The following is a 121,387-nucleotide window of genomic DNA, read 5'->3' as shown; positions in this document are numbered from 1 at the left end:
CAACCATACCTGCAGGTCACAAACTCTAGCTTTTCCTCTGTTAGACAGTTAGTGCAGCAGATTAGAGCAGCAGTTTAGGTGTCGTGAGACTAACAGCACTTTTATTTACTGGTTCACTTTAGCTGGCTACGTGCACAGTAGCTACGGTATGATTAATCGCTGTCGGAAATGTGAATGCACAAGATTGAAGCCCTCTCATTTTTCGGATGTGTGGTCCTCAGACCTTGATCGTGGCATGAAGACCATGTTTCTGTCTCTAGGTACTGCAAAGTGAACAGACCTGGATTTTGACCTTGACGTGCAAACTTTTTTTTAACAATAGACATATTATGCATCAGTGCCGTTCTTGCACTGTTCCCCATCTCTCTCTGTTGTACAGTAATGTAAAAAAAAAAAAAAAGACAAACTCAACTGATGTGTATGTTTGTTTTCTGTTTTTATCAGGGTGGGTTGCTGTAGTGGGGTTTATTTTTAGTTGTTTTTACTTTTTCTTATTGTAACGTAGCTAATGTTATGTGTACAGAGTGTTTCTGTGTAGTGGACATTCAACTGCTGAGTCAAACCTAGTTCATGTTAGTGTCACTATTGATGTCATGTAATTTTAATCAGTATGTAATTATCAGTTTTTGCCATTTAACAAGCAGAATCTACCTTTGTTAGAGATTTTTTCCTTTTTATTTTTATAGTACTAAAACTGTATTTTACCATCAGTTGTAATCCTTTTTAGCTATGTTCAGTGACACTACATGTTTTTCCCCTAAACCTCCTCAAGTCAGCTGATCTCAAACTCATTGCCAAACTAAGGCTTTTTACTGAAACTTGAAAAATACAGGAATGCATTTTTCATCAGCGTCTGGTCAAACAGAAATTGTTTATTGATGGAGGACACAGTCTAAAGCCAACAATGTTATATCTTCATCTCAGTATTGTACACAAGTGTATTAGTAGTGCTGCAAACATTTCTGTCTACCTGTGATCCAGTTTCATGTATTATGCACAATGTAAAGGAAACGGAGAAATCACATTTGATTACCTGGAAAGAATGTTTTAACACATATTGCGATCTTTGAATATTTTTGAAATGCATTTAAAATGATCAAAATTGAATAACGGAATTGTATTTGGGTATATAATGTTTCTGAGAAGAACTGAACACTTTTAAATGGACTTTGCTCCTAATTTGTAAATTTAATTGTGACGGCATACACCTTAAAAGAAACATGTCAGGGTTGTGTTTGGAACAAGCAAAAACAGAAATACTAGAATTTGGTGAACAAACATACCTCTAGGTCCAAGATGGAAATATCCATTGAGCACAGTTTTATTGCTGTATTTAAAATATAAAAAGATTCAGCATATCTCAGCTGAAATTGTGAATTCTTTTGGTTAATGTCAACAGTATCATGTATTTTCATGTTGTTATGACACTTTAAAAATATGTTTGAAAGAAACTGAAAATAATGCATAAAATAAAACCTTTCTCTCCCATGTCCTGCATCCTAAAAGAAGCAATGTCTTTACAGTTGTGTGAGTGTACTTCTGTGCTCATGGCAATACAAAACAAGTAGAATGACAAGCACAATGACATGAGCTCAGTACTTTAGCAAACGTACAGTATCTAACCGTGTGTCTTTTCAATTTTAGGGCCAAACAGCATTGAAATTGTCTTAGTCATGTCAGCTGTAAACTGTTCGATTTGAAATGGTAAATAAAGTTTATTTTAAAGACCAGATTGTGGTTTGTGTTTTATCGTTGTGTTTTTTTTCCTATGTACATTGAACAGATAAAATGTCTGACCGTGTGAAGAGCAGCATACACAGTGATTCTCACAGAGAACTGAGCAGACGGTCAGGCTGAGGAAGACTCAGCTGTCTGCTCCCCCTCTGTCCCCTGCTGGCTGTTGTCTGCACTGCAGGAGAAGTGGGCTGGAGACAGACTAGGTCACTACTTTTCGTCACCTCCATCTTCAGGAAGAAGTCTCTGACGGATCCGGATGCTTTGACTGAGGCAGCTGGAATCAGTCTGAAGGCTGAAGCTCTTGGTGAATTTCCTCTGTACTTGCACTCTTTGTCTCCTTGATCCAAATCAGAAATAGGGATTGTGGATTGAGCACTTGAGGAGCTCATTAGTGGCGGATCATTCCTGATGTGGTTTAGGTCTCTGGGTGGACATGGTTTCAAATAGGACACTGTTGAGTTTAATGGTTTTAGTCCTTCCAAATAATTTGCAGCGAGAGCAGGTTTGCGTGTCTCCCTATAAAAGAAGAAAAAAAACAATATATATAGCCTAAACATACATTTTTAAATGTACACACACACTCCAAAAGGAGATCCATTGGATTAGCTACATGACTTGGCATTTTTTTCAAGACCAATACAATGCCTTATTCTAGAAAGCTGATCTGACCTTGTGTGGATTTGTGGGTTTCTGGTACTCTGATTATTTGTGTTGTGGGAGCCGCTTATTAATCTCTGTTTGTTCAGATCCCTCTGAATGAGTCTCCGTTCCTCTTTGAGCTCTGAAAGCCAAAAGAGAAAGCAAGAAATCAGTGATAGTCTGCTCAACCACAAACCTTTTTACAATCACCTTGGGAAAAATTAAATTCTATTAAAAAAGAGAGAGAATTCTGCTTTATTACTTTCAATGAAAAGCATTCTGGTCTGAGCAGATTGAAGATTGTAATCTTGCTTACTGACAAATTGTGCTTATGAGTAGTTGTAAAACCATTTTTCTTTGAAACGGCAGAATTACTGATTTATCTTGTTTACCTCAGTTTTTTTAATGAAAGAGTTCTTGTCTATACATTCAACAGTAACTGCACATCACATGGGCTGACCGTTTTTCATCAGACTAAGGAGTTAAAAAAACGAAAAAGTGCTTCAGTGGTGAACCACTAGATGGTGGTGATACACAATTCAAAAGGCCACTTCACATCTGGAGACATTCAAATATTTATAACGAGATGATTTAATGGTCATTATGATGTATTGTTTATTAGGAAAAATTATGCATTAGGATGGCTCAACAAAAGAGACTGCAGGGTATTGTTGAGTATGCAGTCTTGTTTTAGCTCAGTCTGTCAGTACGCTTTTGTCTGAGACAGAATTGCATGAAAACTCAAGATTAATAACCACATACCTGCTACACTGGGTTCTGGAGATACAGGTTGTGTCTGAGCACTGGCTCTCTCAGTCTCAAGGTTTTCCTGTGATAAAACACATCAAAACAAGTCAAAGGATTTCTACTCCCACCATGATACTTTCATTTTCTCCACTAAGTTTTAAGGCAGAGTTTGGTTGCTGGTTTAAAGTCTCCCAGCCTGGCCATGCTGGTGTTTAGCTGAGTACTCAATTAGTCTCCCAATCTGACCTGGTGAAAACAAAAACCCTTCTAAATCCAGTCAACAGACCACCCTGTGAGAGCAAAGCAGCAAACCATCTTAGGCTGGCTGGTTTATTTGAAGGTGTCCTTGTTACAGTGTAATTATACATTTAAGTACTGAGTAATATTAATTAACTACATATACTTACTATATGGTTACGTTTAGTGTTTGGCTAAGGGTTACTTACATGTAATTATGCATCATTTATTGTTAATATAATAAGTACATGTGTAACAAAGACACCTTAAAATACAGTTACCTTTTTTTCTTCCTTTTTCTTTTTGTGTATACAAAACAAAAAATGTTAAGTTTTTGTTGTTTTTAAGAAATTAACTTTTTTATGCAGCAAGGACACATTAAATTGATCAGAATTGACAGAAAAGACTTTCTATTTATCAGAGAATCCTGAGCAGCACAACTATTTTCATTATTATTAATAATAATAATTCAATTCTTGAGCACCAAATAAGAATATTAGAATGATTTTTGAAGGATCATGTGACACTGAAGACTGGAGTATTTCACAATATTGCTGTTTTTATTGTATTTTCGATCAAATAAATGCAGCTCAAATTCAGAATGGAAAAAGTGACAGATTTAGTCAGGCTTTGTCTTTCAAGCTTCATTATAATTGTGTGGTTGAAGCAGATCCAGAGCTCACACTGCACTAAATGATTCCACAGAACTGCTCCACTGAGACTGAGCTCTTAAAACTGAACTTCAAACCACATGCTTTCACTGCAAAGCCATGGATCTCCATTAGCCCACAAGTTATATGGCATAGGAGTACTATTATTACACCAATCTGCCTGCTGCCTCGGTTTGTTTGCTCTGAGTCACTGCTATATCATGTAGAGTCATGCTTACTGTCCAGCACATGCTTTATACTCTCATCCTTTTAAATGAAACAAAAACAAACAGAACTCCGCTCTCTGAGGAGAGTGTCCACACTGCCAGTGTACAGGAGACTATTCATTTTAGCCCTGTGGTCTGTGGGCAGCAGGAGAAACCCCAGAATCCAGCTGGAAAAGAAATACCACAGCCACAGTTACAGTATGAGGCCAGTCACTGAAATCTAAGAGCAGAGAGAGGCAGGATGCCCACTGACACACTCCCTCCACACTGAGTATAGCCAAGAGTCAGATGAGTGGATGTCTGTGGGTCAGGGTTATTATCGCTAAGTAAACAATTACTTGAAATAAACATTAACGGTAACACTTTAGTATTGGGACCAATTCTCACTAGTTGCTTATTAGCATTAAGATAATATTAAGATATTGGCTGTTTATTAGTACTTATAAAGCACATATTCTGCATCCCTAATACTACACAATACCTAAACTTAACAACTACCTTACGAACTATTAATAAGCAGCAAATTAGGAGGTTATTGAGGCAAAAGTCGTCGTTAATGGTTTGTTAATAGCAATAATTGGACCTTAAAATAAAGTGTGACCACATTAACTGAAATAAACATTATTTCAGCTAGTTGCCAAGGCATTTGATATTGAAGTACTAAAATGACTGAAACTAAATAAACCAACTTTAATTAAATAAAAACCACATATAAAAATGACCAAAAAAGAAAAACACTTTTCTTAAAACAACATCTATTTCAATATATTAACAAAACCTAATAGTATCTCAACACTGCTGTGGTAAATATGTAAATATTTCAAATTAAAACAAATTAAATTCATAATTTCATAAAGTTTTTCAGAGTTTACAAGTAATGCATTCATAAATTTATGATTTTTCCAGTCATGCATGATTATGCGTTTACTAATAATTTTTCTCAAAACAGAAATTGAATAAAATATTTAAAACATAAAATATATATATATATATTTTAAATACGAGGTCTAAAGGGGGTCTACAGATTAAAAAATAGCCTTTTTTGGTTAATTCTGGCACATTTACAGCCATGTTTTAAACAAATAAACTTATTTCCATGACTTTTCCAGGTCTATCACACTTTCAAAAGTTTTCTAAGACTATGGAAACCCTGGTCTAGTGGTTCTTATTGCAGGAAGAAAATTGTGAATTAGAAATATGATGTCAGTTTACGTCTTGATTTTTGGCTTATTTTAAAGCTGTTTTATTATTTTAAACAATTTAAAGCCATCTCGTGGCCCTCTTTGTGCCGAGACCCCCAGTGGGCCCCAGGCCCCTGGTTGAGAACAACTGGTCTAAATTCAAATTAAATTCTTGGCTGACACTAATATTCTGATTAACAGTGTTCAGATTAAATTGACTTCTCCCCAAAGACTATGTACGCCAGAGGAACTGTTTCATTTCTTCAGCATCAAATGTAAAGGTATGGGACAGTACACATTCCAGTCCAGAGGGAACACTATGCCCTGGTTTGGCACTGTCAATAATGTGCCTGTCGATTTAGGTGACCTTCAAGAGCAGTGCAGTTTGATGAGACAAGTGTCCATCAAGAAGTAATTTGTCTGTCCACCCCGAACGTGAAACTTACGTGCTGTGTGACATGACGTAATCACAGCCAATCAGAACATATGTGATGCTTAACGTGTAGCAGAATGAGATTTCACAGTGGGTGGTGGACGGGATTTTTACAGCATGTCAACCGTATGTGTCCAGTCGTCTGGATAGAATGCTTCAAATAGTGTGCATGTGTGTGTTAAACAAAAACAAATGGTGCTCTCATTTTCTTGGCATCTGTGGCTGAGCTCTGTACTTTTACAAAAGAGAAGTTTGGATGACATGAGGTTCAGTGGAAACCTGAAGGTCCTCTGGCTGATTGAGAGAAGATCAGTGTTTAGATGCATGGATGGAAAGCTTCCTGCACCAATCAGCTCTAGATCTTTAGGAGCTAGTTTAACATATGAGTTTTCAGACATAGTAGAAATGCTTCGTGATCCGTTATGAAAAACATATGCTGGTAGCTGATGCATGATTATGCATTTGCCAGCTGCATGTGTAACACATCAAAAGGAACAACTGTTATTTATTTCACACTTTACATTAGTGTTCACACTGTGCAATTATAGAAGTATGTACTAAGTGGTTCTGTACATAATTACATGTTGTTATTAGTAGATATTTTCATAGTTATTGCTAAGGTTAGAATTTATTATTATTTTTCACACTTAGGCTGAGGGAACTGAATAAATTCTCTTAAGATTATAATAAAACAAAACAAAACAAAACAGACATACACTGAAGGATAGACCTAAGTCATATCTGGAAGCCAGTCATTGAGACTTGGAGGAGTGCTTTAAAAACTAAAACTATTAAAAATCATTTCAAATATTTTGAAATCAAACAAAATATTAGATGAAAAAGCTTAAACGTACAAAAATGAAAAATGCTGCCTTGGCAATTAACTGAAATAAAGTATTTAAAATGAAGTACTAAAATTACTGAAACTAAAACTGAAATTAAAATAAAAATAAAAAAACTAAAACAAAAGCAAATAATAAGAATACTATATCTTAAACTATATTTGATCAAATAAATTTAAAATATTATTAATAGTATATAAATAATACTACAATAACAATGATCCTAGTAACCAATCCTCAGCAAATAAAAGTACTATTGAGATTACTATAGTAGGTCAATTACACTAACTTGGACACTGTAATGTAAAGTGCTACATTTGTTTCTTAATTAAAATATAAGCAAATATAAGGGCAGCTCTCTCATTCCCAAAGGCAGAAACTTAAGGAGAGTCAATGTACAAATTTGCTCTGCATTTTTCATTTGCACCAAACTAAGATAATTGAAAACAATTAATAAGCAGTTTGTTTATTCAGCAAAAGCAGTTCCACAGTGTTACAGCAATCGGAGCTGGGTTTGGAAAATTACCATATTAATTAACTATGATCTGCACTAATCTTATGAGGATGAAACTTGCTTTTATGTCTTGCAATACTTCTTTCACAATAAAAAAACAAATGGTGCAGCTAAGAAGGGAGATCTGATCATTGACCAATCAGAAAGCCATGTTTTTTTCTATGCAGAAACCACAAAGTGCTCAGAATATATATATATATATATATATATATATATATATATATATATATATATATATATATATATTTTTATTTTTTTTATTTTTTTTAATTCTTCCACCCTCCCAGTGCAGATTCAAAACATGTTATTAAATGCAATCAAAACCAGTATTTATTGGCAAAATGATTGCTTACCTGCAGGACCTGCGTGTCTCTTTTCAGTGCTTCAGATTCTTCAGTTATGACTGACCTGTCAATCAAACAAGACCTTCTATTATAAAGGATCAAGTCTAAATATGTAGTCTAAATCAACAGACTTCAAGTGGATTGGGAAAAATATAAACAAACAAAAAAGCCATCATTTTAAATGGTACTAAAAATAAAATTCAAATAATTATGTTCATAATGGCAACCATAAATAACTATTTAAATTCTACGCCATTATGGACTGCCAAGAAATAGGGGACTGCTTCTCATTTAAGTACTTCATAAAAAAACATGACATTTTCAATTACCCTTAAACAAGTTAAATAAGTAAAAAGAGTTTTTATCTGAACTGGACACTGCACCGGGAACTCTTTTCCAGATAAGTGAGGACCGAAAACTGGCGTACTTGTCTGTTACATAACCTTTGTAGTCACTTAAACTCCATTCCCTTTTCTTTTAAGGCCAAGGAATCTTACATATGTCGGGGTCTGGTATTCATTTGCTCACAATGAGGTCTTTTGTTCTGATGGAGGGATAGATCGGGCTGCTCGCTTCAGTTCCCCTCCCTCTATCTCAATACCCACTGCCCCGCTGAGCAGGACTTACTGTTTGCATTCCTCTTGGCTGGGTGGAGAAGGAGAGGATGGGAGGCAGGGAAGAGAGAGTGGTAAAGAATTGAGAAAGGGGTCTGAAGAGTAAAAGGGAAGTTGGACTGAAAGAGACAGGCTTAAGGACAGAGTGAGAGAGGAACTTCAAGAGAGTCTCCTCCCTTGTAAGATGTACTGTATGAAAGTCATATTAGCAATTAAAAGCACATGGTATTTAAAAAACAATTATAATAATAAAAAATATTAGTAAATAGTAAAAAATAATGAATATGATTTAATATGGTTAAATACCTATTTAATAAAACATTATTCATTTATTAAATAAAATTAAATAAATTCAAACCTTTAGTTTATATAAATAATTATATATATATATTTGTGCTGTCAAACGATTAATCACGATTAAATAAAAGTTTTTGTTTACATAAAATATGAGTGTGTACTGTGAATATTTATTATGTATATATAAAAACAAACACATGCATGTATATATTTGTATGTTTATATATTAAATATATTTATATATAATATAAAATATAATAATATAAATATATAAATGTATATACACATGTAAATATTTTCAAAATATATACTGAACGTGTGTGTGTATTTATATATAACTTAAAAATAAATGAATTCAAACCTTTAGTTTATATAAATAAAATGTATATATAATCAGAATGAGCTTTATTGGCCAGGTATGTTTAGGAATTTGTTGTAGTGACAGAAGCTCCACAGTGCAACAGACAGGACACAGATAATAAAAGAATAATATCCAAATAGGCAATGTACAAAATAGCAAAAACACAATATATAATATAGACAATTATGTGTTTACAGGTCTGATATGTGCAAATTTGAAATGAAAAAATAAGTATGTGTGGTGAATAAATAATGTATAATAGAGTTGTGTGTTCCACGGTTATTCATGAGATGGATTGCTTGAGGAAAGAAACTGTTCCTGTGTCTGGCTGTTCTGGTGCTCAGAGCTCTGTAGCGTCGACCAGACGGTAGCAGTTCAAAGAGGGAGTGTGCTGGATGTGAGGGGTCCAGAGTGATTTTACCAGCCCTTTTGCTCACTCTGGATGAGTACAGTTCTTGGAGAGTGGGGAGGGTTGTACCAATGATTCGCTCAGCAGTCCGGACTACCCTCTGTAGTCTTCTGACTAAATACTAAATAATACTAAATAATAATACTAAATCAATAATAATAAATGCATTATAACTTCATAAAATAATGTGAACAAATTACTATTTTATTCATTTCAAATTAACAAATTTTGTAGCCAATTTAAATTCGAGCATTTAAGCTTAGAACTTCAGAAAGTTTTTTAAGATCAAGAGAAACTAGTTCAGTCAAGCGTGTCCAAACATTTGACTGGTAGCATATGTATGTGCTTACAAATGTAGACGCCGATTTCAAACCAGCAGTAGGTAATATAATCCTAGATGAAGGTGTGTGTGAGCATGAGCAGACTTGGAAAGAGGCAAAAAGCAAGGACGGTGAGGCAGTCCAAAACTGTATTCTCACAACAGCATGTTTGCACAAAAAGGAGCCTGTCTGGTCTGCATCCACTGTCAGCATGAGCACATATTGAGCAAAGAAGGGAGAATTCTGCCCTGAGGAATGTGTGTTCCACAATATTAACTTCACTGCACAACAGGATCAAACTGCAAACGGACAATCTTGCTGGCTAAAAAGTCATTACATTATGTACATGGCCTCAGGTGTAAACAAATGATTCCAATATTATCTGCTTGATAAAAAAGTAATTGCATTTGTTGCATGCATGGAATTAGGTCTGACATTTTACTGTGTTGTTCATAGTTTTTATAATAAGCTCAAAGCAATCCTCAGTTATAATAGCTTTTACTCGCACTCTGGGTGACTTCCATTTGAAATTGAGATTTTCTGTGCTCTACTCACTCCAAAGGGCAGAGCACTTGAAGTGAGCTCTCTGAAAGATGCAGTACATACCTGTATATCTATCCAGACAGATTGACTCGATCAAAAAAATTAAGGTCAGTATAATTTAAAAAAGAAATGGTAGTTGACATGTAGCTGCAAAGTTGCTTATTTTAATAACTATAAGTAACTTTGCAACTACGTCAACTACGTCATTCACGTCTTAGATAAATTATTCTTTGCTCAATATTTGCAAACACTTTATTTTGATGGGCCCCCAACAGACATTCTAGTGACTATAAGTAACTTTGCAAGTAGGCTACATCAACTTATTTACGTTGGAACTTCAATTGAACTTTAAGTTACGCGCTATAGCGCGAGAGAGAGAGAGAGAGAGCCCCCGCCGTGATATCCTATTAAGTATAAAGTTCTCATTATAATGCTTATGCCATTAATGTTTACGGCAGATTTGTGCTATATTTTCATCTACATTATCAAGTGATTCCTAAAATCGCCTGCATGTTTTCGAAGCCATACGAAGTAGAAAAAACTATTTGAATTGATGTATGCCTATATTAGATTAAGCAGATATGTATGTAGCTAACCCAGACATCACTATGTGACTTCAAAGCCATGCAGCTCTCTCTTCTCACGTCTATATTTTGGATTGCATGCTGTTGCAAGCTAAACAATCAGAGCTTAGGGTGCCGCCCAAAGTGCTGCTATAACCAATCAGAATTTTTTTTTTCCCCACGATCATCGTTTTCATGATCGATCATCGCTGTCACGGCCGAATGCTCGAATACACGATCGCTGTTGCACATCACCACATTTTAGACCAAAGAAATGCAGACTTGGCAAGCAGACTTCTTTCAAAAACCTTTTAAAAACTTGCTTTTGAACGGCAGTCTTAAAAATGAATTTCAAAAGTATGCTTTTTTATATTTATTTTAGAGGTTTTTGTGTGACACTTGGTGAACATAAAGATATAAATGCAAATATGTAAGGAATATTTCCCACTGATAAAGTGAGCAACTGATCATTTTAAAATTCCAGGTAAGATAAAGTATGTTTTTAAAATAAACCGTGAGAATGCACCACCAAAGACATGAAGACAGCAAAATTATTTCCTTAAAGTGACTTCCTTGTAAAGTGATTCACTCCCTCTCTCTCTCTGGTTTTATTGGCAGGTCGCAACCATCTTGTTCAGGTGCATACCGCCATATTCACTCCCTCACTTTCATGTAAAGAGACCCTTCGAATAGTGTCCCTTCCCACAGTTCCCTCAAGGGTGCAACAATGTTCAGTTACTGACTAAAGAGACCACATGCCCTCACCTGAGATGGGTCACAACCTCATCTATATGGGTGATGTTTAACTTGTGTCTCAAGGCCTTGATTTCTTCTTCACAGCTGGAGTGAGACGAGAGGCTGGAGACTGACCTGAAAAAAAGAGTATTAATCAATTTATCAACATTATTCATGAAGAACTACACTCACAGATACATATTTCTGAAACACCAACCTGCTTCTAGTCTCGCTCAGACTTGACAGGGACCTGGAAGTTGATTTCGTTTCACACCAGATGCCTGGCCTCCCTTGTCTCTGTGTGCTACTGCTGCCCAGTGCGTAACTCACCACACTAGGACTGTACTGGGCCATGACCTCCTCTTCATCCCTGAGACACATTACTTACAGTGAGAATGGCAGAATGGTGAAATTGGACAGTGCCAGCACAGTTTCACTGTGATCATCTACCACAGTGACTGCCAAACAGTGACTTGCCTTGTTAAAATGATAGAACAGAAATAATTGGATTTAATTTATATATAAATGCACTGTTAGGTCTTTTTCAAGAAACTCATGAAAGGCAAAATAGCTCAGGTGTCTAATTAAGTAGAGAAGATATTTGGAGAGTCCCTTTCTTCATAGTATTGATTTTTTTTTCTTGTTTAAGAATGCACTAAAAATGAACAAAGATGCTGAATTATATCCAAAATAATATCAATTAGCAGGAACACATTTCTGATTTGGTGTCAAGCCTTACTGATGGAGCTATAGGGGTGCCATATTTGCCTTTAACACATACATTTGGAAAACACTGACCTAGCAAGCTGGTTTTACTAACTTAAAAGACTTCAGAATTTCTTGGAACATACATACAACATTTTATTCAACACCCCATATGTCCATTCAAAACACAGCACTAATAATACAGCAGACTGTTGAATTGTTGAGAAAGTCAAGCAATTCATACTTGAATAATAAACTTCGGTCTCTGGCCCTTAAAAATACTACACTACAATAAATAGAACAAGTGAAAGCACTCTATTGTAAGAAAACAGTTTTGGGTAAAATATATATATGATAGATATAAAAAAAAAATATATATATATTTCTATAGTATGTATCTATCTATCTATCTATAGAAATAGTAAGAACAGCCAAGTTTTCTAACCATAAATCAAGCTTGGACTTAATGTTACAGTCCACTTTGAAATGTTATTGTAAACTAAACACAAAGGTTTGCATTTGGAAATGCATTAAATAAATACATCTTAATTGAAGCTTAAATGTATTAACAATTGTATATATAATTGACAGCTTCAGTTTAGCCATCATTAAGCATTTCCATTCATTTCTTTATAAACAACAAGAACTTTTTAACTACTTCCTTTTAAACTATTTATACAAACATATGAGGCAGAAGAGCTATATTACAGGAAAACGTCTGAATAGCCAGAAATACAACAAAGATGAGGCAAGCAGATGGTCCTTTCTCACTCGCAGCCATTATTCAGACCGTAAAGCTGTGCATCACTTTCAGCCCACCCCTGCTCACATCTTCCCCGCTTTCTTCTTTAGCACTGACAGGATACAGTTTACATCTTTGTGGGACTTTTGTAGTCTGATGAAAAGATCCAGAAGACGTTAACTAGCATCTCTGACTGAATGTGTGCAATACAAGCAGAGGTCTGACGCCCATCTCTGCTCGGCGCATATAGATGATGTACTGACAGGAACAGAGGCTACATTGTGGGCCCAGATCAGTAAGCAGCTTAGCGGTGTTCACAGAGAAGGGAGGAGACCCACTCCTGCCAACAAAGATGGCACAGAGGAGCCGCCACATCAAAAAGAGGAGAAAGGAAAAATCCCTCAGTGTATCAAAGTAAAAAAAAGAGGCCCTTTCAAATCCGCCCCTCCATCTGCACTGATAAATTACCTACATGTGAAATACGCAGTGCACACAACTTTCACACAACAATCTCTTTCCAGCCTTCCTGCGCTGATTGTTGTGGTATCACTCTCCAGAGATTTAAGAACCTTCCTTTGGTCGGCTTTTAAAGTCTCAGCCGCTCGCAGTTCACACATGAACTAAGGTTCTCTTTCAATGCCCATTGAACGGAGGAGACCTAGCATAAAGAAACAGGTGCAGCTTGACTCCATACAGCCACAACAAATCATGCAGACAAGGGCTTAGACCACACAGGAGGGAGGGGAGGCCATCGGCCGAGAGGGGAAAAAAGTGGCGCTAACTAGATCCATTAAATCAATTCCTTTCAAAAAGCTTTCTTGCCCATTAAAACAGCATTGAGTCAACGGTTTCCTGCTTTGGCCAGCATCAGGTGGCGGGAAAGCTCCAAACCTGGAGCAATATGAAAGAGAAGTAATCCAGATTTGTCCTCAAAGCAGATCAACAGCTAAATGACGTCAACCAAGAAATTTGGTAACACACAAACAAAAGCTGAAATTGAAACCAAACAAGTTTACACACCCCAACGCTCATATGCAACATTTGTTTCTGGGTGATGAAGCCAATTTGTTTCAGCAATTTGAGAATGAATTAAAGTGTTTTTTTTGTTGTTCTGTACTTGCCAAACACCTGCTCCTGATAAGACATGGCTGAAAAGAGAGCTTTTTTTATCTACTAAGAGTGAAGTACAGTATAAATTGGCCCAAAAAGTGATCTACAGCCTCTGAAAAGAATAATGTAAATTGTTAACCCATGAAATGTTTTCTTTGTGATACAGTGATACATTAAAAACCTTTCAAAAGAAGACCTTGTGTAGACATTCTTTTCACTGTCTAGCTGGTTGCTGAGAGAGGCTCTCCTGCCAGACTGGTACCTGTAAATATCTTTTTCCCAGTGCATTGTTATATTAGACAAGGAGCCACAAAAAGCCTGTGTTGTAACAAAGAACCCTTAAGACAAGTCACTAGGCAACAAATTGAACTGTAATCATAAATTGCTACAAATTCAGAAGCAAACAGAAAATGTCCTGTCAAACAAACCAAGCATATTCTTTACTGCTGACGTAACTGATTCACTTAATTGGACTAAAACAGTAACAGCTCTTTAGCTTTAAAAGTCAATGATTTATCAGCAAGCATTCTTTAAAGCAATACTACTTTACAAAAGCAAAGCCATGACCTATGATCTCACTCCCAGTCTGCTGAAAAGAATACTTGGGGTCTTCATTAAGGTCAGAACATTCATTTGTCAAGAGAGGGAAAGCAATTATAACATGGGATCCGTAAAGGAGACTTAACAGTTGCAGATTTTCAAATGGAAGATCTCATTTGGAATCTATTGAATAATTACTACAAATTACAGTTAATGTTATAAGTAATAAAGTTACATCAAACCATTACTGCATTGTAGGGAGGCATGATATTTTTGTCCAATATAGGTTTTTATTGATCGATTTTTTTAAATTGAACAGTGTCTGTTGATATAGGATATTATTATCCTCAGTTGTTTGTTTTTTTTGATTACCCAATACAATGCACAAAAAAACTAATAATTAACACTGTTGAATAATCTTTAATGAATTTAAAGATTATATATAAAAATATCCACCCAAAGTCTCACAGAGTTATGATAGTTAATGTTAATTGTGTTAGCTTTAATAGATTTTAATTAATGTTTGAGGCTTGATGTCTGTCGGTGTTACAGTAGAGTACCAACAGTAATGTTTTAATGCTGTATCTTCCTCACCTGCCCTGTCTGGCTGCTTTCTCTCTCAGTGTGAGCAGCAACAACTGAATCTCTGCTTTTAGCAGCTCTTTAACAGCCGGGGGGTCAGCCAGAGGGAATATGGGGGCTTCTGGCCTGCTGCCCTTCTCTGAGCAATGGAGCTCCTGCCAAATCTTCTCCCACATCTCCACCTAGAAGAGGTCAGCAGAGTAAAGTGTTACAGGAGAGCATTGTTTGGCTCAGCTTTGTATAAAATGCACTTTCCAAATCCCTGTTACAAGCTTCTCTACAAGTAGAGAAATGCAGCCAGTTGGTTAACATCCGATCACACGCGTCTCTAATCTCTGCTGAGTTGAAGAGAAATGTGCGTAAGGAACTGGAAATTTGAGGGAAAATCCATGTGTTATTCTCACAAATGCCCCACGCGAGGTGAAAAGCCAGAGAGGGAAATGAAAACCTTTCACTGCACTGGCAGACAATGTCTGCACTCTATTACCAATTTCCACACCTGTCTCGGGACTTTCAAGTTTCCCTCGAACTCTGAAAATACACTTCAAAGCTTGTCGAAGGCAAAGAGTAAAACTAGCTCCCTGAGAATTTTGATCCTGCTGTGCCTGCATGAAACCAACTCCAGCCTAAGTAACTCTGCTGAACACAGGCCGGCTTCTTCTTATTTCCATTGCAGCTTCTGCAGAACCAGGTTTGATGTGCAGAGCCACCAGAGAAACATTTCTGCGAGGACGCAGGCTTAAAAATGTGGGTGAGCTAATGCAAACTTTGATACTAAAGAAAAAATTTTTTTTTCTTGTTTATTGACTTTCATCTTTTTACTGAATAAATGTTCTCAGGGATAAGCTCTGAGGCAAAAGAGAGACAGGGAGGGAGGGAAACTGACAGATAAACAAGATTCTTAGTTTTGTTCTTTGTCTGCGTTATATTAGTTACAAACATTACTGGAATTCAAAAGAAGAAAAATTTAAAAACTGTTTACCGCCAGACTTACTGACAAGGTACGAAGCCCTTGGTTGCATTTGATCAGACGATTCATTATCATGATCGCTATTATTATTTGCGTTGATTTTTTAGCTTCAACACACATTCAGATGTCCTTATCTGGTGTGTCCGAAGGGGGTTTTAAACAGAAGATCATAAATCCTATTTAGTGTTTAGAGGAAGGAGGAATCACATATGTCTTCCATAGACAAGTTTCCACCCACTATTTCCATATGCACGTTGCTGTCTGCTGCATATAGTGAGAGCCTTTGCAGTTTGTAAGAGACAATTTATCTTAAAAAGAATCGGATCTGAAACAAGTGAGGTTTGCATTCCATGCACTTAGGATCTGCCAGATAATGCACTCTTGGGAGCTGTAATTCAAAGCCAGTTTAGAGTTACGTATCAGTGCATACTAGGTTACTTGCTCATGGAGAATTTTTGTAATTATGTGCATAAAATTATAAAACACAAATGCATATGAATGCAGAGCACAAAATTGTATGAGCCTAACATTATCTAAACTTTAAGCAAAGCTCTCTCAGGTCTTTCAAAAGAGTATTGCTTATTTGCACAATTTTTAAATAGATTAAAAAAGCATTTTTAATGTTACCAATCCCTAATCTAACTTAAATAAATAAAAATATGCAGTCACCACCTCGAGGGATGTTCCCACTTGCCGTTCAAAAGGAAAATATAGGGACTGTATTAAACATCAAAAGGAGATGGCATGAATTATGTAGTCTGGACCTTGCAGTTATTTTTTAAATTATATGCCTACCATATACAGTACGTACTTTCAGCAAGCACTTGTTTTGTCTTGCCAGACAATCTGATGCATAAATATGATTTATTTACCTCTGAATATAACTCTGCGTACGTATCAATCAGTGTGTCTCCCAGTACAGCTCGGATCTCAGGAAGCTCAGAGCAGGGAACATTTTCCTTCACTAAATTCCACACAGATTGTTGGCGTTGGAAATTGTCCATATTACCAGATCTGAGCACAAAAGCTCATCACTGGTGTGCATTCGGTGTGTCCATACTGGAGGGAACCTAGCTGGAAATAAATACATGGTAACACTTTATTTTAAGGTGTTGTTGTTACGCATGTTACATGTAGTTGCTAAGTTATTCTAAAAACAATAAATTGTGCATAATTACATGCACGTAACCAAGCCAAGCCCTAATCCTAACCGTAACCATATAGCGAGTTAATTAATATTACCCAGTACTTAAAAGTATAATTGCACTGTAACAAGGACACCTTAAAATAAAGTGTAACCAAGTACATAAATAAATAAATATAGTCCTTCATACGTAAAAAAAAAAACCTCATACAGTATTCAAATGCTCTGATACACTGAACGAAGGGAAAGAACATGGTAAATGAACATACGTTAATTCGTACACAATCATGACCTGATTAATGAATTTTTGCAATAAAACGTTTATCTAATATTTGGTTGCTTTAACCCATTAGGACAATGAAACAATTTGATCTGAGTAAGATTTAAGATGGCATACATTTGTGCAAGCATATACAGTAGTTTTATAACTTCAGCATTCACCACAGGCGGATACTCACCAGAACAATCGTAGCTTCCTGTATCACTGTAAACATTCCTGTTCCTATGGAGACGAGCTCGCGCACTCAAATGATTGGCTGCAGGACCCGTGCAGTGATAGTGATCTTTATTAACCCATTCAGACCCACTCTACTATTACAAATGCACATCACATTTATTTTTTTTCCCCAGTGATTGAATATGTCATATTTGTTAGAGCTGTATGCCTGATGTACAAGGATTTTGCATTAACTTAAAAAAATAAAAATCTTGAAATGCTCAAGACTGCGACTGGCGAGATTATTATTTTTATTTATTTATTACCATTAAAGAAATAAAGCATATATTTGGTGTTTCTGGAACACGATGGTCTGAATGTTATTTTCCTGTCTAATAGCAAAAAGATGGAACAATGAACAGTGTTAAATGGCATATTATAGTTTTACTCTTTTTTTCTTTCTCAGTAGACACACAAAGCTGCAATGAAGCGAATGCCTCATAAAACTACACCCTATCAATATTCTGGAATTCGGCTGTCACGTGTAAATTGAAACATAACCCAGGAGGCGTAAAACTATCCCTGTGCGCAACAGCCTCCAAAGTGCACACAGTCCATTCTGACCATGAAAGGATTTTTAAACTTTATGTAGTTTAGTTAAATAGACGCGTGCAATAGCAAGTTTTTGAACATAACATAGTCATTCTTATTTATGCTTCATTTGCAAGTCTTGGTTAGGGACTGAGGAGTTTTTTTGGTGATGGGCATGGCTGTACTCTGGGGTTCCCCGGTGAGTTTTCTTCATGTCTGGCTTACCCTGGTGATCTGCGGCCAGTGTGCTTTGGCTTTTTCGGTTGCTGGACAACATGAGACGACCTGTGAGGCGAACGGCAGTCTTTACTATGTGGGCGAATGGTACTTTTTAGACTCGGATCACTGTACCCAGTGCGAATGTACAGAAGAAGGGTCTGCTTGCGCGCGGACTGAGTGCACGTCCCTGCCTGCCGCCTGCATCCATGTCAGCCATTACCCGACAGACTGCTGCCCGAGATGCGAGAAGATCGGCTGCGAGTATGGGGGAGAAGTCTACGAACTGGGCCAACAATTTCAGGTAAAGTCCAAAGAATCTACATATGTCCACAGAAAGAAGGCTTTAGGTCTGAATGTTCTCTGGTTTTATATTTGTCGTTTTAATTGCTCTCCTAAATAATTGAAGCCACAACTTTTTGTCACATTGCTTGCACTTTAAACAGCTGTAATGCATTAACGTTGATGTGAAATTTGAAAGAATAGCATAATGCTTTTTATGATTTATAGATACATCGTAATTCTATTCGCAATAATTGATTAAAAGATGAGTAAACAGGCCTTTTACTTTTCGAGGTTTCTTACTAACTCCTGTTTCAGTTGTGTCACGTTATCCCTAGGTGGTGACATTGTTTCAAAGTTTTGGTATTGTTCCCAAAAGGACAATTCACAATATTTAGCGCCATCACGTGGTCGATGATAAAATGAATTATGTCTCCATTAGTGGAGATTTTCTGACTTGAGATTCATCTCTGTGACTTTTTGAGCAGGATGCATCTTAACGCCAGTAGGTGGTAACACGTGATTGTGTAATGAGTAAGAGTGCCATTAAATAGTTCACTCAACCAATTCGTTAAAACACTCAATCAACCAAAACAGGCCTTATCCTTTATTGTTGAATCTTCATAAACAAGGATCTGCTGAGCAAATCTGTAGGCATGCAAATTTGGAGTCTCAACTGACTCTGGTTCATATTCAAAACAGCACTGTTTAGTGAAGAGGTGTTTTGGTGCAATAGGTCCAACTAATGAATTGCTTCTTAACAGCTCACACACCAATGCTGTTAGCTAATGCATTAACCAAACACTGAATACAGAAAAGCATGTCATGCATTTCAAAAGAGAGTATGATTTGTTCATGAAAAAGATTGAAAATAGCACTACAGTAATCTTTGTTCATAGGAACATTTATTGAGTAATACAGCAGAACTAGTCTTAACTTGTCAAATTGTTGACTGTTTATTACTTGCAATCCATATAGATAACAAAGTAAGAATTGGGGGACAATCAATTCAAATGGTTCAAACATACCATAACAAAAACTTTATCATGGTAAGCAAACAAATTGATAGGCTATACATCAATGATACAAAAGACTTAGATTACAATTATAGGTTGAATGTATCTTTTTGTTGAGCCGGAACAAAAGCAGCTCTTTGCTTCTGTAGCATAATTGTTTAATATGATCAAATACCTTCCATAGCCTTTCATGAACATAGTTATGCATTGTGTAAGTTAAAAGCTAATAGAGTCAGATACTTTTGTTCTCAGGCAAGGTGAAGCACAAATCTGATGTACACTGGGCTGAAATCATAAAGTGCAATTTAATACGCTGTTTGAGGAACTGAAGAATGAAATATCTCTGGTGGCACAGGCTTGGAAGAAGCAGGGCTTATATGTGCTTCATTATCTCCCTGATTTGGTTATTATGGCTAATGGGGAATCCCGGAGGGGAAAATTGAAGCCTTCTGACAGACTCCAAGGTATACACTTTGCCTGAGCTGGCATCATTTTCTTCCAGTCCATTTAACCCACCCTCCAGTACTGAGCCACAGGTGGTAATGCGGCTCCTACTTAAACAGCAGTGTGGGAGTGGAATTTGATCACATTCTTCACATTTTAGGGCACTAAAACGGAGTGTTGGATTGGCACAACAACAAATGTCAGTATATACAAGCAGGCAATTTGATAGTTCCGCTGGTTCTGTTAAAAAGATGTTCAAAGGAATGTGCTTCGGTGGAATTGCATCATATGATAACCTATTTCAACTGATGATTTGTATTTGATTTACAGCCATCAGCGTGTGAGCAGTGCACCTGTCACAGCGACGGCATCGCCCGCTGTCAGGTCGCAGACTGTGCCCCTCCACCATGTGTTAACCCAGTCTATCAGAAACGGAAATGCTGCCCTCAGTGCAAGGATGGTAAGTTTTTCAGAAGTAAAAAAGAAAACAGTGCCATGTTTTTAAGGCTTATTACAATTCTATTTACTATAATTGCCCAAGTCTCGACTAACTCAGTATGACATTCTCATAGCCTCAACACACACATGCAGGATACAATTGTGTTTGGTCTTCGGTAATGATTCGTTATGTAATATATTAATGTAATTCATTCAATAACAGATGGGACAGTTCAGATGCCGGGCCATGTGCTAGGCCAGTTTCTGCACCTGAAATAAGATAACGCTCCTTATGAGTTGAGCTTCTGCTGTATTGTTTTCTCTGTATACTGTGAAGAATGAAGGTAATTATAGTGTTTACTGAGAGCAAAGATAAGGCAGGCATGTAGGCAGCCAAAACAACACATAAATCAAAGCATATACTTCACCAATGCGATAAATGGTCAGTTCCTCAAACGATGTAGCATTTTTGTCGATAAAAATGGCCTCTGTGGGGGAAAATGTTAAATTAAATTTTCTGTTAATCTGAAGTAACTTCCAAATGAAACCTTATCTTAAACGTTAAACACTATAAAAAAGCAAAGTGCCATTATCTACATTCCAAGGCTTCCTAATTAGTGGCGCTTGCTGAGGTTTTTCAAAAACTCCTGACCTTAAGTATTTAAATTCTGCACATAACTTGTCCAGCGCTGTTTGTGCTAAGGACATGAATGACACCTGAAGTTGTGCAGACTTTTGAGGAAAGTGTTCTGCTACTTTTCTAAGCATCCGAATTTAGAGTTACAAGAGAGAAAATATCCAAAATTATAGAGACTTGAGAGGCTTTTCTGACTTGGACTAGTAAGTAACCACTTAGCAACACCCAGAAAACCATTGCAATAGAGTAAGAAAAAGCTCCAAACCACCTTCGCAATCACATAGCAACACTTTAGTTCAGTGGTTCTCAACTGGGGGCCTCTGCAAACATCTAAAGGGCCACAGGATGACTTAAAATGAATTATTGTTGTAAAATAATCCAAATTATAGTTTATGTGGGGGCCTTCAAGTCAAAAAAGGTACCATGGCAATGTTTTATCCATAAATATACTGTAGTAGTTTATTTGAAAATATTATCTCTTAAAGGTGTTTTCCATTTCTGCATCTGTTGCATCCCCAAGTGGAAGTTTTCTGTACACTGCCCCATCTGCCTTTGGTTGGACACATAGTCCCATAGCCCCGCCCCAAAACTCACATTATTGGTTGAGATAGTGTTGTCAGTATCAAAACAAAGTTTTAAAGGGATAGTTCACCCAAAAATGAAATTTTGTCATCATTTACTCACTCTCATGTCGTTCCAAACTTGTATGAGTTTCTTTCTTATGCTGAACATAAAATAAGATATTTTGAAGAATGCTGGTAATCAAACAGTTGACCGTCCCCATTGATTTCCATAGTATTTCTTTTCCTAAGTCAATGGGGACTAACAACTGTTTGGTATTTCAAAATTCTTCAAAATATCTTCTTTGGTGTTCAACATAAGAAAGAAACTTACACAGGTTTGTAACGACATCAGGGTGAGTAAATGACAAAATTTTCATTTTTGGGTGAACTCTTCCTCTAATAGTGGCACTGTGTCTCTGTATATTAGGATGGGACAGCAAAAAAAAAATTTAATTTTGAAAAAAATGTCACAGTTCACTTTTAACCACTGACAATGGGCCTCATTAATCATCTCTCTCTTTGTGGCTCCAGGGCCCAACTGTTACGTGAATGCCTCTAGGACCCAAGTGATCCCTGGAGGTGAGCCAGTGTGGGTCGACTCCTGTACCAAATGTCGATGTCATGACGGTCAGGATGCAGGTTACTGGGAAGGCAACCGCTTGGCAACGTGTTCCCATGTGCACAACTGCCAGCCTGACAAGGGGCAAAAATAGGGTCATCTTTCATGATGACAAAACTCGGCAGATATTTAAACCACACTTGCAGAAGAAAGTGTGGAGGCTATTTTGCCTACAAGCTTTATATGATTAAAAACAGTCTATTATTCTTCTTCTTATGTTAACTAACAATTTAACATCCATTTGTTAAAGTACAATGACTTACTAAGGGATATTCCCTAATACAACAGATAATAGAGCTTAGTATTGAGACACATTTTTGGACATGTGAGCATATTAACATCTACAGTACATTGGGCACTGTGCACCCTTGCATCTGCAAATGCAATGATGATCTGCTAAACTACATTTTGTATTGGTGTTTTTACACGATTTGAAGTAGCATGTACGTTTATATTATTTTCTGCTTCAAAAGCCTGAAAACCAAAGTATTGAGAATGTAAGACTTACATTACTTCCATGCAGGCATGGAAACAGCTAATGTAGCATGAAATACAAACAAACCTATCATAAATGAATCATGTATAAATAAAGCAGGCTCATTTTTGCTTGATTTCTGTTCTGACACCTCATTTTAAAAGCTGTGGTAATATTGCTTCTTTTTTTACGAGAACTGTATTTGCAGCAATGACAGAATGTACACAAATATAAATAAACCACAAGTGATCAATGTGTCTTGTCTTATTATCCCATATATGAAGTTAGAGGATGTTTGTGTTGTTATTTCTACTAGTTTATTGCAACATCTGTCACATAAAAAAAAACATACTTTTTGAGAGGCAGATTATTGAGTTTCCTGCACAAGGCTGACAGTTTAGAGATATAATGTTCCCTTTCCAATAAACTGCCATGTCCCTGAGCAGTGATTTGGACTGGTGCTGGTAAAAGGTGGGTGTTGAAATAATCAGGTGCAAATATGAGATTTATTACTTTGTTCTGATCCGTTTTGCCTCATAACTGACTTCTTCTAGATTCCAAATACACAACAACAACATTATAATATGGCATTCTACATTCGTTTCAAACTCAGAAACTCAACATATAAACAGTAACCCATCATCAGATTCTTGTAGCATCAGATTTATTGATTGTATACAAAAAGTATGTTTGATATGACATGATGCATTCTATATAAGATATAGTATTTTGACATTCAATGTACAAAAAACCTTGATAGACACATTAAGTCTTTAAAAATGCGCCCCAGGCATGAAGACCTGAGGCCGTCAGTAGTTTCTTAAGCAAGTCTTTGTGTAGGTGTGGAATACTTGCCCACATCTGTCCCTCTCTCACATTAATAAGCATCAAGCGCAGATGGAGTTCTTTTCCAGAAAACGACTGAGGGAAAAAAGGGTGATGGAGGGTGAGCATTACGTACACAAGTCTGTGTGTGCAAGCTTTCAGGATGGGAAGGTTTGCTGACCCAAGAGTGATATAAAAGAACGGCATCAAAATAAAAAGTATATTCATTTGTGGCACCTGTGTGATTTTGCAAACTATAAAGCGATATTTGCTGAAGAATAGCATCCAGACCTCAAGGATTGCATTTGTGCTTTGCAAGGATGGTAATGAGAGTTGTGCGAGCTTTACTTTGTTAACACAAGAAATATGAGTAACTTTGGAATGGAACAATCAGATGATCTAAATGTATACACTTTTATAAACTGCAGTGAAACATTTCTAATATTATCGAATTCCATTCAAAACACTAAAGAATAATGCAACTCTGTATCTACACTGTAGAATATTAGCAGCTTTTTTGCCATTGGGGCAATATTAAGATCAAACGAATGATTGTATCACCAGACTAACTAAAAAAAAATTCATAATTTCCCCCACTAATAAGAACCATATCTACATATCACACCATCCAAATACATGGCCTTACTAGAACCCCTTTAACGTGTACTCAGTAATTTCATACGTAATTATAATTAATGTGTAAATATGTAATATTTCAAACTTTTTGTTCACAAAGACGCCATTTATTTGATCAAAAATACTGTAAAAACTGAATTATTGTGAAATATTATTACAATTTAAAATAACTGTTTTCTATTTTTAACAATGTTGATTGTCAAAATCAAATTTATTCCTGTGATGGCAAAGCTAAATTTCCAGCAGCCATTACTCCAATCTTCAGAGTCACGTGATCCTTCAGAAATCATTCTAATATGCTGGATATTTTTGAGGAAACATTGATACAGGATTCATTGATAGACAGAAAGTTCAAAAGTTCAGTGTTTATTTCAAAGTTAAATCTATTTACTGTCACTTTTGATCACTTAAATGCATCCTTGCTAAATAAAAGTATAATTTCCTTAAAAAAAAAAAAAACCTTTGAATGTTATATAGATACTGAATAATTTCACTTGTGAAATGAATGAGTCTTGGCAGCAGTCAATAAGTGCAACCAACAAAAATGACTGAGTACACATTTAAATCAATATTAAACAAATATTTTCCAGAAGAATGGCTACACATTATACACTATCATGCTGTATCAAGCCTGACAGATTGCATGCAACAATGTGTGTGAAGCCTTCAATATGTTGGACTTAGTTCTACTCACACCGTATACACCATATGGACTGCATTTTTTCATTTTGAAAAAATTAAGATAATGTAAATGACATGCGCTCTGCAACATTGTTTCTTCTTCTATTTAATACGCGCCTTGATACATGAACTCGAAAATGAAGTAATCTCATCTTACTCCAACAGAAACAGATTTCTATTTCATTCGCCAAGACATTGCAGGACGAGCATAATGTCTTTTTAATAAAGATATTGGTTTGAAATCTCATTCGTGTTGAAGGTTTAGGATTGACTGCATTCTACAGCACTGTTTCTCAGCATTTGAAATGCAGGTCACAGCTAGAGTAAATATTATTGAATATGATCAATGAATAGTTCTGAATAGTGTGCACAGATGGATGTCAACTTTTAAGGCTATTAATCCGTGAAAAATCAAAGGGCTTGAGGCAAAATTGTGTCAGGTAAGTATTAACAGTTATTTCGCTTGACGGCCAATGTACAAATACTGCGTGGCAGAAGTGATAAACTTATAACTGACAGGTTGTAGTACCCATGAGATAGAGGTGATGAAATACTTAAGAAGGAAACAATGTTAGTGACACAGTGACTGCTTGGGTCAGCAGTTAAGACAACATAAATGCACACACAGAAATGAAATGGGTTTGTGAGGCTAAAATAAAAGGCATGAGGAGAAAGACGAGGAAATGTGTATTTTAAAAAGGACAGCGAGAGTGGCTGGGCTCTCATTAATGACTTCCTCTGTGCTGGGCTGAAAGAATCGTTGATAGCACAAAAGAAGTGTCCGCACACGGCGCAGAAAAGCCTATAAAAGAGCTTGAACTCTCCTCACATTTACCCCTAATAATACATCTGAAGGCATCAGTTTGGTGTTTTCAGGCAGTCAAATTAAAAGTGAAGAAGGAATAAGGAACGGTAAAACAACTTTAAAAGGCTTGCAAGTATTGCAATGAAAAGCAGTTCAATACAGTTATTCAGATCTCTTTGGAAGAGGTGAATACAGGGTCCAAAATTAACATTAGCCAAATGCAAGTGAAAATCAACATAACACTGACGAATTATGAAAATTATGGAAACCAGATAAATCTTAGTATTCATCTGTTTTTGTTTTTATCTGAAGTTTTCTGTCCTCTGTTTTGAACTCCGTTCAAAAGTGTGGGGTCGGTAAGGTCTTTAATGCTGCATTTATTTGATCAAAAATACAGTAAAAACAGTAATATTGTGAAATATTACCATTTAAAAAAAATGTTTTCTATTTAATTCATTTGTTATTCCTTTGATAAGCTATTCAGCAGCCATTACTCTTCAGTGTCATGTGATGCTTTATATGCTGATTTGGCACTCAAGAAACATGTCTCATTGTTACCAATGTTGAAAAGAGTTCATATTTTTAGCAGAAACTGTCAAACATTTGATTCATCTTTGACGAACAGATATTCGAAAAGCATTTATTTGAAATTTAAATGATAACAATGTAAAATTCTTTACTGTAAGTATTCGTTGACAAAGTATTAATTTCTTCAAAAATATATCTTACTGACCCCAAAATTTTGAATGGACTGTATGAATATTATTCACATTAAGCTATCAAAACAAAAATATGAAGGAGCATAATTCTTCATATTTTGACAGTTTTATAGCACAGTTGAGGCTGAAGTAGCTTCTTAGTCAACTGTGCTCTTATAAATATGCTAAAAACGACAACTAATAATAATTCCTTTGCCACAGAAACAAAAATATGTTGATTCATGGTCTGTACGAAATAATTACAGAACGGCCTGTAAATTTCCTCAAATAAATCGAATTGGAAGTTGTGGCAAAACATTGAGTTTGGACCCTGGGTGTATATTTTTTGATATTGGACATATCAGAGAATCATTTAAATAACACCTCCAAAGATGATCATCAAAAGAGGTGTGAGACTCTGAAACTGAATGACATGGGCATTATTTGATCAAAGCACCCATTGCTAACTTCATCCTTCAAGTTTTTAAAAAAGCCTTGATATATGACAGATCTAAATATGAATCTTTGAGGCAAATGAAAGTAAACAAAGAAAGAGTGGCTCGTAGCACAGTCAGTTTTGAGCAGGTGGTGATAGATACAGAGGTTTGATCATCAGTAACTTCTACAGAAGCTCCTCTATCTCTCAGCAAAAGTTCTTGCCGTTTCTCCAGGCATCTACACGATATGCTGCGGCAATCCATTTGTACCATATTGACTGACAGTCATGTGCTTGTAGGATTAGTCCAGATCCAGTCTAATCACATCACATAGTTGTCCTCCAAGTACCAATGAAGACATCCCAACAAGGGTTTCATCCCAGAAATGCTGAGAAGTGTTTTCATAGTTGACTAAATTCAGCTTAGTCCCAAGAGACGATACAAAAGCGCAAGATAGAGACACAATCCAAAGGAGCCAACTTCAAGCACTGATTTATCAACCTCACATGATCAACCAACATCTGAGATACGAAAGAAGAGATTTGAACACTGCAAGCATCGCAGGCACAAAGACACATTCGCTTTTGAAATGTACAGTATGTTCTGACTGATTTACATCAAGTGGCCAGGCTGTTCTTCGCAGATCAACGTCACTTACCAAAACCAGAACGGAACAATCCTCCCGTTAAGAGCCTAAAAGCTTGAATTGATCCTCAAGGTCTGAACAAAACAGCCATTGGAATATGATGATGATATTTCCGTCCCTCCAGACAATGTGCACATCTCGATCTGTATCAGGATATAAATCTACAGTACACTGTTGGATCCACATCAAGCTTCCATGTATTCCTGAGAACTAACCTGTTCAGCATATCACTGCTGTATCATAGGAAGCTGACCCTGGGCAGAGTTTGTGTGTGTGTTTGTGTGCAGAACTTTAAGAAGATCATGGTATCCTTGGTCCAGAACCGGTAGCTCTCTATCCTTTGAAGGGTCTGGGTGGAGGCTTGCCGATCTCTACGGAAATGTTGGTGTAGAGCGGATATTTCTTCACAGACACCACTCTGTACATCAGCGAGCTGATCCCATCTTTCCTCATGGTGTTCTTGGTGTTCTGGATCTTACTGAACCTGGAGAAAGAAGAAGAAATACAAGCAGTATTAGCTGTGCCATGGTTTTCAGAAACACAAAAGGACTCAAAGTGGACTTGAATCTTCTCATACACCTATTTTTTTATATATAATGACAGTATAGACTGGTTCAGTTTCAAAAAGCACAAAAGCAGTGCAAATAAACCCTAAATGTGGTCTATACATCTCACGCTCAATATTCCAACACTTTCAGACCAGAAAAAAAGTATTTTTTATTTTTAAGGGTTCAACAGTTTGTCAGTGGTGCACTACCCTCAAAGAGACATTTTTATACCTTATTAACCCCTCAAAGGTTCATGGTAGTACCTTAAGGGTACATATGACCACTCTAAGGAACTAATATGCAACTTTAGGAGGAAGATGAGGGAAAATGTTGAACCTTTAAGGGCACTGGCCCAGTTACAAGCTGTTGTACCCCTGAAGGTACCATTTTTATACTTTTTTTCAGACTGCAAAAATCCTGATGGACTAATAATCTTCAACTTCTAATTCTGCACTGTTTCAGAACTAAATGCTATGACCTGCACCATATGTGTTCGATGTTTGATTTGAAATCTGCAGATGAAGGTTATCAGTTAAAACCATTTCCTTTGGGTCAATTCATAACACAGAAGTAGAATCTGGCTTCAAGAGACTTGGGATATAGCGGATTGAGTCACAGAATCATAGTTTTTGGTGCTTTTCTACTGCTTTAGTGTCTTTTTGGAGTTTGACAGACCATGTTCACAGAAAAAAATTTAAAGGCTCTCTAAAAAAATATATATTTTGTGTGTCAAGGAAAAAATAACATATTTGAAACAACAAGTTTTGGGTGGAGTATTACCTTGGCAAGGTTCAAGTCTCAAGCCAAATGTTTGTTGTAAATGTTCTACCGCTCAACTGTTAGAACGCATGCTTGTAAGTCACTAGCAAATGACAATGTCAAATAAATTGAAGTATCATAATATGGATCACTTACATACATTAGCATACCAATGTCAACCAGCAGGGGGTGAAATAACATTTGTAAAGGTGCACAGAGCATCATTCTCACAAAGGAAAAAAAACAAATGGTCCTCACAAAAAATGGCCTCTGTATCAAAACAGACATTTTTAAACACTTTTGTTATATAATAAGAGTTGTTACACTATAATACATGTCAACAGAAATAAATGAGCGTATCAGAATCCCAATGGTTTATGAATAAAATGAGAAGTTCCTTAAATTTAATGAGCTCAGCTAGAAAAGCAAAATGCCGCAGTATTCAGGAGCTCTGCTTCCCCAGCAGTGTTTTATATTACATCTTAACCTCCCATCCCTTAAGACACTTAAAATGATATACATTGATAGAACTGCACTAATAAATAGCACATTTACTCTGAAAAATGCCACAAAAGTAGGAAAAGGAGTTCAGGTTGAGTTAATGGGCATCTTCAAAATTTATGCCACGCTATCAACTTCCATATCAATGCAGGTACCACGAAGGCTTTTACAGAGTCTGCAGATAATGATTTATGTACACTGCTTGAATGAAATTAAAGTATTTGATAGGGCTCACACTGAACTAGAATTAATATTCATGTGGACCGGTGTGTAGCAGCACAAAGGAAGGTTGATGAATAGAAGCCTGGTTCCTCCGGCAAGCATAACATCTCATTATGGAGGCTGATGCTCTTCTGCGGAGTGACCAAACAAAGACGGCTGTGGCAGAAACAGAGCTGAGGAGAGGGCAACCATTCATCAAGTCTAACAACTCTGCTTTTTAAATAAGGGTGCGCTTGGAGAACACAGCCACTTACTCTTCTAAGTCATACTGCATCTCCATGCAGTATGTCTTAAAAACAAATGACCTAAACCTGTGTGACAGGAAAATAAAACAAAAAAACACTTCAAGCACCAGGAACTTGAAGTTACCACAGCTTAAATGGCACAGGAAGTTTTAGCTGTCCAATACAAAAATATAAAAAATTCAAATGTTTTAGGTCAGTCATTTTTTGATGAAATTAATCCATTTATTCAGTAACAATGCATTGAATTGATCAAACGTGACAATAATACTAATACATTATTAAAATTTATTAAACTTGCATTAGCAAATGTTTAAAAATGAGACCTTATTGTAAAAATTGTTATCCAATAAAGAGATGATACAAAACAATTATTTAAACTAAATCCTTTTTTATCTGAAGGATCATGTGACACTGAAGACTGAAATAATGGCGGCTGAAAATTCAGATTTTCCATCACATGAATATATTTCTTTTACATTTTAAAAGGTATTAAAATAGTTAATATATTTTTTATAATATTCCACAATTTTTTTTTTTTTTTTTTTTATAAAATATAACACAGATTTAAGCATAAAATATTTTAAACATTAAAATAAATCTTCACATTTTTCTGAAAGAAGAGTCTTGCAACTCTTGACATAAATACAATTCTGGTCAGTACAGTAATTATTGTGTTATGGACGATGACCAGTTTATGGCTTATAGAAAAATTCTATACTATTTTTCTAAATAAATTAAAATAAGTAAAAGCAATATGTTTCTAAAAACAAGTGAACGTAGGCATCACAACATAGTGTACAATATGTACAAAATACACAACATTTTTTATTAATTTGGATATTTGCTAAAGATTGCATTTAACTGCTAAATTAACTAGAAAGTTGAAAAAGTGAGACTTTGAGGGGAGAACAAATTTATAACTATTAAATGCAAACATTACTACACTGTCCTACCACACTGTTCTTAACTAATTCCTATAAGGAAATTAGGCAAAAATCTATATATTACCACAGAAAGTATAAGAGAAAAATATGTTTGAAAGTTCTATAAATAAATGCCAGTAATCCACAGCATTCCCCAAATCAGTTTTCTTCATCAAATTTCCAGCTTGGTTTTTAGAGGCAGTCATGTTTGAGACTAAACCTCTTATCACGTACAAACGAGCCATTTTAGAATAATCCCCACAAGCCTCTAATGGAGGCAATAAAATCTAGAGAGGAAGGGATCATACTCTAAATGACTTCCCATTATTCCCGTTATGGTGCTAATCAATTATTAATCAGATGCCCAGATGAGTTGGGTCATCAGCCACCTACACTGATGCTGGTCTGGGTGGGTTATATCAGCCCTGGCAGAGTCAGGGAGTGTTTCAGAGGATGCCGTGGAGATCCATCAATCTCTGACCGCACTTCCTGATATATTGATTGTCATCGAGCTGCAGTGCTCACATTTGCATCAGTCTGTGGATGTTCATCTTCATACGGCTGGCTCACTCGGTTAGCACACTTACAGTAAATGGGGCACTAAATTAAAGCTTTTTCTGACTTAACATATATTTATTTTAGTGCTGTCAAATCGATTAATAGCGATTAATCACATCCAAAATAAAAGTTTGTGTTTACATAATATATGTGTGTGTACTGTGTATATTTATACACCACGAGTCAAAGGTTTTTGGACAGCAAGATTTTTTAAGAATTTTCTTCTGCTCACCAAGCCTGCATTTATTTGATCCAAAATACAGCAAAAGCAGCAATATTGTGAAATATTTTTAATACAATGTAATAAAATAATGTAATTTATTCCTGTGATTTCAAAGCTGAATTTTAGCATCATTACGCCAGTCATGTGAACCTTCAGAAATCAGAAATCTAATATTCTGATTTACTGGTCAAAATGTTTTTTTTTTTGATGAATAGAAAGTTCAGAAGAACTGCATTTATCTGAAATAGAAATATTTTGTAACATTATAAATGTCTTTATCATCACTTTTGATCAATTTAATGCATCTTTGCTAAATAAAAGTATTAATTTCTATAATTTAATAATTTAATACTAAATATATAATGATTTAAATATACTGACTCCAAGCTTTTGAATGGTATGGTGTATAATGTTACAAAAGCTTTTTATTTCAGATAAATGCTGATCTTTGGATCTTTCTATTCATCAAAGAATGTTTTAAATATTGATGATAATTATAATAATAAATGTTTCTTGAACAGAAAATCAGCAATATTAGAATGATTTCTGAAGGATCGTGTGACACTGAAGACTGGAGTAATGATGCTGAAAATGTAGCGTTGTCATCACAGGAATAAATGATATTTTAAAATATATTCAAATAGAAAAGTTATTTTAAACAGTAAAAATAGTTTACAATATTACTGCTTTTGCTGTATTTTGGATCAAAAAATGCAGGCTTGGTGAGCAGAAGATAATTATTTAAAAAACATTAAAAATCTTACTGTCCAAAAACTGTTGACTGGTAGTGTATTTATATAAATACACATACATTCATGTATATATTTAAGAGATATCACATATATTATGCAAACACAAGCTTTTATTTTGGATGCAATTAATCACAATTAATCTATTTGACATCTCTAATTTATTTATTTTTATTTATTTATTGAGTATATAAAATTAGGAGCCCTGGGTAATTGAAAATTCATTTTAAAAAATTGTATAATTATAATAATAAATATTTAATAACACATTTTGCTTATTAAATATTATTTTGTATTCATTTTGTAAGTACATAACCTTCACTGTACCTGTAGCCTGCTTATTCATCCAAGGTTTTCTTAGAGGAGCCCTGGATTAATTGAAAAGCATTAAAAAGGTTTCAGCAAACGATAAAGTGCACATTTTCCGGTCTGATGCTTGTACCAAAGGTGGATCTCAGCGAACGACCCTGCATCATTTTTCCTGTTTGAGACAGAACACAAATAAACGACCTGTCTGTGACAAGAGACCCGCTTTAGCGTGACATGTTTCAATTCATTAACTTCAGCACAGTCACCTCATTCATTTCTACCCAGCGCTCTTCTGTCCTCTCCAGCAAAAATGAGTTTAGCATGCGCTCGTGGCTCTCGGGGTGGGCCGCGCTCATTACTTCAATTGTCTGAGCCACTTGTAGGAAAAACACAAAAAGAACGAGGAAGAGCAGGGCATAAATAGAGAGACAGTAAGTGAGTGAATGAGAAAGAGATCAAGGGAAAAAAAAGAATGAGAATGAAACTGAGCAAAAGCGAATAAATCACAGACTCTTATCTTTGCACAGTGAGAGCTGAGTGAAACCTCCTACCAGAGAAAAGATCAATCCTAACTTTTAATGGCATATCTTTTGCATCTGTCTTGCCATTTCACTCAGAGCTCTCCCAAGATTGACAAGCACCAAGAAAGAGTGGACCAACTGCAACTGCGGGAATCGTTTTGTAATTAGTTGCTCTGCTGTGAAGCTTTTCTACCTGGGAACGTTCTGGCTCGCAGCCCAGCGTCCATGGATGGGCTTATCGACTCATTGATTGGGCTATTTTACACCCGGTGACGTCTGAGCTATTCATGCATTAAGAACCTCCGCCAGCAGGCATAAACACACACAATCATATTTACGAGACTGAGTGCATCTTAAAAAAGATGAAACTTTCTTACAGCCACAGATAATTGAGTGACAAAAGCTGGACAAAGTTTGCAATGCAACAAACTAGCAATGATTCTGGGTGGATTATTACACAGTTAACTTTTCTCTTGACAAAAATATTTAGAAAATTGTCAGTATTTCATGTCATATTTTACTAACAAAATTATATAATTTTTAGTTTTTCTTTTTAAATAAAAATATCCTTTTAACTGACAATGTGTAAAACTATATAATATACTGAAAGTTAAAATTAAAAAAAATACATAGACATTTAAACATATCAATAAGAATTAGAATATATAGAGAAAACATGTAAAATAAAATAAAAATAGAAAAATAAAATAATATACATATAAACATACTAAACATGTTACATATCAAATTAAACAAAATATAAACCCAAGAAACTGTCATCTGCTTTTGATATAAAAAATAAAGTGATGCAATTCACTGTCTTTAAATTCAAGCATATCATATTTTTGTCAATGGCATGTCTTAATTAAAACATTTAATTGTCAACAATGTGCATGTGTGTTTTTTCTTTTTTTTAATTATTAATGAAAACTAATTTAAATGTTAAATAAAATATATTATCTCCCTTTAACTGTGAAGTATGAACATGAACCTGAACGTTAACCAGTGTCAACAGTGTTGAGGAAGCAAAATAGCACAGAAATAGTTGAAATGGCAATTCAGTGCTGAAACTAGTTTAGGTCCTGGCTGGCTAGTGCTGGTTTTGTGCTGGTAGACCAGACAGACAATGCTGTTCATCACCAAAACTTGCTGATCGTAAAGGAAGGTCTTTATAGCGAAGTAGGTTGACCAAAACAGCCAAGAGGACCAGTTAGCAAATAACACACATGCTAGTAAAGACCATGCTGGTGTTTGAAGCAGTGAATTTAAATGCAAGTATCTGTAAAGTCAGTAAAATCAAGCTATGCCTTATATATCTGCAATGCAAAGGGCTCTGCTGTGCTTTAGATGAATAAGTCACGAGTATAGGATAAGTGATTTGATTTAACACATCCTAACAGAGCTTGTGAATCACAAGCGGAGCGGGTGTTTTCACACTGGTGGCAGGAGAACAGGGTCTTACCTCTGGGGGTTTGGCTCATTGTGCTTGTCTCTCTCATGCTTGATCATCCTGTAGCGGCCGATTCTCACATCGGGCCGAGACACTTTCATCCCATTTAGTGTGATTCTGAGAACAATAGAGAAAACTTATGGTTAGGGTGTATGAGGTTTCATATCGACTGACTGATTGGCTTCACACAGTCACAATGTCATCTAATGATTTTCATAGTTATGGTTTGGAGAAGAGAGGGCATCACCCAGCTCAAATTACAAACACTTTGTACTTGTTTATTTGTTTGTCCACATTCGCATACTTTTAAAAGTATGTATCGAATCTGATGAAGATCTTGCATACAGCACTACATCCGCCAAGCACAACAACCTATCCAACCCCATATTAAATAACAGTGCACAAAATTAATAATTAAGAATGTCAATATGAAATATTTTACAAATGTATAAAATAATAATGACAACAACAACAATTATTAGTTCATTATAATTATTATTAAAATGTCTTCTAAGACATCTGTATTGTTTTGCATACTCCTTTGACATACATACTACGTTTTGCTATTTTTTTCTTCACTATTTATTATTATAGTAAGTATATATATACCGTATATATGCATATTCAGACACATCTTTTGTGTGCACTCAAAAGATCATTTAGCTCCTATTTGGAATCGAAGTAGACAGTAGTTTGACATTACTATCAGTGACTTGAGGCTTTCACTAATGAACAAACAATGAACTTCAAGCAGCTACAGCTAATCAAAGACTCGTTAACCCACACGGATTAAATTGACGGTCAAATTAGCAGGAAACAAGGCAGAATGAAAAAAAACTGACTAAAAAGTCAGTAGCTGAGAACTGTGTCGGCAACGTTTGCTTAAGAGAGCAGCCAGACCAGGCAGCTCCTCACACACCCAGCCTGGAGTACAATCCCATTTGTTTGAATAACTACAGCTTAGAGCGACTCATGATTGCTTGAACAATCTAACCATTCTAATCTCCCTGCTTGGCTCCAGGTCTTGGCATTAGTGCAAATCTTATGTTTGTCATGTGAGCATCGTGTTGTTCGAGCTTTGAGCCTCACGCTGCATTTCCGAAGAGCGACGCCTTTCTTAAAGTATTTGATTAGATGGAAATCCTTCCGAGGAGAATAAGGGCATGCCTATTTGTGTGTTTTTGTGGGCTCTTATGATTTATTAAATTTTTTATATACCTCATCCTAATAATACAAGAGCAAGGTCTTTGTCATAAATAATGCAGCTTCGAGGATTGAAGGTAATCTCGGGGAATTCTTGACCCAGAAAGCAAAAGCAGATTTCAGAGGGCCTGAGATTATAATAAGAGAAAGACAATGTAAACAATGAAGGAGAACACACAAGAGAGTGGATTTATATATGTCACTGAGGATGAAACTGTATGCGTGACAGTGACCACATTTACATACACATTTATTTAGTCAATTTTAACCAGTTCACTCTAAATATTAAATCAGCAAGATGGCACATTAATGACAATAGTGCCTCATCTTACAAAATGGACTATGTAGAGTGAAGGTATTTTGATCTAAATGATTATCATATTCATATATTCCATGGTATTTATATGATATCAGTACTGAAGTATTAACATGGTAACTGTCCAAATAAACATATTTTATCCATTCAAATTTTAATTTAAGTGTGTTTGAAGGTAATTTCTGTGCTACTATTGGCACCAAATTCATAGTACCGCCCCCAAAGTCATGCCATTGGTTGAGCAAATGCTGCTCATTCAGTTTTCGTGATCATTTTTTGCCTTGCTGTCCATTAAAAAAAATATATAAGCAGTTTGTTGGCAAACAATTCGTTTTTCATGCTTTAAAGTGGTCCCTCACACAAGGACTGGCATGTTTGAGCTTCTTTGACATGAAAAAGCTTGAAAACCTCTACTGAATCATTTTATAATTAATAGTTCAACTGAATTCTTTTGAACATGATGTCAAGATATTTCTCTGTGTTTTATTAAAATCTCATTTGTTATTTTGTATGTTGCTATGGACTCATTTGATAAAGTACGTTAAAATGCATTCAAAACATTTTCACTTCAGTTGTTCGGGTGGTTACTAAAATACTGCACCACGGTTTCAGGGAAATGGGCAGCAAAGGAGAGGCTGTTAAAAGGGAAAAAGGCTTCAAAGGTTTGATTTAAATTATGTATTAGTCTAAGCTCTTTGCTTAAATTAAAAATAAAGAATTAAAAGTAGGTTATAATATAAATGTTACTTTGACTAGTGGTTCTTTCATGTGGTACATTCTAGAACAAACCATTTTAAAGATGACTGATCTGCTGACAAATGGATGTTAAACATAAATTGCACATATTTTGAGGTATTTACGATTGCCTTAATTGCTGTTATGACAAAAATGTGTCACTGTGATCCTCGATAACAGATTACACATTTTTAATCTATTTGTCAAATGTCATTTATGACACATTAACAGCTTTGGTGAAAGATCTGAATATTCAAATACATTCAAGAGAATAAATGTAAACATTTATTTCTCTTGATTTAAGTGAATCACATCTGTAGATGCACTGCTTGTAAACCTTTGCTAACTTTGACTGAGTCTCTGGGATGTCATTTTCTTTTCTTTTTTTTGACTTCTGGTAAACAGGCTTTTAAAAAAGTCATGAGTAAGCATGCGTCATCAGAAACAGACGCTTTGTCGCTGAACAGTGTCCTTGCTCTGTTTCTAGGTTTTTTTCTTTCTCTGGGATATGCGGCTCTGCAGGGAGCAGCTGTATATACGCTCGCCACTCACAAATCTACACCATGTCCAGACAGAAACGTGTGAATAGATGAGGCTCTGCTGTCTGATGCCTGTCTCTTCAGATAATGAATAACTGCGTGTTCACCAGCTATCATTTTTCCCCGCTCAGGTGATGAGAGAGCAAAACCTGCAGTATATCAGAGCTCGCACGCTCTTGCAACAGCGATAACACTCGTGGAGATATGTCCCATATGTCACTCTTTTCAGTTGTTTGGGGTTCTATTGACAGTAGATGGTGTGATAAAGCACACCTCTCAAATGATCTTTTCCTGCCTTTGCCCATTGTTTTTTTTGTTTAGTTTTTTTGATATGATGGATAGATTATAAAAGTAAAAATAGGCTTTATAGCCTGATATCCACAAAAAAGCAACAGCCTCCCTTGAGATCTCCTTCTGAACTGAGCTGTTTTTATTGGGAGAATATAAAAAGCTTTATGTTGTTTTGAAGGAGTTCTAATTATGTATTTTGAATGCATATTTATTGCACAATTATATGCACGTTAACTGTTGATCTTTTTTGGATTTTCGTACTGCTCATTTTATGATTTAGTTGTGTTGAAATGAACATCTTTGCTAAGACAACAAATTTTAAATGTATGTACAGTTAAATTTCAGTTTATATTTGATATTGATACAACATTTGCATATGTATACTACTATTCAAAAATTTGGCTTTGGTTGGATTTTAAAATGCTTTTGAAAGAAGTCTCTTTATGCTCACCAAGGCTGCCTTTTTTTGGTCAAAAACACTGTAAAAACAGTAAAGTTATAAACTGTACACACACATATATGTAAATATCATATAAACTATACATATACACAATTATGTATTTAAAAATGTACTTTATTCTTGTGGTGGCAAAGCTGAATTTTCAGCTGTCATTACTGCAGTCTTCAGTGTTACATAATCCTTCAGAATTTTTGGAAACAATTATTCATTTTTTTCACAATTATTTGAATAGAAAGTTCAAAAGAACAGCATTATTTTAAAATAGAAATCTTTACATTATAAATGTCTTTACTGTTACTTTGGATCAGTTTAATGCTTCATTGCTGACAAAAACTATTAATTTCTTTAAAAATAATCCAACAGTTCGAACATAAAACATTTAACTTGTACACACTTACAAAGTCTATGATGTTATTGCATTATACTTTTGAAGCCTTAAGTGGCCATGCATTCATTTATCTTTCTTGTCTCATGTTCTAAATATAACTAAATTTGTTTTCTTGTGATCTCAGAGTCGCCTTCTCAAAAGAGAATTTCTCATAAAATTGTAATTTATATTACCATTCTAAAGTTTGGGGTCAGAATCTTATTGAAAATCTTATTTAAAAAATCTTATCGAAACCAAACTTTTGAATAGTAGTGTGTTTATTTGTATATTTAGTTCACAATTTTAATACAGTTTTCAATTTATGAACGCTTTATTTATTAACTTTAGTGTGTTGTTGCAAAAAGAGCTTATTTACAAAGGATTTAGGAAGTAACTTAACTGAGCTTTCACATGAAGTTTTTTTGACATACAGTTCTATAGTTTACTGTTAGTTTACTGTTGTAACTTCACATCAAAGACAAAGTACGGACCATCTATGCAGACACTGCCAAGAAAGCAACAAGAACAAAACAAGAGAAAACTACTTTTAAGTCAGGGTCTTAAGAAAACAGATTTTGTTATGTTGAGATTATTAGAAAATGTTGCTTAATCGTTATGTCCTAATCATGAGAAATTTTTAATTACAAACAAATTTAATGGCAAACCAAGACCAAAAATATTAATGTGTTGCGTCTTTCCATTTTATGCAATGAAGTGGCATTTAAATGAAATAAATACAGCACATTTAAAGCACACATTTCATAAAAATAATGTTAATACCATGTAAAAGATAAAAAGTAGATGTTTAATTAAAAAGAAGACAATCAGGACACTTTCTGGTTGTCAAAATGAATGTGATGAACTATACAGGAACGCATTGCATGTGTGAACTGGAAAGTGACTACATTATAGTCAAAATGACTTGGGACCAGTGCTGCAAAAATGCTTCTTACAAAATTGTTCTACCAAATAATTTTCAAGGCCACTGTAGTTGACTAGATTGAAATATTACTAAACAGACATAACATAACAGACAGGGTGGCGATATAGTAGCCTAAAATGCAGTCAGCTTTGAGCAGTCGTTCAAAGTCAAGATGTAAGAGTAAATGGCATGTGGACCCAGCTGTGTGTTCTGCTTCAAATTTCCCATCTGACTGGTGGACAGACACGCAGACTCTGACGCTCGCCCATTTAGGTCCTCTGGGTGGAAGTTTACTTGAACATACTGTCACTTCTCTGAAACCAGTTTTCTGGGGCTCCAGGGACTCCCAGTGCCTGTCAGAACAACTTCCTCTCTTCCCGTATCTTTGAAGGTCACTGGTCTGACAGCGTGAGCCCAAGTGCCAATGGACATTCTTCTCTGCAAGCTCGAAATTCTGCAGCCTGGCTTCTTAAAATGTGTCAGTCTGTGCAGATGTGCCCCTCTGCCAGTGCTACTTTAGAAGATACATGTTTTTTGTATTTCTGTTGACTGGGATTTTAGTTTATGTTTGTGAAGGCAGCTGGCATTAGTGTGCAGAATCTTTGTTTCTTGCTGTAGTTGATCCTGCAGTATTACACTTGTTCCTGTAGTGTCCCTTCTAGCCATAAGGAAGAACTAGTGGCAGTCCTGTTCAAAGATACTACTGTACACTGATGCGGAGTCAGCCGCTATTGACAAGAAGCTCCTGCAACCGTTTCTGTCCTTGGTTGGAAAAGTCGGAAAAGTCATTTTCCAGAAACACTGAAATTGTGAGTTATTGTAATGGTGATAGTTTTTTGTCTCTTGATGAAAAAATATTTCACCGTGTGTCATATTCATTCATTTGAGCCAGTTTCATTCTGATTAAAATGTTCTTTTAATTTTTTATTGTTAATGAAAATATATATATCGATTTAAAAATGTATCAACAATTTATATTACCATTCTAAAGTTTGGGGTCAAAATCTTATTGAAAATCGTATTTAAAAAATCTTATTGAAACTTAAATTTTAATACAGTTTTCAATTTATGAATGCTTTATTTATTAATTTTAGGGCATTGTTGCAAAAAGAGCTTATTTACAAAGGATTTAGGAAGTAACTTAACTGAGCTTTCACATGAAGTTTTTTTGACATACAGTTCTATAGTTTACTGTTAGTTTACTGTTGTAACTTCACATCAAAGACAAAGTACGGATTTAACTCGTCCTTTGCTCAATTTCAGCATTTCTCTCTTTGTTTATTTTCTAGACAGCAATACAGTATCAAACTCCAGATGTGCACAATCCTTTGTATTTGTTGTCAAGAAGTAGTTTATTGTATGGCAACTTCATAATAGCGATTCTGTTTTAAATAAAAAGTCACCTTAAGATGCATTATCTATAAAACCTTCCTAATGGAAAGAGGAGCCAGTATCGTGCACTGCAAGCTGGCCAGAAGGTCATCACTGCATGCATTGGTAGAGTGAAGTCATTGTGGATAGAAATAGCCCGGAGGGATGTGTGTGAGGGAGGATAGTGGACTCAGATGACTGTGTCCTGGCCTCATGCACAGCAAATGTTCCATCTGACTGGCTTGAAACAAAAAGCGAAGTTAAAAAAGCTTTTGGAGAGTTTTGCTCTCCCCTCTGGCCATGTGGACAGAGAAATAGCCCATCATTCTTTCTTTGAATTTCAACATCTGTGTAGTTGGAGAAGATAGAAGCCCTGGAGGGACATTTCCCTTTACAATTCAGTAAGAACGAGACAGTGGAAGGCAATAGACAGGTGTGCTCTATTGTGGATTTTAAGTTGAAATTGAATAGTTATGAACTACTCTTGGGAAGACTGGACTAAAACAAAAAGCCTGTCTTTGACAGCGTTCAACAATCCCTGTTTGAGTCTGTGCAACTCCATGGGCATGTGGAGATGCATGGCTTCAGCATCAAGAGTGCACCTTTAAAATGGTGGTTTCATAATGGAGGTAAAAATGGTGTTTCATAGCATCATTTTTACAGCAGACAAACTGTTAGTGAAATGCTGAACAGTGGCTGTCTTATTGGTTTTCTTGGCTCATTATGTCAACATGCAAAGCAACTTTACATATATTTCCAAGATAATATATATTTAAATGTGTTTATATTTAAGTATTAAATATATTAAATTTGATTTAGAACAGTTTATTTTACATTGTCCTTGTTACACGTTACATGCACATACTGTTGTAACAATAGTATTATTATGCATGGTTAGGGTTAGTTAAAATATAGTCCTGTCCAATGGTGTTTTTATTCGATTGGCAAAAGAATAAAGGACAGCAATTTTTGTAAATAAAAAAAAATATATACATTTTAAAAGTTGCATTTAAAAATAATTTATTAATCTAATATGTTACTTTTTTTTAACATGGATTAAGTAGTTTTAAATGCCAAAGGAGAGTGTGTTTGGGGAGGGCTGTAATGGAAGAAGAGCGCCAGACAAGGTCAGTCTGTCTGCCATATTGTATGACCACTCCTCTGTCCCTCCCTTTCTCTCTCACTTTTTTCCCTCGATTCCCTCACCTTCGGTCTCTCTGTCTGTCTCTCTCCCTCTATGTCTGACCTGTCTTTTTTTCTGCTCCTCTCCCATTTTTGCACTGCCAGCAAGCCATGAAGCAATAGTAACGATTCCAATTCTCCTCCACTCCGAGAGTATAATGCAATTAAATGCAATTAAACTGCAGGGAGGAAGGAAGGAAGGACATACAGAAAAATTCTCACTTAATCCAATTAGAGACTACGGACCAAAACAGATCTTCAGTCAACATTATTAATTATTACGTCAGCATTCAGACAAACATTCTCTTAATCACAAAACGGTCTTGTTGACTAATAGAAACACTGAGTTATTTCATCATGTTTATGGTACGTGATGCTGTTTGCATTTGTTTTGTATGAGTAATGAGTGCTCCCCCACCTGTTTTCCACTTTTGCTCTCTTCCTGCAGGTGTTTCAATGCATTTTTTGCCTCCAAGGCTGAGGTTAATTTAGTAGCATCTTTTGTTTGTTCCTAACCAAAAAAACAAACTCATTTTTCTATGCGGTGGCAAGGAAGTCAAAATCTTCAGATATTCGGCATAGATTTTCAAGGTCTTCAACAGCACAGCATTTTGCTTTTTCCACTCAATCAGACGACTCTCAAAACGTGGCAGCCCAGAGTAATCACAGCTGTCTGAGCAGAGTGTGAAAGGCCAGAGAGTTCAAGGAACACTGCTGCGACCGAATCGCCCACTAGGATGTGAAAATGCTCTGCGAATAAATGCTGTAATATGTGTGTATAATGAGCATAATAATGAATACAAATCTGGCTCCAAGGCATTTAACCCTTGTCTTACTTGAGGCTCATGGCTGTTTAGACAAATTACTGCAGGTGTCCATGAACATGTGCCAACCAAACAGTAATTATCAACAAGGACACAGTTATCAGAGATTTTTTGTTGTTGTTGTTTTTGTATTTTTATGCCTTTCTCAGATACCTGGAACTGGACTGATTCCAGCCAAAACGCGAATCAGAGCAGAAGAGCTAAAAATAGCTTGATTAAAATCAACCTCAAACCCAGAAATGAGGAATTTCACAATAAGGCAAGGTTCTTACACTGCAAAGTACAGTTTTCATAATCAGCATTTTTGTACTGTAAAATATCTTTTATTGGACTTGTTGTCCAATGAAATCTCAAAATATGTTTAAAATTGTGTAAGACAGTAAAACCTGTTTTCAGAAAATTCTTAAGGCCCGTTCACAGCAAAAATTATAACTATAAAGATAACTATATTAACATCCACACCAGCGGACGATATCGCCCATTTATTTTAAGCGCACACTCATCTGCCGCATTAAATTCTCAAGCTCGTTACAGCAGGATTGATTCTGATTGGCTGATCTAGCGATATCGTTTTTCTGTGCCTTTATCGTTACAGCTGTGGTGTGGACTCTGCTATTCTTTAATATTAACACCGATTTTTAGAACTAAATCTTTATCGGGCAGTCGTGGCCTAATGGATAGAGAGTTGGACTTGTAACCCGAAGGTTGTGGGTTCGAGTCTCAGGTCCGGCAGGGATTGTAGGTGGGGGAGTGAATAACCAACACTCTCTCCACCCTCAATACCACGACTGAGGTGAGACCCTTGAGCAAGGCACCGAACCCCCAACTGCTCCCCGGGCGCCGCAGCGTTGGCTGCCCACTGCTCCGGGTGTATGTTCACTACTGAGTGTACACTTGGATGGGTTAAATGCAGAGCACACATTTCACTGCTGGTTATACTCTGTATAATTGTGTATGTGACAAATAAAAACAATTTTTTTTTTTTTTTTTTTTTTTATAGTTATCGTTCTTGCTGTGAACGGGCCTATAGAATACTTGTTTTCAATTGTTTATTCAACATCTTGAATAAAATTATTTTTTAAATAATTTTTGCATTGACCTCAAGAAGTTGAGCTAGAATTGTGCTTAAATAAATATCTCAAATAACAATAAATTAAATTCATTAAAATAAATACATTTGTAAAATTCCCTCAATCTCTCCAGACACCAGTTTGGAACCCCTATTTTGAAAATAAAAATTCACCTATCAATTTTCTAAATGCATGTTATTGATCTTATTGGAAACAATTCATCAATGCATGTGTTTTTTTTTTAAATTTTCTTTGACCTCATAATCTGATTTTAAACTCACTTGATCTTCAGACGATACGACAGACTTCTCTGGTGTTGTATGCCAGAAGCTCACATTCATCCACCTTTGGTTTTGAGTGCAACTCCCACATCTCAGACCTACATATTTTCTTTTTCGATAATTCTTTACACTCAGATCCATCACAATAGAAAAGATCTGACCCTACTTCCATTTTATCCCAGTTTTAAAGGACCAGACAGACCTCGGACATTTATAAAAGAGAAAGACAACATATTTATGTTCTTACCTGTTGTAAATGTCGTCATCTTCACCTCCCCAGCCCCAGTACTCATTAGGGAAGCCATTGATTTTGAGGAACTGTTTTTTGCTAAGGCCAGACACCCCTCCAAAGTACCCTGCATATGGTAGCCTGCAAGATGGAACAGACCCCAATCATTCTTATTCAGATGACACAGTTTAAATACAAAGCCTCAAATTTGGGTGCATAAGACCCTTTAATCATCAATAACATTTTATCCAGTAATGTTACCTCAAATTGTCTTTTCCTGCCTACGTCCATTTGGAATGTAGGGGGCTTTGGATTCCCATTAGATTTCCTTTTTAAAATCTACAGTGAAATATCCTTTTTGTAAGTCTTCTCTGAACTGAGCCCTTTAGTCAGTCAACTCAAGCATTTGAATTTAACAAAATCTCACATGAGTGATTCTAGAGAGTCACAGAGTCCTCCCACAAGGGTTCCAACATTTGCAAATGCTATCTGATCCTTCTCCAAACTCTCTTTCATCACTTTTCTCCTGGTTGCCACCCCTCAGGCCCCTCAGTTGAGCTACACAACTCAAAGAACGTCCTGTAAAAGCTTAAGTGGACCATAAACCGTAGAATCCGTTTCTCATCATAGACGGTTCAGGAGGCCACTGTCAGATGAGAATTATCTCAGGAATCATCGTCTACAGGATTAAAGGCTGATATAAATATACATACTCCATTGCAGGTCAAAGGATGAATTAAAAGGCCTCGTTGGTTGTCAGAACTAAGTCATATATTTGACCTTTAAACCACAGAGCGATTACATCTCAAGCAAGTGTTCGAAGCCTTCAAACAAATGCTCTTCTGGATGAATACAGTCTGGAAAAGCATTGAGTCCACTTAAAGCGGTTGAAAACATGGTTTCTGTGTCTCCACTTTTAAGAGGCCCGCTGGGCTGAGGGGCTGGCAGGTGCATCATGGGTAGCCACCCGGGGTTCGCCTTGGGCTACCGCGGTGTATGTTGACAATGACAGCAACCACATCCACCCACGCAAACAAATGTGCAACATAAGTGAGAAAGAGAAGCAAAAACCTACATGAACGCGCACACACACACACGCACAAACGCACACAAACGCACATCCACCACAAGCGCTCGAGCGCGCCACAACCACACGTTAAAAGACAACAAGCTAAAATAAATGAGGCCATCTGCTACAGCAGCAGTCTTCACAGAAACAGTATGGCTGAAGTTTCTTCACACGCTCATGGTCTGAAAGTGTGTAATTCTCTAAAGGTGCTCCAATTATTAAATACAGGAACGTTAAGGCCTCCTCAGACTGAAGACACACGCCAATAGATGACTCACAGAGGAAACGGAATTATTAGCCCACTGACAGTTAAAGGCAGTTCACACTCTGGAGAAGGTCAGTGGCATTTGTTTAACAACGTATTGTCTGGCCGTCCACAGAGAAATAAAAACCAAATTCTATAACTGTTCAAATTTTGCCACAGCACTAAGCAGGTGCTGTAGTAACCGTATATATACAGTAGCCTTTATATATATATATATACGGTTACTACAGCACCTGCTTAGTGCTGTGGCAAAATTTGAACAGTACTACTACATACACTCACTGGCCACTTTATTAGGTACACCTTGCTAGTACTGGGTTGGACCCCCTTTTGCCTTCAGAACTGACTTAATTCTTCGTGGCATAGATTCAACAAGGTGTTGGAAACATTCCTCAGACATTTTGGTCCATATTGACATGATAGCATCACGCAGTTGCTGCAGATTTGTCGGCTGCACATCCATGATCCGAATCTCTCGTTCCACCACATCCCAAACGTGATCTATTGGATTGAGATCTGGTGACTGTGGAGGCCATTTAAGTAAAGTGAACTCATTGTCATGTTCAAGAAACCAGTCCGAGATGATTTGAGCTTTGTGACATGGTGCATTATCCTGCTGGAAGTAGCCATCAGAAGATGGGTACACTGTAGTCATAAAGGGATGGACATGGTCAGGAACAATACTCAGGTAGGCTGTGGCGTTTAAACGATGCTCAATTGGTACTAAGGGGCCCAAAGTGTGCCAAGAAAATATCCCCCACACCATTACATCACCACCACCAGCCTGAACCGTTGAGACAAGGCAGGATGGATCCATGCTTTCATGTTCTTTACGCCAAATTCTGACCCTACCACTTTTTTCCAATCTTCTATTGTCCAATTTTGGTGATCCTGTGCGAACTGTAGCCTCCGTTTCCTGTTCTTAGCCCATCTGCTTCAGGGTTCAATGTGTTGTGCGTTCAGAGATGGTATTCTGCATACCTTGGTTGTAACGAGTGGTTATTTGAATTACTGTTGTCTTTCTATCATCTCTAACCAGTCTGCCCATTCTCCTCTGACCTCTGACATCAACAAGGCATTTTCGTCCACACAACTGCCGCTCACTGGATATTTTCTCTTTTTCGGACCATTCTCTGTAAACCCTAGAGATGGTTGTGCGTGAAAATCCCAGTAGATCAGCAGTTTTTGAAATACTCAGACCCGTCTGGCACCAACAACCATTCCATGTTCAAAGTCACTTAAATCCCCTTTCTTCCCCATTCTGATGCTCGGTTTGAACTTCAGCAAGCCGTCTTCACCACATCTAGATGCCTAAATGCATTGAGTTGCTCTCAATGTGATTGGCTGATTAGCAATTTGTGTTACCAAGCAATTGAACAGGTGTACCTAATAAAGTGGCCGGCGAGTGTATAGACATTACTACCACTAGTAATAATAAAATATAATGGGCGAATTCCAAACTGCTTTTTTGCGCCCTTGAAGGGCACTTCGGGAAGGGGATGCCATTTGTAGGGACCTTCTAACCGAAAGTGAACAACCGATTCCCTTCACAAAGGTCCCTTCCAGAAGTCCGTTAGCGAAGGGAACATGCGATGGTCACTTCACGGAAGTGATTTTCGTTTGTGATCATGTGATCTTCAGTCAGGAGATCTTGCGATGCATTTTAAAGCAAAGTTGGGGTTTATTTTGACTTTACATACAAACGTAAGTAGAATAAGCAAATTAAATTTGTCTTTGTTCATGTAAAACAAAATAGTTTCGTCAGTGATAGAAATATGATTAAAGACTGTATTGTAAGCAAGTTTAGCTTGAAAAAGTTTAATAGTAAATAAAACACAATTAGACAGTATTTGAATAAAATAATAACAATAAGAAGAAATATTTATTTGCAACAACTGTAGGAGTGCTGAATGCTGCAGGTAACATTTTGTCCATCATTCCCTTCACCAAGGGAGTTCCAAATGCTTATAAGAGACAGTAATGCCCTACACCCTTCGAAGAACACACTTCAAGGGCTCTGCCCTTCGAAGGGAGTAGGGTAAAGCATAAGGATGCTCACTTCCATTTGGAATTCGCCCAATAGATATATAATAATTATATAATAGAATAAAAACATAAATAATAATCATCATTATATTAATTTATACTAGTTTTTATTATTATTTAATAAGAATTTTATTTATGTTTTTATTAGCTTTTTTCCAAATAATGATAATGTCAATAATTTTAAGAAAAAAAAATTAATCATGTTACAGTAACTATCCTTAAATGTTTTACACATGCCAAATGATTAGTAAACAATTATCTTTTGGACTAATTTCCCAACACTGCTCACATCTTAAGAGAGAGGCTGATTTTAACAAATTCCCTGAGGACGGCAGAGGAAGGCAGAGAGTTAAGATTGTCTTGGTCCTTTTGGCCCCTCACACAAAGACAGGAAATTAAACACCATGGAGCAAAGGCCAACTTGTCTGTTTGCCGACAGAAGGCAGACAAAATTCATTTCAAGTTGGGAAAAAAAAAAGAAAAAAACATAATACGGTGAGCCTTCACCAGTGTTTTAATATCTCCAGCTATTACACTTGAAGAAAATCGGTCTGTCTCCTCTAAATAATTGTCTGCCTTGGAAAATGAATACATATGCTTGTCAAGGCTCCAGGTCTGTCTAGACTGGCACTGCACCTAACAAATGAACTTTTGATACATAATAATTCAGCTGTATTCTAGAGCTCCAGATGACAAAGCGTCATAAAACATATATCTTCCCTAGTGGAAAAAAGCAATTAATCATCAGAAGCACAGGCTTTGACAGACAGCCCTCAAGCTCAGGCTGTTTGATTAACTGACTGTGTTCTCTGCAAAGAAATAAAGACAAATACAGACATGGCATCTATTAATATGTATGTAAATAGCAACAAATGCGGCCCAGCATATTTGTAATAAAATCTGGCTAAGCCACAATTCTACAAGGATATTAAATTCATATAAAACATGCCACTGATTTCATTTTATTGCATTTTCAGCCTTTATATGAGGCTTCTGATTATTTATGTATCAAAAGGGACCAGAATTATAAAAGTGAGATAAAATGTTATATCACATATAATGTGTCAACAGACTCCTGCACTTTGTGGTTCCCTCAATATTTAATATGTTACCTAAAGCCGAATTTGTCCATGGCGATGGCAAAGTGACGTGGTTGGTCGTAACAGTGGTACAGGTTCCGGTCATCCATAGGGATCAGGTCCACGTCACTGAAAATGAAGCAGTCGTATTCTGTGTCTTTAAGAGCCTCCGTGTAGCCCACGTTAAGAAGCTTGGCCCGATTAAAGGTGTCCTCACCAAGCTGAAACACAACAGACAAAAAACAACAGCTTTAGAATGTTACAAAATGCATTTAAGATTACCCAAAGAAAAGTCAATAATAAAATATTTCCAATTTGGTCTATATTTACACTGAATGGGATGCCATGTAACACCAAAACACTATTATCTATCCAGTGTGACAATAATCCCATGTAATCCTGTAATACCTGAGATTTGGCCCAATAATCCAAAGGTGTGAACTACTGTCACAAATCTACTGCCTTTTCAGCACAATGCCTGTGGATGTGCACTAAAAAAGCATTAGCAAAAGTGATTAAAGGATGCATATTACGTGAGGCTTTGAATTGTCGTATTCACCACACAACCACATCTGTAAACAGTGATGAACACCATTGGATGCAAAGAGATGCATCTCTCGAGCAAAATTATTTCATGACACCAATGCTAAAAAGGTAAGGAAAATAACTTAATACTAAGTGACTTTTAGCTTCTATCAATATTTATCCTAACTTCAATTTTCTCAGAGGAGCAGAGGAGAAAGATTCTTCAACATAAGAGAGAAATAGAGAAAGAATGAGAGGGTGCAGATAAGGCAATATCTTTAAAAGACATAAAATAGCTTTTTTCATCAGAAAGTGCGCTCATTAAACATTATTGGGCTCATTTTCAATAAGATTTATTCCTAATGTGGTGGCAGACAGCTCAGGCAAACACAGCAGTAGATGTCTGGTAATAACACACACCTCGCTAAAAACGACAGATTTATAACAGGGACATACTCACGACTTAGCATCTCTGATCCAAGAAACCAGCTCCAAAACAGTAGATATGTGGACATCATGAACAGATGGTTTTGGAAGAAAAAAACTCTAATTATTTTTAGAAAACGGATCATCGGAACTAAGCATTCATCCCGAAGTTTCAGCTGTGAAGTGTTTGGCTTGTTTTGTACGGTTTCAACACACCATGAAGTGGGTTTGATTGTGAAACAGGTGTAGAACCCTCCCCTCATTAGCCGACTCGCACCTGTTCTAAGTCGTTAACCTCAACAGGGACAATGGCTCATCTGGGGAGTGTTATATCATCCTATTTTTGTGTTGTACATTACCAAAACAACCACAAGTGATGGACGTCTTGTATACAGTTGCTTACATATATTAAAGCATGACAGGATGTGTCACAGTGATTTTACCATGGTTAAAGGTGTTGTTGGACATGGCATATAAGTGCATTTGGTGATACTTTATTTTAAGGTGTCCTTGTTACGGTGTAATTATACATTTAAGTACTTAGTAATACTAATTATCTACATGCACTTACTATATGGTAAGGGTTATGATTAGGGTTTGGCTTAGGGTTACCTTCATGTAATTATGCATAATTTATTCTTATTAAAGAAGTAAGTACATGTAACGTGTAACAAGGACACCTTAAAATAAAGTGTTACCATGAATTTTTGTTTATATAAAATGTAAAAAGACACTAGTGATCAATAAATAATTAAATGTATTGATATTAATAATTACAGTAAACATTTGTTTCTGTAACTAGTTAAACTAGTGAAAGACAGATATACAGTATACTAATTTACTTAAATATGCTGATATAGATATAAATATGCTTAGTACATTTCTTTTTATTATCAAGGTTGTGCTGCTTAATATTTTTGTGGAAATAGTGATTTTTCTTTTTGAGGATTCTCTGAAGAATAAAAAGTTCAAAAGAACACAGTTTATTTAAATGTCACTTTAATGTCACTGCATCTTTGCTGATTATTTGCTGAGTATTTATTTTGGTAAAAAAAATCTTCCTCACTCAAAATTGATTTCAAGACTGTAAATAAAAACAATAATATTGTGAAATATTCTTAAAATTTTAAATCATAGCATCAAAAACATTAGTTTTCTATTTTAATACGTTTTTTTATATACTAATATATCTTATAGACTAATTATACTTCAATAGCATTCTAATTTGCTGATTTGGTGCATTTACTTTTTTCAAGATTATTTGATGAATAAAATGTTCAGAAGAAATAGAAATAGTTGAAATAGAAATATTCTGTAACATTATAAATATCTTTATAGTCACGTTTTATCAATTTGGCCAAATAGAGGTACGTATTTCTTAAAAAAAAAAAAATCTTACTGACCCTAAAGTTTTGAATGGTAGTGTATATTAATTTAACAAACAATTGCTTTATTATTATAATTATTTAGAATGTGTACCTTATTTGACATTTAGACAGTAGATACTGGAATTAGCCATTGAGAAACCCATACTGGTTGACATGATAACATGGAAATACTATGGCACTCTAGAATTCCTTGGAGTGCCATGTAAAAACCACTGTACATGGATATGGTTATATGAATCCTCATATAAAGTAAATATGAAGAGGGGCTGTGAGTTTGATATATAACCCATTACAAACAGCCCAAACTGAAATGCATTTACTCTGAAGGTTGTTCCTAATTGAAGTCAATGAGGCAGAGGAAAATCATTCTCAGCTCGAGCTCAGTAAATAAAACAGCCTCCCTCTTTCCATCAGTAGCACACTAAGAACTACAATGACTCTGTTTCTTAACCCAGACTTAAACCACTCAGCTTGAGGTCTGAGAGTCACATCAGCCCCCAGCTAGATTCTCCTTCTCCTTCTGTAAGCTTATCGCAGCCATGTCAGTTGCTCAGTACTTGCTCTCTGAGAAGCAATTAGCTGTATTTTTTTTATCTGATGATCACGCTGATAGCTAATCACAATCCCTTGCTCGTTCTAGGTCATGAGGCAGAATCCCTATAGCGGCAGAATCCCTCGAGGCCAACCGGGGGAGTCCTACCTGGACCCCGTTGCTATGGAGACAGATTAGGACCAGGGCTCATCCTGAGAGATCGCATTGTGCATTTTCTTGTGCAGGTGTGTGTAGGGATGTGTGTGTGTAAGCCTGCATTATCAGTCCCCAGCAGGCTGACCATATCATGCAGCATGCTATCGATGCCAGAGATGAAGGCTAGAAAAGGAGAGGGGACAAAAAAAAAAGGAAAAAATCAGGAGTGAGCTGGATCGACCGGAGTTACAGGGAATGTGTGCGTGAAAGGGACAGAGTGATAGAACATAAAGGAGAAAAAGAAAGCTTCTTGAGCTAATTTTTTCCCTCAATTTGTACTTGCCTTGCCAAGATTTTTAGTGTCCCCTCCAAAAAAAATTTATATATTTATGTATATTATATGTCATATATTTTTTAATTAAATGTTAATTTGAAAATAAATTACATTTACAAAAGCATCCAATGATAACAGTATTATTTCATATGTAGTATTCTTTTTTTTTTAATCTGTTGTTTGAGAATGAATCGATATTATTTAAAAAGTTGAATAATAAACCAGTGACAATTGTGTGGCTTTACATTAGACATAATCCAACACAAGAATGAAAATAAATTTCTGAAACTGTTAATCAACTTTAAATAAATATATTGGTATAAATAACAACAACAATAATAATTGTATTTTTATATAAAATTTTCAGAATTTTAATAATTACAATTAAAATGGTTTTATTTCTGCATTTAAATTATCTTTAATTTTAATAATAATAATAATAATAACAATACTAATCAACATCATCATTGCATATTCATAATGCATATTATATTTGTGTTCTTGTAGTTGAATGATCATTTAATTATTGTGTCAGTAAGTATCAGAAATGAAATTAAATATTATTTTAAACAAAAATGATCTGTTTCAATATGAGTCATAGTAATTACAGGGGGGGAAACATGCTTTCGCACTAGCACTTTTGGTGTACAACCAGGTTCGATTGACGTCAGAGTTTGATTCGGTTGGATGATGTGAACGCTGTCTTCCGAACTTGGGTGCGCACCCACGAACCATACCCGAGTCCGCTTAAAAAGGGTGGTCTGGGGTACGGTTCATGTGAACTCCGGTACGGTTCGCTGCTGATGTGAACGCAATCGTAGCAAATCCCGGAAGTGAACCGCTATTAAAGGCAGGGTAAGCAATTTTTCAAAAAGTCGGGGTCGAGTACCAAAACAAACGTGTAGCCAATCAGCAGTAAGGGGCGTGTCTACTCGTGATATGAGTAGAGAGCGTTCAGTGAACAGCCGAGCTGAGTGACAGAAAGATAGAGATGGCAGATAAAAAAACAAAAGAGGAAAACATCTGCGGAATGATAAGGCAAGACGTAGGACCCGTGTAAATATCAGATCAGCTTTCCAGCGCTGGAGAGAACTCGAGGAGCGAAAGGCCTGTGATCAGACGCCGAAGTTGCTTTGTCTCTTCCCGATAGGTTAGTAACACCGTGTCTACACCGGACGCGCCGCGACGCAACAGCTAAAGCCTGCCTACACTGGACGCGTGTATTTCTGGCGAGAATGTAGTTGTTTAAAACTCAAATCTGCGGTTTATTTATAAAAACAGCGCCTATTTGAAAATGTGCTTCGCCGATTTCGGAGACGTGAGTTCCACGCGATCACTGGGTGCTCCGTGCTCATGTATCCTGAAGAGAGGAGTATAACCTCAGCTAGTCCTTCTGATATTTGCCGGTGGCTCTGATGGCTCTGTAGTGGATAAACATAAGATATAATTCATTTTGGGTAAATCTAACAGGTAATCTTTGGTCTTTATTCTATTGTTCTATTAATATGTTTAAATGAAAACGAAAAGAGGCAATGTTTGAAATATTTCGTCTGTAAATACAGTGAGGAAGATTGCAGCAGCCAAGGCGAGCTGACTGATGTTATCAAGTACGCTGCTGTTTGCAGAATTACCGAACTTGCGTTGTTCCGTCCGCGGGAGTTCACACTCCTGAGTCTAACTCATGAAGTCCGAACTACCGTGCGCAGACCTAACGTTAAGTCACCAGACTATTTGCCTAATCTTCTCGGTAGTTTAGACCGTGATGGAAACGCAGACAGCAACAGGTCTGGGGGAAAAACGTTCCTGGGACATATTGTTCCAGGTAATTTCGGTGGTAAAGCGGCTTATGTTTCACAGAACTAATCGTTGCCTGGGTTGCGTAGGCTACGTATATGTGGGGCGGATCTATCAAATTAGGGGCGAGACCCTTTTGGGGTAGGGGCATGTTTGTTTTGGTGATTTCAAATATCAACATTGGCTTTCAGAAATTACTTACCCTGCCTTTAATGCCGTATTATTTGATAAAAAAGTGTGTTTGTGTGTGTTTCACTCACTCTCCTGATGAGCGTGACTGATGTGCTGCAAGCAGAAAGATATATGTGTCAATTCCGTTCGCCTTCAGCATTCTTTAGAGCATTTGTAGTTCATTCATAAGACAGACGTAAGTGACTTTATGAACAAAAAGAAAACGTAAACGGTTCAAAAACGTAAACATATTAAAGTGCAGAGAGCAATGTTATGCATTTTGCCGCCTTCTCCTGCACTGTCGTTACTAAGCAACGGGGTAAACATCTGCTGGCTTGATGACGCAAACCAACCGCGGTTCGGACCCAAATAAAATAATATGAACGCAGTCCAGCGGGGGCAGGGGGAGGGGGGAGCAATCAAACTCAGGTTCGGACCAGGCAATCGAACCAAGTGTGAAAGCACCCTTTTAAATATTATTTGTACTTTATATGCAGTTTTTATAATTGTAATAATTACAATTCAAAATAAATTTATTTCTGTTTTTAAATCATCATTAAACTACATAAAAACAAACAATATTTACGTATATTACGAATATATTATTATTATTATTATCATTATCATTAATAACTACAGCAACAACAATGATAATAATATTAAATTATATAATGTGCAAACATATAATGTTTGTATTCTTGTATTATAACAATTATATTATTTTATTATTTTATTACTTCTGTCAACTGGACTTGAATCGCTCTCAAACTGGCCCGGCCTCTGGGACGTCCTCACACTTGCACTCTGGTTTCCTCTTCTCAAACATGAGTGAAAAGAAAATCCCTACAAAACTGAAACAGAAGTATTCATTGATCAAAAGCTTTCTTCTTTAGTCACTCAAAGTGCACTACTTATAGAGACAAACCCCCTGCAGCAACCTGAGGATCAGTGTCTTGCTCAGGGCCGCAATCACTCGCACATCACTCCTTGAGGCGATCAAACCAGCAACCATCCAGTTAACCAGCCCAGATGAACATCCACTACACCACACCATCCCCAGAAACTCAAGCTCACCTAAATGAGGACACCATATGTTGCACAAGCATGCTGAAGTCAACAGACCACTTACAGTGAGTGTTTTACATGTGCTGCGTTTTGAAAGGCTCTCTTGTCGCAACCTATTTTTTTCTGCTTGCTTCTATAGAAATGGTTTGTATAGTCAGACTCAGGAAATAACAGCTCGCTACAGAACGGCTGTCGAGCATTGACATTTCTCACTGTTGAACAACTGTGCCGGGGCAGAGATCGCTGCTAAAGTATTGCTGGAAGTTTTGCTATTACAGTTAGCTTGTTTTGGAAGTTGCTTTGATTTAGGAGAGAGTTGCCTCATTACTGTTCCTCACTGCCACCTGACAGCTACTGTAGCGTGAGTAGGGCTCAGTAAAAAGCATGCTTCAGACATGCGTCATGTCTTCTCGATGGCTGGAGGAGAGGCTCTGAGCCCCAGGATGAGGCGGCGTTGGCGACCGGCCAGGCAAACTAATTTACAGTAATGAAACAGTGGCTATGGACGCACAGAAGAAAGGCAGCTTATAGACAAACCCCAGCTATTTCTGAGAATTCAATTTGAGTTTGTGTCTATTTCATCAATAGCCTGACATCACGAGGATTAGTATGGAAAAAAGACAGATGAAACAAGCTGCTGCTATCAGAGAGATTCATTAGGCTGGATCAGAGCACACTCTGCCTCTTTTGTTTCTTCTTTCCTTCCTCGTCCTTTCTTTCTTACTGCCTTATTTTCTTTCCCTCACTTTCGCTATCTCCTTTCTATCATTCATTTCTTTCATATCTACATAACTTTCTCCTCCTTCTTTCCTTCCTGTCTTCCTTCCTTCCTAATTAGTTTTTCTCCATCTTCTGTTTTTTTCTTTCTTTTTATCGCTTCCTCATTCTTCCAGTTTACTTTTTTATCCATCCTCTTCTTTCTCTTTCTTTCTTTGTTTCTATCTTTTTATCACTTCCTCCTTCCTCCGGTTTTCTTTTTTCTATCATCTTCCTCTCTTCCTTTCTTTCTTCCTTCCTTCTTCATTCTTACCTGCCTTCCTTCCTTCCTTCTTCGTTCTTGCATGCGTTCCATCCTTCCTTCCTTTCTTTCTTTTTGGTTTCTCTCTTTTTATTGTTCCTTGTTTCTCCAGTTTTCTATTTTTCCATCCTCTTCCTTTCTTCTTCATTCTTACCATCCTTTCCTTCCTTCTTTATTCTTACCTGCCTGCCTTTCTTTCTTTCTTTCTTTCTTTCTTTCTTTATTTTTGGCTTCTCTCTTTTTATCGCTTCCTCCTTACACCAGTTTTATTTTTTTCCCATCCTCATCCTCATCCTCTCTTCCTTCCTTTCTTTCTTCCTTCATTCCTTCTTCATTCTTACCTGCCTTCCTTCCTTCCATCCATCATCCTATTTTCTTTCATTTTCTTTCTTTCTTTCTCTTTCTTTCTTTCTTTCTTTCTTTCTTTCTTTCTTTCTTTCTTTCTTTCTTTCTTTCTCCTCTTCAATCTTACCTGCATTCCTTCCTTTCATCCATCCATCCATCCAGCCATCCATCAATTTTCTTTCTTTCATTCCCTCTTCATTCTTACCTGCATTCCTTCCTTTCATCCATCCATCCAGTTATCAATTTTATTCTTTCTTTCTTTCTTTCTTTCTTTCTTTCTTTCTTTCTTTCTTTCTTTCTTTCTTTCCTTTTCATCTATTGCTCACATCTTGCCTCCATCTTTCTTTCTTCTTATGTTGCTTTTTCCTATTCTTTTCTTTCTTAAACTTTGTTAAAAATTTGCTTTCCCCAACCATTCTTTCATTTCTCTTTTTACTTGTTTCCTTCTGCCTTCATCTTTTCTTCCTTCTCTTGCTTCTAAATTTGCTTTCCTCAATTGCTCCTTTATCTTTTCTTTTATTCCTTAATTTTTCATTGCTTTCCTTTTCTTACTCATTTCCTTCCAATCTTTCCTTTTAAGATTTCTTTTCCTTTCCTTCAACATTCTTCATTTCCCTTCCAATCTTTCTTTCTTTCCTTGTTTTCACTTCCTTTTTCTGACTGACTTCCTCTCCCTCCCTCCCAGGCAGATGTCAAGGATCAACCATTTTCGATTGTAAAAGAGAGAATAACCATCCAACGGTAAGAGGGTTATTGTTATTCTCTCCTGTAAATGAGAGGCCAATAAATTACTGCTGTTCTATCAGTGAACCATTTAAATATGGATTATCACTGGGCCTACATCAGCCTTGGAGCAGATTATTAGAGTAAGCCTTACTAGTGTACGCAACCCCAGCACTCTCGCCGTCCGGCTGACACTAAATCTATACGATATTCTAAGGGCCCACAGGGAATTAGGAATTTCTCATTATAAATAAATCACTCACACAAACCGCGAGGCTACCTTCTCTCGACCGAGTGTCGGGCTTTCGAGTAAACAGAAAGATTGGGGCATTCTAGGTTGAGCTCACCAGAATCACCTCGCAGGGAGCATGATTTCCATCATATCCACCATACATCTGCTAAACAAACGCAGATGTACTCACAGTGTGCAATCACACATCCCACAAAGCACTGCAAAATTATTATTTTTGTTTATTTGACCATCATAAGAAGCAATGTACTAAACACACACCCTCCGTTGACTTCAGCAGCGTTGGGCCAGGTCCGGTCGAACATGCAGTTTAGGAGATCTTAACCTCCCTATGGGTGCCACTGAATGAATCATACACGGTGTTGCTAGCAATCAGCTTACATTAAAGCTATCAGAACACCTGCTGTCAGCTAATAAACCAGAGAGAGTTGCTGCAAGTCCCCCTGTCAAAGTGAGTTACTGCAGTCTTCAGTAACACTCGCGGGCAGAAGAGAACTCTTCCTCTTCAAGAAACGGCCTCTGCGGTCCTCTGTGTACCCAGCACAACTAGGCCTTGCTAATTTGATTTTGATGTGTTGGTATCAGTCCAGTGGCTTAGGATACACGCCATGTTTCTCTCTTCTTTTTATCGTTTGTTCCGGGCAAGACTGCCACCGCAGGGATCTCATGCAAGAAATCGCAAAGCACAATGGGGCACTATTAATCATTCTGTGCTAACAAGGGACAACATGCATGTCCAGTCTTATTTTCATTCCCTTCTGTGTTTTGTGGACTGTAAAGTAAATTATAAATTACAAAGTATGACACCATCAGTATCGCAAGGCAAGAACTGGCAAAACACTTGTGAACAAAAGTCTGGCTCTGTTTCTCCAAATCCTCCATGGAAAAGCGTACAACACACCTTTCATGTTTAATAAGACAGATTCTAGGGAAATGCAAAAAAAGAAAAACAATGTTAATTGGTGACTGTTCCTGGTCACAGTTTATATAAAAAACATCAGAAATGAAACAACTTTCAGTAAAATCTGTCATTTTCATGTTAGATGCAACCATTTAACTTGCTGGAAAGTTACCAAATTTTTTATTTATTTTAGGGATGCACCATATTGGATTTTTGCCGATATCCGATATGCTGATACTTTTCAACTCATTTTGGCCGACGCCGATATATTTCCTTTTGTTTGGAGTCCCTCCTGTGCAGAAATTATAATCAAAATATTTTTAATTTTGCTTAGTTTTTATCAATAACTTTTGTGTTAGAATTAAATAAACAATAATGAAGGTTTTTTGAAAGTACATTGAAGCTTTGAAAATAAATATTGATGGTGAAAATAAATATTGAAAATAAATGGTGATGGCGCAGTGGATACGACACATGCCTTTGGTGTGAGAGACCCGGGTTCGAATCCACTGTGAGACACCAATGTGTCCCTGAGCAAGACACTTAACCCCTAGTTGCTCCAGAGGCGTGCGACCTCTGACATATATAGCAATTGTAAGTCGCTTTGGATAAAAGCGTCAGCTAAATGAATAAATGTAAATGTAAATGTAAATATAAATAAACTATATATCAATTGCTGCATTTTTTCCCAGAAAGATGCTGTGTTAACCCTAACATTTTGTTTTAAGATTTAACATTTGTAGATGGTCTAAAGAGTTGTAAAAATTCTGAAAACCTTTTATAGCTTATGATTTGTATTACACATTAATGAATAAATCATATATAAAAAAAAATTAATTTACATGTGTCATGTTTGTGATTTTTTTTCATGTAAGCTATAGCTTCTGACCTTTAAATCAAAATACACTCATTATTTTATGACATCAATTTCTGCTTTAATTAATCAGAAACACAGCCTAAATGTTATTTTTGTAGGCTATTTTACTTTTAATTTAATTAGAAGTAGGCCAACAGCGCCCCTGCAAATTAAAACTCCTTACCGAACGGGCGTTAGGACCTGGGGGAGGCTGCCGCTGCACGTGCTATTACTGTTTACTCTATCACACACCGAAAGCATACGTGCATTCTCAGTTTAAATGCAGCGATCCAAAAGAGTGAATCTAATCATCATTCAGACAAAATTTTGCTCCAAGAATGAGCCACACTGCTGACGTGATCTAATCACCAGCACTCCCTGAGCACATGTGAGTTAATGTATTCCTCTTATCGACATGACATATCGGCATAATTTTTCATATTGGGCCGATGCTGATATTTTCATTTAAAGCCATTATCGTCCGATTCCGATATCAGTCCGATAATATCGTGCATCCCTAATTTATTTATTTTTTGTAGTTAAACCTTAAAACACACATAAAAGCATGCCTGAGAAGGATGCATCCACATAAACAAGATTTTATGAAGGAAGTCTGAAGTTAAGTCGAGATGTGGGTGAGCATGAGATTCATGCTAATGTAACACAATAACGTTGCTGCCTCATTTTTGTTAATCTGTTCGGCTATTGGGGCTTGTAGGATAAAAGAGACCCTGCACATCAGCAGGTGATTAATATGTACTCAGCTGTCAACCGGTATGGAATTCAGATAAGTTGCACGGTATGAAGAGGCTTCATAAATCAGGCTTTTGAAATAAATGTGCTACAAGTATAATACTGGGAGACAGGTGGGTGTTACATCAACACTCTTCTTTGACAGGCAAAGTGTTCAGATGTAGGGGGAAGGGGAATTTCACAGACCTGATTTAACTGCACAATGTGAGCTGTGAAATTGTCAAACATATTAACAGCTGGGCTGTATTCATAGCTGAAGGCAGGCAATGGGATGTAAAGGTCCGTATTGTGTAACTTCATTAAATTTATCTCTACTGCCTCTGTAAGTGTCCTCTTGTGCTGAAAAAATTTTTTTTTTTTAGTATTTAAATGAAATGGATATATAGTCCAACCAAGACTTAGTCATACTTTTTACAGTTCTCAAAATAAATCACCCTAACACAATATAGAGCAAGCACGGTTAGCTGTCTTCAAATATCATACAAAGGACAATGCTAACAAATATATTAATCTATACTGTAATTTATGGGATGATTGAATGTACATTGGTTGTACAACAACTTTTTTTGAGGTTTTGCTCAGACACAATATTATATATATATATATATATATATATATATATATATATATATATATATGTGTGTGTGTGTGTGTGTGCACATATTAAAACACTAACAGGTTGGAATTTAAATGAGAATCTTTTCCAAGTTTTAATTTACCCCTGTGAGAATTGCAGAGGTTTCATCCATCTTGAATGGCTGCGCACTGAGACAGCGAGGAAAGTCTGTGGACCTCTGTACCCTTAAGAGCCAATGTCAAGGCAATGAAAGTCTGCCTTAGTCCATGTCCAGGACACGCTGTTCACACAGCCTATGTCCTAATCTTCAAGTACCGCCGTAAGCCATCGTGCTTCCTACACGAGCAAGTCAGCCATTCAGACTCTCTGTAGGGCTCAACTGTTTTCATGAGCTCACTGACACTACCAAATCTTATTACAGACTAACAGCAGGTCAAGCCGAAACGCTCTCGGCGCTCACATTACGAAAGCACTGCACTGACATTTGGAGAGAAAAATTCAAATGCTAACAATCCAAATCAAACATCAGAAAAAAACTAACTGATTGCAGCAGATTGACCTGCCTGACACCAGTAAGATTAGTCTCAGTCCTGAAAGATGGTAAAGCACCTCTGCTCCAGCGGCGTTGGCTGAATGGGTTTTACAGCTGAAGTGTTAATAGTGCACACAATCTGACCAGTCTACTGCATGAGACCCACTGCTGCGTGCTGGATAGCGTATGATCCTTTCTCTATATGCTTCGCTGGCCGAGCTCCAAGTGTTTCGCTCCTGAGGGAGGCCCCTGATGTGTTACATTGTTCTTCATAACGTGTAACAGCAAGCTAGACCTTGATCCACCACTGTAAATCCAATAAGCAAAGTATAGCTACAATTGTGAGCATGCTAAACGGGTTATTTATGTTTATGTGCACGAGTGAGGTACTATTGTTGGTCTATTTATAGGAACAGTTCATCCAAAAATTAGATTTTTGAAAATTCCGTCATCATATAGTAACCAATTTGACTTAAAAAAATAATAAATAAAAGAGTAAAAATTCTGTCCTGCTCACGCTGTTGCAAACATTGTTGATATTTTGAAGAACCTTGGTAACCAAACAGTTTTGATTCCCATTAACTTCCACTGTATCGACAAAAAAACAAAACAAAACAATGGAAGTCAATTGGACCTAAATTACCATCATTCTTCAGAACATCATCTTTTATTTTCTACAGAAGAAATATAGTAATGTTTGGGAACGAAATGAAGGCGAACAAACGATGACAGCATTTTCAGTTTTTGGGTGGACTATTACATTAAGCTTTCAAGTGTCAAAATGGATGCAAAAACACCATTAAATTCCCACCAAAAATGGTACACACAACTAACACACATTATATTCCAAGACTTCCGAAGCTATTGCAACAGCTTTGTGTGTGAGACAGACTGAAATTTAAGAAGTTATCCATTGAAAATCTTTGGCGCATTCATGAGATGTTGGATTTGTGAACAAATCATTCTTTTAATTAATTAATGGGTCTAATTTACCAACAAAATACAATAAAAATCTCACTGGTTCAACTTACTGACTCAATGATCCAGTTAACAATACCCACACAAAGCTACTGCAACTTCAGAAGACTTGACTTGTGTCATACTGTACTGCTTTAATCATACTTTTATGATGCTTTTGAGTCCTTTTTGAAGCTTGAAAAGAGCAACAGTCTTTAAATTCCACAATTTGTTATTGTGTTTTACACTGATTTGAAGATGCAACAGTAGCCAGTTGAAGTGGCTCAAAAAAGAACCATTACTTGTCACCACACTCCAACTGTACATGGTTTGGAGTTTGGCAGAGACCATCAAGTCTTGCAGCCACACTATCTATACCCCAACCACTCCAAATGAATCCTGAAAAACAGGAATGTCATGAAAGAGACAAGGAACACATATGTGCTCTGTAGAAATCTAGTGGAGTTAGCACAGCTACAATGGTTGCAGCGCCGTGCCAAATAAAAATTCTGGCAGAGTGCGTAAGCATGCGGCCTCACGAGGCTCAGCTGGAGCACAACCAATCACATACTGAACCCCTCCTTATTATCTCCCTAAACATCTGCCCCATGCCTCCACGGGGCTCAGAAAAGAGAGGAACCATTTGATTAATGATTCAGAATCGCTCTCCTGAATCGTTAAACACATCTGCATTAGCAACCTTGTTTCACATGGTAATAAATAGCAGGAATCTGTCTGGATGCCTGACCTGAATCTGCTTTAATAGAAATCATTTGATCCCTACTAAAATGCTGAATACTGATGTGAATGGAAATTACACTAGGATAGTTTCAGCATCAATAAAAATGCTCTGAATATTTTAAAACCTGTAGGAATGCTTACTGGTATTTAAAAGAAACTAATTCTCAAAAGGCACATTATATAAAAATGTGTGTGTGTACGAATTGTGCTGAACTTTCTATTCAAAGAAAGAAATCTTTTCTATCAAAGTATCCTTATGTTTTATAATAAGAAGAATGGTTTTTGAGAACCAAATCAGCATATTAGAATGATTTCTGAAGGAACATGTGACACTGAAGAAAAAATTCAGTTTTGCCACAAGAATAAAGTTTTTTCACAGGAATAAATTACAAATTAAAATATACATTTTAATAACGGTTTACAATATTACAGTTTTAACTGTATTTTTGATTAAACCCAAAGGTTAATCAAAGGGTGGTATGTATATTATTATGTATAAATATATAGAGAGATTTTATATAGCGCACAAATCTTTAAAATGAACAAAGAAATTAGGAAAAATGTACAAAACAAGAAAAATTCGGTTGAGTAGCGAATACACAAAAGCTCGCTTTCACACTTTTTTATTTCTTACTCAATACTCAAATGCTTCAGCATTCAGCAGCCATCAGTGAACGTTATCAGCTTTCATTACGCAGGTTATCCACAATTGATTTCAGGTGAACTGTGTTGATTTGCTCCACTCTAAAACCAGATCAAATTCAGCCAGACTGAAATCCTTGAATACAGTGTAGGACTTTTGCAGCTAATCTAACTAGGGCTAGCCATAATTGGACTGCCTCCATGCCTGACCTCAATTTCTCACTACTTAAAAGGTCAGGCTTCAGGGAGACGATGCCTTTCTGCCTTAGTCTCTTGCTGGCAATCTACAGAAATGAAGAACGGACCTAGAGGATATGAGAAGAAAAAAATCAATTATGAATTTACATTCATTTTGGCTAGTGGGCTATATAGAGAAACATCTACAGTAGTAACAGTAAGTTATTCATTAAAAATCTTGCTGAACAGTCACGGTCACCCTTCACTTTCGGTATATGAAAAAGAGCTCCTTGAACATTCTGCTATACACATCTCATTTTGTGTTTCACGGAAAAAATTAAATAACATGTTTTGAAAGACATGAAGGTGAGTAAATAATGACAGAACGGTCATTTCTGGGTGAACTCTTTCTCTTTAAAGCATAAGCCCCTGAAGGACAGACAAATAAAATGCTGCTGATCTGTTTGCAAGAAGGAGAAAATAGACAACAACCTACTGAAGCATTGTTTTTGCCTGTCTGTTGGTTTTTATTCAGCCATAAACTTAATGTACCATGTGAACACAGAAACACAGTAAAGCAGCTTGTTGACTAGTGCATTGTAAAATCTAAATGTTTTCTTTTTCAAGGCTACTGTGTATTAAATGTGGAAAATATCACATCAACAATAAAACTTCCTACAAATATATCATGCGTTATCAGAGCAGCGGGCCAGGTTATAGAAGCACATTTTTTCCTCATCTGCTAGCTCCTTGGAGCACAACGCTCACCCTCGTAAACTGCTGTCAAAACAGTCCCTGCTTAAAACAGCCCCAGACGGGGAGGGCAAGCAATTAAAGAATTAGACCTTAATTTTTCTGATGGTCTTTAGTCTGCAGCAGCTAATAGAATTGTGCATTTAAACGCGAGTGTGCTTTAGGAAGAGCTTCCTTGATTTGTGTTGCCTATGTGCTTTACTTTAATTACAAATACCATTAGTCTTAAAACAGTGCATTACACTGGCAATTTGATAAACAGATGGCATGACTCCCTACCTCACATCTACCACAGCACTCCACTTTGAATATGGGGAAAACATCATTACTTTCACTTAGGAGCCCTTGCCCAATAAAATGAGCCAATTACCAAAAAGACGCTTGATCATTTTGCTGTTTGTCCTTCAGAAGACTTGCAAGCCAGCCAGCAATTTGCAGTCCTCCTCTGGGTACGTGTGGGTGATGTGCACAATGATTAGCTGGATATGTGCCTTGATATTCTCAACTGGATGTAAAATATCAGGAATATCTTATTATTTTTCAAAGACAACAAGGGAAACTCTCTGTTGTTTGTAATTTCACCCCTCGCTATATCACAGACAGCTTGGTATCGGCCTACATCTATTATTACTGAAGACCAAGAATTAAACATTTAATGGGAATATGTGCACTTGATCACAATTTCCCAGTAGTCAAGCATAGAAACTTTTTGAGGGCTTCCTCACATAGTTGCAAGAGTAAAAAGCAAAAAACAGGCAAGGGAAAACATACTCTCACATAATAAATAGCTGATGTTTGCCAGTGATTCAAGGTGAACACACTAAAAAAGGTCAATACTAACTGGCAGTAGTGAGAATGGCGAGATGAGAGAGTAAAATAAAGGCCTCTCATCTTAAATGATGGATTAGGCCTGCCACACAAGGTTTGGAGGCAAAGAGCCCGTCTGTTCGTGACCATCGCTGTGATATGCCATCTCTCTCTCTCTCTCTGTGTGATCTTAAGGTAGTGCCCATGGGACGTTTCCACTCTGAAGGACAGCCTATTACATGGTCAGGGTTGAGGAGTGCTGTCTCACCTAGATTGGAAGTGTGGCAGGTGGATTATGCTGACACTCACACCATGGCCCTGGCTGAACGCATGAGCAGGTGGGTGAACACTCAAGCAGAGGTCAAGGTGCCAGTGAGGCCCAATCTGTCCTCTCATAGCCTCAGCCTTAGATGGCATACTCCACTCCACCCACAGAATGTCTGATGCAAATTGCTGCAAACTGGAAAAACCTTCTTCAGCTGGCAAGCTCTAATCCAATTGGCTAACTCAAATTTCAGAAGTACTGACACATAGGTGATTTATTTGTGGAATAAACACTGGATTTGCAATGTTAGTGGCATCAAATCTTCAAAAAATGTTTTTGAGATACTTAGTAGCAAGTTTACAAGATATACACAAGCAAAATCATAAATCAGTCGACATTTATCTGTTCATACACAAGTAAATAAACAGTTAACTTGAGCTAGTTACCTTGTGTATGTTAGATATATACACAGCTGTTGAAAAATCTAGGGTCAATAAGAATTCATATTTTTGAAAGAAGTCTATTATGCTCACCAAGGTTCCTTTTTTTAAATAAAAATATAGTAAAAAGAGTAACATTGTGAAATATTATTATAATTTGAAATAACTGTTTTCTATTTTAAAACATAATTTATTCTTGTGATGGCAAAGTTGGATTATCAGATGCCATTTCTCCAGTCTTCAGTAATAAGATTCTTAAGAAATCTGTAATATGCTGATATAGTGCTCAAAAAATAGTTTGTTGTTCTGCTTAATATTTTTGTGGAAAAAACAAAACAGGACAATACATGCTCATTTCAATACTTTTAGATGAGCATAAAGTCCAATTAACAGCACTTATTTGAAACTGATTTTTTTTGTAACATTACTAATCAAATTACTGTCCATTTTGATACATTTTATGCATCCCTTCTGAATAATAATAATAATAAAATAAAATACAAACTCTTGTGGTTTAGTCTAAGATCTGGGTATCCCTGATTTAATATCCTGAACCTAGGATGCTTCTTATATTTTCACTGTGAATAAATATTGTGGGAGTAGTAAACATCACCACAAGTATAAAAAAAGGAGAGAGAGGGACTGTGAAATTTAAGAAAAAGCACCGCACATCAAAACAACTGTGATGTGCTTGTTTGTTTATTTATTTCATTTTGTATGAGAGGCAGAACTGAAACAGAGTCTGAGAAACCTGTCCTTGAGAAGAACCGTAAGTGAAAGCAGACGAGTGAGTACTTCAAATTGTATCTCCAGAGAAAATCAAGCTTGTAGGTTGAGGCTGAAAGCAACTCATTTTAGATGCTGGGTGTGCTGAGAGATGCTTGTAGCAACTCCAGTATTTTCTTCAAATGCAGTTCAACACGGAGTAGCATGTGGAACGGCTAGTGTGGTTAAATTCAACAAAATCGCACACTATTGAGATATGAAGTGATTGATTGCATTGGCCTGGTACCTAGTGAAAAACACAACAAACCCTGTTGCAGAGTGAGGATGAAACATTACATCATTAAAATCTTTTCCACCAGGATGTTCATATCCCACGATCCCCCGCAAGCTTTGAGAGGATCCAATCTTTGAGAGGATTCATTGGGGCAGTCGTGGCCTAATGGATAGAGAGTTGGACTTGTAACCTGAAGGTTGTGGGTTCGAGTCTCAGGTCCGGCAGGGATTGTAGGTGGTGGGAGTGAATAACCAACACTCTCTCCACTCTCAATACCACGACTGATGTGAGACCCTTGAGCAAGGCACCGAACCCCCAACTGCTCCCCGGGCGCTGCAGCATTGGCTGCCCACTGCTCCGGGTGTATGTTCACTACTGTGTGTACACTCGGATGGGTTAAATGCAGAGCACAAATTCCGAGCATGGGTCACCATACTTGGCCACACACCACTTCCCTTTCCCCTTTCCCTCTAACAACCTTCACATTGTGTTTTTGTCTGACTTCCAGATTTTGTTTGGAGGTGCTGCACTGGATGAAGACGGTGGATGAATTCGCAGGATATGTGAAACGACTAAAGAATTGTGAAGGTTGGAGGAATATTAAAAAAGCCATTAAGCAGCGCCCACAGCAGACAGAAAGCTCAGGCGACATCAGTATGCCCCGGCACACAGCTGATCCCCACACAACCTTATCCCTCAGAGACGAAAACACAGCCCAGAACAACTGCAGCCACTCAGTTACATTAATATCACAAATTGGAGTCAGGAGGAACAGATAGCCATAGAAGAGGAATATCCACAGTTTAACTGGAATTTTTCAGTGTCATGCAAATTAGACTATTTTGTCCTATTTAAAATTGGAGGAATAGGCTACAAGGAAGCAATGCGATCCAAAAAATACTAAATACATAACATGATATGTTCACAAGCCATTAAGATGAATCCCAAGGTCTAGTGTTTACTCAATGGCAATTTTCTTCACCACCAATATAAAGTGAATGAATAAGTGCTCTCACAAATAGCCAACTCAAGGCCAAAACATTTACTTGGAAGGAAAATAGAAAAAGGCCAGATTCAAGCTGATGTTTCATATTATAAGTTGGGTTAGAGGCTAATTGAACGGACTATTGTACAGGCCTCCTGACACATTTGTTCTGCATCTGCGTCATTTTATCTGACAGACACACAACGCAATGAAAATAGTGCAATATTAAAATAGATCATCAAAACGAACCAAGAAAATGGGGAGAAAATTAAAAAAACAATAAAAAATGCTGTACAGCTAATACACATGGATGGATGGGTGAAAAAAATCAATAAATTAATACTTCAAAACAAAGAAATTGTACAAAAATAAAAAAGACTTTTGAAATGAAGGTCAGAGGAAAAAAGCTAACAGCAGCACAATGGAACTGCCACCAACAGAACATATTTTTCCCTCCCAACATACTGCTCCATTTTTTCCGGGCAACAGCCTAAAACGACAGCACTGATTACCAATACTGACCCTGAATAGCCAGTCACCTCTCTGCTCTGAGCGCGGACGGTGCAGGGACTGCTGAGCACATAATCTTGATTAAGCAGAGCTGGCAGACTTCAGCTCTCGGATGAACTCAACAGTTCTCAGATCAGTCTCAGCAGGGGTTGTTTTCATGTTGTGGCAGATGCTTTCCCAGCAAGGTCAATTGCTATGCTGAGAGAGACAGATGAAACATAAAACTGAGACAGAAAGGGAAAAAGTTTCAGCTGAAACCGTTATTAATTTTTTATCTCAAAGTACACCATTACTGTCTCAGCAGTATTAGAAGCAATTGATCTAATTGAGCTCAACCTGGCCAAGCGACGAGACATCAACAACCAGCATTCCCGTGCTGTGTCAGAGTAAGGGCTGAGGAAAAATACGTACACACTATGCTCACTACTTTCTTGACAGCAATGTAAATAATCCCATTTCATTTTCTTAATTTTTACATAAAATGTCATTTTGACTATGTGGATCAAGTCAAACCTTTAACCCTGTTGCCCACATTATTATAACAAAAATGACAATACTGTACAAATATTTATTTTGGGATATGTGTGTATAAATAACTACAAAGCAGCATTTAGCCCCAAACTTAGCTTGCATATGGTTTGCAATCTTCATGCCATTGGCCATTGTTTAAATTTCTACAATATTCGCTATATATGTTGCCAAAAAGAAAAAAAAAAAAGAAAAAAGAAACAGCTCATTTATATTTCAAATCAATATATTTTTAGCTCAATTTTCAAGTGTTTTCAGTATTTTTGTTATTTACAAACCATACCCTACAAACTATATATATATATATATATATATATACATATACATATATATATATATATATATATATACATATACATATATATATATATATATATATACATATACATATATATATATATATATATATATATATACATATATATATATATATATATATATATATATATATACACAGGTACATCTAAAAAAATTTGAATATTGTGAAAAGGGTCAATATTTTATGACACTCATTTCAGAAAGTGAAACTCATATATTATATAGATTCATTACACATAAAGTGAAATATTTCAAGCATTTATTTTGATTATGGCTTACAGATAATGAAAACCCAAAATTCAGTGTCTCAGAAAATTAGAATATTACATAAGATCAATAAAAAAAGGATATTTTAAACAGAAATGTCAGGCTTCTGAAAAGTATGTTCATTTCTATGCACTCAATACTTGGTTGGGCCTCCTTTTGCATGAATTACTGCATCAATGCGGCGTGGCATGGAGGCAATCAGCCTGTGGCACTGCTCAGGTGTAATGGAAGCCCAGGTTGCTTTGATAGCAGCCTTCAGGACATCTGCATTGTTGGGTCTGGTGTCTCTCATCTTCCTCTTGACAATACCCCATAGATTCTCTATGCCTCTCCACTCTTCCTCCAGACTCTGGGATCTTGATTTCCAAATAAAATGAAAAATTTACTTTCATCTGAAAAGAGGTCTTTGGACCACTTGAGCAACAGTCCAGTTATTTTTCTCCACAGTCCAGGTAAGACGCTTCTGACGTTGTTTCCGTTTCAGAAGTGGCTTGGTAGCCCTTTTCCTGAAGACGTCTGAGCGTGGTGACTCTTGATGCACTGATTCCAGCTTCAGTCCACTCCTTGTGAAGCTCTCCCAAGTGTTTGAATCAGCTTTGCTTGACAGTACTCTCAAGCTTGTGGTCATCTCTGTTGCTTGTGCACCTTTTCCTACCCAAATTCTTCCTTCCAGTTAACTTTGCATTTAATATGCTTTGATACAGCACTCTGTAAACAGCCACACCTTTCAGTAATGACCCTCTGTGACCAACCCTCTTTGTGGAGGACGTCAATGATTGTCTTCTGGATCATTGCCAAGTCAGCACTCTTCCCCATTATTGTGGTTTCAAAGAACAAGAGATACCCGGAATTTATACTGTAGGGATGGTCATTAATTGAAACTCAAATGTAAATATTCTAATATTTTGAGATACTTATTTTTTACTTTCAAATCATCAAAATAAAAAAAAATAAAAAAAACTTTTGAAATGTTTTGCTTTAAATGTAATGAATCTAAAATATATGAAAGTTTCACTTTTTGAAATAAGTTACAAGAAAATATTTTACTTTTTCACGATATTCAAATTTTTTGAGATGTGTATATGCCTATATATAGCAATAGCCAAAAATACATTGTATTGGTCGAAATGATTGATTTTTCTTTTATGCCTAAAATAATTAGGATATCAAGTAAAGATCATGTTCCATGAAGATATTTTGTAAATTCCCTACCATAAATATATCAAAACTTAATTTTTGATTAGTAATATGCATTGCTAAGAAATGCATTCTCAATATTATTACATCAATATTTAGATTTTTTTGCACCCTCAGACTCCCGATTTTCAAATAGTTGTATCTCAGCCAAATATTGTCCTATCATAACAAACCATACTGTATATCAATGGAAAGTTTATTTATTCAGCTTTCAGATGATGTATAAATTTCAATTTTGAAAAATCGACCATTATGACTGGTTTTGTAGTCCACTATATATATATACATACATACATACATACATGCACATATACATATACATATACATATACATGCATACATAAATTCATATACATTCATATATATATATATAGTTTGAAGGGTGTGGTTTAGAAATAAAGATGCCTCTCCACAGATCACATGACATGTGTTCAGGGACTTTGATTCTGACATGTGGAATGAAACTTTAAATGTTCATCATAAAAGACAGAGAGGCTATAGACTGGGAAATTATCTCCTGTGTGAGCTCACATCTAGGAGGGGGAAAAAAATCAATGGAATCATAAGGGAAAAGAAAATTAAATGTTCTCCTTCTATTTTATTTCATAAGCCTTCTTGACAAGGCAGAAGTAGTGAATGTTACACTTAAAAATTCACCATATACTGTAGGTTTTATGTACTCAGATTAGATTCTCTTTCAGTTCAGTTTGTAACACAAGGTTTTAGTTACTTATTTAGAGCATGAATATACTGTACGACAGCTTAAATAGCGGAACGCTGTGATCTCGACTTCACTCCATCTGAGCTTGACATTGATGATAATGTTTGTGCACAGTCCAGTCTCAGTTTTAACGTAGGATGGGTTGGAAATCACTGTAAAAATCACTAAAAGTATAAGGAAACTAGACACGAATATTTAAATTCTGAATGGCAATACAACCTACATTAAAGTGCGTAGCAGCCACCCTGTCCTACTATTAGCACTTCTGAGCAGAAAAAGCAGGTAGAAAGAGAGTGAGAAAATGCTATCCTGAGCTTTGAAGATGAAGTAATAGAGAAGACACATTTTAATTTGATATTCAATGAAAGCAGACTTGCCTTTTTGATATTCTTTCATCTTAAGTGAACATAAACTGGCGGAGGAAAAATAAAATATCAGATTTATGCATTGGACCATACAGTGTAACTACAGCCGAACAGACCTGCCACTATCTGTTACTGTATAATGTATGCCATTAATATTAATCAACCAATAACACTGATAAGAATCCTGAATGGGATCAATAAGATTTTTCTTGTTTTTTTAACGGAGTCTCTTACGTTCATCAAGGCTGTATTTATTTGATCAAAAATACAGAAAAAACAGTAATATTGTGAAATATTATTGCAATTTCAAAAATTATTTTAATATACTTTAAAATAGAATTTATTTCTGTGACGCAGTGCTGAATTATCATCAGCCATTAGTCCAGTCTTCAGTGTCACATGATCCTTCAGAAATCATTCTAATATGCCGATTTATTATCAGTCCTGCTTAATATTTTTTTGGAATCTGTGATACTTTTTTCAGGATTCTTTGATGAATAAAAAGTTTAAAAGAACAGCATTTGTTCAAAATATAAATATTTTCTAACAATATATTAATATAGTATTACTATTATTATTATTATTATATAGTGAGCCGTGAGTGGCCAGATTTATTTGATTAAAAATACTGTAAAATAGTACTATTGTGAAATATTACAATAAAAAAACAACAGACAAACGTACATATTTTGGTATATATTATACATAATATGCAAATTTGATGCTCAAGAAAGATTTCCTGTTAACATTAATGTTAAAAAAAGTGGTGCTGCTTAATATTTTTTTGTGGAAATCTGATACCTTTTCACATTTTTTGGATGAAAAGAAAGTTCAAAAGAACAGCATTTGTTTCAAACAGAAATATTTTGTAACATTATAAATATCTAATAATGATATTTAGATAAAAGATAAAACAAAACGTAATTTTGGTTCTACTGCATGTTGTATTTTGTTTTGCTTGTAACTGTTCAAATGCATGGATATAAGATTTAAATAAAGGAGTGCTGAATAGTCACTGAAACATCAGCATTTCTATAATCAGAACAATATTCAGTTGACTGAATCATAGATTACCTGTCTTCAACACTAGCTAACAGACAGTGCTGACAGTGCAGTGTAGGAGTGTCTGAGATCTGTAGTGGCCATGGGAACTGGACTCTAATCACAACAGAAGATTAGACACAATGTGTCCATGTCAAACTCACACCAAGCGTCCCTCTCCCTCCTCACGGATCTACCAAGCTGGCAGCCGTTAAACAGAAAATCTTAGAAATTGCATCTAATCTCATTAGAATGACAGCATACAATACTGCACTCACCCCGACACCAGAACCACAGACAGCACAAAACAATGACACAAACACAACAGGAAGAAAGCCTGCAGTTGCCAAGTGAGTGACATGCAATAATATGTTCAGTTGTTTCCCTGTTGGCTCAACAGAGGCTTGCACATCCAATCTGTCTGAGTTTGATTTCCCCCCTCTGCAAACAAATAGTGAAAAAAAGGCTGTTATTCACTCTCATTCCTTATTTATCCCCACATGAGCAAGAGGCAGGCAGGTGGAGGAAAAGAACAGAGCAGGAAATGACACGCTGATAGGCCGCTGTGATGACATGGCATTTAAAAGGTCAGCGGTGACGGCAGTGCCACATCATAAATATCCCACATCCCCAAATGCCCTTAGGATCTATCAGTCCTGTATGTTAAATGCATAACTGAAAAACATAAACTTGATATCACACATTAAATCCTGCAGAGTTTGGATCAATCCCTGAATTTTGGCAAATACCAGCCTTTGATATCCCTGTATCCATACACATAAAATAAACAGCCTTAGGCAACTGATGAAATTAAACTAGGACTATCTATATATCAACAATTTGTTAATAATTTTGTAATTTTTTGTGTTTTTACACTAATTATCTGGTAAGTATATCAGACAGGATGGTCTTTCTGCATAATACATGTCAAAGCTTGAATCTCATACATTATGAAGGAAGTATTAGCATAATATTATCATTAATACAGACTTAAAATGTTCTTGTAGATACATGAAATATGAGGTAAAATGCAATTCAGGGCTCAAAGAGGGTAATTTGTGCATGGACATCTGTAAAAAACATCAAACTGAGTTATGCCAATATATCTCGTCAAACGAACTGAAGCCCATCGTGTTGCATTATTGAGTAGAGGTTTACAGTCCGCATATTAACTTGTCTCTTTTTCTGTGCATCTGGGAAGTTGTCCAGTGAACACGATCTGCATGATGGGAGGCAGGAAAACATTGGCCTGTGTCCCTGGCAAACCCTACCGAGACACAGTCCTCGTCGTATTCAGTGCAGAGCGATCATAACCAGACATGGCAAAAATCAGCTTGTGAAGCAGGAAGAGGTGGCTAGAGGCCCCCTATGTGCGGTGAAAGAGAGTTGGAGGATGTCTGAAGGTTGAGAAAGAAAGAACAGGCAGGCGTGAACAGTATTTATTCACGAGAAACCATTTTGAGGCTGAATAATGAGTCGTGAGTCGTGCCCTGTATGTTTAAATGATACTGAAATATAAATGTATATGCATTCAACATGAAGCTGCATTCAGAAGACTATTTATCCATCTATAAATGTATGAACTACTGTTCAAATGTTTGAGGTCAGTATTTTTTTTTTTTTTTAAGAAATTACCAAGTCAGCTAATTTTATTTATTTTATTTTTATTCATTTTTAGAATTATTATTATTGCTATTGTTACTGTTATGATTACTGGACTTTATTTTTTTTCAGATTTAACGCTTCATTAAACCAGAAAAATGTGAGATCATGTGAGATTGAAGACCAGAGTAATGGCTGCTGAAACTTCAGCTTTGCTATCATAGAAATAAACTATGTTTTTAAAAAAACATCTCATTTAACATTCATACAAAAACATTATTTTAATTAGTAATATTTCTTCACAATATTAATGTTTTTTTACTGTATTTTTGACCGTTTCCGCCACTGAATAAAAAAATAAAAAAAGGTTATTGCGACTTTTTATCTCACATTTCTGAATTTTTTCACAGACTTGTGAGATATAAACTCGCAATTGCGAGTTATAAAGTCAGAATTGCAAGACATAAACTCGCAATTCTGACTTTTTTTCTCGCAATTGCGAGGTTATATCTCACAATTATGACTTTATTTTTCAGAATTATCATTTAATTTCAGAGTCACAATTCTGAGATATAAACTCGTGATTGCGAGAAAAAATTCAGAATTACGAGTTTGTTATTATGAGAAAAAAAGTCAGAATTGTGAGATAAAAAGTTGCCATCACCTTTTTATTTTTTTATTCAGTGGCAGAAACGGGCTTCTATAGTGAGCAGAAGAATGTTCAAAAACATTAAAAAATATATATATTATTAGACCCCAAACTTTTGATTAGATAAGAATATTTATCAAACCTATATTTGCACAATCATGACAATTTACAGACTAATATATTTTTATGGTCGCCAGATCCCACTCAAGACACTTTTAAACACAGGACATGCTGCTATGTTCAAAAACTGCCCAAAGAAAGGAAAATAGCCAAACAACTAAACACCTGCATATAGTCAAATAACTCAAAAATAGCATTGAAGCCCTTAAATGTGATAGCTGGCAGATATTCAAAAGGCAAAATAACTCTAATTTAAGAATGCATACATATCTTTAACTGCACAAAATCACAAAGAGTCCACACAAAAGAGTTGTAAGGATTATGGCAACAATGAGAACATTGCTCCCAGCAGGTGATCTGAAGTACGGGAGTAATTGTCTTTAAATTTACTGTTGAAGACGATGCTGCTGAAGAAGCAGTGCTTTTAAGGCAATGAATCGGAGACAAAATGTTTCTCACAGAGTTTGTCTGAGATCCTCTATAAAACTTTCCTGATTCAATTAGTACAAATCTAAAGATAAAAGATTTACCTTTAATAAAATGTTACGCAACTTCTCCATGTTGGCATCTGCCTAGCTTTTTCAAAGTGACAGGTACACACACCATTTGCCTAGACACACAGCCTTTAATTATTTGCACTTAGCATTGCATACTATATTTTTGGTGTTGTTATCCACTAGTTGAAAACCACTGGACTAGTCTAATTTGTCAATGTACTAGTCAAACCCTCTATAAAACAGCTGGTTGATGAATCCCAACAGTACCACAAAACTTCTTTCTTTTATGTATCTCCAAGGATGCTTAAGGTGAATAAAAACCTGATTTATACGCAAACAAACTACCTTAAACTTAAGTCAGTGTGTCAAACATCTTGAGGTGGTCATATGTGAGAAGAACTGAGATAAGAGGATTATCCCACCGCTACACAGTTCCAAACCCACCAATACAACACCCTCGGGACTTGGCAGCATTTATCCGGCAGCCCAAAGATCTGAGGAATTAGCACATCTCCCCCCAGTCCTTGGTAAAACGGCCTCACTTAAAATCATTTAACACTCTAGCGAGCATGATACATGAAGTACTCCCAACTGTCATCCTGTGGCAAGTGTGAGAGTGGAAGAGGAAAAGCAAAACCGGGAAGGAGGGCGAGACGAAAGAGTCCTTATTGACCTGCCTTAAATGCTGTTTTGTTTTTTTCAGCACCTGTCACGTTGTATTGTGTTCACATTATACAGTGTGTTTTCTAGTGGGTGATATTGATGAGGAATGACTTGACATACTGTAGGGAGAAAAACCTGGCTGAACTCAGTGTCTGTCCTTTGAATTAAGTGGATGAGATCCAGCGAGATTCCAACTATTTCAGTTTAACAGCAAGCAGCAGAGGTCATGGCAATGATGCATCGTCCTCATAAGATGCACTGATCTGTAACCTTCGCTGCTTAAACAAAGGAGTCTGCATGGCAGCCTTTCTGTAGAAATGCAAATCGTATGTGAACATATGAATGTTTAAAGGGGAAATCTATTGCCATAAAGGGCAATTTTAAAATAATGCTTCAATCTAATGAGACCATATTTTATAAGCTCTGACTCAAGCACAAGAAAAAAGAAATAAAGGATTCTATACACTTCCAGTTCCTTAATAATGTGATAAAAATGAGGATTGTCATTAAAATGCAGTGCCTGAGGAATTTAATAAAAACTGATTTTCATAAAGTTCCATTTTTTATTTAAAAAAGTAATCATTTACTACTCACCCTTATACTGTTCCAAAACTCTATGAGTTTCTTTCTTCTGTCAAAAACAAGATATTTTAAAGAACTGCTTTTACAATGAAAGTCAGTAGGGTCCTGTGATGTTTTAACATTTAAAAAATACAATTAAACTAAAATATTTAGTGTTCCACAAAAGAAAAAAAATCATACGGGTTTAGAGTTACTCAAGAGTGAGTGAATGAGGACGACAGAATTTTCAGTTTTGGGAGAACAGTACAATTTGGTCAATTTTGGTGTGCTTTGAAAAGAGAATAAAACTTTTTATAGAAAGGAAAAGTGAAAAAAAAAAAAATTGATATAGCTATTTTTAAAAATGACAAACAGACAATAAAGTTGTTTTTTTCTTGTTAAATTAAATTAAAAAAAAAAAACAAATGATTTTTCTATTTTGCCAGCCAGCTGAATAAAAGATGCTAAAGAAAGATTGCCATGGATTCAATCACTTTAGCAACAACATGACAAGAAATGGTTGTGGAATCAGACATCTGAACATGTCTGCAGCAGACTTTACTTGGCAGATTTCATTTTAACTAAACTAAAAATGTCTTGAATAACGAATGATAAAATAACTGTTTGAAAACTTCAGCTGAAATACAGACAGTGGCGGAGCCAGAGGGGTGTCCAGGGCATCGGATCGGCCACCCTGGGTGCCACCCCAAAAATGAATATGCTACGATTTCATTTTCTTTGTTTAATCGTACTGAAATAAGCGTTTATTTTAGCCTCGAACTCAAGGATGTGACGCGTTTGGTGTTCCGCATCGTGCTTCGTCTCGTCCATTTCCAGCCTCTCACGCACACGCTCTCGCGTCACACATTTATTTACAGAGTGAAAAACATCGCAGAACAGAGAGGACATAGACAACGAGCTGACGGACATGACAGAACAGGTCACTTCTAATAACATGAAACAAAGTCTCAGCATTCAAATTCTGTTAGCTTTATTAAGAATTTCAAACGATGAATACAGTTTCAGCCTTTTCGGGGCTGTTTAGTGGCTGGCGTGATGGATCATGCGCGCTCCTGCTTTTTAAGTTCAAGCAAAGCAGGAGTGCATTTTTATTAGCATGAAGTAAACATTGAATGAACATACGATCCATGTTGAAAGATAAACTACAACTTACTGAATGTATTGTGTCTCATGTAATCACTCAATGAGTGTTTCAACCGTGGAAAGACAGCAGCTAGAAAACATTGTCACATATCAACAGAAAATTCCCCTAATGTCCATAAACTTGTGAGAAAAATAGAGTGAATTTTGCAAAAATTACATTTAAATATTTACTCATAATTGCTCTTTTTAATTATAATTAATACAAATGAATAGATATAAAATGTGCCATAGCCCTATGCACGGCTGGTGTGAACAACGTGCTTTTTTCAGCCTTAGAAAGCTGAAAAAGCAGAAGTATTTCCTGCAGACATTAATACATGCCATAGCCCTTATCGATGTCTGCATGAAATACCTCTGCTTTTGATTAACACTGTGTTTATACAGTAAGCGTTAATCATTCCAACGCGATCTTAATTTGAATCACATAAACATAAAAAAATAGCCTATAAAATGTCTATATTCACTACGGAACTCGGATGAAAGTTAAACTGAAACTTGCTAACAACTCAAATAATATATGGCTTAATAATCTGTAGATTTAATATATACAGTGATTTGCATTAAACTGTAAGCTCTCACACTACAAATAAAATCATATATGGAAATATTATCTGTGGCAGCTCTTTGATCCCCGGCCACTTGTTTATAAGGATTAAGTTTCATTCATTTATTTGATCGCTTGCATCATTGTTCGGCATCTCTAATAGTAAGGAATCTTCAACTTTGTTCATTATTTATTTGCACAGCATCCACAACATCGTTTCAAAGCAGCTTACAGTAAATTCTGTTACCTCTATAATGGCTAAATTCTTTACAGTGAGCAGATTTACTGGGCAATTGTGATATATAACAATGCTAAACGAGCCACTGTTTAAGATCTAGCTATGTATTCTCTCCTTTAAAAAACAGCCATGGTTTTGCTGCTCTAACCAAAGTGTTTTAGCTGTTAGCCTATATCAGTACCACTGTAGTGAAGGAGACTGAATAATGAATATTTGCAGCCTCTCAGTGTCACGAATCTGGTCCATGCTCTCCTGGTTTACCACCACCAGAGGTCACCCGTTCACCACATTGACTCTCACACTACACAGCACACTGGACTACAGTTCCCACAATGCATTGCACAGATCACAGCTGTCACCATTCACTCATCACACACACCTGATGCTCATTTCACAATCACGCACTCACTATTTAACCTGGGACTTCCTCTTGCTCTGGGCCGAGTATTGTCTAGCCTAGCTACATTACAAAGCGTTTCCCTGTTCTCCTAGTTAGTGTTCCTGTGTTTTGATTCCTGCCCGTGTTCCTGGATTATTCTCTCTGCCTTGCCCTGTCTGGATATTGTACGCCGATCGTCGACCCACGCTTGCTCTAGGATTGCTCGTGTCTTGCCCTTGCCATACCTGTTTGCCCCTGTCTGACCCTGCCTGTATCACGACCATGTTTGCTAATAAAGCCTTGCGAATGGATCCGCACGTCTCACGTCTCGTCAACCCCGTAACACTCAGACAAATCACAGAGTGATTTTTTTTTTTTTTTTTTTATTTATTTAAAGAGATTTACATATTAGTCCATTTAATTCTAAGAGTATGTAAGATGGTTTTCAAAAAATATTAATAGTAAACGGTCAGCTTTTTTGCATGTGTTTACACTGTGTGCTCCTGAGCGTGACCTAAAACATGGCGGGATCCAATGCGGCGTGACGTAGATTCCCATTCTCTATAGGGTTCCCTGTATAGTTTAGAAAAAATGAGAAAAAATAAAGAGTACATTACCAGTCAAACGTTTTTGAACAATAAGATTTTTAATGTTTTTAAAGAATTCTCTGCATTTATTTGATCCAGACAGCGTACCCTGTTTGTTTTCTTTTTTTCCCCAAAACCACAAAGTTTTGTTGTAATCGTGAGTGTACTCAAAAAAAAAGTAGACACTTAACAGTTTCGATTGATGTATAACACTTATTTGCGTGACCAAAATCAACAGAGCATTTTTAGTGTCTTTTGTATCTTAAAAAAACCGAGTTCGTATCGCCGGCGATACAGCCGACCCCAAAGGGTTAAAACAGTTACATTTTACATTTACATTTATTCATTTAGCTGACGCTTTTATCCAAAGCGACTTACAATTGCTATATATGTCAGAGGTCGCACGCCTCTGGAGCAACTAGGGGTTAAGTGTCTTGCTCAGGGACACATTGGTGTCTCACAGTGGATTCGAACCCGGGTCTCTCACACCAAAGGCATGTGTCTTATCCACTGCGCCATCACCACCCACCCACACCACCAGTTGAGTATATTTTTTTTAGGATTCTTTTAATGAATACAAAAATCTAAGGATTAGCATTTATCTGAAATAAGTTGTTTAAGCTTGGAGTCAGTATAATTATTTTTTATTTTTTGGGGTTGGGGGGGTATTATAGAAATGAATACTTTTATTTAGCAAGGATGATTTAAATTATATTTAAATTATTTATAATGTTACAAAAAGATTTCTATTTCAGATAAATGCTGTTCTTCTGAACTTTCTATTCAAAGAAACCTGAAAAGATTCTACTCGACTGTTTTCAACAACAACAATAATAATAATAATAATAATAATAATAAATATTTTTTGAGCTAAATATTCAGCTTTGAAATCACAGCAATAAATTACATTTTAAAATATATTCAAATAGAAAGCAGTTATTTTAAATAATACAAACATTTCACAATATTACTGCTTTAGCTGTATTTTAGATCAAATAAATGCAGGCTTGGTGAGCAGAAGAGAATTAAAAATCATTATAAATCTTACTGTTCTAAAACTTTTGACTGGTAGTGTTAATCACAGGCTTGTTAATTATTCATGAATCATTTTCACTCTAGGCTGCTCCAGCCACTGGTTAATGAGGTGATGGAATTAAGAGAAATAAGTTTCAATAGACTAACATTTGAAGTTACGGTAGGAATGTAATGTGTGGTAATGTGAAGTAATCAGCAATTGTAGGATTTATTCATGCTTTTTTTTATGCCAGGTTGGAGTTATACACTGATTTTGTATCATGGTCCATGGACCCCCTACATTAGCCTTGGCCACCCCCTATATAAAACTTTATCTCCGCCACTGAATACAGAGGAAAATTGCACTCTGACAATTTCAATGTATCATGTCTTGTGCTATATTTTAAACACAATGGATAATGATAAATGGCCCCCAATCAAAAGTGAATTATACGGCACTTCAATTCAAAATGGAGAGAAACAAACTTTTGTTGTATAACGTTTGTAGTTCTTTCAAAATTGAAAGGGTCTTGTTGCTCGTGTCTCCTAATGGTAGTTAAACAGGTACCATCTACGCCAACAAACAAAAATGCCCTCGTTTAGCAAACAGCTTGTACTGAGAAATGAGCAAAACACTGGCCCTATAGCTCATTTTGTTCAGATACACTGAGCTGAGCAAGGAAATGTTGTGTTACTACTTACGTAATAAAAAACGCAAAGTGCTTAATGTCACTATTGAACGTGTATGTGCAGATGGTGTGCGTTCCTCACTGCTCAGCTCTGACAGCGCAAATAACTAGCTACACATTTTACATTTTTGATGAGACCCTCTCAACACACTTTGGCAGCACTGCTTGAGCAAATAGCACAGATGGCAAACAACATCTTTCCATGAATGTTAGCATAAGTTTTTTAGGGTATCTCTGAAGGCCTGACTTAACAAGTGTTGAGTCAGAAGAAGAGATTTGTTTGATATGAGACAGGCTTCAAAGACTACAATGAGATCAAGTTTTACAGAAAACATCAAAAGTGTGCAAAAAGGAAGGATTTTTTAAGTAATAAATAATTTCAATTAATTTTTATATAAATGTATGACTATAACAGATCAAGTAAATAACATAAATAGCATATGCACACCTCAGCGTCGTTATTGTTAACTTAAACTGTTCAAAATAATTTTCAAAAGATAAAATAATAATAAAATGTTTTTTTAAATGAAAACATGAAAAACAAAAATTAGAATTATTATTATAAAAATCAAACAAAGATAAATAGAAACATAAAAAAGCACTATGAAAAGTTTGGTTAAGACTAGACTGCATAATTTAATTGGTAATTTAACATAGACTAATTAATTTAATAAAAATAAAAAGCATTGTTGTTACCTGTCAAGGTTTAAAATGATCACTTTTGCTGAATTGTAGAGATGCTAAAAATGCAATGCAAAGGTTAAAGAGAATTAACAAAGGGACAATAAAGACGATATAATGTTACAAAAAATATTTCAAGTAACTGCTATTCTTTTGAACTCTTAATTCATTATTTTAAGCCATTTTAGGAATAAACAACATTTCAAAGTCTTACAATAAGAAACTATTATTTTAAATAGTAATAATATTTCTCAATTTTTATTCTGTTTTTGATCAAATAAATGCAGGCTGGGTGAGCATTAAAGAATAATAAAAAAAAAATTCTTACCAAATCCTAACTATTGAGCGGTTATGTATGGAGTATTTTACCTTCTTGGTTCAGACCAACATTTCAAAAGTAGTGCAGAGGAAATGCAAGTCTACCTCAGATATACTTCAAAAATTAATAACAAAATGGATTTCTGTGGATGGCAAGCCAGTGTATGTTCAATTATATGTAAATAAAGCATATTGACTTAACCTTTTTTTAACTATTCAACAGTACTCAACATCATTTACTTGTTTTGACATTCTCATCTGGGGTCTTTTTTCAGCAAATATTGATTTACGATGTTTATTGTGATTAATTTACTAACTAATCAGCATATCCTGCAATTAATTTGATTGTAATTTGTAATCGATTGACAGAGCTAGCTAAAATAGTTTGGGCTGCAGTAATCTCTAAAGCTGAGTCTGAAGAAGATCCAATTGCTTTGCATTTTAAAACAACTCCAACTGTCACATGGATAGTAGTTTTATTGTCTCTGCTCAGTGGTTTTAAACCTCAAAGATAAAAAGTTCATAAGATGAACATCAATCTGTCACATATTTACCCTGCATTTATTGATGTGATGCCTCTAAGAAAAGGAAGGTAACCTTAGCCCAGAGTTCAGCCGATGGTCCATCCATTACAGACACTTTGCCCTGGTTTGTTACTCCACAGACAGATCTCTCAGCGCTCGCTGCTCGACAGGTCACAGCATTACTCTGCAAACTTTGAAGATGGATAGCTGCAAACTTTTGATCGCTCTCATTAACCCAAACAACCGGCCTAGGCAGACAACAATGTGGCAAGCAGGCTAATGATTTCTCATTGAACATCTCCGCCGCCCCTTCAGGGTCACTCCACAGATAGAACAACAGACTGATGAAAGAGGGGGAGGCAGACGAGCAGCAAAGCTTCCAGCTGTTTACAAAAATGCTTCGATAGCTTGGTCCAAATCAGAGTTCGATCCTAACCACCTCCCCTTTCTTGAAGCATTCTCTGCCAGATGTTGGAGGAGATATCAACAACCCTGTCTGTATTATTGGAAAAAGCCTCCAAATGTATATATAAGCAAATAATGATAAATAATAAGCACCCAACAACAAAACATATATTTGATAGTAAATCTGTTGATGTTAACCAGCCAGAGTCAATTAAAATATTAATTAATAAGCTGTTTCTACACAAAAGCTTGCCAAAGCATCTCCTCTATTGACTTCCATTCAAACACAACACCCTCTAGGCTTCCTATTTGCAGTCACTGTTTTTAAGTTAACCTCGACAGCATCCACTATGGTAGAGGTTTTGATATTTAACTACAAACTGTAATATGTTGTCATCAATGTAAGCACCAAAGTGAATAGACCTAGAGGCAGCTGTTTTCCACTGAAGCTAGATAACATCTCAGAAGCAGAAGGCGAACTTCATGGTTTGGAATGAAGAAGACATTTTTTTACCATTCTTTGTGAATTCTTGATGTGAAAACCGCTTTCACAGCAACCAACCAAACAAACTCTGATATCCTAGCTGGAAAATCCAGATTAAGATGGCTGTTTCGGAATATGGTTTCTAGTTGGTGCAAGCTGTCCATGTTGGACTAACAACAAACCAGCTAGCAGCTTAAGATGGTAAAGTTGGTTTTCCAAACGTGATGGTTGTCAATCAGTTTGGACCAATTATTGCCTAGCTCAGACTTACTAATAACCATCTTAGACCAGCTATAAACCATTTATCCTGTTTGAAAAATACAGATTCCCTATCAGGGATCATATGGACTGCATAGCACGTTCAAGACCCAGAAACATATAGTAATGACTTTGTTAAAATAGTCCATGTGACATCAGTGGTTCATCCTTAATTTTAATGGTCTTACGGGTTTGGAACAACATGAGGGTCAGTAATTAAAGACAGAAACTATCCCTTTAAAAGCGTTAGTGTGAAAGTGTCTTACACAAACACACAAATACACACAAACCTGGTTGATGATATAGATCCCATAGTTGATCTTCTGTCTGCGCAAGACTGGGTGCAGGTAGTGAAGCCAATATTTAAGGTGGTTGTCTCGGTGTCTGAACGGGATGATGATGGCCACCTTTTGTTTTGGCCGGCAGTCCGGAGGAGTGTATTTCCCCCCTTCTGTCACATTAGGGTTCTCTCTCTGCACCCGCTCGAGGGTTATCAGGGAGCTGAATTCGATGAGGAGACGTCCCACTGCAGAGCAGAAAAGAGGAGCAGTGAAACTTTATGACAAGTATCAACAGCATTGCTTCAAGCAGAGTGAATCTGAGAATGGATTTTTACGGTTAGATCATTATGTAACAATTTATAAGCTCAAAAGAGAATTGTAAATAAATAATTACGATTAATTATGATTAATTACAATTATTTATATCGGCTGACAGTAATAACTGTCGCAGAATTAAATTGCCATCAGCTGATCTGTCCGTTTAGCGAACATTCAGTGTAAGTTCGTATCAACTCTAAGAAAGGGTATTTCCTTGGCCACAGAAAATACTTTCCTATTAATGCATTAGAGCATGTTGCGAGGGTCAAAATCGTAAAGGGACATTTAATATGCAAGGCAGAATCAGAAACTCATGTAATTTGTGCACACAACTTTTATTAACTAAACACTAACGCAGACTAGTCTAACAAACAAACTAACAAACATACATATGTACAATCACTCATACATGGGGAAAGGGCAAATGATTGTTGATGGATGACGCCATCAGGAAAACCAGAGAATGCAGTTATGGTGAAAGTAATTTAACCACCTGAGTAAAACCATCAGCACCATTTATAATGGGGTCTATAACTTATACTAAACCTCTGTTTTGTTTAGTTAAATGTTATACTTGCACTGCCTTTGGTCAGGTCGAGTGTTCGGAATGCAGTCTCAGATGAAAGTCTTAATGGTTTCAAAGTTTTGGACTCCCGATCACGTTCTTCCGGGTTGAAGAGTGATGAATTCCAAAGATGTTCTCAGGTAGAAATGTTCTTCCGAGTATTGAATGGAAAAAGAGCTAAGAAAAAGATCTGCTGAGGTCCAAGGAGCTTGGTTGAATGGAAAGATGAGGCCGCAAGGCCCGGCACAAAACTTGGAGGGTCCAGAAAAAGTTCTAGCTCACATCCTCTTAGGATCTAACAAAACCGCAGACTGCTTGGGCATCTCTGAAGTGAGAGCTTATCTGCTATAGAGGTCACACCTCTGGGGTGTCAAATACCTAATGGAGTCTTGGATTTTTGGAGGGTAAGTTTTACGACCCTTTGTCTCTGAACATGGTAATTTGCATAGGTAATTCGCCTGGGTTAATGCACAAACTTCTAAAGATTCTTAGGACACTAATATGTTGCATAGGTATCGACATGTAATATTCACTCTCAATTAGATCATCCGAAGACGAATTGATAGAGACTAAACATGATGCAGCTAAAGTGATATTAACTAGTGATCTATCATAAGCATGCAGAAAAAAGTGTACAATACACAAAAACATATACAAGAACAGTAATAATATACACAATGACCTAAAGATATGTGTGTTCATTCAAAGAAGGGTTTTCTATGAATTAAGTAGAGAAGAGTCCATTTTTATGGTGTCATGTGTCTTTCCTAAGAGGAAATGTTGCTCTACCCGCATTCCTTTGAGCAATAAAACCAGTGTTATCAGATGGGTTGCCATGGAACCAGAGACCTGGAGTCGTTGACAGACACACCAGCACCAGTATGTGTATTAGGTGGGGGGGTCTGTGACATTGGTTAATCTAATAACTAATTGATTTGTTAAATCAAATGCAAAATTGTGTGTCTGATTGGTCAAAATGCTACAATTACAATAACAATACAATCACCACTAGCTGTCTGTCCAGCAGAGGGAGCGCAAAACATTTCTTTGAGTCCTCTTCATTGATCCACAGATCTTAAATTGAGACAACCAATCAATAAAAGCAGACTAAGGCTTGATTACATGTTCACACAAAGACTTTGAACGAGTCTTAGCAGTAAAAGATTTTGCGACTACACCTAGCCACAATCTAATCTCTATTTGCTGGTGAACTGACGTAGTTTTGGCCGCAGGGGCTACTACAACACTCATTAGTGAAGGTGTCTGTGCTGCTACTGAATATGTATGGAGGGCCATTTTTAGGTAACAGCATGATGTTTTCTCATTTGATCATAAAGATTCAGTCTGTCTAGAAAAATCTAATGCATAGAAAACCAGCTACCGTTACTGAATCAAATATGGTAATGAAGGAAAATTTTAGATAAACAATTCAAGATTAGACACAAGTGTGCTAACTTTTAAGGGTGATTGCATGTATTTTATCAAGCAAACCTTTTCCATTATCTGTAAATCAGCAAACGGTTCTTAAACTGGGGTCTGTAAAGGATTTCAAGTGGTCTGCGAGTTAATTGGCTAATAGCTGAGGGTAGAAAATAAAGCTAAATTGGCCAAATAATTAAACTGGGCAAGAAACATTGAATCAGTTTTAACACTAAACTGAATCAGATGAAATCATAGCAATGACCAACAAACTGGGTTAAAACTCATTTGTGATGAAGTGTTTCTGTTGTGTCACTTAAGATGTATGACACTTGGGATTACAACTAGCGAAGATTGGTTGAGTTGGTTCATTTAAGTTTATTAGTCTAATTTCAATAAAATACATAAAATTCTGGAATGGTAAAAGTGAGGCTATTTCTTTGGGATGCACAAAAAGTCAAACATATTGATTAAAACACAAAACTGATTTTCTGAAGTCGATATTGGATATATATTGTCCCATATTATATTTTTAATTGTGACATGTTTATATCAAGATAATCTTAACTGCCATTTAACACTGATTTAAAGTTAATCTGTAAAAATACTAATAATTTAATAACACGATTAAATGTAACCTTTGCGAATCCAAAAATTGGATTGCCATTTTTAAATAGTACATTATAATATTGTGATGCCTATTCTCCAGAGGCATTTAAAGGGGTGGTTCACTGTTTTTTTTCTAGGCTTGATTGTGTTTATGGGGTGCAGTCAAACATGTGTCCATGCTTCGTTTTTTTAAAAACGCATAATTTTTCACATAATTTACCCTTTCACACCTCTCTGTCCCTTCTCTGATGAACGCCCCGATTATTTCCTAGTTTTATGAAGCCCCTCCCTCAGAAATACATGAAGGGCTCTAATTAGTCAGCTGGTCCAGTGTGCTGTGATTGGCCAAACCGCCTCTACTGCATGTCTGAACGTCCCGCCCCTCACCTCAGCAGCATGTGCTCCGGTTGTATTGTAAACAATGGCATTGTCTATATTGCTTATCAATTTAAGCCCGAATGAGACAGGATATTAGTGAAGAGGATCACGCAGAACCCGTGCAAGCACGGCTCTTAATGGTATGTTTTTTTTTAATCATACTTTCAGATACGCTGTTATTTGTAAGTGCTACTGCTTCTGTTAGCTTTTAATATACGATTTTATCCTAATTAAAGCCTTAATACAGCACGGCAACCGCACGCTCCATGTATAACGCTTCTTATAGCTGTGTGAAAATAAATGTATATTTGGAACAGTTTGTTGGAGCTGATCTGACGATCTGAGAGAGAGAGAGAGATGCAGAGCCACAATAGATTTCTATTTCAAATAGAAAAGCTATATAGATAATGTAGATAAATTACATTTTTAAATGCATTAAAACAGAAAACAGTTCATTTAAATTTGAATAATATTTTACAATATTATTACTTTTACTGTATTTTGATCAAATATATGCAACCTTGGACAGACTTCTTTCTCTTTTAAAAAAAATTTTTTTTAAAGGAAATAAAATCTTTCCGACCTCAAACTTTTAAATGGTAGTATATGATAGTATCATGTATTTCATATACAAGTGTACACAGTGTAACTCTAAAGTATAGGTAGGTCACGGACAGCAGTTATAAAAGATCACACATCCAGCACCACTGTGAAATCAGACCCCCTCGACACCTGGAAGTGATGGAACTTATAGTAATTGAGCCGACCTTGGCAACAGCAGGTATTATTCAGGTACCGTCACATCAATTTAGATGTGAAGAACAGCAGCTTTGTGTAAACATCTCACAGCCTGCTACTCTATTTTGGGAGGTAGAAGACAGGTCCGGTTAAAAATACATTTATAGTTGATTGTATGCGAGGCCTATTGCTGCACCTGCGCTCGTTTCCCTATCAGCCACATCATTAAACTAAGCAGCAGCAGGTCAGCAGGGTACAGCACGGCTGTTTGCGGATGTAATTGAGACATTGTTCCTGTCCGGAGATAAAAGTACTTGCCCTTAGAGAACCTTCTGAATGCAATATCAGTGTGTTTATTTCTAGCATTCATTCAATCAGATATGTTGCCCGAGACAATTTCATAGTCAGATGTTTATAATGACATTACGCTTCTGTGGTGTTCTGCTATCATCATCCTGAGCTCACTCGGATTGTTTCCATAAATATGCTGTAATTGACCGCTCCTCATGGACAGAGAGAGATAGAACAGAAGAAAAGAAGGGTTGCTGTGTCCACTTTTTATGAGATGCAGCCACCAACCTAATTACAAGCTCCTTCTTTCAATAGATCCGGTGTGTGGCGTCACCGTGTGCCGATCCCCTCTATCTCTCCAAAGGTCCCTTTGAAGTGATCTCTACAAAGGCTCATTGGATCCAGCTACTTCTAATTAGCAGTGCTATATGAGTAAGGCAAGCAGTCAAGTGGCATGCATGGAAGGGAATGGAGAGAAAATGGTCTAGAGCGATGAATACCTTGAGATCTGAACACCTGCTCTCATACAGAGTGTTCCCTCCACTCTGATCGCAAATGACTGAGGCCATTGATAAGACTGGAGGAGGTAAACAATTGCCTCTGGTTTTTCCACCGCCTCGTCATAACATTCTTGTTGCAGCATAGTCTCAGCTTCAGTCAACACATCCTAAGATGCTCTGATGAATACTACATAGAAAAATGAAGAGCTGAAGTAAACTATTTTTAATCTCACTGACTGGCTACTGTTATTTCCAGGAGTCAGGGTGAAGAGATTTTTACAAGGATCAAAAGGTATGGCTTACTTTTTTTTTCTTGTGAATGTGAAAGTATCTGAATTTACTTGGAATTCATATTTTTTAAGAAATGCGATTTATGTTTAGATATTTTCAAATACATTCAAATATATATTCAGATACCTTCACATTCACAAGGAAACAAATGAATTGTAAATAATAATACTGTACTATTTAAATATATTCCATATAATATGTATCATATTTAAATAGTACAGTATTATTATTTACAATTACTTATGTATCATATATGCATCAAAAACTGTAAATATTATAATGTTGCTTTATTATTATAATTCATTTAATTATGTTTTTACTGTGATTATTAATAACAGAATATATTTCACACAAATATATATACACACACACAATGCATAAATACACAATCATTATTATTTAGCGTTCACTATGATTTGCAATATTGCTGATATTGATGAATATATTATTGAAATATTATATTTGCAAACAGGTATTCAGTTTTTCCCAATTCCCAAACCTTGGTAAAAAAAAGGATATTTATATTCATTATTAGGACTTTATTAATTCTAATACTCAATTGAAAAAAAAAAAAAATTATATTACTATATTATTAGTTTTATTATTATTATTTACAATGATTTTCTCTATTGCTGATTACAAATACTTGATTGAAATACTATCTTCACACAAAGAAGCACAAAGCCGTGCTTCTTCGGTTTTTCCCAATTCCCAAACCTATAGAAAACAGCATTACCAAGATGGCCACCAAGGAACTGGCCTGCCTTAAAGGGACTTTGACTAAGTGCATCCAACATGTCATTATATAATATCAGCCAGGCCACCATGAGGGATAAGCCCACTGAAAAGGTAATATACTGTACAGTAGGTGCCTCAAAGCACAAAGGGTTTATTACCTGGATCTCCTGGCCACACACCCTCACTTATTGGCTTTCTCTCTCTATTTCTCTCTCTATTTCCATCACACTTTCTCCTGACCCCTGCAGAGCTCTAGCATGGCTCTCAGGCCAACTGCCAAAAAAGTTACACAACATCACCACAAATAATAATGTAGGCAGCTGGAGAACGGGAGAACGGGAGAGAGAGGGAAAAAAGAAAAGGAGAGTAACGTACTGTACTGTAGAGAGAAAGGGAGTAAGAGAAACAAATCCTATCGAAAGCACTACCACTTCACCAGCACACAAATGTCACCCATTGAGTCATAGTTGGAGGGAAGGTCAGGTTTTTTCCTGTTCAAACTGGAGATTTGTAGTATCTGTAAAATCTACTTAACTTAAACTGGGTTCAAACACAATCCAATTATTTCTCTTTACTTTGACACCTGCTGTGATGCTCAAATCCAAACAGTGAGAACATCCTCCACCCAGCTGTAACCTTTAGCACAGGGCTTTTAGCCAGACACTAAAAACTCAGATCTAAGAGGAGGGAGTATGTTTTGCAGTGAGAGTGCTTTGCCTCTTTAATGTAACATGTCAAATTATGATATTTCTTTTTTTAAATAATATTCCTTATGTTCCTTGTAGTGACTTATAAGGGACAGTTTTTTTTTGTCCAGTGTTGTTTTGGACCCCACTTACTTTCATTGTAAAGGCAGAAGTTGAAATATTCTTGAAAACATTTTATTTTGTGTTATGCAGAAAAATAAATGTCAGATCTAAAATATAGCTTTGGAACTACATGGCAGTAAATAAGTTCGACATGAAAGTAAATACGTTTTGGTAAACTATCCCCTTCAAATTCACAAAGTGGAACATAAAATGGACTGAAACCAACAACCGATAACACAGACAAAATAACATTGTTTTACTCTGTTTTTTAGACATGTACAGTACCATCAAAATACTAGCAGTCAAAATACTAGAGTTTACAAGATGTTTATGTTTGTGTAATTCATAGAGAAAACCCTACATAATACATTTAATACTTAATAATGCACTTAATGTATATCTACTTGTTTGACTTTCATTCTATTTTAATTAAAATTCCAGCCACAATTCTGCATCCTGTTTGCTCTACCTTAATTCAGATTTAATACAAATTCCAGAATTCATCTTGAATTTAAAAGGCATTCTAAATGAAATTCTCAAGAACCCTAGAATTTCACATGGTATAATGTAGTCATTTAAACGTCAAAATATATCAAAGTATCAGGGTTTTCCATTTGATATCATCACTGGACCATGGTGCGTTTTTGTGGGGGCCATTTAGTCAAGAGAGAATGAAAAGTGAGATTTGTCACAGCAAATGTTTTTAAGACACCCTGGGTCATTCCCGTGTTCTACGGCTATGTCTCCAGCTATAGTGATAGATTGTTGGCCGCCCAGTGAACTACACAGCAGAGCCACGTGGCTGTAAGTGACCACTGAAGCAGAAGAAAGAGAGAGGGAGAGGAAGAGGAAAAGATGAACAGATGGAGGAGTCACTGAACATAACACTGCACGCTGAGAGCCATGAGAAGTAAAACAGTAGACGGATTGAAGGTGGGGAGGAAAGACAGAGAGAGAGAGTGGGAGGACAGAACTGGAGGCGAATAGTCAGAGAGACAAACAAAGAGAGAAAGACAGAGAAATGGGCTGAGGGAACATGACTAAGGGGGAGTGGGCAGGAGGAGAGAGCTGTAATGTATGTCTCCAAAATTTGAGATGGCACTTGGGCTAGAAGATGTATTGAATATTTTGCAATGTATTAAAAATTATGATTTTTAAAAAAAATATTATTCTCCTTTTTGTAATTTACAATGAATTAATCAACTTGGATTAAACATTGGATTAAACGTTATGAAACATCAGAAACAGTACCTTTTTTTCTTAAATTTTTACTTCTCACTTTTATTAAATATTTAATTTTTTTATATTTCTTATGAAACATTCTATGATTACAATTTTTTATATATATTTATTAGGGATGCTCCGATCGATCGGCTGGAGATCGGTATCGGCCGATATTCACATTTTATGACTCGATCGGTACTCATACATTTGGCCGATCTCATGTACCGATCACAATTTGATGATGTCAACGCGTGGCGACATATATGATGCATGGGGACATATGCTGCAGTCATCGCCAATGTGGAAATCATTTCAAGAAACAATGAAAAATTGTTTGACTATATGTCGTGTATGTTTTGCATTATGATACTATGAATGTATGGTTCATTTTTAACAGCAGATTCAGTGACGTTAGAGCTGATCTGCGCATCACTGCACGCGTCTGAGGAGCGCAGGCTTAACGGCACGGGCACCGGAGCTGATCGCGGCCGCTCTATGAACGGTTATTAATAAAACTAAATATCTTCTTTGGCCATATTAGCCTACTCAATAGCATTAACAGAGGCTTTACTCCCTTTAAACTTTATCTGGAATGTCACCGTTTCTGTCACTGCAACTTCCCGATCAGGCGAACACACACACACAAATGAAATCGTCTGCCTAATGAAAAAATTTAGTTAATATTGCATCATTTATGATTTATTTTATCCACCGGCGACCCAACCGCAAATAATCAGAATGCATTTTTTTATTACCCGACCTGCGGATTATCCGCAGCGCCCGTGGATAACCATGAAACTACTCCGTTTTGTTCTTTCAGTAGTTTAAATGTTTCAATTTCTTTTTTCCTCTTCAGTCTTATATTGGACAGCATTAAACCTTATGAGTTACATCAGACTTTGCCATATTAAAGTTTAAATGTTTCTATTTGTTTTGTCCTCTCTCTAACATTGGATAATCTCATCAAACGTTCTCATCTTGAGCAGAACAGAATAACAGTTTCAAAGTTTAAATTCCAACCTAGCCATCTAACAACAATTATATATATATATATATATATATATATATATATATATATATGTGTGTGTGTATATATATTGCTAAATGTAGATCAGAAACGTCTTGTTACATCTGGTTTGAGTCATAAGTTATAGATAGATAAATAGAAAAATAACTGTATTTGCAGCATTGTTTTTTTCTGCTGTATTTTAGTGAAAGTAATCAATAATTTTGCCTCTCACCGTGTTTCTGTTGTTGTTAAAATAACCACGGCAGCTCTTGAACTTGGCACCGGCGCGCATCCGGAGAGAGAAAGCGCACGGAGCTGAAAGGGCTTGAATAAAGCGTGTTTAGCTTTAGATAAAAATACGAGGATATAGCACTGAAAGATATTTACCATAAACGACCCGGAGCGCTTGTAATGTGATCCGCCCCGCTGTTTTGATACGCTCACTTAAAATGGTGCTGCTGTTACGGCTCGCAGTCCAGATGGATGCCGGGGTGCGGATGCACTTATAGAAGTATTTAAGGATAAAAGACTCGAGTTGCTTTTAAAATATTCACAAGTCCTTTTCCTCGAGTCGAATAAAGTCTGGAGTCATTTCAGGTCAAGTCAAGTCTGAAGGCTATAAAACTGCGACTCGAGTCCTAGCCCATCTCTGCCTTGGATTGCATCAGACACATTTTGTTTGCATTTATTTTTGTCTTATATTAAGTATCCCTGATATACATAATGTTATGCATAAACACCATTTTAAAGGAATATTAAAATGTTCACTGTATAAGGAATAATTTTTATGATTATATAATATTATTACATATGTTATATAAAGCTTGAAGCATCAGAATTGGCATCGGTATCGGCCGATCACCATGACAAGAAATCGGTACTCGTATCGGCTGCAAAAATCCTGATCGGAGCATCCCTAATATTTATATTTATATTTTATCACTGTGCATGAAATGTATGAATTTTGCTATACAAGTATACTTGATTTGCCTTTTATTCAGCAAATTAATCAAATTAAATTGATCAAAATTGACAGTAAAGACATTTATGAATGGTATAAGCATTGAATATGAACATAATAAGCCATGTTTATTGATCACCAAATCAGCATATAATAATGATTTCTAAAAAGATCATATACTGGCTTTAAAGATTTCAGCTTTGTTTTTACTTATATTTGACAAAATAAAGGCAGTCTTATGTATTTTACAAATAAATGCAATATATTTTTTTTTTTTTTACAAATGTTTACTTTATTTTATGCCTTGCAATAAACACTTTAATGACAATGGTTGACATAAAAAAAGAAAAAGAAAACACCCTGTTGATAATTAGGTATATAGACGGACTGACTGACAGACTCATCGATGGATGAATGGACATTATGGCCCAGAAGTCTCCAGAACAGACTCCGTCAGGCTGTAGAGAGGAAACACCAGACTACCTGTAGCAGACCAGCTGCTCCACGCACCTCATCCATGCAGAAAACCAACTGCTACTGGGCAAAGCGGTTCTCAAAGCAACACTCAGCTCTGTACATATCAGATGTTTAATTAAACCTCAGCAGGTGCTAGTTCAAAGTCATGGTGCGAAGAAACATACAGGCCAATCTGCCTTTTGCAATTTTTTAAATATAGAAGGTCAAGTCTCAAGTTTTTCTACATTGTTTGTATAAAATTTTTGCTATATGCTTTATAGAACAATTACATTTTATTTATTAGTTTTTGTAATTATATTATTTGTAGAAATTCCCTAGAAAATGTGGAAGATTTTCACCAGAAAAACAGTGGCAGATACTGCACAAGTAGCTGTGTTCTAGCTAAACAGTTTTGTGATTTTCAGAGCAAAAAATTCTCTTGGTAGACCAAAACATCAGTTGCTTACAATTCTTTTTACATGGGAGTCAAGTTAACTCTCAAAATAACTGCCTACAAGTCTTAAAGCTGTTCACGAGGATGATATAGTTATAAAGTTTTATTAATCGTTCTAATTCTGTGAGAACAGGGAAGTCCACACCACAACTTATAATGAGAATTATACAGAGAAATTATATCTTTGGAAACACTTTCAAAATGATTTTAGTTCCATTAGATGAATGATAAAATAAAAAAGAACAGCCAATCAGAATACACCTGACTTCAAAGCACTCAAGCGTTTAAACAGCAGATGAAGACATAGGCATAACCTGACAATGTGCATTTTCTGCACTCAGATCTAAGTCAAGGTCCATTTGCACACAGAATGAAAACTAAAACGACACCAATCGTAGTAGGCCCTCAATGCAGTGGGACTGTGGGAGTCCCAGCCAGTGTTGTCCTTTACAGATCTCTTTCGTAACGTTACACAATTGAGATTTAAGATTCAATCACAGCGTATTTGAACTCTGCTCCCCTCTATCTGACCATCACAATTTAAATTTCACACAGACCGACACAAAAGGGCATCCAAATGCATCTATCGCCCTGGGACTCAATAATTCATAGTTTCTGCCCTCAGCGGCAGATCAACACAATCCGTGGCACTCTAGAATTACATCCTGCTCAATAACACATTGTTTAGTGCAGCACGACTTCAAAGGTGAGGACAGAGGTGAGGCGATAACCTTTCACAGAGGGTACGGTTTCACCCTTCACTACTCTATTCGGCATGTGCCAACCTAAATGGACTGATCCTCAGACGCGGCGTGCTACTCAATTGGCATTTCACAGAGCGACTTGGTGACTCACTGACAGATACTGGAGCCCTTTGATGGAGCAGCTCCTTCAGTGCTGGTGTCAGCCAGCCGTAAGTAAGGCAGACACCGGGGAACACTGAGAGTGATGAATGCTAGCACGCTATGCTGCAAACCAGGATTCAGCATCAAGTCAAAGCAGGTGCTTATTAATGATAGCATTCGAATATTGACATGCTAATAGGCATGCTAACTAACTGGGGAAAGACAAAGAGGCACACTGACAACAGTGATATTACCCATGAAGGAGTTGAAAGGTGATATTGATAAGATCTCTCTTATCGAAACAATTGACATACTAGAACATCAGACATTTTTGGAATTGCATACAAATCATGTCAGACACTATGATAATGTCTGAAAAATAGGGACATATTGACCTGCTGCTTGTGTGCAACTCTTATTCCCGATCACTTACTCATGGTGTTTTGATGCTGTTTAGTTTTGCGCCCGCCTTTTATCAGTGGCTTTGGTTCTAGAAGTATTCAATATTTTCAAAAAGGACTTTAAAATATCTTAATTTAAGAGAATATGCCATGAACCGAACAGACAAGCTATGAGGTGAATTACAACATCACAAACTTTGATTTGAAGAAAAAAAGGATTTGGAAATGTACTGCGAATTAAAAACGATGGAGAAATCTAAAACTATTGATTTAAAGATGTTCATTATATATAGGAAAAATAAATAATACCTGCAAATTCTGGACCAGTGAAAAAGATGATTTGTTTTATTTATTCCAATAAAAAAAAAACTGAAATCAGCAGCTGAAACCTTTCAGAAAATTCTGATATTAGAATAGAACTACATGTATTGTAGATAGCAATATCATTCTGAAACAACAACAATATCTATGGTAACAACGTAATACAAATTGACCAACATTTTTATAAATTGAAAAATAGCTTATTTCAACATCAGAATGGTGAATTCTGCACAAAGGCAACAAGTTTTCAAGAATGATATTGTATGTTTATTGCAAAACATGCATATTATGCATACATATAACATTTGAAGTAGTTTGAGAGTGTAGGGAACAGAATCTATGTCAGTAGTATTAATATAAACTATTAATATTATGTGCGAATAATGTTCATCTTAATGCTTGGCCAATTATTTAGTACTAATATTATAAAATAATTATATATAAAATATTATAGTATTATATTAAATATTATAATATTATAAAATAATTTATGTAATAAACATTTTGAATCCAATTAGAAACCATGGCTGATTGTAAAAAACACCTGCTACTTCATTGTTTTTCTTTGCCTTATGACAATATACAGGTAGTGATAAATTAATTTAAACTCAAACTTCACATCCACATATTTATGGTTGAGTAGCCCTATAATAGCAGGGCATTGCAGTCAGCTGGTCATTACTGATAAATAAATGGTGAAGGGAAGCAGCTGACTGTATATTATCCCTTACACTGCAGTGTGCGGAGCCATTTCTCACAGAGGCAGCCATAAAGCTTCAGTCGATGTCAATCATCCGAGTACATCACACTTACTACCAGCACTATTTCTGTAATGAAAAGGTGCCATATTCGCTGTCTTCTCTAAGTGAATCGTAAGACTCACTTCACATACACCACATCTTTTGTTCAATACACGAAAACATCCTTTTCAGGCCCTGCCAAGCATCCTCTCACACAGTGTAGGTCCACTCAGCAACATTTCTAAGTGCGCAAGATGAGCAAAAACACTGAATGTAGGCTACTTAACATCATCAAGTACTAGGAGCTCACTTGCATCTGAAATAATGGAAAGATGGCAGAAGCCATTAATGATGACCCATTCCTATTTCCTGTTGTTTAACTAATGAGCATGTGGCAAGAGAGACATCTTCCTGTAATTCTCATTAAAAGATGAGCGGTTCTTGTAGCCCTAAACATTGACAAATTCAATCCACCACAAAGAAAAAACAGGTGTAGTAAGATGTGCGAAGAATTTTGAACAGCAATTTCTGTCAATAGTGATTCATAAACATAAGCTATGACTCTGGTTCAGTGTTATAAATGAACTGTAAAAGGCAAAGAAGCAGCTTAACTGCAACAACATCACATTGTGACTTAATACTGACAGCGTTTCTGCTTGCATAAGCAGTGCATTTATGAAAGCAGTGTGAAAACTGTAACCTGTTTGTAAGGGCGGTGAAATAAATATGCTGCTTCAGTTTGCAGTGTGAAACGGGACTAATGGAACAAAATAAAAAAGAGAACAAATAAAATATTTTATCAGCCTTGACTTTGGTGATTTCTTAGGGGAATACATGCACAGAAACATTCATACACCCACAGTGAGTAGCACAATACAGTAGGTCTATTTAAAGAGTTAAAAACTGAAAAATGACTGACTCTTGTGCTATTCCAAACCTGCATGACATACTTTCCTCTGTTGAACACAAAAAAAGATATTTGGAAGAATCTTTGGACTGCAGTGACCATTTTATGGACGAAAAACACATTACAATACAATTCTTCTTGGTTGGAGCAATGTGGGATGTCAGGTGCATTCTGGGGAGCTCTAGAAATGGGTTTTCCCATTTGTGCCCTGCTCAACCCAGGCAACCGGATTCCATCTTCCTCACTGCCCATGTAACAGATTTGACTTCCAAACGGGCTAGAGCCCTGGCAATAAAAGGGCCAGCTGAGAGCGACACAGAGAGAAGACAGAAAGGATCCTTTTGTTTAGGGCTCCCAGCTGCCATCACCCGCAGTCAAACCGGGCCTTTCATGTGAAACCACAGAAGCTGGGCCAACCAGAGGGGAAGGCAATCTCACACCACTACCTCCATAGGTAATGAGCAGGAGCCGGAAGCACCACCCTAAGGCTGGGAACACACACTTCTGCCAAGAAACCAGGCCTATCAATAGCTGAGCTGAAAACAACTCTGCTCTCGGAGAAGCAAAGAAATGTCTAGAAACGGAAAAGATCAGCCAGCTATCACCTCAAAAGTCTTTGATAATGCTTTCTGGACTATGTTTGTATAGTTTAGCAATATGAAACAATTTATCTCCATTCCTGCAATCTCTCTTCTCAATGTTCTATTCCATGACAGAGGCAAACTGCTGTGAAATTGTGCTGTTTCCACACACTGCTTTTGAAACACCTTTCAATGCGCCAATCCCTTTTCACTTTATTCTTCAAGGCCAATACAAGGTAAAGAAAAAAAGTTAAACATAAAGCAATGCAGTGTTCCTACAGGATTTTGTTTTTGCAGAGAGGGCACCAATTCACTGAGAACATTGCATCTTTAGAACTGTAAAAACCCTTTTCTGGCCTGTTAATTAGTTTTATTCACTTAAAAACTGAAAAAAAGGACTGAATGTGTTGCAATTATATATTATATTATTTATGTATTTACTGACCCCAAATATATATTCAATTCTAAAACTCAGGTATTCAGTTAAATAGTTTAAACTTAGTTTAATATCAATTATTGCTCACATACCGATGCAGTGATATTCACAGCCTATTTTTTATTTCATGGTTACCCAGAATTATCTACGGGATGCTGTTAATTTAGTAAATGATCCTTGAACTTAGTATAAAGCTTTCCAATGACCCTCACTTTACCCAGACATGCAGGTTATAAGGAAAAATGCAGGAATCAATAACTGATTACAACAATCAATGAAGCAGAACAGAATAAAGCACCTGCTTCCCTCTAAAAGTAAAAATGTCTTCTATTTGTAATAATCGTAGTTTTGGGGTTTTCTTTTTTTCTTTGGTGCTTTACATATTCCATATTTCTCCTGCATATTTAAAAATTCTAGCCAACAACTATTTAATGATGCTGAAATAAACATGCACATCTCTGGCAACCTCGCACAGGGTCAAGGTTGAGAACCTCTGCTATAAAGCAAACAAAAGCATTAGCTTAAATAAAGTTAATATTTACAGTTCTACCTATAAAGCCCTGAATGATTTGGCACCTCAGTATTTGAGTGAGCTCTTATAGCATTATAGTCCTTCACGTCCGCTGCGATCTCAAAACTCTGGCCATTTGATAATACGTAGAATATCAAAATCTACTGCGGGCGGGAGATCGTTTTCCTATTTAGCGCCCAAACTCTGGAACAATCTACCTAACACTGTTCGGGAAGCAGACACACTCTGTCAGTTTAAATCTAGATTAAGGACCCATCTCTTTAACCTGGCTTACACATAATACACTATCGCATTTCTATAATTCAAATCCGTTAAAGGATTGTTAGGCTGCATTAATTAGGTCAACCGGAACCGGGAACACTTCCCAAAACACCTGATGTACTTGTTACATTGTCCTCTACAGCCAGGACACCTAGATGAGCCCCAGAGTCTGATCCCCAGTGAAGACCATGTCTCCAAGACAGCCATCGGGACAAGACCACAGGAACCAGATGAGTCCTTTGCACAATCGGATTCTGCTTTAGCCTAGATTTAAACTGCTGACTTTGTCTGGCCAGAGGAGAATGACACTATTTCGTCATTCCGAGAACAACATATTTCCAGAAAATATGCCATGCCCCTGAGCCAATTGCTTGGGTATGTAATTAATAATTAGCAAAATTTCAGCTTGGCAAGCCTTTTCTGAACAGCTCTAATCCTAGATCCCATAAGGTACTGTGATCACTTCCTCCAGCTTTGTCATTGAAGACTGCACGTCCTTTCTATGGAAAACGAGTGCTGTCTTTGTTCAGGAATTTAGCAGTTGATTGCAAATCTTTAGAAATCCACAGACAGTTTCTCAAATGAAGGAAAAATTCTCAAAACTCAGCTAGTAATATACTGTACATGAATGTGCCGATGGTCAAAGAGGGAATCCATGAAGCTGCTATATATTTTGTTGGTCCCTTTTCCTTGAACGAGCCATAAATATGACCCAACAGAAGCCTTTGGCAGTTTTGATGGCCGCAGTGAAATTACACCCCACTAAACTGGCTTTCATGTCCATGCTGAGAAGTCGGAGCAGGGTTCCAGTGTAATTGGAGTTTGGGCCTAGCGGTTTGAGGGCTTGTTACTGGCTCGGCCTTATCATTCTGTGGCCGCACCAAATCCTGGGGTTTAACTGGGCCACATGCACCATTCTCCACTGCCAGCTGGAGAGATATCTGAGCAGAAGGCCTATAGCAGAAAATTATTTTGATTGAGAGCTCTAAAGCAGACTTTTGGTAATGACCATCAGTTCTGAATTAAGTCCAAAAAAGAGATTTGTTTTATACAAAGAGCTGAAAGAGAAAAGGGAGACAGACGGAGAAGAAAATAATTTTTAGCTGATTCAGCCAAACTGACAGAACACTGGAACAGAAATCAATACACAGGCAACACATTCTGTGCCAGTAAGGAAAATTTGAACAATGTTTTGTCTTTTACAACTACAGAAGACAATATTTTTAATGTATCTTATGAACTTTTAATTAAGTCAGCTCAGCAGAGAAATCAACAGAATTACACTCAGGTACACTTAAGTCGTGGCCTAATGGTTAGAGAGTCGGACTCGTAATCCAAAGGTTGCGGGTTCGAGTCTCAGGCTGGCATGGATTGTAAGTGGTATGTCTGTGAATGTCCAGCACTCTCTCCACCCTCAGTGCCACGACTGAGGTGCCCTTGAGCAAGGCACCGAACCATCAACTGCTCCCCGGGCGCCGCAGCATAAATGGCTGCCCACTGCTCCGGGTGTGTGTGTGTTCACGGTGTGTGTGTGTTCACTGCTATGTGTGTGCATGTTGGATGGGTTAAATGCAGAGCACGAATTCCGAGTATGGGTCACCATACTTGGCAGTATTTCACTTCACTTAAGCACATTTTGTTTAAATTGATGATCATTAGTGATGGCTGTAATTTTTTACTGTTTATTTACTGTGTTTATTTAAAACGTATACACTACTGTTCAAATTTTGGTGCTGAAAAACTTTTTAATGTCTCTCATTTTCAACAAAGCAACAGTAATATTGTGAAACATTATTCCAATGTTCTATTTGAATACATTTTCAAATGTAATTTAATGATAAATTCAATTTATTTATAAATTTATAATTTATTCCTGTGATGACAGTTTAATTTTTTGTAGTGACACATTTTTTTGAAAGGTTAAAAAAGGTTTGAATGACTTGATACTAAAAAAACAAAAACAACAACTCATAATTCCAACTTGAAATCTTCCAGTGTGAGTTTATTTCTTATTTTTAACTTGCTCACAAGGTCCTTGTATGGTGGAAATCGATATAGAATGCACAACCTCATTTTAAAATGTTTGGAAAACTATGCAATATGAGGAGAAATGTACAAATAAAGTGTGAAAAATATATTTAAATAAGAATAAGAAATATGAATTAGGGATATATGCATTTATTATAATAATAATAATTATTATTATTATTTGATATCAAAAATGTTGTTAAAAAAAGAAGAGAAAAAAAAGAACAAGAATTAAACAAAAATACAATATTATTAATATCAGCCAAAAGCTTAAAGGGATAGTTCACCCAAAAACAATTCTGTCATCATTTACTCACTCTCAAGTAGTTCCAAACCTGTATGAATTTCTTTCTTCTGCTGAACACAAAGGAAGATATTCTGAAGAAAGTTTGTAACCAGGCTCTTTTGGGGCACCATTGACTTCCTTTTTTGACTTTTTTGGGTGAACTATCCCTTTAAGACAAAACAAAAGTTCTGAAAAAGGGTAAAAACTCCTAGACATCTTTTTTTATTAAAGTTGAGAAAAAAAGTCTGAAAGTTTACAATAGCATACTGTTATATGAGAGCTATCAGAACAGAGGAACAGTACAAAGACTTTTGTAAATACAGAGAACACCAAATACTAGTCAATCATTGTTCAATCCTTGCATTGACAGACATTCCAGGACACTGTGCTATTGACTGTGCCCAACCAATAATGATGAGGAGAAAACTGCAGTTCAGAGACATTTTCTTCCCACCAACAGACTTTTCTAAAACTAGACCTAGAAGTAACTGTAACTGCATCAGTGCTGCACAATTCCATTCCCTTATTTAGTGCGGGAAAACAAAACCTTTCAGCCAGATCTCCAGAAGCCGCGGCTGCATGATCAATACAGCTACGCCGGCAGGAACCACTACTGCTGGGATATTTACAGTGGTGACCTACTTCCTCAAGGTACAAGCGATTTACTGGATATACACTTCAGCCATTTCAACAGGCAAGTGGACCAAAACACCTTAAAGTGTTTGTGTGGCAAAATCACAGAGATATACACTGACTCAGAGCAGTCTATGTGGCCTTGTATATAGAGATTTATCAAGGTGTAGCATTACTGCACACTATTTCTGATTAAAAAAATGAATAAAACAGTCAGTCTAAATATTGTTAATTCTAAGCCTATATTTGATTCACTTGTCAAACTCAATAACATTAATTTTTACAGCTGCTGTGGAACAAAACAACATGTGCTCAAACCTTATAATAGTGTCTCATAATTAGGCAACAACATATTTGAACTGCAAAATGTACAAGTTGTAAAACATCTACTGTTCACTTCTTAGTTAGTATGCCGAGCCATTAAAACTATTCTGCAGCCAAACTTTCATCAGTTTCATTATGCTGCACCTAAAGTCTTCATGATTTATGAGCAGCCCACTTACTAGTGGATGTCGCTGCGTTTTGTCTTTAAATCTAATTAATAGAAGTCATTCATCTGTGGCTGACATTAACTACCACTGACAACGACTATACAGAACTCCTGAGTTTTCAACACTTTTTCCCTCGGCTTTGGGATTTGGCTGATGGAATAGGACAATAATAGTGATGAAAAACCTGCTTGGGGTAAACAAGGACTGTAAACAAGGACAAATTGTTCTGCTCTTAACTGTTTAAACGGAACAAAATGTCAATTCAGAATAAAAAAAAACTGCTATTTTCTCTCTTTTCACTGCAATAATCAATATGCAAAGAATTGAACAAATGCTACAAAACTCTCATGAGACATAACAGAAGATCTTTTTTTGATACCAATTCAGTCAAAGTTGTTTTGAAGTTTAACGCAGCCTTTTCTGTGTTATAAGTGTAAAAAAACATACCAAATACCAACATCATCTATGAAATACAATACAATAAAATACAATAAGGTCCAATTGCTGTAGCATTCAAGTAACTATCATCCTATTGTAACAACTGGCAAGCTATCAGCAGGTATCTTGTTGATAATGCATCCATCTTTTCACTGGATTTTAACAAAATTGAGTGCTGATTTTTGAACTTTAAAGGGGTCATCAGATGCAAAATTCATTTTACAAGTTGCTTGAATATAAACGTGTGTTGGAAGTGTGTGTACACGTCTATACATACATATATATACATACACATACACACTCACCGGCCACTTTATTAGGTACACCTGTTCAATTACTTGGTAACACAAATTGCTAATCAGCCAATCACATGGCAGCAACTCAATGCATTTAGGCATCTAGATGTGGTGAAGACGACTTGCTGAAGTTCAAACCGAGCATCAGAATTGCGACTCGTTCAACTCTGTGACCGCCTCAAAACTTCTACCAGCCACAACTCCGCATCCTCAGCCAACGCCCCAACCATTGGCTTCCCAAGACGTCACTTCAAAGACTACTGAACTCTCAGCCAATCAGCCACTTCGGGGAACCTTCGAGCAAGTAACACCTCCAGGTTCTAACTGAATTGGTGTATTTAATATAAATTTTAGCCCCATTGAGAAACTCAAAGCGAGGGTTAATTAAGTGATTGATGGTTATTCAGGTCTATGAACTTGAACATATTGCTGTAAACTTGGGATTTCACATTTCCATTCTCTTAAACTCATCCTTTCCTTACTTTCTCTCTTTCTGCAACGTGTGAATGTGTGAATGCTTGTTCATGTGTTCGATTAGTTTACATGTCTTAGGTTTATCGAATAAATATTATTTATATTGAAAAGAGAAGTATCTTGTGTTTTGTGCTCACAAGTTAATGTCTTAATCTTTCGATCTTGTTAATGTGCTTTTATATAGTGTTATAATAGTGTTTTCACTATATTTTGGATTTTAATATCCAGTGCAGAGTTTGTTATACGGCTCGTTCAGTGAATCGCCGTAACACTGATTCTGTTCAAATCCCTATAAAATCATAAATGATTCCCTTTGAGCTAAATTAAACTATTTCTTTAAATTACATATTAATATTACATTTTTATTACGTTACACCATCTTGAGTGTTTGCTGCTAAAAAGCAATTTTTTTTGTTTAATCTGACCATAGAAGCCAGCCCCATTTGAAGTGCCAGTCGTGTCTGATAACTGAATATGCTGGAGATTGTTTTTGGATGAGCTAGGAGAATTTTTCTTGAAACACTCCCAAGCAACATTTGGTGATGTAAGTGCTGTTTGTCCTAATGCACTCACCGTGCATTAGGACGATATGGACACATGTCCTCTTCCAGGCAGTTTCCTAACATTTTATGTTGACTGGAAATTCTTAATTATTGCCCTGATGGTGGAAATGGGAATTTTTCTTAAAGCCACTTCATTAATTTGTGAAGCTCAATTATCATTTGCTGCACATCAGAAATATACTCTTTGGTTTTTCTTATTGTGATGGATGGTTAATGGAATTTAGCTTTGTTTTCCCTCTTATTTATATTTCTGTGAAACAGGAAGCCATGACTGGATAATTTCATGTTCATAAATCACCCTGGAGTGCTCAAAATTGTGAATATGAATGGGAATATACTTCAGAGATATTTTACTCATAAGAATTTCTAGGGGTGCCAATAATTGTGTCCAATGTGTATTAGAGAAAAACATTTATTTCATAATGATATTTCCCCCCCCATTTTAAATTCTTATCCAATGAAAGGTTAGAGTTTTGTGAATTTTTTTTAAATAAAAGATCAAAAGGATTAACAATGCAGATTAATTTTCACAGCCTTCTTTGATCATGATTACCAAGGGTGCTGATATTTTTGGCCATGACTGTATGTGTATATATGTTTACAACAGCAAGTTATACGCATGTATATCTTTGAATATTCATTTATTATTGTGAATGCGAGATGGCTGAAGCGTCAACGTATCTGGAGTGGTCGAATAGGGAATCTACACAAATCTATGGTCTGCTCGTCACTCCACGGAAGAGAGGAGCGGAGTCAGCAGAGCTCACTAACATTTAAAGCAACATGGACTAGATCAGCGTGCTGAAAACAGAGCTGATTTTGAAGGTGTTTTTTACACTACCATTGAGAAATTTTAACCAAAGTATGTTATAGACTTTTCATTAAGACCCTAAAAAAAATCATATCAACTTGTGTAAAATGGGCATCCGATGACACCTTTAATAAAATCAAGGAAATAATTTGCATGGCTTTTGTGAGTTCAGTTTATTTAATTAACAAAATGAAAAGTAAAAATAAAACGTCAAGTTGTCATGACTTAAAATCTGCCGTCATTGTTAGAATTATGTAACTCTATATGACAATTTTAAGAAGTTGCATCAAATTCTATGCAAACTGTTCTCATCGTTTATGGATATAAAAAGTTGGTAATTCCATGTATTGAATACATGGTTATTTTATGAGAAATTTACAAATCATTGAGCAAAAAGTGCTTGATAATATGAATGCTCACAAAAAAGTAGAGGAACAAGCTCATCCTATAACAAATTAAACTGCCAAATGCATAAATTTGCTTTTCAAAATGACTTCCAGTGCAGTTACGTGTATATATATTATCAGTTCAGGCACATCCAGTGAATCCAGCCAATAACCTCAGCATTTATTTGCTGTGCAAGTTATAGGAAAGCATCACAAGACAACAAGTTACTAACTGTAACAACAAAATCAACAATTGTAAATAAAACTGGAAAACAGTCAAAAAATGCAGCCATATTAATTCAGACTCTAGTGTATGCTGGGAATGTGAATGGGACTGGATCACAAAATGTATAAAAGCCAGTAATCCAACCCACCTGCTGTGCTTTTTTGTGTACTTAATACACATCAAATACAAAAACTACAACTACTTTTCAGCATTCTTTGATTGTTCTAAGATTGATCTTTTTTACAGGGCATGAAGTAAAAGAACACATTAGGAACCAGTAAGCCATTTCACCAGCAAGCCAAATCTACCAGGTATCCCGCTTCGCTTTGTCTCGTTCTCTTTCTCGGTTCCTAAAAAAAGTTTGAATGTAGCAAAGAAAACTTGAAAAGACCTTCTGCCAGAAAGGAATTTGCCAGAGCTTAAGGATTACATTCCTCTTTTTAAAAATCAATTACTGTGGCATGCAGTTGTTCTGTGGTAGAACTCCGTCTCTCTCGTTCATTGCGCTGTCCTTCATTCTTGAAAGGTGATATGGAAACTCTCACTATTGCCGCAGTAAACGGACAACCTTGTGATCACAGCTTAAACAAAAATCTGTAGAGACTAATTTTGTTAAGACAAAAGTGGTCGACAGCTATTCTTAATTACATAAAGCACAAAATCCATTTGTCACGAATCAGATGTGACATGTGATGCCACTGGCAGGTATTCAGAGAGACAGCGGTCCACTTCTTACCACTCCGGCCCCCTCAACACTGCCTTCCAACTGACCAGCCTAATGTCACTGTGGGGGTAGAGACAGCTGAGACATTCTCAAGGCTCTTCTCGCATTTTGTTGCCCATGTTTCACAACTCAGACAATTGTGTGCGATATGAGCCATTCTGTTTAGCAATTCTTCTCACTGCAATTGAGGACAAATACCAAACGAGGATAGATCTAGCATATTTTTTTTTTATTTCATTACACTTTACATTACACAAAATTTCATTACAATTTTTGGAGCATTAAAAAATACATAAACTTTTTTTTTTTAAATAAACTCTATTTGTATTTTATTTTACATCCTTTTATCATTTTACAGAATTTATTTGAAAGGCAACACACTACAGGCATGGGAAAATATTTTTTAACTTTTAGCTTTCAGGCTAATTTAGCCCTAAACATACATTCTCAACTATGATATGACAGATATTTAAATTTTTTATGATAGATGTTTTTATGTCCTGATTTCTTTCACAGTATTTGCACAATTTTTTTAAGTTTATACAACTTCTTAGATTATGTAATTTGCACCGAAAAATTTTAAATATTTCATAGAAATATCTCATATTTCAGAGGAGCATTATTTATTTTTGCAGGTAGCGTATCCCCAACAGGGCAAACACACACACACATATATTTATTGAGTCCTGATGTATATTATGTATATGTATAATTATAATTATGTATATACATAATTAATAAAACAATTAATAATACAAAAATTTATTTAATGAGTCCCAAAAGGATAAAGTTTCTACCACTGATGTTTGCTTCTGTGCCTGCAGGATCTTTCAGATTTGGATATCCACCAAATCTACGAATTCAGTTAAATTTGAACCTGTGTTAATAAAAAAAGTCAATAAGTAAATAAATGTCAGTAAGGTACTTCTGCCAAGAGCTTGATGTCAACGAGATTCATCATCATATTCTCTGAGCTTCAAATGTTTTGAAATGAGAATTGGAGTCTCTCCGACGTGACTATATAGCGACAGGCTGCTGCGAACCCTCATATTGATCTAACCTTCGTCCACTGGTTAAACCAGACAGGATGAGAGGTCACTTATCCCGTTAGTGCAATAATAGCCATCAGTTTAAGCTTATTGTATTAACAGGGCTTGGCCTAATCCAATATGTGTGCATCAAATCCTTTGATCTCTTTTAGGACATACCCCTGATCTCCCACAGCTGGCTTTCCTTACATAATCCCAGCAAAACTTGCATGAAACATAATGCATGAATAAACAGTGCTAATAAATAAGCTTCTGAATAAATCAACAGAAACTGGCACAACTGAAATGTCTATCTAATTAAACCAGCTGAAAACAAATAAATAAAAAATAAACTAATAACACTGACATTCTGTTCTCCATTTCTGAGGTTTCATATTATAAACGGCTTTATTGAGAGAGGTTTATGAGGAGTGAAATGAAGCCGTTGCATCCACATCTGCATTTTAAATTTATCCACGTATCCATCCTATAAAAAAACATATCCGCTCCAGACATTCACACTCTCTGCGCAAAGCTTTCCATCACAGCAATCACAGCAAAAAATAAATAAATAAAAGAACAATTTTGTAATCCCCTTCCAGATGACAATATTAGTCCTCTGTTTTGTCATTTATCATTTGGGAAAGCTCGCTGCTCATCTAGTTAAGGGACCAACGTCTTAATGGCTTCCCGGGTGTTATGGCGGGGATGGATACAATTTACTCTGCCTGCCGTACCGCTTGCCGCCTTAGCTCCTTGAGTTCACATTTGGCATTCATTGATTCTGTGTCTACAATCTTCTCTCAGACACTGAACCGATGTGACGAACTTAATACTGCTGCCCCATTAACTATCATATTTTGAGGATTCACTGAGCATCCAAACAGGCCGGCAGTAAAACAAAACAAAAATGTGTCTGAAACCCATGCCACAGAACAGCGTTGTTATGGTAAACTAAAACTAAAACCATTAAAAATCATTTTCAGCAACTGAAATCGAGCTGAAATGAAATATAAACATTAGATTAAAAACTTTAGTAAAAAATTACTAAAACTAAAAGTGATATAAAAATAAATAACATCTAAAAATATATATAAAAAAAAGTCAATTCACAATATTATTAATTACTATATTAGTATATAAATAATACTAAAATAACATTGAGCATACAAAACAGCCTAATATAAATGCAGAGTTCCCTTTCCAGAGCACTTCGCCATCTTTGTGATCAAGCGTTGAGAAGCTGTTGCATCACATAAGAAAATTACACATCTTATTACATAAAATCTTTCCCCTTAAAATAGATTTATGTCTTGCTATTTTCCACCTTAACCTTTTCGTGTCTCTTTGAGGACTGTAGAATGCAATTAGCTTGATCATGCAAATTGTGGCTGAATTATCAACGCTTTTCCATTTCAATTTCCTCCACTTCAAATGCAAGATAAAAATAGTCACTTAAATATCTAAGAAATTGTCATCTCTGAAATTAAGCAATTAGCTTCTGATGAGAAATACAAGATGTGATCATATGAGCAAATCCAAACATCCTATTCTGTGATGAATGTGCAGTCAACAGTGATGAATCAAGAGATGAAATCAGTGGACAAAATACCACTGAATATTTCACTCTTGCTTTCACTTGATTTCACTTCAGTGAGTGTTTTGGCGGAAGCAGGCAGACGGTCTAGGGAAGGTGAGGGGCGGAGCCTGGACCCTGCAGGGCAATGCCAAAAAGCTATTTATACCTTCTGCACAAGCAGAGAACTCTACAGATCCCGGGGTGCCTATGCAAAGACAAGAAAGTATTAGAAAAACACTAAAAAGCTGTTTCACTATCACTAGGGCACAAGAAATCCAGTAAAAACCCAAAGAATAGTCATAAATAATTCATGAGCGAGATCCCAAGAAGCATCTTAAAACAAGGCTGAAATGGATGAAAAGTGCATTGTGTCTTTGCTAAAGCTTTAATGAACTATATCTTGTAAATGGAGAGTAGATGGAAACTTCAGCTATAAGATTATACAATTTTGCTTCTCAATCGTATATATTCAATTTTCTATAAGATTATACAACTGTTGCAAGGTTAGAGAGGAAAATGCTGATGTTTAACTACTTCTTAGCAAGACTTCTTCTAGACTTCTCTTCATTAAGGAGATCTGAATATGAACTTCAATTAAAAGAGATACCACGGGGGCGCCTGGAGGACTAACCATAAGGGGCCGAACCGAGATTCTTTAAAGACGGTTTAACCGCAATGTTTGAATTGAGGAGGGCTTGTGACTTCCAATAAAACTTACAGGACCACCATTAAAAAGAAAAAAAAAATCAATTAAATTTTAATTAAATACAAAAATAATTAATTAATTAAATACAAACAAGATAAAGAATTTTTCCTCCATTCAGTTTTTCGGTACTGATTCAAAACTGATTTTCCAGTTTAATAGATAATAGTGAAATCACTAACTAAAACGGAACCAAATGAGATCATAACGCTCTTGTTAATATATTCATGTTTCTTATGATGAATAAGAGCATGCTGCATAATTTAATAAGTGTGAATTTTTGAAGTTCTTGAAGGGGAAACTGTGGGATATCAATTCAAATACTGCTTAAAGGTACCTGTAAAAAGATCATTTTATAAATTTGTCTACATACACACATGACTGAGGTTGGCTCTACTGAAACATTTATTACAACTTGTGCAGAAGCAGTGCAGCTTGAAACACCAAGAGAAAATATGGCATGCCCTGGTGAAAGAAACTAGGCTGACTGCCAAAAAATACAAATATAACGATTTTCTCCAACAACTAACAAAGCACAGAAAATGAAGCTGCAGCTGAGTCTCTCTGATACTATTCCTGAACTTCACAAAATAGTTTTCTGTCTCTGTGCCAAACACAGTTTGCTTTCTAAGCACTTTTACAGTGATTAACATGCATATCTCTGGTATTACCGTATTATAAGCTATTAACACATTGTGGTCGCATGACAACGCAACTAGCAAGCAACTGACTCAACAGAGAGGAGAAACTGTGCTTGAAGCATGTGCACATTACACTGTACAATGTCAATGAATACTGGAAATTATCACACCCACACTACAAATTTCCCTGTCTTCAACTTTGCTATTTGTTTCAGCAGCAAAACAGATTTCATCAAGCAAAAAAAATGATTGGTTTAACTGCAGACTAAACTAAACCTAAAAGCCCTAGACTATCAGCACCCTCTCAAATGTTTGAAAATTTAGTTAAAAGGACCATCTTAAAGGAAGATTTCACCCAAAATGTCCAAATTAAAAGAAATAAAGTCACAAGAGTGTGGAACAGCATGAGGGTGAGTAAATGAACAACCCCTTTAATATTTGTCTTTTCTGATTTTTCTCATTGTTTGCCTCTCACTGCGCCCCTGCCCCTTCCCAAAGTGCAATTTCTGAGATGAGCTTTCCCCTCTTGCTTGATGGAAACCTAAGGGAGAGAACGATGTCAGTGGGTCAGAGAGAATGTCTGTCCCTCCTCATGGAGTCGATTGTCAGTTTCCTTATGAGCCAGAGCTTCTGGTATTTGAGCCAGCTGGCTGGCAGGCGCCAGACCGTGTTTGATTCGAGTACAGTCATGGACAGAATGCCACAGGATACAGCATCCCAACATATCAGCGCTATGAGATGCTCAAATGTGTTACTGAACTATTCACTTTGGCAGGTGCGCTTGTCATATTTAGGACATTATTTTGATGAGGGTATGAGGGTATCAAATGTCTGAGACCACTAGTGAAAATACTTTTCTTATTTAATTCTGTCATTTCAAATTCAATTATCAGCATATTATCAGCAATAGGAGTAAAAAGTTGAACTGAAAAATTAGCAAATTTCAAAATAAGTAGTTGGTTTTCCTTCTCCTCCTTTAATTATCCTTAAAGCATAATTATAGCAGCACTCCAACATCATGAACTCCATAAATTAATGTGAAATCTGATGATCACAATATCCAGTATTCCTGAGAATGATTTACACAGCGTCTAGATCAATGAAAGAATATCTGATCATCTGTATAAAGGAGCTCATATGGTCAGTCACAAATTTGCTAACATTTGATTTAGTGATGCCCCGAAATTAAAATAAAGTCTCCAGCTCTATATTTATATAAGCCCAGCCCTTCTTGTTCAAGAAACCGTTCACTCAGATATACAGCACATCACAATAGCGAAAAAAGACAATCACTTCTGTTTCATAGTGACTCCATCACATGTATCTATTATCATAAATGTACATTTTTTTTAAAAGTCCTAAATTTTTTGTTTATTAACATATTCACATTAAATTTAGAATCCCACAGTAGGTAAGTGATCAGAGAATTTACATTGTACAAATGACATAAAAACATTCTGTTTGTGATACCATGTCGTTGGCTATTTTTAATGGTTTAATTGCTCGTGAGTGATTATAACACGGAAGGCCTCCTGCCGTTTATGTGGTGGCTGCCACGCTGCCACAGCTCCGCTCCAGGAAGACAGCACAAGTAACTCATCATCAGCCACAAGCAACACCTGCCAGCTGGGATGCAATCTACCACAGACCCTGGGTTTTCCCGCAGGCCCCTGCCACAATAAAATCCATGTTCTACACGCACCTGGGACCGGCACAGAAAATCTTTCTGGAAACGTCTGCTTCTTACACGCCTCAATTACATTAGAGTCTCTCTAAACTAACATCAACAGGTCAGCTCTTGTAAACAGGATGATGGAAAGGGTGCGCCAAATCCAATCAATGTTCATTTGCGAAATCTCTTTGGGCTAATAACGGCTTAATGTCATCTCAATCAACAACGATTTTTCAAAATGTTTACAGTTTTCTAATCGCCAAAGAGCAAGCGTTTACTGCAGACACACTTGTCCTGGCTTGACAGCAAACATCAAATACGCATTACAGTGGCATATTGAAAACTAAGCAGCATTGCCAACGACAAACTAAAATGTGGCTTTGAACTCCAGAGGCTGGGATGGTCTCATAAACAGCCTGTTCCACACTTTAACAGCTGAAGCATCTGAAAACACTGGATTTCTTTGAAAATGGTGGTCGACACAGGGTGCTTTGTACTTCCAGCAGCTAGAAGACAGGAAAAGGGACGCAAAAAAGCTGTGGAAACAGTAGAGCGTTTTCATTTGAACACTTCCTGTCAAAGTTTCAGTGAATAACAGATTCTACTCTGCCTCACGGATGAGGCAAAATCTGATTTCATGAAGAGCCCCCAAAGACATTGATCAAATTCTCCCAACATTTTGGGCCCTGAGTGTGAAATTAACAAGTTTTGAGATGGCCATCTTGGGTTTCTGTCATTACTCCAGAGGGTAGGCATAAAAATGTATAAAAACGGAGGAAGAGAGACCCCTGAGCAGGCTAGACGAGTCATATGACACAGCTCAACTCCCTCCAGAGCTCTGCTTTAAACCCATTAGAAGGATATGGGTGGCAAAGGCCCACTGCTTGCAGGCATATCAAATAGCGCTGCTGCACATTCATTATGAAGGTTTGCCCTATTATGAGGAAGAAAATGCAGTGCAATGACATTGTAATTAATGAGAGTTTTTTTCTTCATGCAGATGGGGTATATTACTCTGGAAGAGGTATTTTGCCTTACGCACAGGGCTCTGACTTCCTTTTGCATAATATTCAGACCTAGGAAGACGTGCCATAAAGCAGTTCTTTCCCTTTCTCCATATATTTTCTTCTACGGTGAACAAGGATAGATTGACACAGTAATGAAACAGTAAATTGGTACAGTCCTGTTAGTCATGCACACAGGTCATTTTCTCTGAACACGTCATGCACTGCGTAAGAGACTAGTAATAAAGCAGTTCGGCGGATGAAATATAAGTGCACTGAAGTACATGCTGATGTTAAATCCATTTTAACTCTCCAGTCAGCTCAGAAAACAGAGCGAGACAGCGGCTTTTACAGTAATTGGAGTCTGCAGAGAATCTATTATGGCTCTGAGACGGGCAACAGTGGCTGGGGTCCTGCCTACATGTCCCTTATAACATACATCTTATAACATCTTCTGCTTTCTAGATTGTTCAGACCACTAATTGAGAGTTTTGAGGCCAAAGTGCCTTCCATGTGTAACTGTCTCTAGTATTACTCATGTTAATGTTAATTTATTTCTGTCTTAGACTACTACTACTACTAATATTATTAATAATAATAATAATAAATATGATTAGGGATGGACAATATTATCGGAACGTTATCGGCCGACAAAGGCTTAAAATGTAAACATCGGCCCAATATGAAAAATTATGCCAATGTGCCTTGCCAATAAGTCAACAATCACTAGCGCATGCATGCAACAGCCTCCCTCGGGTCCTAATGCCCATCCAGTAAAGCATTTTTATTATTTAGGGGGCGCTATAGGCCTACTTATAATAAAAATTTAAGTAAAATACACATAACATTAACATTGCATAAATAAAGCAGTGATTAATGTCATAAAATCATGAGTCAGTTTTGTTCAAAGTCAGAAGCTATATCTTAAATGAATAAAAATCACAAACATGACACTTATAAATTAAATAATTTTATACACTATATAAAGATTTATTAATTAATGTATAATATATTTTATTTTTTATAATCTCTGCACTGGAGAGACTTCTTGTTGTTTCCAAACAAAAGAAAATATATCGGCATATCAGATATTGGCAAAACTTTTTATTATTATTTAATCCCACTCAGAGCTATAAGGCCTAAGGAATCTCAGACAGCAGAGTTTCAATTGATAAGAAAATATTTTTTCATTGTTATAAAGATCATTTTTCATTATTCTTACTAATATTATTATGACACTAACTATCAGATATTTTTTAGATTTTTATTACAATATTTCGCCATACTTTTTTCACTTTCACACATCATATGGTTCAGTTATACCCTCATTTTGGTGGAAAACATACAGCAAAATTGTTGTAGTGTGTAGTTGAACATAAGTTCTAGTTTAATAATAGCCACAATTTTGATTCAACGTGAGTAAATGTGCTGCCTTAACACTCATACTTTTCATATGTACCACACCAACAGAAACTTACCCAGGCCAGGAGGTACTTCCGGACATGGCGGTAATGGCTTAGGGGTCGGCGGTGTGTGGTTGGCCTCTGGCTTGGTGCTGGGCAGAAGATGGTCGGCTGTGGCCAGGTAGTTTGCAAAGGTAGTGTTGGGCCTTCCACTGGAGAAATTATAGTAGTAGTGGTGGGGTCCTCGTGAGCTGTTTGCTCCACGGCCATTGTTGAAACGGCTGAAGATGTCGAAGCGCTGGCTGTAGACATCGAAGTAGAGGATCATCATGATGAGGAAGTGCACCAGGCAGAGCAACAGCACAGCCTTGCAGATCCGCTCCAGGGTCCGGCCCAACATCAGCCGGCTCATGGTCAAAGCCACACGGCACACTCCGCTACACGCATCCAGTCAACGTCACCTCTCCGCACCGCTGAACCCTCCCGCACTGCAATTTACTAATATCACCTACAAAACAAAAATGAAGGGAGTTATATTAGACTCCTGTGCATTTATGATTTCACTGTTGGGGTGAGACCCAACTTCAGATGCCCATCAGGCCTAAAGACAAAGCACAATTCCAAATGCAGAAAAAGCTTTAAACTGAAGCATTGTGTATTGTTAGTTTTAAATGTTTTCTACTGCAGCAGACAATTACTGTTTAACCAAACACTAATTATGTTAATACGATGTCAGAGTAGCTTCCCTATAACTGTGCTAATACTGCAGTAAAAGAAGTTCTAGTAATTTGTGTGCTTGAATGTTGCATAGCCTAATTCATTTATAGCATTTACATAAATTAGTAATCCTCAACTGGTTTTGCTTTCGCACCCAGATTCTATAACGAGTGGCAGTGGCAATATAACATGTCACCAAAATGTTTAAAATGTACACTAGTGTTCAAAAGTTTGGGGCTAGTAAAGTGTTTTTTTTTTATTATATTTTTTTATTAATAAAAAATTACTGATTTGTATTTATTGTTTATTTCATTGTTTAGCAAGGATGCTTTATATTGATCAAAAGTGAAAAAAGCTATTTTCAACACACAAGCATATCAAAATGATTTCTGAAGACTGTAACGGCTGTAAAAAATCTGCTCTGAGATCACAGTGATAAATTATATTATAAAATATATTAAAATAGAAAACAGTTAAAAATCTTTCTGACGCTAAACTTTTGAACAAAACATTGATATTAACAGTAATATTAATATTAAGTTCATGGTTCGACCAAAGCCAATTTTGTAAATTTTTGTCAATTTTAATTTTGGAAAATAGATTGATTTAGCTATTTTAGCAATATGTTGCTATATAGTTAGTTGCATTTAATTATTTGTACTGTTTTTTTCTTGCTGTTCACAGCTGCAAGAGACCCACCAGCTGTGAAACACTGATTTTAATTATTAATAATGTATTAAATAAACATAAGCAACCTAGAATCTTGTGAGTACATTATTTAAAGCTGCAGTCCATAAGTTTTGCCTCTTTGTCACCATCTCTGTTTGAAAACCTGGAATTGCAGCTCTGTGTGGAATTATCTTCCATGTGTGTGCTTGTGCTCCGGCACGGCTTCAGCGCGGATGAATGTAATGTTTTCAGGAGTATGTGTGTCAGTCTGTCAGTCACCGCACCGGTGTGGATACTATACTTAGGAATCACAGATTCTAGCCTACATCTTGGAATTTATGACCCAAATAAGAATTTTCACCGTATATTGCCATTTGAACAAGTAAGTAACATGTCTGCCACGTTTGTTCTGACCAACTGAGGAAAAAAGCATGACAATAAATCGCGCTACCAATGGTAATTAAATCTAACGATTGGTTAGCTTATATCACATCTAGCCATGCAAATGATTATTATTGTTATACTTTATTCTCAAATTATCAATGTTAACAACATCAGCATTCCGTGACAATGAGTATAGTGTGTATTAGCGTGTAGAGTTCAATTTGTGTGCAGTCTAATCTCTAATTGTCATACCATTCGAATTTCATATTTAGAAATTCTTTCAACCCAAAAAGCAAACTATGCTCCCTTCGAACTGGTTTTCTTTAAAATTCTTGTGTAATCCCAGGCTATCTGTAATCAGAAGCACTTTTAAAACTGGAATATAATTAAATTTCATTCACATGTTTTTTATAAGCACATAATCCTTTCTGGATTACAATCCACCATCAAAATGATACATTTAATTATTCTAGCTGCTGTAGCTATGATCTGTCACCTGCAGGATCCTCACATGCGATAGCCTACTAACCGGGACAACTTCTTTATGTTTACAGACGTGATGTATTGATGCAGCAGCATGATCGAATTTCCAGCAACAACCTACCCGTACCACTCAAAATAGAAAACATTATTATAAAATAACCGTTGTGAATCGGGCTAAAGTAATGTGATAGTTTTGAACACTGGCTGGTTATGTACTTGCTCAAATATTGATTTCGGATCATTTTTAACCCAAAAACGTTACTGCAGCTTTAAATTGGACAGACGCTAGGGTTACGCCACACTCTAATTATAGAATAAGACTGCTTTGTACATCTTAGATCCATGGCAATTATTATTCATATGAATTTAAAAAGAGAATACAATTAACCCTGAAGATGAATGATCTTTAACATGAAATTTCTTTTTCACATAATTTCTATGCATAATATTGATAAAGAAAGCCCAAACTCACTTTCATAGCCCCATTAACCATGTGAAGCAAACATAAATGTAATAAAAATCTATTCAAGACCATGTAATTTACAAACCAACAGTAAAACTCCAGTTTTCTCCAGGATTAATTGGGATAAACTGGAAAAAACTTAATAGCTGTCCAAGTCTTGCTGTGAGCAAATACAATATTAACGGGATTTTCCAATCAACCCTAAGCGTAAAAGGCCAAAGGCAATGAAGTTTACGAATCAACAGACTACAGCCTGAAGTCAGAGACCTGCGGCTAATTTCTCCCTCTCACTCTCTCCTGGCGTGATCGCTGGATGAAACTGGATGGGAAAGCCACTTGATTTCACACATGGCCAGCTGTTGAAAGGTCCCCAGCAGTTCGGATGGGGGCTCACATCAGCAGCTTGTAAGCGCTAACGCACAGACTGACCATGTGGGGGAGGAAGTATAGGATATTGGGATTTTTCAACACCTGCAGAGACTGTATACCTCTCCTGCACCCTCGTCCACTACTTCACCTAGCAAGTGTGACTCCTCTGCAATACCCGTCATCAGCACTAGGGAGAAACACTGTCTGACACAATTCACATGGCTCAGCCTGGTTTGAGCTCCTTTAGGGAATCGCTCAACACTCACCAACCCCCATAATGAATCACACCGGCAGTCACAGAAACAGGAACAAGGTAAAAATACTGTTACTGAGAGGTGGGAGAAGAGGTAAGATACAAAATAAGAATAGAAGATGACTGGGGGGGGGGGGGGGGGGGGGGGGCTGTCAACAGGTGTCAACAGACAGAAGGAGGACAACAACAGTAGAGAGAGCCTATACAGAAGTGTCTGAATTCCTGTATTTCATCTAATTACATGCCTACTTCTGAACTGCTAATGAAGTATGTTTTGTAGGTTGTCAGGGATTGGCATTAAGTTATTTAAAAGAGAGCATATATGAGGCTTTAACTGAATAAAAAGGTCATTTTATCTTTAAAGGGATAGTTCACCCAAAAATGAAAACTCTGACATTGATTACTCACCCTCATGTCGTTCGAAACCTGTAAGACCTTCGTTCATCTTCAGAACACAAATAAATTTTTTAATATTTTTAATATTATTATTATTTTTTTTAATATTATGTGCTTTTCTGATGGGATAGCCATCCGATCGTGAAATATGGGGCATCAATATAACACTAACCCAATAAGACTGAGGTCACTCTAAGTTGCTACCCCATTGATATCTGGTATTCTCTCAAAATCGCATTTGCAAACTCCTTGTCTTTTGCTTTTGCTGTCATCAGTTCCTTCTCAAACTTTACTCTCTTCTATGAACTAGACGTTTGTCTCAAAGAATATATAAAAAGAATATATAAAATATTCATCACAGCTCCAAAGGCCTTGTAGAAGAATAAGCAAAAAATTGAGCAAAACACACATAATTTTCTTAGCTTCACTTCTTAGCCATCAGACAGTACAAAGCTTTTCATAAAAGCACTTTATAGCCTAATTTATAGCTTAAACTTTATAGCTAACTTTCAACAGTCATTTTGGGAATAAAGCAATATAGAATGGCAATAAAATTAATTAATAAGGCAATATCAAACCAGCTACTCTTTTCAAATGCTATCTAATCAATTCTTCAATAAATGGAACACTTCCAGATGCCCTAGCATAAGTTCCACAGGATTGTGCTCATTAATTTAGTATATCCACTTAACAGTAATATTATTCATACTCTCAAAGAGGGACTTACTATGCATGCACTGGTTCTCAAAGCCTCTGTTGAAAATGCCAATGTTAATGAGGTTATATTTTTGAACACTCCAGAAGTTAGCAATTTGGTCTCAATAAAGTCAGGATCAATAATAAGCCAAGCCCCTGAATCACATACTTTCCCACATTAGACTAACTTAATAAACTAAAAGATTGACACTACAGCACAAACTCAAGCAGCTCAGGCTGACCCATAACACAATTTGCCAGAAATAGAGGCTAATGAATATTTTACATCCCACCTATGTCATAAACTAATGGGGGGAAAAGCGATGTTTTACATCGACACAAGGGAATCCATCAAATAAACTGGCAACAAAATATGTACAGCCAGTTTATGCTTAATTTTTTATAACCAACAAACCGAACAGTGGCACTTTCTTGGTTTGCATTACTCATGTTGGCCTTCAACCCAACATTCACTAAACAATCAAAGGTAAACTAAACAGTAAAAAGAAGAGATTTAAGTTTTTGCAGTACATGCCTATACAAAATTTATTTTAAATTGAACTTACAGTGTTATTTAGCAAGCTTGCTGAGCTATATTATAATGATCTACGCTTAAATGACAGTCAAAATATATTACAGAGCCTATTTTTATTATATTATGATTAGTGCTTTCAAACGATTAATCGCGATTAATCACATCTAAAATAAGTTTTTGTTTACATAATATATGAGTGTGTGTATATTTATTATGTATATATAAATACACAGACATACAGTATATATTTTGAAAATATTTACATGCATTTATATTCTTATATTATATATTAATATATTTAATATATAAACAAATTTTTTCTTAAATATATACATGCATGTGTTTGTATTTATATATACATAATAAATATACACAGTACACACATATATTATGTACACAAAAACTTTTATTTTGGATACGATTAACCACGATTAATCGTTTGACAGCACTAATTATGATATATTGGCAAATATACAGTACCTTTCAGTTTGTGATCAGTAAGATTTCAAATAATATATATTCTTATTTGGTAAAGATGCATTAAATCAAAAATGACAGCAAGGACATTTATAATGTAACAAAAGATTTATATTTCAAATAAATGTTATTTTTAACGTTCTATTCATCTAAGAATGTTTTATGGGAG

At 36.3% G+C, this 121,387-nt stretch overlaps 3 protein-coding genes across 4 annotated transcripts; 1 reads left to right on the top strand and 2 right to left on the bottom strand.

Moving 5' to 3' along the window:
* Positions 1-844: 844 nt before the first annotated feature.
* On the bottom strand, positions 845-17,678 carry LOC306881184 (uncharacterized protein). Of its 2 annotated transcripts, XM_079435132.1 has the most exons (10): positions 17,645-17,674; positions 17,285-17,323; positions 16,915-17,116; positions 15,085-15,254; positions 11,611-11,763; positions 11,424-11,528; positions 7,561-7,615; positions 3,139-3,205; positions 2,407-2,518; positions 845-2,253 (listed from the first exon to the last, which is right to left on the bottom strand). In XM_079435132.1, the coding sequence occupies exons 3-10, from the start codon at positions 17,044-17,046 to the stop codon at positions 1,827-1,829; spliced, it is 1,221 nt and encodes a 406-aa protein (XP_079291258.1). In that variant the 5' UTR covers positions 17,047-17,116; positions 17,285-17,323; positions 17,645-17,674; the 3' UTR covers positions 845-1,826. The 2 variants fall into 2 exon arrangements, with proteins under 2 accessions (XP_079291258.1, XP_079291257.1); XM_079435131.1 differs by lacking the exon at positions 17,285-17,323 and having other exon boundaries at positions 17,645-17,678.
* A 477-nt stretch (positions 17,679-18,155) lies between these two features.
* LOC306881271 (von Willebrand factor C domain-containing protein 2-like) lies at positions 18,156-23,154 on the top strand. Its single transcript, XM_079435282.1, has 3 exons — positions 18,156-18,733; positions 20,502-20,631; positions 22,341-23,154. The coding sequence occupies exons 1-3, from the start codon at positions 18,383-18,385 to the stop codon at positions 22,520-22,522; spliced, it is 663 nt and encodes a 220-aa protein (XP_079291408.1). The 5' UTR covers positions 18,156-18,382; the 3' UTR covers positions 22,523-23,154.
* A 4,810-nt stretch (positions 23,155-27,964) lies between these two features.
* LOC306881171 (beta-1,4-galactosyltransferase 2-like) lies at positions 27,965-116,188 on the bottom strand (the record flags this gene model as incomplete). Its single annotated transcript, XM_079435100.1, has 6 exons — positions 27,965-28,115; positions 34,652-34,756; positions 44,448-44,570; positions 48,922-49,109; positions 84,616-84,851; positions 115,852-116,188. The coding sequence occupies 6 exons, from the start codon at positions 116,186-116,188 to the stop codon at positions 27,965-27,967; spliced, it is 1,140 nt and encodes a 379-aa protein (XP_079291226.1).
* Between the last annotated feature and the right edge of the window lie 5,199 nt (positions 116,189-121,387).

This window comes from Barbus barbus (genome assembly GCF_936440315.1).
Source record: "Barbus barbus genome assembly, chromosome: 15".
Taxonomy (NCBI): domain Eukaryota; kingdom Metazoa; phylum Chordata; class Actinopteri; order Cypriniformes; family Cyprinidae; genus Barbus; species Barbus barbus.
Note: the sequence above shows the minus strand (reverse complement) of the source record. Positions and strands in the feature narration are given on the sequence as shown.

Bases quoted from the DNA above. Each gene is read 5' to 3' on its own strand.
- LOC306881184 (XM_079435131.1), bottom strand. From the start codon at position 17,046: ATGGACAATTTCCAACGCCAACAATCTGTGTGGAATTTAGTGAAGGAA. The intron at 15,255-16,914 runs GTAAATAAATCA...GACCTCTTCTAG, and splicing joins ACGCAGAGTTATATTCAGAG to GTGGAGATGTGGGAGAAGAT. The intron at 2,254-2,406 runs GTCAGATCAGCT...CTTCTTTTATAG, and splicing joins AACCCACAAATCCACACAAG to GGAGACACGCAAACCTGCTC.
- LOC306881271 (XM_079435282.1), top strand. From the start codon at position 18,383: ATGGGCATGGCTGTACTCTGGGGTTCCCCGGTGAGTTTTCTTCATGTC. The intron at 18,734-20,501 runs GTAAAGTCCAAA...TTTGATTTACAG, and splicing joins AACTGGGCCAACAATTTCAG to CCATCAGCGTGTGAGCAGTG. The intron at 20,632-22,340 runs GTAAGTTTTTCA...TTGTGGCTCCAG, and splicing joins CTGCCCTCAGTGCAAGGATG to GGCCCAACTGTTACGTGAAT.